Below are 142,565 nucleotides of genomic sequence, written 5' to 3'. Positions count from 1 at the left end.
ATCTGTACTTGGGACTGCATGAAACCATGAAACCTTGGTGGATAGATTTAAGTAGAAAATGGAGTGGAGAGGGCTTGAAAAGTGGAATGATATTCTGAGTTATGGATAGTCAGTCTTGTGGATTTTAATGTGAGGTCATTAAAGAATATGAATAGTCATAGTTGACAATGAAAAGCAACCTTTTACCTTCTTTTTTCCTCTCTTCTCATTTGTTTTCATTCTTTCAGAAGTAAGGAAAAAACAAGGTAAAAGGTTGTCACATATATGCAAACTTTGTTCTTGATACTTTGGTGTCTCTTGTAGTAACCACCACCATTCAGACCGAAGATGCATGCCACTTTGTTTCTTCAACATTCATTCCCTCCGAGTATTTGTGCATGTACTGAAACCTCTTGGCAATGGCAAATTGGTATAGGCATAAACCAAAGCAAACTTGGCCAAAGCAATAAAGAGCCCTTAGTTGTCCAAGCTTTTTTTGATATAAGCCTAGTGCCATTTTTTATGCTTTCTCCAACTATGCCATAAGCCTCTTGTGATGCTCCATTTCTTTCTCAGTCAAATCCTTCATCATATATCCTTAACCATGGTGTGCATAGTAGACCTCTCATGAGTATGTTCTATAGCTCAGGCTAGTTCTTTCTGACTTGATACTCCAAATAATTCGATGTCTTGGGCAGTCAAAGGATTCTATACAGTAGCAAAATTTTGCAATGGTTGAAGACCACTTTCCAAGTTTGTGATTTAGCATAGACTTCATGGTTTGGGTACTTTAATGAACTACTTTTGCATACTCGTATTAATTGCATTTTTGTGATTTGGTCCTTGTAGGTAAATTCAAAAAAATTTGGTTCAATTTTGTGAAAAACTTGAGAGCAACATCATTTTAGTCTCCTTTCATGCATCTATTGCTTCGGCTTGAGAGTAATTCTTGTAGAGCCGTTTTTCCTTCCTTTGTTACGATTAAATGGCTTACTTTTGCACTAGGAAATGCTAGTCTAATAAAGGCTCTGATACCAATTGTTAATCTAGGGTGGTTAGTTTAAAATTTTTGGACTTATTACACAAGAGAGGAACAAAGAGACACAAAGATTGATTATTCAAATGAGCAAATGTGTAATTAAGTAAAAGCTAATACAAGGGTGCAATACGTGTATCTAGAGCTATGGAGCATTCTGGCTCTAGAGACACGTACTGCACCCTTGTATTAGCTTTTACTTAATTACACATTTGCGCTCCATAGCTACATCAATTGAACCCCCCTTTGTAAGGGTCGATTGATGAAGCTATGGAGCTCATTTTTCATCTAGTACACTTCATTAGAGACCATCTACACCTCATTATACTCATATGACTATGTGCCACATAAGCTAAGATTAGACAAGAGAGGATATCCTGCACACCATTTGTTGTAAGACTACATGCCCAACTCTCTCTCTCTCTCTCTCTCTCTCTCTCAAGCTTGCCATCAACATCCCTCCCTTCTCCCCTACCACCCACCTCCTTTAGCTTGGCACTTCTCGTGGACCTCTCACTCATGCTTGACGGTTTGTATGTGATGCTTTGAGGCATCTAGCATTGAACAAGGATATCTTGGTTGTTCAATACATTGAGCATACCAAGTTGATCCCTTGCACTTGATCGACTAAAGAGAGTAGGGAATTGTGAGCACCATCCCATTGTCTAGTGTCCATCTTATAGCGCATTTGAGGTGGTGATTATATGATATGGAATACGTGTGCAAAATCAAAATTAACTTAAGATTGCATCAAAGTTACTAAAACTTCACCAAAGTGGAAATTTTATTTAAAAATTATGTTTCCATAATAGGATTAACTGTAAATACAAGCATTACTTATTCCTTAAAAGCATAAGAAACTCTTGAAAACTACGAAAGGTAATTATGTAGCACTCTAGACCTCATTAAGAAAAGTTTAAGGGTGGATTTTTGGCCCAAAAGAAAAAAAAGACCAAAAACATTCAAACGGTTCAGGAACGGAAGTGCCAAACTTAATTCTAGTATTTGAATTTAGCATGTTGACAAATTTTTACTATGATGTATAATTATAGCCATAACCTTTCTTATTTAGGTTGGGATCTTTTTCAAATAAAGATGTGAAGGGGTTTCAAACTTACACATAAAAAGGGTAGGTTTAGCAAAAAAAAAAACTTGCATAGGGTCGTTTAAAATCTTTATGTTCCCGTCCCCAAAGAGTTGGTCTAAGGGTAAGGCTTTGGCCTCTCAACCTACGGGTTGTGGGTTCAAATCCCCCATTGGGTCACACTTTAGAGGGACCTAGGGTAGGTCACCTGAGGAGGAGGTTCCTAGTTGGTTGCTACCCGACCATGTCACATGGCTAATATTTGGAAAGGATAAGCACCTCCCCCTATGGGCCCTTTGATGTGTCGAAAAAAAATAATCTTTATTTATGTTCCCACGTGATATACAATGTTGTTTCTAAGTGGTGGGTACCCAATAGGAGAGGAGATTGAGCATAGGCAAGGCAACTAGTGGATGCGATGAGGGCAAAGAGGATCCAATGTCTGAGGTAACACCAAGTTTGGGAGATGTTATGAATGGTCAAAATCTATAAATTGCCTATTAATACAGAATCATTAGTCTTTTTTGTGTCACTTATATACAAACATAGCAACCCATTACAACTATAACCACGTATGAAGATTTGGAATGGCACAAAGATTTCCAGTACTTGCATATTTGTTTGGTCATGACAGAGAGCAACATTTGATGCTTGCATGATAAATCATCTTTGTCATTGGATTAGGCTATACATCAGGAAACATAACTATGTGAGGACTATTGTAATGTGGTTGGCTAACATGTGACATTTCAAGACCAGCAAAGCAAGGATCAATTTATTGATGTAGGAAGACTTTGTTGACATTTTGCATAGAATGTTAAATTTCTTTGGTTATGAAATGTTCATACATGACCATTCATTGTCTCTTATGCTAAGAACATATTATGAACTCCTCACAATTCTACCCTAGTTGATGAGCGAGTGGGTGTGGTTCCAAGGGGTCTATTAAGGCCCCTATCACACGTCCGCCCGAACGTGTGTGCAATTGAGTTGGCAAAAACTTACTGGCTGTTGCTAGCGTCCATGGCAACAGGTTCTCATCCGGCATAGACCCTTTGATCATCTTCACTCAACGACGGACATGAAGAACAAAGCACACACGAGCTGCGAGCACAAGCGTTCATCTTTTGACCATGTACCGTACTCGTGTCTGACTGAGGCCTAAGGCAATTCGCAGGCCAAAGATTTGGAATGCTTCAATTTGTAAAGGTATGTAGAGAAGATAATAAACCAGGCATTCACTAACATACAGACGGTGGCACTGCTTGCTGTGCCTTGAAAACTCTATGATGTTGAATCAAACAAAATTCTTCAGATTATTACTAAGGTCAAGAAATTAATTAAATTACTTGTAATACCTTATCAATCAAATAGTGTATGATATTGAATGAAACCAAATTCTTCAGATTCCATACTATCTTCACAAACAAGTAGGTAGTATGGTATGTGCCTACGATTTTGGAGCACGAGTTTATTAAGGAATTCATAGTAGGCTTGAAGAGGAAGAGGGAAAGGGAGGGCATGGAAGATAAGCAAGACGATCAGAAGGCAAAAAGATGCAAAGCTTCATCTCTAGTCGGCCTCCTTGCGGTGAGGTGCAACCCTGCGGGAGAGCCCTTAACACCCATAGCTCTGCCCCCTTCTCCTAGGTCATACCCTTCATGAGTGGGCAAGCTGCCTCTTCTACACCTTGGCCTCGACGGCCCTGCCTCATCAAGCCTGCAGACCTCGGCTCACCCAGTCACTAACAAGCAAATAAGAAATTGTTCACACAGTTATAGCACTACGTAGGCAGTCCCTTCGACCCTAGAAATAGGAGCTGCTTCCCACGGGGAGGTAGAGGCTCGAGTTCTGCCTACTCATCAAGCAAGCAAACATGGCTCGAGTTTGGTCTACCAACCTCATCAAACACAATGAATACACCCTACCAACGACACCACGATAATCGCACCATCTTCGTCTTCAAAACTAAAGAGGCGCATATAACGCTTCTACAACAAGCATGACTTCTCAAGGGGGCCGAAGTATGGATAAGTGATGCCTTGACCCCCTCCCAACTCAAAGTCAAGAATCAAAAACTCAACTAGGTTCAAAAAGCACGAACAATCGGAAAATGTGCCATCTATCGAGGCGACAAGGCGATTATTGAGGAATTTAGGCTCAAAAAATTCCCAAGCCAACCTCCCCTTCCTCCCAAAGTGACATATATAATAATTTTGTTGTGCCCACAATAATCATAATTCTCCATGGACTCTTCTAGTAAGAAGTCAGGCCAGGCAATCAGTGGCATGGCTGGGAAAATATGCAAGTGGATTCAAAGGACATGGCAAATTAAGTTCTTCAAGATCGATATGTTCTTTGGTAGTAACAGGTTGGGAAGTCCTCCTCTTCTTGTCTGCACTCAAATAATCAGGTACTACTTCTTTCACCATATTTGGCAAGCAAGGAACCGCCGCGTGTTTGAGGGGGATCTGGCTGTGGTAAGATTTTGTGAAATCATACAAGAGAGCAGAGTGACAATCCACAGGATTGGAGGCGAACAAGGCTCAGAGGACTGGTCTAGAACAATACATGTCATTATTGCATAGTACAACAAGGGAGGTAGCAAACAGATGTGGCATCGAAGGCCAAGGGGAGGCAAATGGAGCTCAATAGAGGAGGGAGCAAATGGGCGCGACGCCGAAGGCAAAGGGGGCAAGTGGAGTACATCAAGGGAGGAAGCAAATGGGAGCGCGATGTTGCACGCTATCTGTCATGGACAAATTCAAATGGGATTGACGGTGGGGTCATTTGGCCTTTGGATGCATTTTTGTAAATTCAGGTTACGAGTAAATTCGGGGAGAAAAAGTAAATTTGGGTTGTCCTGCACCTTGAGTTTTGGACCAACGATCTCCCCTAAGCGGTGCATGTGCTCTAACCACCACGCCTGTATGCATCTATTGAAGTATGTGGCATTTCAATGCCACATATGTAAATGCGGGTCGATTCGTAAATTCAAAACAATTTTGTAAATTCGTGTGGCACGATCTTGTAAACACGGACCGCTTGGTCGCATGACCTACAATGCATGCGCCTCACCATTTTCACCTCCACCCTTGACCCCATTTGAACATGCCCCGTGCCATTTAGTGTTGAAATTAGTGTGGGGCTCCATGGCAGGGGGATATGCGCATGCACTAGTTCGTTGCATGCACATGAGCAGCAAGCGTCCCATTAATCAAAAGAAGCACGTATGAAATTGCAGAGCTAGCCCAACACAACTCCTCAACTCCATTGCTCGCCACTTTCATCTCCACCAGCGGGTACAAAAAAGGCTTTCCTAATCTCGTGATCAACCTCATGTGGCCAAGATTAGCTTATGTGTTCGCTTGGCTTTAATGCTTGTACAATACAAATAGTGCAGTTTTTCCTTATGACCATGGCTCTAATCTGCTCAAAGGCTAGGCCAATTTCTTTTGCAGATTTTCTATTAGGATCTCATTTTGTCTCAGACACATGTGCTCCTTAAGGACTTCATACATGCAGTATGTATACACAACAAGTTTTTATGTCAGAAAGGCGCTATAGTGCTCAACATCGTAAGCAATTGCTAGGGATATTTCCAACCAGGTGTGATTGGGGGAAAGGGAGTGCTACCTTCCACATCAGACTCTAGTCCGCTGCCCCCCGAACCGCATCTAGCTCATGATGTTGTGGTAATCCACAATGTGAGGATGGTTGTTATGGAAATGTGTTCAAACTTTTTGAGATCTCGCATTTGCACGGGTTTTGTCATAGAAGTTTCTTGCCTAGTAGCAAGAGATTAAGACGATCATGTGTGTGTGTGTGTGTGTGTGTGAGAGAGAGAGAGAGAGAGAGAGAGAGAGAGAGAGAGAGAGAGAGAGAGAGAGAGAGAGAGAGAGATTGCAATAGCTTTGTCTAGAGGCAAATGTGGTACCCTCAATCAACTAACTCCTACAAGGATTGTGTGAGTGCCTTTCTATAGGCCTAGTATGGGCTAGATATTAGTTACAATCTCTAATGCTATTGGAGGATGTAGACAAGCTAGATGAAAGTTATCTACGTTAACTTTTTGCCATGCAGAACTAGCTATTAGAGATATCTAGGCTAAGGAGATGCCATTGCAATTTGATGTGAGCACTTGATATCGCATTAGGAATGTGTTGTAAAGATGGTATGTTCCCTGGATTCTAACATGTTTAATTAACTAAAGGACATCTCCCACATCGAGAATGTACACAAGGCGTAAGGAGGAGTTGGGGTATGGAGCAAGCTTTGGAGGAAACTCTTTTTAAAAATTGATTTTGATGGTAAATTTCTTGGAAAAGCTCTCTCCAACAAGCTTGCCCTACAATCTTTAGTCGTCTTAAAAAAGCTCACTCCATATAATCAGGAGTTGCATGCATCACTCTCTTTATCTGACTCCTCTCTCCAAATTTCTCTCTATCTCTGTCTCGTTAGATTTTCTCTCTCTATCTCCCTCCCTTTGAAAACGTCTCTATCTCTTTCTCACCCTCTCTCCCTCTATCCTTTGTCCATCCCATCTCTCTCTCTCTCTCTCTCCATCCCATCTCTCTCTCTCTCTCTCTCTCTCTCTCTCTCTCTCCATCCATCCATATAAACATAATAGTAGGCAACTCTCCAAAGGTGCCACACATAAAAACTCTTCATCTTTTTCTCACACACAATTCACAAAAAGGGTCGCAATAACAAGATAAATCCATATGATTACAAGAGCATACCACTTGACAATAAACATATCTCTATTGAATTGTATATAAAAAGCGATAGTTTAATGATTTACAAAAAAGTTTATTGTTTGAATAATGCGAGGCGCAACTTAAAATAACTACTCTCAGCCATGGGCTGATGGATCTAAATCTTAAACGTAAGGCATCTGCCCCACCAAAGATACTTCCCCGGTCGTAGGATCCACCTCATCAGCATGCCTCTTTCCACGTTCTTGCATCTCTCTAAGCCGAAGGGTTTGCATATCCAAAACATTGCACAATTTGGTGGCGAATTTCTCATTGCTCTCAAATATTGTAACCATATGACCCATCCGGCTCCCCAACAAAGGCCGCATCCCACAACCTCTTCCATATTGGACGACAATTTCATGCTCCTTTGTGTATTGTGCGAGCAATTGCCAAACAAAGCAATGCCCATGTTTCATGACATAAAATATGATATCTAACTAACCCAAATGATTTTCTCATATTGAGCTGATCATTTAATGTGGAGAAACAAATGGGAACAAGAGTTAGAATATATACACGTGCTTTTAGATCTATTTCAGCACGAGACCAAAGGGAGATGGTCTATCAAAGAGAAATGGCTAGATAATGGAGCTTAAAAGACCTTAGGGTTAGCTTCATTAAAGAGTTCCAAAGGTTAGTGTTAAAAGTCCTTAGACCTAGGACCTTAGGCAAGTTGGGACTGACCTTGAGGTGGCATCCTTGCTTGAGGTGCTTGTCGTGCTTGCTGATGAAGGTGCTTGAGGTGCTTAGAGTCAATGGGATCCCTACATAAGAGCCTTGAAGCTAGGGGATGAGAGAGAACACACTCATACCCACTCTCAAGGCAAGCCAAGACTTAGGAGGCAACAATGACACATGTCAAGCCCCTACCCATGTTGCCCTCATGGCATTCTTGGATCCTATTGGAGAGACCTTAAAGAGATCCAATGAAAATTTAGTTCAATTAATTAATTATCCAATCAATATTCAAGTGCTCTCTTGTAAAGGGGTAACGAGGACACTTGTCCAAATGCTACCCTTGTTGCTTGATATGACTAAATTATGTGATTGGCTACCTTTGGTGAGGTACAATCTTGTGAGAGCTTGAGCTAGGAAGGGGGGTCGACCAAGGCAAGAGAGGGCTCTCCCTTTTGCTCACTCTCTCCCACACACGCACACACATTCTCTCCTTGTGTGAAGAGCAAGAGCTTCATCTCCTTCCCCAAGCTTGAGAAGTTGAGAGCCTACACCAACAACTCTTGGCTATAGAATGCAAATCCAACCGAGAGCCATGCCTCAAAGCAAAAGCTTGCCATCCTCTTCATCTCCATTACTATGCTACTATGCTATGCTAAGCTATAAGAGTAATGACAAGCAAGGAAACTATTTTCTTTTAGTATGTTACTTCTTCTTCCTCTTTCCTGCCAGCTCTCTCCACCTTTGATGGTGTTTGAGGTCTTGGAATTGAGGCTAGGAACTTGCTAATGCTTTTTCAAGTTAGTTAAGGGCATAATTTTGATGTATCAAGTCTACCATCTTCATTGCACCAACGAGGTCTCAAGGAACACAAGCTTGTATTGTACCAAGTCTCTCTCTATGGGGGAATCTATAATAATACAAATCGGGGGACCGGCTCCACATAAATCCGGTCCTCAAATTTTGTCAACTTCTCTAATTCTCTCTCTTTTACAAGTATTGTTCATGCCAAATTAACTAGGTATTACGGTTATTTTGCTATCTCTAATCAAGTATTCTATTTATGGTCTTTAAGAGTTCCCATTAAAAAAATGCTCACTACAGTTATCTTAATTCTGCTACTCTATGTTATTAGTCTAATTCCGTTACATTGGTATCAGAGCTATTGGTTTCTCTTTTGTTGCTTAAGAAGAGAGTTCCTTAAGTTGTCGATGAAAGATTGGACCTGTTCATTGCAAGAGTGTAAGTGGGAGGGGGATCTATTAACTTGGTTGAAAAGGACTTAGTTTGAGGTACACTGTTGGGAACTGTAGACCTAATAATGGAGTCTTTCAGGGCCTGCCTTCGGCTTAACCATTATTGAGCTACTAGCAAGCTCAACAAGAACCATCATCAACCGAGCAATGTTAGACTCTCTCCACTACTCTTTGCGATCAACGGTCTCTAAACCACGGGTATGGTTGCTTGAGAGCTAATTTTCAAAACTAAAGAAAGGCAGCAACTAAATTTTTAAGTTGCCAAAGCACAAAATAGAATATACATAAGTTTAATTAGCATGGCTGACATTAATAAAGAGAGTAGAATGAATATTGACAACTTTGATTTTGCACATGAAGGTAGCTTAGCTTCATTAAAGACCTCCAAAGGTTAGTGTTAAAAGTCCCTAGACCTAGGACCTTAAACAAGCTGGGGCTGACCTTGAGGTGGGAACCTTGCCCAAGCTTGAGATGCTTGTCATGTGGGGCTAAGGTGTTTAAACGGTCAATGGGATCCCTACATAAGAGGGGGTGAGCCTTGAAGCTAGGGGATGAGAGAGAACACACTCACACACACACACTCTCAAGGCAAGCCAAGACTTAGGAGGCAACAATGACACATGTCAATCCCCTACCCATGTTGCCATCATGGTGTTCTTGGATCCTATTCGATAGACCTTAAAAAGGTTCAATGAAAATTTAGTTCAACTAAATAATTATCCAAGCAGTATTCAAGTCCTCTCTCCTAAAGGGGTAAGGAGGACACATGTCCAAATGCTACCCTTGTTGCTTGATATGACTAAAGCATGTAATTGGCTAGGTTTGGTGAGGTCCAATCATCTGAGAGCTTGAGCTAGGAAGGGGGGTGGACCAAGGAAAGAGAGGGCTCTTCCTTTTTCTCACTCTCTCCCACACACTCACACACGTTCTCTCCTTGTGTGAAGAGCAAGAGCTTCATCTCCTTCTCTAAGCTTGAGAAGTTGAGAGCCTACATCAACAACTCTTGGCTATGGAATGAAAATCCAACCAAGAGCCATGCTTCAAAGCAAAATCTTGCCATCCTCTTCATCTCCATTACTATGCTACTGTGCTATGCTAATCTACAAGAGTAATGACAAGCGAGGAAACTATTCCTTTTTCGTATGTTACTTATTCTTCCTCTTTCCTTCCCTCACTCCCTACTAGCTCTCTCCACATTTGAAGGTGTTGAGGTCTTGGGATTGAGGCTAGGGACATGCTAATGCTTTTGCAAGTTAGTTAAGGGCATAATTTTGGTGTATGAAGTCTACCATCTTCATTGCACCAACAAGGTCTCAAGGAACACAAGCTTGTATTGTACCAAGTCTCTCTTTATGGGAGAATCTATAAAACAAAATCCTTTTGGAGGGGAGACCGGCTCCACATAAATCCGGTTCTCAATTGTTGTCAATTTCTCTAATTCTCTCTCTCTTTTACAAGTATTGTTCATGACAAGTTAACTAGGTATTATGGTTATTTTGTTATCTCTAATCAAGTATTCTCTTTATGGTCTTTAAGAGTTCTCATAAAAAAATGCTCACTACAGTTATCTTAATTCCGCTACTCTCAATGTTATTAGTTTAATTCCATTACATTTCATACCTCGTGCAAAAGAAAGATCAAACAAAGTAGACAAACCTTGTTTTCAGATAGAAGATGCCATAGTGTACCTCGTAATGGTGTGCCATCTTTCTGTTTTGTCCAATCCTCCTCCTCTAGCGTATCAAACCAAGTGTCGTCCTCATGCATCTCAGTGGCTTCCTTTGGCGAAGCGTCCTCTCTCCTCATTATGGACACTAACAATGTGCGCATAGTCCTACTTTCTTTCTTGCAGATTGGTGTCTTGCTGACAACTACACTTAGGTGGTCTTCATGCCATTCAACAGCAACAGTGATGTCACAAACCATGCCATAATTATCAGATTGGCATACAACTAGAAACACGCCTTTTTCTTCGACTGTTGCAAGCACGAGTCAAGCGAGTTGTCAAAACTGGCATACTTCCATTTTGTTTCAATCAGGCACCTCAGAATTAGAAATCCCATGCACATGAGTATTAGGTGAAGATAATGTCTACCAAGGCAAAGACAGCACCATCGCTACCAAGACGCCCACAAGAACATGGCCAAGTCTCGCCGCCATCATAGGGGCCCCGAGCAAGGTTGACCGCGTTGGCCAACTCTAGAAGGCCTTGGACCGAGTCGTGGAAGAAGATCCTGACCTCCAGGCCTGCCTTAGTGAACTTGAGGCACGATTTGACTCTATGGTAGATCTCACCGCCGACAAGATGAAGCAAGCTGAGGCAAAGGTCACCCAAGCCCACTCGGCCACAAACGACATTGCTAAGGAGATCGACACTAGGATACATGCTATTTTACAAGAACGTCGATTACAAGAATCCCTCAGCCTCAAGGTCGGGATTGGGGGACTTCCTTCATCATGGTGCACTGATGAAGTCACTCTCAAAGAAGCTATCTCCAAGCTCAACGATATTCTCCAACTAGTTAACATAAAGCCTGAAACCATCTCTTGGATCAACAACACACACATGCAAGTCCCACCTAAGCATTGTATCCTCACCTTCAAGGAAAAAGACGAGCGGATGCAGTTGCTATGCCAATCACGCCTTCTCAACGGACAAAAATCTCTGGATCGCCAAAGAATTAACTACGAATCAATTAAAGACTAAAACAAGCGAGCTCAAGAAGATGCACGAAGCGCACAAATAAAGAAAATGGGTTGTCTATTGAGGCGATAAAGCTGCCATCCAAAAGTTTTGAACTCCCAAACCGACCTTCCTCACAAACCCCTCTTAGTTCTAGTTTTCTGTTATTTCCTAAACCTATCTCTCTCAAACTCTCTTTCTCTCAGTTGCGTGTGTCGCAAGTGGGTGCTTAGCGCCCACCTAGCTTGAGAGAGAGAGAGAGAGAGAGAGAGAGAGAGAGAGAAATTTTTTAGAGTTTTAAGATACAAAGTTTTATTTTAAAAAAATTAGCAAAAAATGCTTTTTGAGGGAAATTTTTTAGAGTGCTTAAACATTTCAAAAAGCATCTTTTGCATATTCTTTAAGATACAAAGTTATCTTAAAGAATATGCAAAAGATGCTTTTTGAAATGTTTAAGCACTCTAAAAAATTTCCCTCAAAAAGCATTTTTTGCTAATTTTTTTAAAATAAAACTTTGTATCTTAAAACTCTAAAAAATTTCTCTCTCTCTCTCTCTCTCTCTCTCTCTCTCTCTCTCTCTCTCTCTCTACACACATTCTTTTTTTTTTGTCCCCTAAATTCCTTGTCTCCCTTTCTATCTCTATATTTCTCTCTCTCTCTCTCTCTCCAGTTTATACATGAGAGAGAGAGAGAGTAGTATTACTCTCTCTCTCTCTCATGTATAAACTGGAGAGATCTCTCTCCCTTTCTATCTCTATATTACTCTCTCTCTCTCTCTCATGCTCTAGAGAGAGCATGAGAGAGAGAGAGAGTAATATAGAGATAGAAAGGGGAGAGAGAGAGAGAGAGAGAGAGAGAGAGATGTATAAGAATATTCAAAAAAATTAATGATTTTGTTCATTTTTTCTTGTTGAATGATAGGTTGACAACCTCAACCTCCAAGGTCCCTTCCAGGATACACTAGGGATACAGAGGATAGGGATAGATAGAGAGAGCTTTTGGGTTTGGATTTTCTTATTGAATAATATGTTGACAACCTTACCTCCAAGGTCCCTTCCAGGATAGAGAGGATAAGGATAGATAGAGAGAGCTTCTAGGTTTGGATTTGCCCCCTATTTGCATGTATAATGCCCCTCTTTTTCTCTCTCTCTCTCTCTCTCTCTCTCTCTCTCTCTCTCTCTCTCTCTCTCTCTCTCTCTCTCGTATGAGATAAGATAGAGTTGGGTAGTAATCGAGGGACACAAAATGTTAATTGTCTATAAATATGGGCTTGTGTGTCTAACAAATTTTATCTAGCCATACCCTTGAAAACTTTCTCACATCAATGGCTTCTTCTTCATCATGCAAGGTCAATTTATTTTTGAATAGTATTTGTGTTGAACCTTTGTTGCTTGATTGTCCTGCAAGATTTTCTATGGTCAATCTGGGAGATTTAAGGGTAGTAGTAACAGCGAGATGTTTGCTATCTTTTCCAACCTTGATGATGACATTCAAACTCAAGTGAAAGATGGCGTGAAATTTGGTGATCAATTTTAATTTATATTGGATTCAACCTTGTCTATGAAATTTCTATTGGTTATAAACAAGGCTACAAACGATAATATACATCCACAAGATTGAATGTGGCCATGGTGGAGTTATCTGATAGCTCCTCTGAAGAAAAAGAAGGATGTGTTGATCAATCCTCAAATAAAAACTGTCAAGATTCTAATATTGTGTGTCAAGATTCAATGCAAGATGTTTTGATAAAAGAGGACAAGAACGAGAAAAACATTTCTTTTGGTTCAAACAAGGTAGAAAGAATATAGAGTTCGGTGGAGCACATTGTGTTGAATAGTCACCAGTACCCTAAGTTGAACATAATCATTTCTAGGTGTTTGATTAAGAAGAAGGTTGTGGAAGTTCCACATGTGTACAACGATGATTGTGTTTATGAGTTAGACCTTGTAATTAGGAGAAGTAAATGTGGGAAACATCTTATCTACAAAAATAGTTCATGCTCTATCAGAGAGATAAACGAAAGGCCAAATGAGACTTCTCGGACTGGGAGGTTGATGACATCAATTTTGTCCATTGATATATTGAGTTCAAAAAATGGAACTTTAAGGTGCTTCCATTGTGGTCCAGTTCTACTTCGAGAGTGTTCTTGTAGTGTCTATTACTTGCTCATGGAGAACAACTAGATCTTCTTGTTCATCCACCTCGAAAACCATAACCACCTTGTTGCAAAGGAGGTTCTACGATCGGCAATACAATAGACGAGAGAACTTGTGTTTTGTGTGGTGTTCGAAACACCGACGATTGGACCTAGGCATTTGCAGCTGAATCTTGCAAAGCAGATGGTAATGGGAGCATTTGTTCGAGAAAACGGTGAACCACTAAATAGCAATGATCTTCTCTCTATACTAGAAGAGATGCGACCATTGATCCATAGTGATATTGCAAGTTATCTACTACGAAAATATTTTGCATTCTTTTGTCTGACATCCCTACATGTGCCATTTTTATAAGGTTTAATTACTTGATGAGAGAAGACACTTCTACAAGGATTGGGGTTGGTGCAAAGTCTGAGTTTCCTTGGCTGAAGGACAGTTGCGGATATAAGTTTTTCCATAGCATGCTATTTATAGGACAATCCACAAAGCCAACTAAAAAGATGTCATGTATTCAAAGGGTCAATCAATGGACACGGATCTGGTGTCAAGCTGGTAAATAGAATGCTACAAGACAAAATGGAGATTACGAAGGAGCTGGCCTTGCTTTGATCACGTGCGAAGAGTGGTGGGGTGGACAACAATGACATCACATGTTTACGATCCTCCATAAGCCCTATGCAAACATCCTACAAATCACTCTTCGTTTATTAAAGGAAATGATAATCATTTATTTATGCAGGATTCAAGAGTTGCAAACATTTGCCATTTGTGAGATGAAAGAAGAAGACATGCAAACATAAATCATGTTCTGGGAAGTGATGAATGCGGTGTTGTTGAATAACAAAAACCATCTTAGAGGATTCATGGCCGATGAGGGTGGAGCAAATTGGAAAGCTGTTCGAACTGTGTTCAACAGAGGTCCTAACAATGTTATGGAAGGAAGAAAGCGCTCATGCTTGTTTCATTGGGAGCAGAGCTTGGACTAAGAATCTCCAAAATGAGCACAAGCGTATGTATGAATTATGGAGTTGAGCAAGGAGCGAGGATGAGGCAACTAGCTTGTACAAAAATATACAAGTTTGGTGGACTTTTGAAAAAGTGTTTGACTGTAACTTGTCGCAAATGGATTATTGGCTAAGTTGGTGGCATGTACGTTACCCTTGCTGGAAAATACTTGTTGGTGTAAATGTTGCCTAACAATTTTTGTGAGTGCATTTTATTTTGGAGTTAGTATATTATCCCTAAAAACAAATGTGTTGCAAGAAGTGGATGACTTGTCATACATTCCAACTACAAACATGGCCAAAACAAAGCTCATGAGTCAGCTTGCTAGTGAGGGCAACAAAGAAATGTGGAGCTTGTACAATGCATGCATGTTTGGTCTGTCAAACGCTTTGCTTCAAAGTGTGAAGATGTTTGCTTTTGTGAAGGGTAGATATTATAAGGCCGGATCTTTTGTAAAAAAACTTGCTATCGTTAGGCACAACAAGGCCGAGCATCGGACCCAGTTGCTATTGCAAGAGAGATTGAGGATGAGCTGGGAGGAACATCACTCTATTAACAACCAACAGTGGAAGGGGATAATATTACAGTAGCTAGAAAGCGGAAATAAGCTAGGCATGTAAGCTGTGAGGAGGAAAATGCTTCACATCGACTTGAGTATCTCACACAAAACATTTCGTGAAATTGTGGAAATTTCCAAGAAACTTCCAGGGTGGCCGGTCAAGTAGGCGATGAACACGAGGGTGGACTGGTGGTTAAGGAGACATACATTCATAAGATAATGTGGGCAATTCGTCGTATATAAAAGGGAAGTAGGGTTCAATGTCAAGGTGGTTGGAGTTTCGAGTCAGTTTATGGAAAAAGAATATAAAGAACACTAGTACATATGCTATTACACCATCCTTTTGGGATATTCGAACTTGGGAAAGAGGGGTAGATAGTGTTCATGGTAGCAATTCAAAGGGACAATTCATGTGGTTCTGCAATGATAATGTGGATCACACATAGCAAATCTATAATACAATCACTCAATGCCCGACTAAAGTACCCAGAGTAGAAAAGGAAACAAACTTGAGTGCTTCTGAGTTGCAGAATTTGGAATCAGGAGGCTTCACAATAAAGAAGGTTGCACTTAATGAAACAAACAATCTGCGTTATCAGCCCGAACTATCAATTCAAGTCTCCAAGGGAATTAAATCCACAATAACCATGGAAGCTCAAATTGTGCAATACACTGTCGTTTAAGACGAACATGCATGAGAAATTCATGGTGAAAATATATGGTTCACAAGTCCAAGGTGAGAGATATGAAGTTCATATCACAAGTAGCCCAATGTGTACATATGGAGACTTCGCAGAGCGAGTGGCGCAAAGCAAATTGTATATGATCTGCAAGCATATTTACTTCATCTTCCTTCGCTACTTTGACTTAAATTTGAACCACAATATATTTATCCATCAAAGCAAGCTAACTAATGAGGATTTGCTTCGTGTGTTCAATTGTCATCATATGGCTTAAGCATGGAGTGAAATTGAGTTGTTGGATCCCTCAAATCTCTTGGTCTTGTCATGTAATTGTATCGCACAAATCCCTAGTTTTTTAAAATTGTAATTCCTTTTGGAGAAATTAAATATATGATGGTGGCTTGTGTCTTCTTGTTTTTCTACTACATCAAACATGGAGGGCACTATGTGGCTTGTGTTATCACGTTTTACAATTAATTGGTGTCATATAAAAAAAGTTTAGACTACCTAAAGTAGAGAGAATTAGGTTGGAACCTTGTGGAAATAATTCAAGGCAAATCCTTTGGATATGTATATAGCCGTTTGAGGTTCTATTTGAAATAAAAATAACAAGAAAAGCTCCCTCCAAAAAGCTCTCTCCAACCGAGGCTTGGGTAGCATTTTCACTACAATCAGCACTCTAACGAAAGTCTTGAGAAAAGCTTGCTCGAAAAGCTCGCTTTATTCCCACCTCCGTAGGGGGAGGGCAGACTTTCGACCGTGGTGTCGACATCAAATTTCCTTGAGGCAAAAAGAAATTACATATAGGAATGTGAAAAGTTTATGAAACCATCCATTCGACTTTATGTAGAGGAGGTCCCTTCTCCTTTCTTGACAACCTCCAGCTCTTCTTTTTTTTCTTCAACATTCCTACACATGCCGTTAGTGATAAGTTTAATAAGATCCTCATGTTGCTTCTCATCTTGACAAATGATCAGCTACTCTCTCTTATCTTTTTTGCATTGCACACTAGTGTACTATGTTGTAGCATGGTCTTGTAGAGAGAACATTGTAGACCTAATTTGGGCCGACTTCCTCCAAAAGATCCTTCAACATTGAGTAAACACATCTTCTATTCAAACATAGTATGCAAATAGATGGACCCATGCTCAAAGAACTACAAATCTCATGATGGCAATACACAATTTATGTACACGAGAGCTGATTATGAAACTTGCACTCAATGTTCGGGAAAAGTGCCTCAACTTACAATCATGTCGCTTTAATATTTAAAAAGTCTGATTGAGAGGAGGAAAAGGAAAATTTTAAATTAAAAAGGCTGATTGAGAAGAGGAAAAGGAAAAACCCCACCTAGATATTGAGGAAAATAGTGTAAAATTGGTAAAATTAGCCAAAATGATCAATTTTTAACAATGTTCCGTTGTGTGTGTGTGTGTGTGTGTGTGTGTGTGTGTGTGTGTGTGTGTGTGTGTGTGTGTGTGTGTGTGTGTGTGTGAGAGAGAGAGAGAGAGAGAGAGAGAGAGCGAGAGAGAAACGATGGATGACAGTACCACAGGTAATTCACACATGTTGTCTGCGGAAAGACTAGAATGGGATAATCTGTTTGCTACTACTCCGATGATTGATTTATGGCAGCATTTGCACCCAAATGCCTCTAGATTTACTTTTCAACATGTTGCTCACTCTTCTTATCGAGCGCGGTTGGATCGATGGTATTTGCTTAATCTGCAACAATATGAGGATTTTGTATGTGAGGTCAACATCGATTACACCTTGTACAATGGAGACTCTCCAAAGGAATCGAATCACCTTCCTGCCGAGGATTCCATGAAAGATGAATCGTAACCTCTTTCCACGTAGACACTAAAGTGGAAGCAAGAGGACATCCAAGAATGTGCCCTTCCATCTTGCCAAAAACCACCTCCCATATAGATGGTTACCAATGGCCAAAACAGGAAGTAACAACATGCTGACCAAAGTGTGCAAACATAAGAGTCCAAGGCTGAATTTGTTGCGCAAGTGTAGGCAACAACATAGCTTTCCGAGGAAGAACATGCCTACGCAAATCCAAGATGTTAAGGCCACCCAGGCGTTTAGGAGTGCAAAGCTTCTCCATAGACATCAAGCGCAAGCCTTTTTTCTGAGCATGGGTCCGCCACAGATGGGACATACTGTCTTACATAAGAGAATCAAGACAATGACGAGGCAATGCATCAGTGGCAAAAAGAACTGAACATATGCCAACAGGATGCTCTGAACAATTCGCGAACGAACATGTAATGGCCAAGTGGATAACTTCCAGTAGTGCAATTTGACATTCAAACGTTGCATAACCCAATCCACTTTCTGAGAATGAGTGACATTCCATCCACTTGGATAATCCAAATGCCTAGTAATCACGTTTGGAGAAACAATCTCACCTGGCCATAATAGACTCTGCCAATCATAAGAACGAAGAAGAGAAGCTTCGATTTACAAAAGTTGACTTTAAGCCCAGCCGCAATGTCAACAAAGGTACGACCCGAAGGTAACCGCAAACCATGAAGACGCTCAACAGAGGTCAAGTGATCAAGATGAATCAACAACGGGTGAGTGGCTATAGCATACAACAGAGCACTAAGGGGGCAACCTTGCCTGACCGAACAACCAAGAGGCCAAGATTCTGATAATTCGCCTTACAAGATCCTCGAAGACGTGCTACATGCATACAAGAAATAAACCACATTGGCGAATTTAGGACCAAACCCTAGGCACCTCATCGTGGCAGCAATGAAATCCCACTGTACAATGTCAAAGGCCTTTTCAATATCAACCTGCATAACCAACACATCCTAATGAGTGTACTTAGCAAAATACACACACAAGCTTCGCACAACTCCGACATCTCAGAGTCAGACAAAGGCCGCAAATCAGCCAACACTTGCAACTGTTGACAAGCTTACTTCGCATCCTTAACATCCCCCCGAGTGCACTGCATGTAATGCGTGCCATAGTCATAAATGACACTTTGTACCCTCATAACAAAACGATACCAGGCAGCATCAAGATCAAAATGCATGTGAGCAAGAAGTGGGGGAATAATATCAGAAATCATGTCACAAAAAGCCGCATGAGTGAGATAAGCATTGTTAATATGTAGCAGATGTTTGCAATGCCCTTTGGCACATGCACAAATCTAATCTCTAGTGGAGGAAGCTTCTCTCTGCCTTGTGGAAAAGTCATTTGCCTTTGGCGCTGTTTGCTTGGAGTGCTTCCCGTTGGTACTTTTCTTAGGGCACGTCATATTCGCCGTTCCTCTTGCGTCCGTTACTCCAATGCAAAAGAGGATATTTGCCACTTGTTGTGGGATTGTTGCATTACTAGAGACTTCCTTCGCCGTGTATCTGTCTGTATACGGCTCTGCTTTCTTGGGGTTATTTTTCACAAAAGGTCCTGGGTATTTGGCATTTTCTCATCGACACTACAGCGTTTTGCAGTCTTCTTTATGTGGGTCAAATACTAGGCTTATTGGACCCTATGGAGTCAACGTAATGCTTAGATGTTTCATCGTACTCATGCAGACCCGTTCCCACTCTTCAGGCTTTCCATTAGGCAATCATTACGGTTTGCTTTGGAAGTTGGTGATATCACCGCAGAGATACATCGGCTTTCCTATGAATGTTTCTAGCTACTCTGTACAGATGAGTAGTTATGTGTTCCTCCCCTTGTACATTACCCTTTCGGTGGGTTTTCCTCGCTTTGAGGTTTCCCACTAGTAAATTAATCAAATAGAGTTACAAAAAAAATAAAAAAAGTGTGTGTGTGTGTGTGTGTGTCAGTTGCATCATTCGAGAGTCTCACAGTCGATTAAACGTATTATGCTTCCTTCGGGTGCCTGGACTTCTTCGAAGCGAGAATTGGCTGATGTTATGGTTTCACATTATCGTACGGTGTTTGCTGCCCCATCTTAGCCTTCTTCGGCAACTTGTAGAGCGCGTGGATTGTTGCTTTCTCATGTTAGTCCGATTTTGTCTTCGCAGGACACACAATGCCTTGAAGATCCTTTCTCTGTCGCTGAATTGCATGGTGCCTTGCTTGCATTGGGCCGGTGGAGATCTCCTGGTTGGGATGGACTTACTATGGAATTTTTCCTCTCGTTTTGGGATGACCTTAAACAACCCCTGATCTTCATGATAAATGTGGCATGGGAAAAACAGGATCTGCCAATTTCATGGAAAGAGGGCTTACTTAAGTTGTTACCCAAGCAAGCGCTTTGCAAGCAGTTCTCTCATTGGCGGCCTATAACTTTGATGCCGGTGATATACAAGATTTTGGCTAAAATGTTAGTCCATCGCATCAAGGACCATTTGTTTACAGGGCTTCATCAGGCTCAGTATGGTTTCATTCCTCGTCGTCAAATCATGGACAATTTGGCAAATCTTATGATTGGCATGGAATATGCTAAGTATACGCAACAAGATGTGCTCGTCATGCAAGTTGATATTGAAAAGGCCTTTGACACTGTGCATTGGGACTTCATTGCTGCCACAATGAGATGTCTAGGATTTGGTCCTAAGTTGGCAAATGTGGTTTATTTTTTGTATGATTGTAGTACGTCTTCGGGCATCCTGGACAGGGAATTGACAGAATCGTGGCCGCTTGGTTGTTCGGTGAGGCAAGGTTGCCCTATTAGTGCTTTGCTGTATACAATTGCTTCTCATCCTTTGTTGATGTATCTTGATCACTTGACCTCTGCGCACCATCTTCATGGTTTGCAGCTTCCTTCGGGTCATACTTTTATTGGACAGGCTTATGCAGATGACTCGTTGTTTATGCCCCGCAATCAGCAAAATGATGTTCAAGAGATTATGAATGCTTTGGAATTGTTTGCGCTTGCGGCTGGTCTAAAAGTCAAATTCCGTAAATCAAAGCTTCTGCCGCTTCGTTCCTGTGATTGGCATGCTCTGTTGTGGCCAGGAGAGATTGTTCTTCCAAATGTAATCACTAGGCATTTGGGTTATCCAATTGGATGGAATATTACGCACACGCAGAAAGTGGATTGGGTTAGGAATCGCCTGAATGTTAAACTGCATTACTGGAAGCTTTCTACCTGGCCGTTACATGTTCGCCTTCGTATTGTTCAGAGTATCCTCATGGCATATGTTCAGTTCTTTTTGCCATTGTTGCATTGGCCCCGTCATTGTCTTGACTCTCTAATGTCAACCATTTTGTCTCATTTGTGGCAAACCCGTGCTCACAAAAAAGGGTTGCGCTTGATATCGATGGCGAAACTATGAACACCAAAGCGCTTTGGTGGTTTGAATATATTGGATCTGCGTAGGCATGTCATTGCCAGGAAGGCTATGCTTTTGCCTACACTTGTGCAACAATCTCAACCTTGGACTCTTATGTTTGCACACTTGACTCAGCATGTGGTTACATCTTCATTTGGTCACTGGCAATCATCCATGTGGGAGGCAGTATTTGGTAAGATGGATGCTCGTATTCCTGGATGCCCTCTTTCTTCCACCTTGCTTTCTGCATGGAAACAGGTTACGATTTATCTTTCCTGGAATGCTCGGAGGAAAGGAAACTCGCTTCGTGCAGAGAGTCTTCATTGGTGTCGGGCATTTTCTCTTACTTTGGTTGACCGCTCGCCTCGCCAGGCGTATTTCCTCTCCTGTCATGGCATTCGAGTGGTTGACGATGTGGTGGATGCGGATGGTTTCACTTTTGAGTTTCCATTTGCCGCTCGCCGCTTTGGATTGGGCATGCACTTTCGCCAGTTTTGGAGAGAATTACAGCAAATGTTGTCCGGTTTCTTGCCGGTTTCACCTTTGGCAGATGGTGATCGCATGTCTGACTGGAAGCTTGGGGAAATGCCATTTCGTGATATTTCTGTTGGCCAGGCATATGCTCTTCTGCTGCCTCGTCCATGGATTGCTGATCATTGCAACGTTATTTGGCACATGCATAAATCCGATATTTGGTGGCGCAGGATTATATCTGCAATATGGGAAAGTCGTTTGCCGTTGAAAGAGCGTTTGTTTCTTTGGCGGTGTTTACTTGGTGTGCTCCCAGTGGGTACCTTTCTTCGGATGCGCCGTATCCGCTCTTCATCATGTGTCCGTTGCTTATCTGCCGATGAGGATGTCTGTCACCTCTTGTGGGATTGCCGTGTCACTCGAGAATTCCTTCGTCGGGTTTCTGCGTGTATGCGGCTACGTTTTCCCACGACGGTCTTCCATAAGCGGTTTTGGATTTTCGGTATCTTCTCGCCGGCGTTGCAGTGCTTTGCAGCCTTCTTCATGTGGGTCAGGTTTTGGGCATACTGGAGCCTGTGGCGGCAGCGTAATGGCTATATGTTCCATCGCATTCATACGGATCCACTACCTTTCTTCAAGATTTCCCTTCAGCAGTCTTTGAGGTTTGCCTTGGAAGTTGGTGATATCACAGCAGAGATACATCAGCTTTCTTATGAATGTTTTTAGCTATTCTATACCGCCGAACACTGTTGTGTTCCTTTCCTTGTACATCTTTTTGGTGGGTTTTCCTCTCTTTGAGGTTTCCCACAGATAGCTAAATCAAATTGATTTACAAAAAAAAGTGTGTGTGTGTGTGTGTGTGTGTGTGAGAGAGAGAGAGAGAGAGAGATTTTCAATGAATTGGCACCCAGCATCTCACATTACCACCTTATCCTAATTAGTTCAACCCTTTGTGTGTGTGTGTGTGAGAGAGAGAGAGGGGGGGGGGGGGGGGGGGGGGGGGGGGGGGGGGAGATTTTATTGTCGTCGGAACAATCCCAAGAGACATCAAAGAGAGAATAACGGAAGTGAAGGGAAGATGCTCCCATTAAGAGTTTTACTTCAGTATACTGAATGTAGAATTTAATTGTTGTCTGTTGTGCACAATCTTACAAGAGACTTACTATTGAAGATCATCACCATCACTTTTGTCCCAGCAAAGCTTATGAAGTCCTTCGCTTTGTGTTTCTTTGAACAAACTTTTCCCACCTTGAATGATCTAAACTTTGAAAGTTATCTAAATCTGCAATGGCAAGCAAGTAAAGAGAGAGACCAACCAGCTCCTGATCTATTCCTCGATTGAGGTGTGCTTTTCTGAACGGCCTGATCACAAGGCCATTTTGAGGGTTCATTACAAAATTCCGCTTCAAATCATCAAACATGATGGTGTTGCCTGGATTATAAAACTGCAACAATGAGGTATGTGAGTCACCAAGAAGCTGCAAACCCTCTCTCTCTCTCTCTCTCTCTCTCTCTCTCTCTCTCTCCACAGGAATTCCCACAGTCTCGGCTTTTCCGGATTTTCCGAACTTTCGAATTTTCAAAAACCTGCATTTTTCAGAACTGCAGGGATTTTTTACAAGGAATTTGGAAACTGCAGAATTCACAAAAATTGCACATTGACACGTACGAAAAGCAAATATATGCCATGTAGGCTGAATGTGGAAACAAATGTATGCATAATGCGGTCCGTATAGGTCGCTCTCTCCTCTCTTTTAGAAAGTGAATCAAATAAGGCAAGAAAGATGGCGGCGCACTACATGGTCACAAGCAAGAGGATGATAGCCATTGAAAGGGAGTTGAAAGAATGCAAAGCCCACATGGATGAGTGGAAGAAAGAGAAGAATTTAATTCTTGAATGGAAAAAGAGGGAGGAACAGGCGAGGGAACTAGAGCACAAGGAGTTCCGGGATGAAATTCAAGCTTTAAAAGGTAGCATCTCAGCCCTTAGGAAGGAACTTGACGAAACCAAAGAGGGAAATTCAGCCATCAATGATCGATGAGCTGAATAGTATACGAGAACAAGTCAAAGAAATAAAGGAGGAAGGAGAAAAGAAGACCTCATGGGTGAAGGTTCTCTCCAAAACGCAAAAGAAGATGGATGAGGCTGAAAATTGGATTGAAGTTGTCAAGAAGGGAAAGGGCAAGGAAATCCCGACTACACCTAACATCATCAACAAGACACTTGAAGAGGAACAACGAAGAAGGGTACGCGCTCTACACGTGAGAGTGACCGGCCTAAAAGATTCAGATAAGGTGGACCAAGAGGTGAAGAGCCTCATGTCCATGATGGAGGTGGAGAAGCCCTCGCACACACAAGCTTGGAGAGTGGGCAAGAAGAGTGAAGGTAATGAGGAGAGTTCAAAAGGACGGGCTCTCATTTTGCGCTTTCCCTCCATGGAAGAAAAGAAAGACTTTTTAAAGAAGAGGCCAACCCTCAAGAAAACAAGTATCTTTTTAGGAGATGATCTTACGCTCTCAAAGCTTGCACATATGAGAGAGGTCATGCCAGAGATTATAGCAGCAAGGGAGAAGGGAAAGTTAGCTTTCTACAGAAATGGACGAGTAGTGATTACAGAGCACCGCTCTACATGACGGTGCGAGGCCTATGGGACCACTCTCAAGATGGCGGTTTGGAACTGTAATGGTTCGTATAGACTTGATGTGGGGGCCTTTGAGGATAGCTTCAAAGACAGAGACATTGTTTTCTACTCAAGGACTCATCAGGCTCCAGGACAGTTGATGCCGCACATATCAGGATACAGATGGGAGATAGCTTGCCGGACAAGCACCAGATCTGCGCATGGGACTAGAGGATCAGGAGGTGTAGCAGTTCTTTTCAAAGAGGAGCTCCAACCACTACTGCACATAGTTCGGAGAGATGATCAGGCCAGATACTTGTGGGTGAGGCTGAGGGCAGAGACTGGACGTTTCTTGTACATCGCCATATGCTATTTTCCTCCCAGCACTTCAGTATATGCTTCACCCAGAGGACAGTCTCCTTACTCTGTACTTGATGATGATATCTGGGAGTTCTCCAGAGATGGAGACATCATACTCCTGGGGGATTTCAATGCCCGTACAGGCAGCTCACAGACGGTCTTCTATGACATCTCAGAGGAGATGCTTAGAGAGCTAGAGCTAGAGGAGACGGGACTTGAGAGATGCTCACACGACAGAGAGCATACAGAGTATGGGAGATACAAGAGGGAGATGACGACTACTCACAGTTTAGCCATACTGAATGGCTTACCGACTTTCCCATTGTCTACAGGTTTTACTTGTTTTCCACACAGGCATGGGTCCAGCACTGTAGACTATGTTCTGACACATCCGAGCTTTATCTTTCACATTCAGGATTTCATAGTGGGGCCCAGGCCTGTAGGGATAGCGGTAGATCATGCACTTTTGACATTATCAGTCTCCTTTGAGTACAGTACATCTCAGGCCTCACGGGGTGGTAGACATCCACGCTATACTTTTACACCAGAGACTGACTCAGTCTATGCAGAGGAGATACGTAGGCTTTTATGCACATCAGAGCCAGTATACACAGTGGAGGAGATCACATCTATGCTGACAGTGACATTACATGGGGCAACGACAGAGGCATACCCACACACTCAGCCTGGTCAGAGACGTCGTTTTGGGCACATGCCTCAGAACAGCTGGTATGATGAGGAGTGTCGACAGAGTAGAGCTCAGATACAGCGCGAGCTTAAATTGGGAGTGATCACCTATAGACAGTCTTGTATTGCTACACAACGACTAGTGCGACGGAAGAAGCAAGCTTTCTTGGTCCAGATGGAGCAAGATTTATATCAGCTCTTCCTTAGTAGAGATTCGGGAGAGGCTTGGCATCTATTCCATGAGCAGTCTCCCCCACCAGTGATTACTTCTACACAGATATGGGGGCAGTATGCAGCATCTTTATACACTGTACCTGGACAACCACCACTACCAGATCCACCACAGCCATGTCCGGCTATGAGCACCTTCTTTACCACTGAGATGGTAAAGGAGGCCATTGACAGGATGAAGACCAGACGGGCACAGGATCATGAGGGTTTGGTAGCAGAGCACATTATACATGCTGGGGATTTGTTGGCAGAGATGCTTGCACGGTTATTCAACCGTGTCATGTGTGAGGGCTTCCCTGAGTCTTGGAGATTATCTACTATTGTACCTATCTTCAAGACAGGAGACCCCACAGTGCCGTGGAATTACCGTACTATCATGGTAGGACACACATTGGCACGTTTATATGCATCCATCCTTGAGCATAGGCTGAGCAGTTGGGCAGAGATTATGGGCATACTGGCACCTAGGCAAGCTGGTTTCAGGAGGGGTTTCTCCACACTAGATCATGTCTTTACACTCAGAGCTATCATTGAGGAGGGTCGAGCACCTGGTAGACGGATATACTGCAGCTTTGTGGATTTCCGCAAAGCTTTTGACACAGTACCGAGGGCCAGATTGATGCGCCGACTTATAGAATTGGGGGTACCCACAGAGCTGATATGGGGGATTATGGCATTGTACAGTTCAGTGATGGGCCATGTACGCACATCAGAGGGGATATCTGACATAGTTCACTCCACTATCGGAGTGAAACAGGGATGCCCACTGTCCTCTACTTTATTTGGTATGTATGTTGATGAGGTCTCTGATTATATTGACAGAGGAGGAGATAGAGGTGCTCAGCTTGCTGGGACATGGATCCCTCTTTTATTATATGCTGACGATATCGTGTTGATATCAGACTCACCAGAGGGTATGCACAGACATTTGGACGCATTGCATAGTTTTGCAGAGGATAGTGGATTGTCTGTCAACCAAGGTCATGGTATTTAATACCACGCCACAGTGGGTTAGGAGATCAGCACCTACTTTCACATATGGGCAGGACAATATGGAGTACATTGATGCATACACATATCTTGGGGTGGTCTTTAGTGGACCGAGGTTCACACTGAAAGTGGTAGCAGACACTAGATTGACTCGTGCCTATGCAACCCTAGGCGGTTTAGAGAGGATTTGTTCGCAGGTTCAGTTCCAGGAACCTCGAACGAAGCTATGGCTTTTCGGCACTTTGGTCGCTTCAGTTATGCACTACGGGGTTTAGGTTTGGGGGCCGTCTGTTGACAGTGCTAGATGGAGTAATATGGAGAGACCCTTGATATCTATGATTTCTAGGCTGATTAGAGCCAAGGCCTCAGTCCCACATGACATCATATGAGCGGAGCTGGCTGCCCCACCTATGGAGGTTGAGGCTCTCACCAGATCAGTATCATTTGTCCACAGCTTATGGGACACCACCAGGGACAGGTATGCCAGGCTTGCTCTTGAGTCATCTAGACAGCTGGCATTACAGGGAGATACATCATGTTGGTATGCACAGATGAGCTCATGGTTTCAGAGGCACGGTTTCAGCATGGACAGGCTGCCCCCTTTCCAGTATTCTCTTGATGCACCGTCTTTGGCTCTTACACGGATGGAGACTACTAGACTCATTCGGCAAGATCTTATCCAGCTTGATAGCAAGAGGACATGGATAGAGCCAGCACGGGAGTTGGGTACGAAGAGGGTTTTCTATAGAGAGCATCTTCTCCAACTCACGACAGACGGATTTGTCACACGGCCCAGTTACATGGACACACATCTATCTCATGGGTTACGATTGCTATAGGCCAGATTCGCACATCTTCACACCAGCTTGGGATTGAGACAGGTAGATTCAGAGGCATACCGGCAGATAGTAGGATATGTCAGTTATGCCATGCAGAGCCAGAGACAGAGTTTCACTACATATGTCGCTGCACAGTCTACTATGAGATACGGGGACGCTTTCATTGTTTATTCAGAGATGGTTTTGACTCGCTAGATAGAGTCATGAGATATCAGGATCAAAGATGTCTCGGATGATTCCTACTTGAGATACAGAGACATAGAGACGCTCTATTGGGTGGGCAAAGACAAAGAGTCCCAGAGACGCATCTCAGATTTCTTCAGTCTGAGTACCACAGAGGCAGAGGGGACACCACCATCACAGAGCTCGGTTCCCACCCATACACACACCAACGGTACACTCATTGATCGAGCTATAGAGTTAGGGAGATCGAGACGACCGCGACTGATGAGGAGGGGAGCCACGCAGCACCGGCGGAGATTGCGGCAGAGGATCCACAGGATTCTAGCACGACACCCAAAGTGTCGATCAGGATAGGCTTCATGCTACTGTTATATTGTATCATGGTCACATTTATCCCCACTTTGTACCTTTATGGCATGATACCATTGATCAGCCTACCAGCCACCCATAGGAGTCGGTAGCACTCCTATCAGTTTCCTTGTTTGTAGTTTTCTTTGTTTGTACCCAGACTTGGTACTAGACTCATCATTGTAATCAGTTGGTCTCATAGGTCATTTTGGCCTTTTGTAGACGTTAATATATCATTTCATTTCTCTCTCTCTCTCATAATCCTATGATGTTGAAATCACTCTTCTTTTGTTGGGGGGGGGGGGGGGGGGGGTAAGAAGAGGAAAACAGAAAAAAAAATTGTTGATCATAGAACGGGTCTTGGACTGGCTTCCAACCGTTCAAGGTAGCCGTCGTAATGGGTCCTAGACTTGGTCTAACCAATACACCAGGTTTGTGATCATACAGGTCTTCGACACACATGCCATGACACAAGCCAAACATGGCGCATGCACATAAAACAACATAAGAGATAAGACATCCAGCTCACCTCCCAGCCACAAAGCCTAATTGGCTCACCCCTAAGCCCAGGAGCCTGCAACTAATCCGGCCTAATGCCTCAACTTCAAGAACTGGCATCCCATACCACCAATCCACACCCTAGCTAGGGTGTCTTGGCAAGCACTACCAAGGGTCCTAGTCCAAGTGTGGCGACCACACAACATAGCTCACAAATGAGCCTAGGGTCCTATTTACAGGATTCCTTACCCTCCCTTCATCTAAGGGTGTGTTCACACGTAGGGCAGGCTCACACTGGTCGAACACTGCAATTCGAGGGATTAGAATGAACTCGTACAATTCTACCCATCTTGCCGTGCAACTATAAAAATTAGGCAGAACAAAGAGATATAACGAACAATGAAAGTCAATAAAACCCAACAAACACCGAGGAGGTAATGGTGACAAAGCAAGGGGCTTATGACCCTCAAAGGCTATGGGCTTACCAAGTTCCAACCCAATATAGGATGGTGCCAATAGCGTAAACCCAAACTTTCTACGCACTGGGTAAAAAAATCCTAACCCTAGAAACCCTTAGGAGTTTGAGGTCCATGACCACACCAAAAAGATAAGTAGAGGAGTTGCCAAACAAACCTAATACCATTTGGAAACACGGAAACCAAACCCAGCTCGGTTCACACATATACAGGTGTGAGCTCGGTTGCCATGCTTATGGTACATGTATGCCATATGTGGATTTGTGATTGAGACGATTGGTCTCAAAAAGGTTTATGCGCTTTTTGATTACGATCCACAGGTCTTGCTTCTCTCCGTCGTGGTTGGAGAGTCACTTTTGACTTGGTGTATGACATCTGTGGATGAGAGACCGAGTCTCTATTTTGCGCATTACCAAAACGGCTTCATTGATGCATTTTACACATTGTTTGTGTTGCCGACTGATTATGGCTGAGATATTTGAGTTTTTACTCGGTTTACAAGGGGAACTCTGTCGGATTTTTCCCAGATTCTCTCCATGTTTTATGCATATCTGCAGTTTTACTCTTTGATGGTTTAGTGGTCGAGTGTTTGACTCCCATTTTGACAGGTTTTGTTAGCCTTGTACACACTCTCACAGGAGTGAGAGTAGCATATGCTCGTGTGGTTACAGACTTTGCCAGTCACACGTTTCACAAGTTTTTGCAAATTTTTGTAGGCAGTTTCTCTTGTGGGATGCGTTTTGAGTTAGTTTGCTCACTATTTCCATAAATAGTTATGCGCCTTACGCTCGGTTGAGTTGTTTGTCCCAGATTGTATGCTTGCAAATATAGCAGATTGTGTCTGCCAAATTTCTCCCAAGATTTCTCGCCATAGTTTGATTTCTTGGCATCCACTTAGCAAACATGTGTGAGAGTTTAGAGTCTACGGTGATGACTCGTGAGAGACGGCGATCTCGTAGTTGCCGATACATGCGTTGTTAGCATTGTGGTCACACGGGGCACATTAGACGCCGTTGTTTCAGAAGTATAAGACAGCAACAAAGATCTATGCGTGATACACATGAGATTTTGAGACATGCTAGAGCAGTGGCTTCATATGCCACTGACAGTGATGTCACGTTTGCCTTTAGCGTTCCTCCTGATTACATGTCTTCAAGAGGTGACACTTCTCCCCGTTGGCTACTAGATGGGGACACATTTTTCCACATCACACCGCATCGTGAGTGGTTTAGAACCTTCTCTAGTGGGAGCTCATGTGCGCTATGTTCCTCAACTAAGAAAGAGCTTGATCTCAATGAGACAGTTAGCAAATTGTGGTTGTCAGAGATTGCTTAGAGAGCACTCTTTCCGTATGCATTGGGATCATTAGTGATTGCTAGAGGAGCTCACAGTGGCTTGGTATATCCTATGCATGTATCTGAGGTTCGAGATGGCATAGTCTCGGTTTTGTTGCTGGCATGCTTTGAGGGAGAGACGAGACGTGTCTCCTTCGCGGGTGAGCTCCACCATGCTCACGAGATAGCATTTAGCTATGCAAGACGTGTCAGTAGCCTCTGTAGAGACAAAGTTAGAGTGGCAATGCTCTAGTGAGACACAACAGGTGTTGTCAGGGTCTGTACAAGGAGAGGTAGAGCGGGTCTTCTCCCTAGAGACACAGGCAGAGATGACAGAAATGGAGTTCTTTGATATGCTCCTGATGAGTTGCTACCAAGACAAAGAGTTCTGCCTGTGGGTGAGAGGGACGTAGCCATCCAGTGTCAGCATTGACACATCCATACGCGATGGCTAGTCCGATGATGCAGTACATGCAGATAGCGCAAGGAAAGCTAGGATAGCCAGTTTTGCACAAATTTCGTCAACGTTCGAACGTCTCATGTACGACCTACTAGTGTCGAAGCCCGACCTAGCAGCTGCAGTGGGAGCATTTGCAACAGGGATTGTCAGGCGTACGGCGACTGACACTACCATGATACATAGTGGAGTTTTGCAGACCATACAGAGTTGTCTGCGGGATTTACATGCAGGCTCTAGCGTGAGTACGCACGCTCGCCTATCCCTAGAGCCGATACGGTTGCATATAGATCGATTGAGCAAGCCAATGGGCATAGGTTAAGAGAGTTTCTCACCTATTTTCTTGTACATACTAGTAGTTTAGCTAGTAGCACTCACTTATCGGCGCATCGCCTTTAAGTGGGAGATTGTTGGGGTGAAGGCATTTCGCCTTTGCCCGGTTGGACGTCGGGCCGCCCACTAAATGTACATACACATTCCTTATTCTTCATATACACAAAGAATAAGGAGCTCCTCACCACATTCTTGGAGATTGTGGCTACAGACTTTGCCAGTCACAGGTTTCACAGGTTTTTGCACATTTCGTCAACGTTCAGGCGTCTCATGTACGGCCTACTAGTGTTGAGGCCCGACCTAGCAACTGCAGTGCGAGCATTTGCAGCAAGGATTGTCAGTCGTACAGTGACTGACACTAGCATGATGCATAGTGAAATTTTGCAGACCATACAAAGTTGTCTGCGGGATTTACAAGCAAGCTCTCGCGTGAGTACGCACGCTCGCCTATCCCTAGAGCCAATACGATTGCATGTAGATCGATTGAGCGAGCCAGTGGGCATATGTTGAGAGAGTCTCTCACCTATTTTCATGTACTTACTAGTAGTTTAGCTAGTAGCACTCACTTATCGGCGCATCGCTTATAAGTGGGAGATTGTTGGGGTAAAGGCATTGCGCCTTTGCCTGGGGCTGAACGTTCAGTGTCCAGCCGCCCACTGTATGTACATACACATTCCTTATTCTTCATATACACAAAGAATAAGAAGCTCCTCACCACATTCTTGGAGGTTGCTCCACCCACACAATGAGTCTTTTACTCTTCTCCTCCCTCGCACCGTGCATCGCTTTTGCACCTAGCGTTCTCACAAGGGGGGGGGGGGGGGGGGGGGGGGGGGGGGGGGGGGATTCAATAGAGGCGAAATGATACAAGATGACCGCATAGTGGATTGGGCCTGCATTGATATAGTAAGCCAACTCTCAGTCAAACAAAACCTCTAAAAACACCTAACAAGGATTGGGGTTGCACTAATATGGTAAGCCAACTCTCAGTTAAACAAAACCTCTAAAAATACCTAACAAGAATCCATGCAGGAACGAGAGAGAGAGAGAGAGAGAGAGAGAGAGAGAGAGAGAGAGAAAATTAAACGTTATATCAATCGTCTTCAAAAGGCTAAAATGACCTATGAGACCAAACTGATACAATCTTGGTGGATCTAATCCAATATTTAGGTACAAAAATAAAAATGACGTAAGATAAGAGCTAAAATGAACATTGGTGTCTGAGGATGCCCGCCATCGGGTACAGTCCGAGGATTAACTGCATCGATCGCTGAAGAGAATCCTCAATGTTCGCCTCTGTAAATTGTCGTACTCGACGTCTCCTATGTCGTGCTAGAATAGTCCTGATCCTCTCATGGAGCCTCTGTCGATGTCATGGTGGCCCTCGTAGACGTGGGCGTCTAGCTCTCCCAAGCTCAATGGCTCTATCAGTCAATATACCTCTGGTATAGGTGGACTCTGAAGTCTATTGTGAAGCTTGTTCATCTGACTGCCGAGTCTCTACTCTAAAGAAGTTAGTGATCTCCCTCTGTGAATGTCTCCCACTATCTAATCTCCTCAAGAGACTCTCCCTGTGTCTGCGCAGCTCTAGCAAAAACAACCCAAGGAATCTATGATCCTGATATCTCATGACTCTAGTCAGTGGTCCAAAGCCCTCTCCAAATAGATAGTGAAAGCAGCCTCGTATCTCATAGTGTACCGCACAATGACATATGTTGATGTAACTTTGTCTTTGGCTCTATATGACACAACTGGTAAATTCCGGCCTTTGTTGGTATTCTCCTTAATCCGTCAGTCTCAATCTCTAGCTGATGTGATGATGTGCGCTTCTGACCAATAGCACATCATAACCCATGGGATAAATGAGTGTCCGTATAGGTAGGTCTGATCACATATCCAACCTCAGTTAGCTGGAGAAGATGCTCTTCGTGCCAAGCTCTCTTGTCGGCTCTGTCCAGGTCCTCCTGGTAATCTCGACCCATGTGAGGGACAAGGAGGGTGCATCCAGCGAGAACTGGAAGGGGGGTAGTTTGTCCATACTAAATCCATGTAGCTAAAACCATGATGTCATCTATGCATACAAACAAGATGTGTCTCCCTCTGAGGCAAGCTGTCGAGAGACTCCAAAGCTTAGGTGAGCATATCTATTTTGAGGAGATCCCAGATACTGAGTATAAAAGACACGGATCTGGTAAGTGCCTCAATGACCAACGGGGGAGCAGCAAGCTCTGCACGAATAGTCTGGTGCAATACAGAGGCCTCGGAAGCTGGCCCTAATCATCTGGAAACCATAGAGATCAAAGGCCTCTCCATACATGTCCATCCATTAGTACTACCAGCTATACCAGCTCGATTATGATGGTCTACTGATGGTCCCCATATCTATACCCCATAAAGCATAGTTGAAGTAACCAATGTGTCGAATAACCATAGCTTTGTTCAAGGTTCCAAAAATTGAATTCGCGAACACATCCTCCCCATGCTCCCCAAAGCTGCATATGCTCTCGTTAGTCTGGTATCTGTGCTTTCCTCAAGGAGAACTTTGGACCACTGAAGACCACTCCCAGGAAAGTGTATGCGTCTGTATACTCAACCTTCTGTCGATCATGTGCGAAGGTCGGTGCAGATCGCCTGGCCCTCTGTGCTGTGGTGTTGAAGACCATAACTTTGTCTTGCCAAGGTTCACCGACAAGCCGCTATCACCAGCAAAAGTGTGCAATGCATCCAAGTGTCGTTGCATCCCCTCTGGCAAATCTGAGATCAACACAATATCACATGCATACAATAGAAATGAAATCCATGTCCTTGCTCGTTGTGCTCCTTTGTCGCCTCCCCTCTCAATGTAATCTGAAACCTCATCTATATACAAACGAAACAATGTAGGGGAGAGTGGGCATCCCTGTTTCACTCCAACAGTGGAGTGGATATGCTCAGATAACCCTCGGGAGTACGAACCTACCCCACGATTGTCATGTATGAAGCCATGACTCCCCAGATAAGCTTTGTGGGTACTCTCATTGCCTGTAGTCTTTGCATCAGTCAAGCTCCTGGAGCCGTATCAAATCGTTGTGAAAATCCACAAAGGTACAGTAAATCCTCCTACCGTGTGATCTAATTTCCTCAATAACAACTCTACATGTCTCAAGAGTAGAAAAGCTCCTCCTAAAACCTGCCTGGCCCGATGCCCGAATGCTTGCTCCCTCTGCCCATCTACTCAGCTCCTGCTCAAGAATAGATGCATACAACCTAGCTAGCCAATCATGATAGTACGGTAATTCCCCGGTATCATGGGGTCTCCTACCTTGAAGATAGGCACAATAGTAGACATGCTTCAAGTATCCGAAAAACCCTCACACATGGCTCGATTGAACATTACTGCAAGAAGCTCTGCAAGCATATCTCTAGCATGTATAAAGTGCTCCGCCATCAATTTATCGTGATCATATGCTCTACTGGTCTTCATCATGTCAACATCTTTCTTTACCATCTCAGCTGTAAAGAAAGTGCATGAAACCGGCATGTAGGGCGGTAGACTTTGGCTTTCACCCGAAACTTAACTTTACTTTAATACACAGAGAAACTTTGCAAATAGAAACCGGTAACGGGAATAAACACTTCAAAGCACACACGGCTCGGAAGCTAGAATGCTCCGAGCAGACGCCGACAACCTGTAGGCCCCAAAAACTAGCGCCCCTTTCAGTATTTCTTTATTCCTTTAGAGGGTAAAGTTACAAAACTAGAGTCCTGGGGATCTTCACCTGTATCCAACTAGATCACACCTTTTCTAGCAAAATTTCTGTAACATAATGGCCCCACAACTCACCCTCAACAAATCCCCCTACTGGAACTCGCTTCCAAAGAGATAAACCCTCTGTTTACAGCCCAAAAACAGAATTACAGCTCGCTGTATTTACTGGTTTTACCATGTTTTCAGCCCTAAACAGTCCCGAAACTGTCCTCTAACAGTGGGGCACTGTTCCCAATGCTTCTGGCATCCATACGGCTGCAAAACGGTCCAAAAACAGCACATAAACAGCGCTGAAAATGCACCTGTAAGGTGAGGTTATCACCCTCACCGGTGCCTGCTTTTGGAGTAGCAATTAGCTACTCCTGTTCTTGTTCAAAGAGGCTCTTGCCTCAAAGGGGGGGGGGGGGGAAAGAGAGAGAGAGAGAGAGAGAGAGAGCACTGAATGCTGTGCAAAACGGTCCAAAAACAGCACATAAACAGCGCTGAAAATGCACCTGTAAGGTGAGGTTATCACCCTCACCGGTGCCTGCTTTTGGAGTAGCAATTAGCTACTCCTGTTCTTGTTCAAAGAGGCTCTTGCCTCAAAAGGGGGGGGGGGAGAGAGAGAGAGAGAGAGAGAGAGAGAGAGAGAGAGAGAGCACTGAATGTTGTGCAAAGCTTCAATTCTTGCACTTCACTGTACATAGAGGGTAAGCAAGCACACAGTGGCTTTGGCACTTGCAACAATCCACCATATGGTTAAAAATTGCAGCCCACGTTTTATTTTTAACGCTTCTCTCCCTCTTAAGTCCGAAAATGCCCAAAAATGTGCCAAGAGGCACTCATGCATTAATTCCCCGCGTTGGACCTTCTAGTCTAAAAATATCTCAACCGGTTGCTCAGTTGACTTAGCGGCAAAGCAATAAAATATTCCTCTTGTCATTCTGGAGCTAATGACGCGAACAGATTTCATGGCTCAAAATAGCAATTCCCTAAATTTTAGGAGATGCTTCCATTGGACTCTCACTGGTCATCTGACCATTTTTCACCACTGGGACCACGACAAAAAATGCAATGTAGCCCAGTTCTCGGGTGATTTTCTCTTGGTGACCCCACCTTGGCACTGTGCCTTTATTGAGTTGATATTCCTAGTATCCACCAACTTGTTAAGTACGGCGAGGGGACCTAAATGACTTTGAACTGAGCCTAGGCACCCTTCTACTACTCGAATTCCAGTGCCGACCAACTTCCCTTCTACGGGTGAAACTATTGTTTCCCACTAGCCATACAATCTCCGACCATTGGCAACTTCAAAAAGAGGGTCTCAAAAATTAAACAAAAATCATTGGAAAGAAACCAACAACTAAGGTTAGCAATTGCCACGTCCTCGTGACATACCCCCCTCTTGAAATGGCAAACGTCCTCAATTGCGTACCATAAATACATGCCATTGATGATCTTGTGTTGTTAGCACTCTTTTATCATCGCATGTATCCGCAAGAAAGATCATAGGACATAGATACAAATGACTTGATGAGACCTTCATACTTTTGTCATTTCCATCTATGATAGAAGTGAACATTAAACCTTTAACACTTAAGGAGCTATGCACACTTCTATTACATTGAATCCATATGTATATTTGATGTACTAGCTCTGTCATTACCCCTCCTTTGCACACGTTGTGTTGGAGCATACGTAGGCTGTAACCCAAAGGCCTCAAAGTAAGGCTACAATACATTTGGTGACTCTGATAGCTCATGCTCTTCCATCCAATTTGTATCCATAGGTGGATAGTTCTTGAACTTCGTCAAATATCGATTGCAACCTGTCCCTTAACTTTTCTTTCCTCATGTGCCAAATCTGCTCAGGAACCAAAATTTCATCAAGTTCCTCAACTTCTCAATGGTCCTCATCTGGCATATCTTTTGGCACATCATCCACGAAGAAGACTCACGTGAAACACATTATGAATCTTCCAAGCGTCAATCAATTTCAGCATGTAAGTCGCTGATCTTATCAAGCACTTGAAAAGGCCCATAGTAATGCATGTTGAGCTTCGGAACAACGTAACCGCAAAACGTTTCAGACCCGAAACATTTCCCCCGAAACAGGGGCGTTTCACCCGAAACATTTCACCCAAGAGAGGAGCCTCGGTGAAACGTATGACTGAAACGCCAATTTTGGGTGTATATAGTATTATATATATATATATACATAATAGGTGTGCACATGTTAAAAACCCCCAAAAATTTTAGGCGTTTCAGCAGAGGCGTTTTCACCATAGTTACCAGGAATGGGAAACCGGAACGGGGAACGCGGAACGGCAACTGCCACAAAATGCCATTCCCTGTTACGCGTACTCACGTTTGAATCACGGAACGGGGATTCGGAATGGGAACTTAGAATGGGAACGGGGAACGGAGACCTGAAAACGGCCATTCCCTGTTACTATGGTTTTCACCTGCATGCTGAAACGTTTCAGGCGTTTCGCGTTTCACCCCAGCCGAAACGTGTTTCGCGGTTTCGCTGCTTCGGAAATAACCTTTCCTTGCTCTTCATCTTCTTTAACCTTGCCTTTTCAAACCATAAAAGTATCCAATCACCAGGTGAAAACAGTTTTTCCCGACGGTGACGATCAACAGCCCTTTTCTGCTTTGTTTGAGTCTTCTCCAAGGCAACTTTGATTTTCTGATACATTTCATCCATGTTTTCAACAGATCGATCTGCCTCAAAGATCTTTTCCTTTGTATGCAAAATGGGAGGAACCTTTTTGCCACCTTCAACAATTTCAAAAGGTACCTTGCCTGTGGACGAATGCACCGTATTGTTGTACGCATACTCAAGCATAGGCAACTATTGTTCCCACTTGCCCTTATTATCTGACACACAGCATTTCAGCAGATCCAAGACAGTAGAATTAGCCTCTTCTGACTGTCCATCAGTTTGTGGATGAAACGTAGACGAGAACTTGAGCGTAGTGCCCATGTTCTCAAACAATCCTCTCCAAAACAAACTTGTCATTCGAGGATCATGATCACCGACAATTGATTGTGGCATATCATGGTACTTGAACACATTGTACATGAATAACCGTGCCATCTGATCAAATTTTATCTTCTTCCTGACAGGGATAAAATGGGCATGTTTGCTAAGCCTGCAAATAATGGTCGATCTCCCTGTTGGCGTTCTTGGAAGATCAAAGATAAAGTCCATAGCAATGCTTTCCCATGGCTTGCCCGGAATCGGCAATGGCTGTAACAACCCTGGTGCCTTTTGCCTATCAAACTTGACCTTTTGGCAAATCACACATGCTTGCACAAAGGCATCCACATCTCTCCTCAAGGTAGGCCAGTAAAAGAATGTCTCTACCGCTTTAATTGTCACAACATACCACAATGCCCTGCATATGGTGAGACATGACTTTCTACCATGACCTTATGTCGCAATGGCTTAGTGACACAAAGTCTGCCATGCATCATCATAAAACCGTCTTCTCATGGCGTTGCCCATCTTGCAACTGTTCAAAAATCCTTGCAAAATCTTCATCAGTAGCATATTGTTCCTTCATGTCATCAAGCTCATGATGATAAGGAATTGACACGGTTGAAATTTGTGGCTTCCTTGATAACGCATCAGCCACGACATTCTTCTTGCCTTCTACATGCATAATTTGAAAGTGGAACATAGAAAGAATGTTTGCCCATCGCATATGATTTTCGGATAGCTTTGACTGTGTCAAGAAGTATCGCAAGGTCTGATGATCTGTCTGGACAACAAAATCAGCACCTAACAAGTAGTGCTTCCAGCTAGAGAGTGCATGAATTATGGCCAATAACTCTTTCTCATAAATTTGCATAGTCTTCTCTGGCCCTTGCAAAATTCTGCTTTCATAAGCTACTACCCGTCCTCTTGCATCATTACTGCTCTGTACATGTAGAGGGGGTCGCAAGAAAGGCTGTCCCTCTCTCGCCAAGCCACTCGTGGCAAAGGCGCTGCCAAGAGATCTCCTAGCAACCGGAGATGGCCTTGCCCCTTGGGTCGACTGTGAAACTGGAGCGGGAGGGAGGGGTGTAGGAGCAAGGGGAAGAGGTGGAGAAGAGGGGCGGATGGGAGCGGCAGAGGTAGAGGGGCGAGGGGAAGAGGCGGCGGGAGCAAGAGGCGGAGGGAAGGATGATGAGGAGGGGGGGAACTCTGGGGGGGGGGGGGCTGTCGAGGGTGAAGCTGAGGTGGGGGCTGGAGCAGGGACCTCATCCTGCTTGAGAGGACCGAAATGGTTCCCCGTGGGAACCCACTGCTACTGGGCAGGTGCCTGAGGACCACTCTGAGTGCCAGGCTGTCGTTGTGGCCCCTATCGTCGTCGACCACGGACCTGCTGCCATCCCTCCTCCGCTGGAGCCCCAGCCTTGGAGGGTGGCTCTGCATGTGTGCACTGTCTTTGCATGTGGTTGCTGGGCAGCCCTTGCAGGCTGGGGCTGGGGCTGGGGCTGGGGCTGGGGCTGGGTCTGGGTCTGGGTCTGTGGTGTAGGTCGAGGCCTCCTCCGTGGACAAGCCTTCGCAAGATGGCCCATCTGTCGATAAATGAAGCACTGGTTCGGGAGGCCCGAATACTCCACGCTCTGTCTAAACCAACCCCCTAATATGTCCCGCTCACAGGAGAGGGGATCTAGCCCAGATGCCGTCGGGATGGGCGTCCAGTGTCCGAGCGGACGTAGTGTGAATCCGGCCGGTGTGGCCGGCCATTATTATAAAAGGGAGACCAAGGCCTCATTTACAATTATTGACCCCACTGGCAGAGTGCCAATGGTTAGCCCATGAGGCTAGGAGTGCGCGAGGTCACCTCGAGGAGGTGAGGCCGGGTGGTATGGGACGCTCGATCTTACAGGTGCACGCCTACGTCCTCGGGCGCTGGCCGAGGAGCTGCCGGATGGTGGCTATGGTCGGGTGGTTCATCCAACGCGTATCTGTAGGCGGTCCGTGTGGCCGGGAGATCCTTTCTCCTCCTTCGTTTCATGGTATCAGAGCCGGCTTGGTTGCACGAGGGACTGTGTGCACACCTATAGACTGGTTCGAGTCGGATACTCACTGTTTTATGTCATTTTTGATGAATTAACTGTTTAACTAATTATTTTCTTCTCATAAGCTTGTGTGCAGGTGAAATTTAATGGGTTGCTCGCTGATTTTTTATAAAATTCAGCAGTCTAGAAGGTGGAAATGCTGAAAATCACAGTATTACTTATTGATGTTATTGGTTTTTCGATGAAAATCAGTTTATTACTCATTAATTTGCTGCTTCAGATTAAAATTCAGCATATGATGTACTTTCAAATCTCTCTGTAAGTCTCTCTGTGCGAAGCATAGAGAGAGAGAGAGAGAGAGAGAGAGAGAGAGAAGTACCTCTCTCTGTGTAGCAGTGACTTCCTCTGTGAGCATGGGAAGACAGTGGTGGCGATTTTTTTTTCCCCAAGCATGGGGGTCTGAGTTGGCTCCAGCAAGGCACAAAAGCGCATGCTTGGCACACACCCACACACGCTTGTGGGTAAGCAGCAGATTTGCCACGCGTCAAATTTATTTTTTTCCCCTCCACGCATGCGCTCTGTTCGTTCACGCTACTCCAGCGCTGGGCGTTTCTTTTTTTTTAATGCTACCAAGTGACTTATTCCCTTATTAACAAGCCATAAGTCACTTATTAAAAGCCCAGGCCACTTTTTTTAAAGTGGGGACACTTTGATTTTTTTTAAGGTAAATGTGAAACCTGTGTTGTATTAAAACTCACTTACAAAGACTTGAAAAGTCTGCAGAGCCCTCTCTTTTCCCTCCTTTGCTCGTCACCTGAGCTCTCCCTCTCTCACCCGCTCGCGCTTCCGCACTCCCACCATCACCTGCTCACGTTCAAACACTCACGCCGACGCATGGAGCTCTTCGAACTTTACTTTTTCGCGATCGGAAAGTGCAGAAGAGGCCCGGTTTCGCGTGAAAATTCCAGTTTTTCACGCACTTCGCCATGGATTCCTCCAGCTCAGATGTGCAACGTGACGACGCACCAGGTAACATCCAAATCCCATTCACGCATGCTCTCTACACATGGATTACAAGCACTTTCCAGAGTTTCGACCAATGTGTTACCGCTCTCGAAAACGCGAATGTTCAGACGAACCTTCGCTTGGCCTCTCTCGAAGGGGTCGTACAGGGACTCAGTTCCCGACTTTCTACTCTCGAAAATATGACTCAGTCGACGACTGCGCGTATTTCCGAGGGGGAAACCCATCCCCAACAATTGCGGATGCAGACTGCTGCTTTTGGGCGTTCACAGGGTGGTCCGACTGCCGCGATTCCATACAAAACTACGAATTTCTCAAGCGAAGATAAGGAGTGTACGGAATTGGCCGTAAATAATTGGCTGCACCAGCGGACCACATACTTTGATCTCCATGGGAAGCATGATGAATGGAGGATTCAGACGATTCCTCTCTATCTGCGCAGTAAGGCGCTTACCTGGTGGCGTGACATGACAGAGAAGCCTACGACGTGGGCTGATTTTTGTGTGAAATTCAAGAGGGATTTCGCTAAAATGGACCCTTTGAAAGCTTATGCCAAACTACAGAGTCTTTCGATGAAAACTCTGTCGTTTGATAAATATACAACAGCTTTCAAAGAGGCGCTCACCTTCTGCAAGGTGGATTCCACGCACGCCATGCACATGTACTTACTGGGGTTACATGAAGATTACCGTTGGGCCTTGATCAAGGACAAAGCCCCGACTGATGTCAAGGATGCAATGGCAAAGGCCAGGATGTTCCATTTGATAAATGGAGCGAATTATGAGAAGAAAAGAATTGCAGACCATCAATCCGGTGAGGGTGCTTCGAGGAAGTGACCCCAATTCTAGCATAAGTCCAAATCACCGCCGAGATCTTCTCAGGAGAAGAAGAAAGCCAGGAATGCTTTAGTTGCTGATGCAGTGAAGAAGGGGGCTTGCTTTCGATGTGGCCAGATGGGTCACCAAATCAAGGATTGCCCCAAGAAGAAAAAGACGCAGAAACCGCAAGGTCATCCTTCGGTTCAAATCCACAAGATCTCAGGTAACTCTGATGTTGTTCAAGTTGAAATCCATCATTTAGCGCACAGTCCATGCACTAATTGTACTTTCAGCACCAAAGTGTTTGATAAGCACGATCTTCTCTGTTTCCCCGGGAAGATCAATGGTCACGACGTGACCGTACTCCTTGATAATGGAAGCTCACACAATTTTGTGGATGCAAAATTGGTGCAGAAACCGAGCCTGCGGACGCGGGACAGTGACCATGAGTATCGCGTGAAGATGGCTCGTGGCGTGGATACGGATGTATGGAATCGGATGGTTCCAGACTTGTTGCTTGAGCTGGCTGATTACAAAGAAAACCTGGATTTCCACATCATGCGCCCGGACAGTGCAGATGTTATTTTAGGAATTCCGTGGTTTTATGATAAACAAGACTCATTGTATATAGACTATGTACATCACTCTCTTGTTTTTGTTAAGCAGAACATGCCTCATGTATCTGTGTCGCTTTGTAATCGGAAGTCTGTAAATAATGGTTTTGTAATACCAGTTGTTATTGCTTTGGAAATGTATAAAGAAATAAAGTCTTCTGATGTTGACTTTTATCAATGTGTACCATCTGCTTGGTTTGATTCATTTCTGCTTGGTACTTCTGCCACTGAATTTCGTAAAAATGTTTCATGTTCTTCTGTTGAACTTTGGGGATTCCGACGATTCCAACCTTATCCGAGAAATCATGACTGATTTCAAGGATGTTTTTCCTGATGATCTACCTCCTAGCTTGCCGTCTTCGAGGGGAGTAGATCATGGCATTGAGTTGGTGGCTGGTAGTCAACCCTTCTCAAAGCAACCCTATCGGTTTAGTAAAACCGAGGAGGACGAGATTCAGCGACAACTGACGGGTTATCTCAACAGGGGTTTTATTCAGCCTAGTAAATCCCCGTGGGGAGCGGCAGTGCTGCTTTCTCGAAAGATGGATAACACTATGCGCTTCTGCGTGGATTACAAGGGGTTGAATAAGCTCACTGTCAAGAACAAGTACCCGCTCCCGCGTATGGACGATCTGATAGATCGACTCAATGGAGCGTTGTATTTTACAAAGATGGACTTGCGATCAGGCTATCATCAGATACAAATCAAACTGGAAGATATTCCTAAGACAAGCTTCCATACGCGTTATGGTCACGACGAGTTTTTGGTCTTGCCTTTTGGTTTGACCAATGCTCCAGCTACGTTCCAGCAAATGATGAATGATCTGCTGAGACCATTTTTAGGCAACTTCGTTGTTGTATTTCTCGATGATATCTTGATCTACAGCCGAAGTTTGTATGAGCACCTAGTGCATATACACACTGTCCTCGAAGTACTGAGAACTGAGAAGCTTTACGCTAAGGCTTCGAAGTGTGAATTCTTTAAAAAAGAGCTTCTGTACTTGGGTCACATCATTACTCGCGATGGAATTCGCGTTGACTCTGAAAAATTGGATGAAGTGCGAAATTGGCCCATTCTGAAGAATGTGCGCCAAGAAAAGTCCTTTTTAGGCTTTACTGGATTCTTTCGCAAGTTCATCAAGGATTACTCTAAAGTTACTGCTCCGCTTACGCAACTTTTAAAAGGAGGGGAATGAGCGTCTTGACGAGAGCTTTCGGACACTAAAGCACTTGGTGACTACTGCGCCAATATTGCACATTGTGGATCCTAGCAAACCGTTTGTGGTTGAAACAGATGCTAGTGATTATGCTATTGGTGCGGCGTTATACCAGGATGGACGTCCTGTTGCGTTTGAAAGTAAGAAGCTTTTTGACGCTGAGATGCGTTATCCAACGTATGAAAAGGAGCTTTACGCCGTAGTCCACGCCCTGAGGAAATGACGGCACTACTTGTATGGCTCTACGTTTGTTGCAGACAGATCATCACTCCTTGCGCTATATCTGTGATCACGGTGATCCCAGAGGCCGGAAGGCTAGATGGGTTGAGCTTATGCAAGAGTTTGACTTTGAGATCCGTTATAGGAAAGGATCCAACAATCGAGTTGCTGATGCGCTCAGTAGGATTCCTGAGGTCAATGCCTTGTCTATGGCTGAAATCTCGACAGATTTCTATCTCTCTCTCTGAGGGCTATGTCGTTCTAATGGCCATTTTGGCAAGATATGGAACGAGGTCGAAGCGGGGCATGACTTGCATACAGGCTTGGGTGGTCCGGAGACCCAAGTGAGTCGTGCTGGAGAGACGAGATAGCGACAATATTTCATTAGAGGTGGACTATTGTTCAGAAATGGTAAAGTCTGCGTGCCGGAAATCGATGAGATTCGACAAAGGATTTTGTGCGAATGCCACGATGTTCCTAGCGCTGGGCACCCAGGCATCCAAAGAACTTTGGCTTTGGTCAAGCGATATTTCTATTGGCCAAGAATGCGCTCTTACATAGAGAGCTATCTGAAGAGATGCGCTCAGTGTCAGGTCAATAAGGCAGAGCGCCTTAGGAAAGCTGGCCTTTTACATCCATTGGAAATCCCAGATGCCAAGTGGCAGAGTATTTCCATGGACTTCATTGTTGGTTTGCCTAATACTAGTCGTGGCAATGACGCTATTTGGGTTGTGGTCGATAGACTCACAAAAATGGCGAAGTTTATACCAACGAAGTCGACAGTAAAAAGCCATGAGTTGGCGGTTTTATTTGTAGATCAGCTTTATAAGTTGTATGGTCTCCTAGAGGATATCGTCAGTGATCGAGATACTAAGTTCACTGGCCGATTTTGGCGAGATGTGTTTGCTCATCTTCAGACGAAGTTGAGTATGTCGTGTTCTGACCATCCTGAGTCCGACGGACAAACTGAAAGGATGAATCAAACGTTAGAGGACATATTGAGAGCTTATGTCTCTCACAGGCAATCTGATCGGGAAAGGTATCTCCCACAATTAGAGTTTGCCTATAATAGTAGCAAGCATTCTGCTACTGGATTTAGCCCGTTCATGTTGATGTATGGATTTGAGTCTAAATCCCCAATTGCTATTAGCTTAGAGAAAGTCAAGGAACGCCAAGCTTGTGATTTCCTGTATGACACGCAGGAAATGCTCGAATTGGCTAAGGATAGTATAAGAACGGCTCGTGACCGAGTTACTACTTATGCTAATCAAAAGAGGTCTCCAAGGACTCTAGATGTGGGGCAATGGGTCTATCTGAAGATACCCAAGGATTCCAAGACTATGCGAACAGGAAAGCATTACAAGCTTTCAGGTAGATATTGTGGTTCGTTCTTGATCACAAAGAAAATTGGCCAAGTTGCCTACAAACTGGCTCTTACTTCGGATGTTAGTGTACATCCAGTGTTTCATGTCAGCCGCCTTAGAGTAAAATTGGGCGAAGCCGAGGTTGTTGTGCCTATCGAGGAAAATGTATGGCAAGATATGCAAACTGAGTATATTCCTCGAGAACCAGAAGCACTTTTAGATCATCGTACTCGTCATTCGCGCCAAAGGGCTTATGACGAGTACTTAATTGAATGGAAGGGTCAATCTGAAAGGTTTGCTACTTGGGAACCTGTTAGAGCTTTGAAGGCTCAGTATCCCCACTTCATTGATGAGGACATCAATGGTTCTTAAGGGGGGAAGTATGTTATGTCCCGCTCACAGGAGAGGGGATCTAGCCCAGATGCCGTCAGGATGGGCGTCCAATGTCCGGGCGGACGTAGTGTGAATCCGGCCAATGTGGCTGGCCATTATCATAAAAGGGAGGCCAAGGCCTCATTTACAGTTATCGACCCCACTGGCAGAGTGCCAGTGGTTAGCCCGTGAGGCTAGGAGTGCGCGAGGTCACCTCGAGGAGGTGAGGCCAGGTGGTATGGGACGCTCTGTCTTACAAGTGCACTGTGGTTCGTCCGACGCGTATCTGTAGGTGGTCCGTGTGGTCGGGAGATCCTTTCTTCTCGTTCGTTTCACCCCCACTCACCCGAGGCAGGAGAATGACCTTCGGGAGAGTGTGAGTATCCCTAACCAGAACGCGAACTGAGGGAATGCCGGCCGCCTTGGCAGCTACTGAGGCTGCCGTGCGAGGTGTCTCCAGGATAGTCCCAATCGCTGTACCTATCCTGGACAAAAGTGGTAAGTACTCCCTCCGCAAACCAGGAAAGCAGACAGAGATGGGGATGTCTGCCTCCTCTACCAGAACATCTAAAGCAGGGTCAAAACCAGGTCTCCACTGTCGAAAGTGGGCTCGAGCTGCTCGGATGGTGAATGGACTCATGGCGATGACCTTGGACGCCATCTCGGGGGTCTCGAACTCGATCTGGTAGTAGCCTCGTCCGAGGATCTGAACGTCCAAGATCTTGCCCCCCTCTGCAAGAAGGCGGGCCTGGAGAAGGTCACGCAGCTCTCCTCTGCTAGGTCTAGTGCCGAGAATCTTGCAGATGACTGAGGTCGCCTGCAAACGATCCACCTCTGCGGCTAGGCTCGCTTGCTCTGTCAGAGTAAGAGCAAGTCGAATGGTGGGCTCAGCGGGGTCGGGCGAGGGGACTTCATTAGAGTCGCTCTGTGGTGGAGCTGGAGCCTCCATCTGTGTCTGCTGCTGTGAGGAAAGGTCGGTGAAGCGTCGTCGAAAAGAGAAGCTTTTGCTGGACCGAACCCGTCGATGGTATTGGCGAGGCCCGACAAGCAGGATGGTCGTCTTTTTGCTGGATTGGGAGGCGGGGCTGGCGGGCGAGGTAAAAAAGCGGGGCAGCAAGCGGGTAGGGCAGGGCAGCGGGCGGGCAAGGGGCGGGGTGACAATCGGGCAGGGGGCAGCAGGCGGGTTGGGCAGCGAACTGGAGGAAGCATGCAGCAGGTGTGGGGGCAGCGATGGCGCGCGAAGGCCGGAAGGGGGGGGGGGGGGGGGGGGGGGGGTTTGGGCGCGACAGCAACAGCGAGTGACCTGTTCTGCATCAAGCAATGTAGCATAGAAACCACCTTGAAAGCCGTCATGATATGTAATGTTATGGTTGGAGTTCTAGAATGTGGGATTGAAGTCTTCGAACAAATGATGTGTGCTCTTTCAAATTTTGTGTTTATTTGAGTACAAGTTGGATGGAATGTCTGAAACATTTTTCTTTATTCACCGATTGATAGTGATGATTGAATTGATGAATTTAGAGGTCAGTGAAGCCTAGATGTGATGCTAAATAATTCATTGTAATCACGACTTGTATCTAAGGTCTCGACGGGGACTACCATGTGAATGCGATTGTTGATTTTTATGTGTTCTTTGTGCTGGTGCATGTTTTTAGATTGTACTATCTTGTGAGTGATGGATGCATGTCTGTATGGAATTAGTGCATATTGAATCCGGGTTTGATTTTTGTTTTGCACGCGTACTCGAGGGCGATTACTCTTCTTTGTGTGTGTGTGTGTGTGAACATGCTTGCTGCTCATTCGCCCATTCCTCCTCTAGATGAAGACTCTCGCCTCTCTGAGTGGAATCTGGCTACTACTAGATTGGACTGCATCTCAGCTACCAATGTCTATGCCATCCTTCAGTCTGATGTATGGATTGTGCATCGGGGTAATCAGCTATGGTCGCTTTCCGAGTCATCCTTGTGGTGGCAACACACATTGTCTCGTATTTGGCAGAGTCATCTGCCTTTGAAGGAACGTGTTTTTTTGTGGCCGTGCTTAGTGGGAGCTCTACCTGTTGGCAGTGTGTTGCATGCTCCGCATATTGCGCCTTCCCACTGCCCCAGATGCCTTGAAGCTAACGAGACCGTGCCACACTTACTGTGGTGTTGTCGTCACTCCAGAGCCTTCATTCGGCAAGTGTCGACTGCTCTTCGGCTGCGTTTTCCTTCCGGCTCTTTTCACAGACGATTTTGGCTTTTTGGGGTGCTTCAGTCACAGCAATCTTAGTTTGCGGTGTTCTTCACCTGGGTCAGATTTTGGACTATGTGGGCCATCTGGCATCATAGGAACTCCTTAATGTTCCAGGGCACTCTTGTTGACCCCTTTCCCTATTTCAAATTATCTCTTGGTCAAGCACTGCATTTTGCCTATGACGCTGGAGACATCACTCTTGAAACCTACAGGATTTATTTTGACTGTTTCTAGCGTTCGGAGCCTCATAGTGCTCCGTATTTTGTATCCCTTTCTTTTCGTGGGTTTTCCTCGCTTTGCGGTTTCCCACTTGTAAATTAATCAAAGCAGATTTACAAAAAAAGTGTGTGTGTGTGTGTGTGTGGGGGGGGGGGGGGGGGGGGGGGGGGGGTTGGGGGGGGTTCACAAAGTGATGATGTGGCACAACCTCACCTGACTGCAAGAGGAGGACCGAATCTTGAGCACAGTCGCACATGAAAAGCAACAAGATTTGCGACATGGTTCACAAGCTACTGATGTGGTAGTTAGTAGGGACGTGGTCAGGTAGCAATCGGATGCATTGTGCAAGACCGCTTTTTGACGCATTATGAGAGCATTGACTTTCTGGGGCTTTTCGTCTGGCTTTTGATAGCAGTTTCTTTTGAGGCCACGTGCCTTTAAATATGAGACCTTGGGGGAGTCTCTGCAGTTCAGCGCAAGTTTGTAGATGAAGAGAGGCTCTTCCTCTCAATTGTATCTGTGAAAAGACCAATAAATAAAGTACCGCAAGGGGCGCCTACCTTCGGGGCCACCGCATTTGAGTGAAGAACTCCACCCATTGTCCAGCTCAATTCTCTTTCAAGTTCAAGTATTTGTTGTTTCCGTTCAGTTCATTGTGGTGTTGTCAAATTCACCACCTTGTCCATGACTTGCCGATTACACTTAGTTCGGTGATTGCATAGATTGTATCTGTGGATTGCATGGCATCTATGCGTAACAGATCATTGAGCATGAACATGGGCATGTCATGTTTGCATGCTAACAAGGTCATGTTTGCATGTTTGGTGCTATGTTAGTAAACGCATCTGTAATCTAGGACAATTACTTTTCTTTAAGGGGAGGTTTGTCACAAAATGATGACGCAGGGTACGGTGATGACGTGGTCTTGTTGTACCCGACAGGACCAGAGTTGACTAAACCAAGAGAAAGAGAGATCCAACAGACTACTGCATGGCCCAAAAAATGCAGCACAATTCGCGAGGGTCCGTAAAGGTTGATAATGTGATGGCATGGCAGATGCTACACTAAAGCTGCTTTTGGTATGTGATTGTTAAAAGAAAATATTTTGTGTGCCTTTTAGCAAATAGCAGCTCAAATTAAACAGCTGCTTTTGGGCCAAGTGCTTATAAATTACTGGCTGAGGTCCCGGTTGTAAGTCAAAATAAGTGAGTAGCTTACACTGAACATTGGAACCGTGGCAGTTCAATAATACAAAGACATATCACTAAAAGGCACCTATTTTGGGGCTCAACACTCTATGAAAGGAAACTCTGCCTCTTCCATGTCTATACGAGTGATTTTTCCCTTGGCGGGTGTTGCAGGCCGTCTGGTTACACTCTATAGCTGGTGAAGCTATTTTGTACAGAGTTTCTTCATTGCCCTTCCAAACCATTGCTTTGTCTGTCAAACGAAAAGAAGAGAAGATGTAGTAGGCAAGCAAACAGAGGTTCCTCGAGTTACACACATTTATAGAGATAGAAAAGCTACTCCAAGCATCTCAACTATTTTATCTGGCCACCTCCTATTCTTGATCTTATTGCAAAGTCCTCATGTTGTCCAATAGTTCTGTTAGGATGAGGAGACACCTCTATTATAGCTTTGTGGATTTCCGCAAAGCTTTTGACATGGTCCCTTTGGAGAGATTATTCCAACAACTCTTATCCTTGGGAGTTCTATCAGAGATGATATGGAGGATATATGCTTTGTATGAGGAGGTCTATAGCAGAGTACAATCACCTGGAGGACTTTCAAATAGCATTGCTAGCAGCATAGATGTGAAGCAAGGTTGCCCCCTATCATTGACTCTCTTTGGGTTATGCATTGATGAGGTAGTTGACTACATAGAGAGTCGAGAAGGAGCTTGGGCTAAGACTGTTGGCACACAAGTCCACATCATGTTATATGCCAACAATATTGTCCAGTCTTTGAGTCACAGAAGGGATTCAAGTAGCACTTATATGCACAAAAGCTTTTATGTGTGGACAGAGGCCTCACATAAACCTTGGTCAAGGGCTAGATATGGGCAACATCCTCTTTAGAAGATTCTTGTAAAAATGTTGTATTGAGAAGATCTACTAGAATCAGCAAAACCAAGAAAAAACCCTAGCTATATATGGACACTGTTATATAGACTAGAGCTCTGTGGGAATCAAAATGTAGAAATAGTATTGATTTGATGTTTTGGACAGCTGACACTTTTAATTTTTGTATTAGGAGTAGGGTAAGTAAGCATCCATTGGAGGTGTGAACCACCCCTAAAGCCATTCATAATCACTAAGTTTAGCCAAAGTGCATTTCAGAGAGTTTCTTGAGATTTGGCCTTGAATTTTTTGTATTAATTTGTTTGCAAATTTGGGGCAAAACAGAGCTGCAAAATCACTGTATAAAAGCACAAAAACCATCAGAAATCAAAAACTTCAACTTCTACACTGTCGACCAATATCACGGTATTGGACTGCATGGCCAAAACTGGACAATCACTTCATACCTTGTTGGTACATGTTGATTACAAGGTGCATGCAAACTTTTGACCAATTTGGACATGAAAACTGAGACCGATTAAGAAAACTAGTGAAAAAACACAAACAGACCAAGAAATTGAGAAAATTGCTTGAAATCAAGTCCAAATTGCACACAAGGGGTACCAATAGTCTCATAAAGTAGTGCACAATCAAACTGATAGGTTTGGTTAAAAAATCAAACAAAAATTGAGTATCACTTATGGGTACATGTCTTTTACCTTGGAGCTATGTGCACCTGAGGTGTTTTTAATACAAGATAATTTATCAACCAAAAAAGAAAAAAAAAACATTGTGAGTGAACATAGATCCATGTGTGTGCGCTGCATGGCACACACACATGCACATAGATCCCTCTCGAGTCTCAACAAATACATCATACATAGAAATAAAACTGCAGGCTTGTTGCACTCACCTCGGGAAATTTTCCCCAAATCAATCCCAATGGCTTGCAATCAAATACTCCATGGGATTGAGACTGAACACTTATCATTGCCAAGTGGTCTAGCAAGGCGGTAATCTTGTAATCTGGATTGTTCAGCACTCCAAGTTCCTTCATTTTAACTTCCACCCACTTCATGCTAGAGGCAGCACCACAGTGATAATCAGAAAACAAGATAGGAAGCACATTTAAGCATGAATGCCACAAACTAAGAGCTAACCTGGTTGCCGACCAGATGATGATATCATACTCAGCATATGCTGCTGTTAAGAACTCATGAAGATCTGCAAAGGCAAGTATGCATCAGCTAAGAAAGTAAATGCTTCTTGTAAAATTTTAATCTTACATGGGCGCATCAACTCATGTGGATTTTCAGCTGAGGATCTATGGTCGAATAATGTGTAGTCAATGTCCAGTACAAGCAGTCTCTTGCCTTCCCGGGGTGGATTTAATGTGTGCATCTGCATGTGCAGTCAATTTCGTAAAAACTTCAGATATTCCTGCATAATAATAGCAGATAGCAGGTATGCTAAACAAAGCACCATGGCAAGAGTTGTAATTTAGCTGATTAGGCACTTATGAATCTATAAATCAACAAATTATTAATGATGAACTGTAGAGTAGCATCTATTTGTATTGAAAGATCCTATAAATATCCAGAAATGTATAAGAAGCTACTCAAAGAGACATACTAGAAGGCAATATGAGAAAAGGTAATGTTTCATCCCGGAGAAACCATCAAGCAATCTCATATTTGCAGTCAAAACATATACCTTTGTAGCACAATATTGACACAATGTTGAAAATTTTGCAACATACAACCTGAACTTCACTGCTTGTCCAAAAGAAGAATTAGACTATCACCTACCATGCATAGCTTCATTAGTTCTCAAGAGTGCAGGTTCTTATGGAGTTAATTCCTGATTCAAACGCCCTTTGTAGAACCAACAAATTGAGATTATATAGCCCTGCTATAGCGCTTAGTTCACCCGGGCGGTCTACATGGAATACCAGCTTCGGTACTCCATGTACGTCACCATAGTCGACTCATTGGACTTGCGGGCCATGCATCGCCATCGACCACGACTCACGACGAGCGCTTGGCAGGAGCTTCGCAAGTAGTAGCCAAGTCATCAGCGTGGCCTAGTGCCTACCTAGCGTAGCACTCACTACAGTTTACACAAACCACCTCATCCTTTGGAGATATTTTGGTTCTTGTATATATCTGGAGGGATATCAGTTGTACAGCTTAGTTCTTTGTACGGCTTGGTTCTTGGTCTTGTCATAGTGTTCTAGCTCACAACGTCTTCACAGTTTACACTCGGGACTCCTAGCCTTCTACACTTGACACCAGTTCTTAGTTGAGTTCTGTGTATTGTAGTTATCATTCACTCTAGTGTGCTATGAGTTCATTCCCTGTGTAAGATGACTTCAATGCGTGAGACTTAGAGCACACTGTGAAGGTCTTTTAAATGGACCAAGGATTCAAAGGTATGAAGCACCTTTAATTGATGAGATTGCACATCGATGAATCTTTTCTTGGAGCCACCATAGGCAAGTTAGAGAAACTGCAACATTGAAAAATTGGACAAATTGGCCAATTCAATGACGGACTTTTTTTGGGACATGGCCAATTTGGGAAATGAAATCAATCAATGGAGGAGATAGGATTAGATAAATTGAGAGAGAGAGAGAGAGAGAGAGAGAGAGAGAGAGAGAGAGAGAGAGATTAAATGAAATGAATGTTATATTAACGTCTCCAAAAGGCCAAAATGACCTATGAGACCAATCTGTTACAAAATAGTGAATCTAATACCATGTCTGGGTACAAAAGAAAGAACTAGAACAAAGATACTACTACTAGAATCAATCCTCATCTGCACTCTGGATGTCGAGAGAGCATAGTTGCCAAGAAACGCGTTTCTTCACTCATGAAACGTACGAAACGTTTCTGTATGAGTTTGGACGTTTCAAAGGTAAAGTCAAGGCTCATGTTACATGTAAACCTTGAAGCCTCTTGTTCTTTGTTTCGGTCATGAAATCCTCAATGTCATGAATGTAGCTTCTGTCTTGCTTCTAATACGGAAAGGTAGTCCTCTTTTTCATGTCTAATTGTAAGGTAATGCTTAAAACATAGATCTCAGCTTATACCACTTAAACTTACATACATTTCTTTAGTTTGCACGAAACTTCTGTTTTGGCGTTTCTTTCTCGGACGAAACAGTTTCGAAACTTTGGAAACTCCTTTCAAACGAAACGTTTCGAAACTCCGTGGCAACTATACGAGAGAGAGAGAGAGAGAAATGCAATGAAATGAAATGTTATATTAACGTCTTCAAAAGGCCAAAGTGACCTATGAGACCAGAAAGTTACAATGTGGTGGATCTGATACAAAGTCAGAGTCAGAGTAACAAGATGACAACAATGACAAAAATGAAATGACAAATGTCACAATAAAATACTAGAGAGAGAGAGAGAGAGAGAGAGAGAGAGAGAGAGAGAGAGAGAAATGAAATGAAATGAAATGAAATGGAGTGTTATATTAAACGTCTTCAAAAGGCCAAAATGACCTATGAGACCAAACTGATACAATCTTGGTGGATCGAATTTAATGTCTGGGTACGAAAATAAAAATGGAGTAAAGTAAAAGAATAAAATCATCATCAATGCCCGAGGATGTCCAGCATCAAGCGTTGTCCGAGAAAGTATTGCATCGGTCGCTGAAGAGCTTCGTCAATGTCCACCTCTGGAAATAGTTGTATTGTGCGTCTTCCATGTCGTGCTAGAATAGTCATGATCCTCTGATGGAGCCTCCGTCGATGTCGTGGTCGCCCTCGTAGACGTGGGCATCTAGCTCTCCCAAGCTCAATGGCTCTGTCAACTAATATACCTGGTATAAGTGGGCTCTGAAGTCTACTATGAAGCATGCTCATCTGGCTGCTGAGTCCTCGCTCTAAAGAAGTCAGTGATCTCCCTCTGTGAATGTCTCCCATTGCTTGATCTCCTCAAGAGACTCTCCCTGGGCAGCTCTAGCAAAAACAACCCGGGGCATCTCTGATCCTGATATCTCATGACTCTAGCCAACGGTCCAAAGCCCTCTCTGAATAGACAATGAAAGAAGCCTCGTATCTCATAATATACCGGACAATGACAAATGTGATGAACTTTGTCTCTGGCTCTATATGACACAACTGACATATCCTGGCCTTTGTTGGTACTCTCCTAAATCTGTCAATCTCAATCTCTAGCTGATGCGATGATGTGCTGATCTGACCAATAGCACATCGTATCCCATAAGATAAATGAGTGTCCATATGGGCCAGTCTAATCACATATCCATCCTCTCTTACTTGGAGAAGATGCTCTCTATAGAAAGCCATCTTTGTACCCAACTCCTATATTGGATGGATCCATGTGCTCCTGGTATCTAGCTAAATCAAATCCTAACGTACGAGTCTATTGATCTCTGTCCAAGTGAGAGATAGGGAGGGTGCATCCAAGGAGTACTGGAACGGAGATAGTCTATCCATGCTGAAGCCATGTGACTCAAACCATGATGTCATCTGCCCATACCAGCATGTTGTGTCCCCCTGTAGCGCTAGCTATCAAGATGACTCAAGGGCTAGCCAAGCATATTTATCTCTGGGAAGTTCCCATAAACTATTCATGAAGGATATTGATCTAGTAAGGGCCTCGACCACGAGAGGAGGGGCAGCTAGCTTGGCTCGAATAATCTCATGTGGCACTAAGGCCTTAGCCCGAATCATCTGAGAGATCATAGAGACTAGAGACCTCTCCATACATCTCCATCCATGAGTGCTACCAGATCTGCCACGGTGGTCCACCGAGAGTCCCCAAATCTGAACCCCATAAAGCATAGTTGAAGCCACTAGAGTGTCAAAAAGCCACTGCTTTGTTCGACGTTCCGAACACATCTTCTCCAATCCTCCCAAGGTTGCATAAGCTCTCGTCAATCTAGCCTCTGCTGCTCTCCTCAATGAAAACACCGCTCCACTAAAGACTACCCCAAGATAGGTGTATGCATCTGTATACTCCACCGTCTCCTGGCCATATGTAAATGTGGGTACTGACCTCTTGATCCACTGTGGTGTGGTTTTAAACACCATAACCTTGGTTTTCCCAGGTCAATAGACAATCCACTATCGTGGGCAATTGCACTTTACAGTTTGAGAGAAGAATGGGAGAAGGACGCATCTAGCTCATTGCCCCTCCCCCCCGCCCCCCTCTCTCCCTCGCATGCACCTACCTCCCCCCTTGCCAGCTCTCCTCTCCCCCCTCCTCCCTTGCACTACGTGCAAGCCTCTGTTGCGCGTTGCCCCCGCCTGCGTGCTGCCCCAGCCTGCTCCCCCACACTCCCCCTCCCTCCTTCCTGCTTGTGAGTTATACTCAACACACTTGCATTAACTCCGTCATCTTTGCCTTTCGGCTTCGCCCTCTTCTTTACCAACAGCCGACAGAGAATGGTGGCCCTTGCTCCACCTCAAAGGGACTCTACAGAAGCCCTCTCACCCGACCCCGCGGAGCCGACCCTTCGACTTGCTCTGTAAGGTGCAGCGGATGTGAATGTGTAGCGCGGATAATGTGTCGTGCTCTCTATAGTGTGGGTGCCCCTCAGTGCAATGTGCGTGACAATCTCACTCAAACAAATGGAAACTCTCTCAAACAGAATGAAACACAGAAACAATGGATAACAACAGAGACACAACAATGGACCAGAACATGTGGACTCAACTAGCTCAAAGAACCATGTACAAACTCTCGCGTGGCAGCACACTCAGCTCCAACCCAAGACTCACAGGTACAAATGGGGGTGTCGAGGCTCAGATGTGCAGGGATGGTGAAGCAGTGCTCTGTGCAAGACTCGCTGCTCTCGACGACGATGCTGGACCAAAGGTGAAGCCCATGATGATAATGACCCAGTGGCTCATAAATGTCAGCCACCTAAGCCAATCTCCAAAGTGAGTGGTGGTGGTGACCTGGCCATGATGTTCACTAGACCACCGTCCGTATCCTGCCATGTGTCACTGCCCAGCCCAGCCCACAGAGTCCGTCCAGAGTCCGACTAGTGTGAACCAGGCCAGACCAACCGTACTAATTGAGTGTCCTGTGAAAGTGACACTGTAGCCTGCTATAGGTTGCCCGCCACAAGACCGCTCACCGTCTCGGTGAGAGGAAATATTGAAAAACTAGGAGATACTGAAAAAATGTGAAATAAAACCAATCGGTACTGCATGTATATCTTTCTTGAAGCAGGTGCTTGGCCCACCCATGCAAGAAATGATTGCAGCTGGCAAGAGAATTCAACTTTGGAGGAGGAGGTTTCTTTGCTCGATCACAACACAGGATGGCGGATTCTTATGCAGAGATGATGACAAAGAATTTAAAGAAGTTCCAAGTAGAGTGTGAAGAGCTGCAGCAAACTCTTGGCACTTCTCAAGCTGAAAACCAATGAAGTGTAGTCGCTCTAAAGGAGGCATATGAGAGGCTCTTGAAGGAGTTGCAGAGGCCAGTCGTAGTTGTTGAGGAAGAGCATGAAGGGTTCACAAAGCAGATTGAAATGCAGACTTCTCGACACGAAGCAGAATGAAACGCAGACTCCTTGACGAGAATTTTTGGGTTGCAAAGGGAGCTTGAGGCTACTGAAGATGATCCCGTTTCTTGTTTCTGATACCTACTCTGTGGGTTCTGAAGATGGAAGAATCAAGTTCAACGCCTCAGGAGATTCAATTAAATGTAAAACTTCTGGCTGATCCATCTCCAGTAACATGCCGGTAACTTTTCCTCCGTGATCCTGTTCTAAATGATCTACAAGTGGATACAGCTTCTCGCCCAACATCAATCTCTCTTGTTGAGGAGGAGCTAATGCTAAGGATGATGCCAAAGCTGCAATCGGCATAAAGCTTGTATCAGATGTGCTCGAAGGCATTCCAGCCATTTCATAGCTATTGGCTCCTTGAAGAGATACTTCCTAGCCATTCCTAGACGTCTGAGAGTAGCATAGTGGCCGGTTCCGCCACGAGAAATCATCTGCTGAGGCAGAAGCGGTTGCTGCTGAGGCTAGGTTTATTAGATAGGGCAGGGGTGGGCAGGGGCGAGGGGGAAGGAGCGAGAGGCTAGGGACTAGGGACTAGGGACTAGAGGCTAGGAGCTAGGGGCTAGGGGGCTAGGGGCTAGGGACTAGGGACTAGGGACTAAGGGCGAGGGGCTAGGGACTAGGGACTAGGGGCTAGGGGCGAGGGACTAGGGGCTAGGGGCGAGGGGCGAGGGGCAAGGGACTAGGGGCGAGGGGCGAGGGACTAGAGGCTAGGGACTAGGGGCGAGGGGCGAGGGGCTAGGGACTAGGGACTAGGGGTTAGGGACCAGGGACGAGGGGCTAGGGACTAGGGACCACGGGCGAGGGGCGAGGGGCGAGGGACTAGGGGCTAGGGGCGAGAGGCTAGGGACTAGGGGCGAGGGACTAGGGGCTAGGGGCGAGGGACTAGAGGCTAGGGGCTAGGGACTAGGGACTAGGGACTAGGGGCTAGGGGCAAGGGACTAGGAACTAGGGGCTAGGGACTAGGGACCAGGGACGAGAGGCGAGGGGCGAGGGGCTAGAGGCTAGGGACTAGGGGCTAGGGACTAGGGACTAGGGACTAGGGACCAAGGACTGGGGACTAGGGGCAAGGGACTAGGGGCTAGGGGCGAGGGGCGAGGGGGAAAGGGGGGCGAGGGCGAGGGGGAGAGGGGGAGGGTAGGGCGAGGGGAGGTTGAGGGATTAGCTCGAGGGTGAGGGTAGGGGCGAGGGCGAGGAGGAGAGGGGGAGGGTAGGGCGAGGGGAGGGGGAGGGATTAGCTCGAGGGTGAGGGGGAAATGGGAAGGGTAGGGTGATGGGTAGGGTGCAAATAAAGAGCACGCAGCTATCATGAGCAAGAGAGATATCATGATCTTGGAATTCATCTTGCAGGACGGGTTCGGTGAAGGGAGTTTGCTAGACACAGAGGAGAGCTTTGTTCTGGTCTGAGAAGCAGACACCAAAGGGGTTGATGTTTGAAGGGGAGTGAACTGTTGTAGAAGAGATTTCTTACTGCTTTTATGCTTCTTTATAGGCTCAGGTGGCACATTAGATTGAGTTGCTGTGGAATCATTTGAAGAGGGTGTTCCTTCATGCAAAGAGTGAATAGAGACTCCATAACAAGGCATAGATTTGGTAGCCTCCAACCACTCCAGCAAGTCTTCATCTGACCCATCCGGCGGAGTAGGTTGTTCTAGTTCGGGATTGGACTCCATGGACAGGGAACTATGATGCACCACCGGATCCATTCCGCCTTCAAGGCGAATCGGTTGCATTGGGGAGCCAGGGGTTCGTATCCACATTGCATCGTTTCCCCAATCATGTAGTGCTTTCGTGTGTCGTAGCCATGGTCTGCCAATGAGCAATGGGAAGCCGCCTTCTACCTGGGGAAGGCGAACCACCACAAAATCCAAGCTGAATGTGAAATCTTGAACCTGCAGAGGCACCTTTTCTACAATGCCCAAGGGGTAGACAATCCTCTGGTCGGCCAAAGTCACTGTGAATGGGGCAGGCCTAGTGAGCTGGAGACCCAATGCCAGCATAGTGAATTCAGGCATCAGGTTGATACCCGACCCACCATCTACTATGACCCCTGAGAATTCGCGGCTCATAATAGAAATGGTTAGACGGGGACTCTTGTAATCAATAAGTGAAGCTTCGGGATAGGATATCATGTAGGATTCGGAGGGCTGCACTGGGAGGTGCCCACCACTAGACCCTGCACCAAGGTACAGAGATTGAATGATGGCAAGGGTGTCACTTCGAAAATTTGCATCAAGTCGAAGCATGTCATACAATGACACTTGCTGAAAGGTATTCTTCAATATAGTCTCTGCTGTAGGTTTTTCTCTTGGGATCAGTGTCTTCTCAGTTTCCTTGATCTTTTGTAAGTCAGCAACTGCTTCTAAGAAAGCCCCATCAATATCGGAGAGCATAGTAAAAGATCCTTTCTTAGCACTAGGGAATGGCATGTCAGCTGCTGGAGGAGGTGTAGGCATTGGGGAGGAAAGGGTTGTACCTGCTGGAAAATTGAGGCCGAGGGCTGCCCTCTGAGCTCGTGTGAGGACACCAGCTGGCTCCTCTACCAGCTGCAACTTGTCTTGAGAGGCAATCATATGGGCAGAAAGTGGTGGCTTGGGGTTGGTACTAACTGCTATCAAATTGATCTTGGGAAAGGTGAATTCAGGTTGGCTCTGACTTGGGCTCGCAGAGGTAGAGGCGCGTTGTTTTGGACAATCCTTAGTGTAGTGATCCTGAGCCTCAGGGCAAAGTTGGCACGGAGGAGAGCCTTCTGGCAGAGGGCATTTGCTCTGATAATGCCCATCCTCTCCACATCTGTAGCATAAAATGGGCCTATTGGAGGGACGGAACGGCGGACGAGGTGGTTGTTGCATGGAGTTTGAGGGTGACGTGTAGAAGCTCTGAGGGGTTGAGGGAGCAGGGAGCATTAGCATGATAAAAATTGGGAGATGCGAAGTTGTTGTGCATACCTTGCATAGGAGGTGTTGTCAGCAGAGGTGGCATAGGGTGTTGATGACCATAGGGTGAAACCATGTTGGATGTAGGTGTCAACCCTTTTTGAAGGTTGGGGGCGAGGCTCTGTTGTAGTTGCCGCATTCCCTTCAGATAATAGCACTCTTTGTCATCATGGCCAGGCTTCTCGCAAAAATGGCAGTAAGCTCGAAGTGGATAGTCCTGAGAAGGATGCCCTGGAGATCGACATGAGCTACACCATACCATAGCCTTAGTCTCCTGCTGAGACCTGAGCTCTTGTAGCTCTCTTTTAAGTTGATCATAAGCCTCTTGATGTGGGGGCTTCTCCTGTCTAAGAGAGAAGGATCTCTCTTCCTGAAGGGCCCGCTGTAACTTTAGGGCTTCCAGTTCCCTGCGTAAAGAAGTCAAGGGGTTTGATGGACTGTCCACGAGTACAGGGGTAGTTTCTACCTGAGGAGAGTCAGTGAACAGCTTCCTAGCTCCCTCTATTCTAGTAGCAGCAGCAACAAAGTCCTCCAGACTGGCTTCAGGACGGAGACTTTCTCTGAGCTTTTGTTGAGAAGTCTTAGGCAAAGCCTTTTCTACCCACTTCTTCACCATAAATTCTCCTGGTTGCTGAGGCAGCTTGGCAACCACGGACTTTGTTCTGGTCATGAGCTCAGCAAATGTCTCCTTGGGCTGGAGCAACAGGGTGGCCAACTCATCTAGAATCTTTTCTTGATAATCCCCAGGTCGGAAAGCTTCACAGAACTGTTGTCTTAACATAGTCCAAGTAGCAAAGTGGTTTTCAGCAAACTGACTGTACCATTTATCTGCAAGACCATCCAAGGTGGACGGAAAGAGCACAAGGTAGGCGTCTTCTCTATTGAGGCAACGACCTCTGCAAAGAGAAACAAACCTCCGAGCATGGTCATCAGCATCCTCTGTGGAGAGACCCTTGAAGGTAGGGAACTTGATGTTCACCTTGGCCAGAACACTAGTGAGCTCCTCCATGGCCTCTTGCTCCTGAGCCTGTTGCTCACTAGCTTGCTGTAACAAAATGGGGGAGAGCCTTACCGGAGAAGGTGACCTGGAGGAGGATGTAGAACCGGTTGAAGGAATGGAGGGTATGTGTAGGTATGGGTGATGGTGTTAATATACTTCTACTGGGTACCAAAGGTTGGCGTCGTCTGTGGTAGTACTTCTGGGGGCTCAGTAGTGCGCTTTGACGCTCTAATGATCGCCTTGTATGTGTCATGCAGTAACCACCACCCCAACCAAGCTTTGGGCAAGAAGAACTTCACCTGGTTGAACAGTGGACTAGACTCTACTAGACCAGGCGAGTGACTAGACCAACTGGCCTAGACCAAGATGAGAAGGACTAGACCAAGGACGAGGAGGACTAGACCAGGACGAGGACTGGGTGGACCAAGGCGAGAGAGGACTGGACCAGCAAGGTGAGAGACTAGACCAGCTAGATTAAGCTGTCTAGGGTGAAACTGGACCAGACCAGCACAGGCGAGACGAAGAAAAACCAGCCAGCTGCTTTACTTGTACTCAACAGCGAGTGAGACTTCAATTGAGATCCCATCGTGGTTGCCAAAATGAGAGCACCTGTAGCGCGGATAATGTGTCGTGCTCTCTACAGTGTGGGTGCCCCTCAATGCAATGTGCGTGACAATCTCACTCAAACAAATGGAAACTCTCTCAAACAGAATGAAACACAGAAACAATGGATAACAACAGAGACACAACAGTGGACCAGAACATGTGGACTCGACTAGCTCAAAGAACCATGTACAGACTCTCGCGTGGCAGCACACTCAGCTCCAGCCCAGGACTCACAGGTACAAATGGGGGTGTCGAGGCTCAGATGTACAAGGATGGTGAAGCAGTGCTCTGTGCAAGACTCGCTGCTCTCGACGACGATGCTGGACCAAAGGTGAAGCCCATGATGATAATGACCCAACGGCTCATAAATGTCAACCACCTAAGCCAATCTCCAAAGTGAGTGGTGGTGGTGACTTGGCCACGATGTCCACTAGACCACCGTCCGTATCCTGCCACGTGTCACTGCCCAGCCCAGCCCACAGAGTCCGACTAGTGTGAACCAGGCCAGACCAACCGTACTAACTGAGTGTCTTGTGAAAGTGACACTGTAACCTGCTACAGAATGTTGAACTTTGCTCAAGATGAGTGCTCGGAACTGTGCTCAAGGATTCCTTTTACTTACGGAAGGAAGAGCCTTCCGTTCCTTTAGTGAGAGAGTGCAAATGATCACAAACAAAGTGGTAACATTGCGAATAAAGGTGCTAAGACTGAGAGATAGAGAGAGAACAATACGCACCAGACAAGTTGTCAAACCCTCCTCCAAGGGCCCCTCTCTCGATGGCAAGAGAAGTCTATGCTATTGATTGCACAATCTGATACAAGATGCTGATGCAAGTTCTTGACGCTACGATGCAATGAGATTCTAAGTCGGAGATGACGGCGACGACGAGGTCGGCAATGAGGAGGGCGGCGATGAGGAGGACGACGACTGGCTGAAAACGCTATTTCAGGTGCTGAAAACGCTGGTGTGCATGGCTGAAAACGCTGGTTCCATCTGCTAAAAAAATCTGGTTTTGTCTGCTGGAAACGCTGGACAGCAGGGCTGAAAATCGCAATTTCAGTAGGCTGAAAACGCTGCTATACTGAGGCTGAAAATCGCAATTTCAGTAGGCTGAAAACACTGCTATACTGAGGCTGAAAAACGCAATTACAGTAGGCTGAAAATCGCAATTTCAGCAACTGCAAAAACGCTAGCTTCTTTGGTCTGTTAGCTGAAAAAGCTAGGAGTTCCGCCCCCGGGGGAGGGGGGGTCTTGCTGAGAAGGTGCTTTGTTGGACACTTGGTCCCTGTTGCTGCTTCTGCCAGAAAGTGCTAGCGCTAGGGTTTCTTTTATACTGGCTTGCTAAATTGCCCTACCCAGTTTCCCAACAAAAGTCACTTAAAAGTAAGTGAAAAACGACTAAAATAGGGGAAACAGGTCTATGCACTGTAAAACTGCTCCTGATGGGTACTGGCTATAATCTGATGATCATGTTGTGTGCAACTAGAGGAAATGCATCTACTCTAAGTGCCTGCACATGCATGGTCTGCGAACAGACTCACAAAAGTGCCAGAACACTTCCTAAGCTAGGCTAACTGGACTGAACCCTTGTCTCATGAAGTAGCTTGTCCACGTACACATAGGGTTAGATGTGCACGTGACATACTCTTTCGCCAGAAGAGCAAGCAAGCTTGATGGCCGAGGTGGAACGCTTGAAAGCCACCTCGGTTATCTGCAAGATCATTGGTACTTGACCCAATCGTGGCGAGGTTCGTGATTGCTTTAGACATGACTCCTCTCCGATGTGGGCAAGATCACCGATGTCCAGATCCTTGGGAGAGGGTACTACAAGATAGCGTTCGAGTCTCCAGATATGACGGCCAAGGTGATTTCGAAGAGCCCGCTAGGTATCCGGGTAGCTCGAGCATACTTCAGACGATGGCATCATGGTTTCGACCCTGCTACAGATGTGCTTGAGGAGGCGGCCGACCTGCCTATCTCAATCTGCTTCCCAAGTCTGAGGCGAGAGTACCTCCCTCTTCTCACCGGAATTGGTTCCATGTTTAGGACAGTTCTGGAGTTTCCACGCACTGCAGCTTCAGTTGTGGCCAAGGCCACAAGTCTACCTATTCTGCAGGTTCTTGTTCAAGACACAGACTACCTCTCGAAGGTGATATTGTTGCCTCGGGTAAGCGGGGGTTAGATCAGACACAGTGTGGAGTATTCGGGTCTCCCGAATCAGTGCTTCATTTGCAGACAGATGGGCCACTTAGCAAAGGCCTATCCTCGCAGGAGAACCCGACCCACAACGCATGCGCAGCCTCCCAAGGTTGAGCATGCCCAGCAGACAGCTACCAAGGACACACAGGCTAGTACCTCGACAAAGGCCAGCGATCAGACAACTAACGGTTAGCAACAGGTGCCTGGCCGCCGCCAACAGGGACAGGCTAAGGGCTCCCCACACTGCTCCCCCAGATAGCCGACTCCCTACAGCTCAGCAGCATTAGGTTCTGACAGGGAACCGTTTTGACCCCCTTCAGCAAGACCCCCCTGAGGAGGCTCCCTCCGCCTTAGCTCCGGCGCCTTCACCACCTCCCCCTCTGCCTCCCCCTCCTCCACCTTCACCCCCACCTCCCGCTCCTCCTCTCTCCCCGGTGGAACCCTCAGCCTCATCTCCCGACCCATCCGACACTCCTCCTCAAACGCAAGGGTCTGGACACGCATCTACAACGAGGTGATCTTTGGGAGGTGCTTTCGTTACAAGCCGCATGGCTCAGGAGGGACAGCCCCATCTAAGGTCGCCTCTTCTTGTTCAGACTTCTCCTTTTGCAACAGTCCCTCGGTGTTTGACCAGCTTTGACATTCGCAGACAATGAGACTTCTTCGACTACATCTTCACACGTTTTCTAGGTGATCCTTCTCCCGACCTGGAGGAGGCTTTCTTTTGAGTCCATGTCCTCTTTCTAGCAGCTCGAGGGACTGAGGCTCTGGACACAGCAGTAGGCTTCTCCTTTCTGCTGTACGGCAGGAATCCTACAAAGTGGACCCTGCACACAGTTCTTGACTTGCTCCAGGTCCAAGCCACTGAGTTCTCACACCACACCGGGGACCTAGGGGTGACAGATCTAGTACAAACTCTTTGGCCCTTAGCCAAGTTCAGTGTGATGCCGCCGGATGTAGCAAGTTGCAGCCACATTGTGGTGCATTTGTTTGCTGACACTCAGAGCCCCCCTTGCTATGTATTTGTACATGAGGATTCGTGGACAGAGGATGTAGCCCTACAGGCTGCAAGTTCGGCTTGGGTGGGACAGTCACTTCAGACGCGCTTGTCTAAAGGTCGCTTGGATGCGGATTACTCCCCATCCAAACCGGCCTCAAAGATAGCGAGGTTGGTTGTTGTTGCAGCATCTGTTTTTTCTCATTGACTCCGTGAGGATTGCCTCATGGAATGTGCAAGGATTGGGAAGGCCCCAATTTCAGCGTCAGAGGGGTGGGTTGCGTCAAAAGCTTCAGCAGCGATGCCTTGTGGGTGGTGAGATTGATATTCTTATGCTATAGCAGCATCATATCTGTGAGAGCCGCATTAGATGATGTGGTCACATTTTGTGTGGTCGCTATGAGACATTTTAGTCAGATGCATTTGGACCTGGAGGTATCCAAGGAGGGGTATGTACGACTATAGCGGATTATTGGCAGTAGGCCATTGTGGACAGAGGTATTATTGTGCCAGGCAGAGCTCAGTGAATTACTATGCAGGTTCAAGGTCGCCTTATGGGTTTCCTCAACATATATGCGCCCAATGTGGCAAGTGCACGAGCAGAGTTTTGGTCTCATGTTGTTGAGTCCTTGCCACATGCAGAGCAGTTGTATTGGGAGGGACTTCAACATGTTGGAGGACCCCTCTGACAGGATTGGAGGTGACCATGCTACGGTGCACGGGGCTGAGTAGGCATCTTGGGAGCGGCTATGTATGACTATGAGGGTTTCTGATGTTTGGCAGCACTCAGGTTTTGTGAGACCCCCAGACAACTTGTCTTTCTCTCGCTCTGACTACAGAGTGAATCTATCTAGGATAGATCGCTTCTATGCCAGTGACCACATTTGTGACATGGGGGGATCTATTTGCATCCTGGCAAGGACTACTTTTTCCGACCAGGCGCAAACGGTTCTCAAGGTGACAGACAGACAGAGGAGGGGCGATGCAATGCTACACATCCCCAAGAGGATCTTGCTGGATCCAGAGTTTAGAGAGCGAGTGGAGGCACTTTGGATAGAGAGTTTGGACATACAGAATACCCCTGCTGGTAGAGTGGCCTCTAGCTTGGCAGAGCTTAGTCGCTTCTTCCTTCAAGAATCTGCATCTCCCTTGGCTGCACCCAGGAAGGAGGCGAAGCGTCTTCGAAGAGGCATTGCTTCCCTACAGAGGATGCAGGAGCAACATCCAGACAGTCCATAGTTGGAGGAGCAATTACAGCAGGCTAGGCACGAGTTGACTAGCATTGAGCGGCACCATGAGTTTGCCTTCCACTAACAGGCATCTCAGTGGATCCAGGTAGGTGACAGAGTTACTAGGGAGTTCTTTAAGACAGTGGGGCCACACCATGCACACATTAGTGTTAGTCAGTTGAGGAGGCCCAATGTGTCAGTTGCTTCAGAGCCTGAGGATATGCGTGCAATTGCTCCCGATTTGTATCGTGATCTGTTGTCAGTTGAGCCACAGTCAGAGCGCCAAGATGCATGCAAAGAGCAAGTTTGGGCACAGATACCTTGCCTTGTTACCGAGGAGATGCGACAGAGACTTGAGCTTCCCCTCCAGCTAGAGGAGCTGCATGAGGCCCTCAGAGCACTCCCACGTGGTAGTTGTCGCGGCCCTAGGGGAGGATGGTTTGACTCCCAACCTTTCCTTGGAGTACGGGACTTGCTTGCTTCAAATCTTTACAACGCATTCCAATACGTTTTGCACACTGGCGAGATGCCTGACACCATGAGTGAGGGCTTCATCTACCTGATCCCCAAGGAGGGAGGCTCCTTGGATGAGATTCGGCAATGGTGACCCATTACCATCCTCAACTCATCCTACAAAATTCTAGCAAAGGCTCTGAGTTTGAGGATTCAGCCACTACTAGAGAGCATTATACATGGGACTCAGACAGGTTTTGTCAAGGAACGTAGTATCCTTGACAACATCTTCACTTTTTGGGAGGCGTCTGCGTGCCCTCGTGTGTCTCCGAGGAGAGGACTTGGTGATACTCCTTCTCGACTTTGAGAAGGCCTACGACAGAGTTGACTAGGACTTCCTAAAGGGCACTCTGCGCAAGATGGGTTACATAGATGCTTGGATCAGAGGTGTGCCAGCTCTCTACAAGTGTGCGCACAGTCAAGTGCTTTTGGCAAGGGGACGAAGGGAGCGCTTCTTGCTCACGCGTTCGGTCAGACAGGGTTGCTCTCTTGCCCCCTCCTCTTTCTGTTCTATGCTGAGGCAATGAGAAGATTCTTGACTTCTCAGCAGGTTGGCCTACGTGGTCTTGAGCTCCCTATTAGGGCAGATGAGCTTCTTGACGCTGAGTTTGCCGACAACTCAGCCTTGTACTTGGAGGGCCAAGAGGCTAATCTGCACAGATGTAAGCAGGCTCTTGAGGTGTTTTGTTGTGCATCAAGGTGCACTCATCAATTGGAGCAAGATACTTGCTTTCTGAGTCGGCACTGCTCCTACGCCTGATTGGTCGCCAGGCGAGGGTTTCAGATGGATTCCCCCAGGGACTGCAGTTCGCTACTTGGGTTGCCAGGTTGGCCTGGACTTGTCTCCTGAGCAGCAGACTACCCCCCTCCTCCTGTCCATCAGGAGAAAGTTGCTACATTGGAGTTCGCCACGGCTCTCTTTGGCAAGCAGAGTTATAGTGGCCAACTAGGTGTTGTTGGCTACTATGTGGTACATTACATGTTGCTGGATCTTCTCGAGCTGCTGTATCAACCAATTAGAGAGGCTGATCAGGAAAAAAATTTTGTCAGGGCACGACACTCAATTAGCCCGGGCCAAAGTAGCCTAGCAGGTCATCACTACCATGTTCTCAAGGGGGGTCGGGGATCATGGACCCAGCACAACAGAGCAGAGCCCTCCTTGGGAAGTTTGTTGTCAGAGGCCTGCTTCCACCGGCGGAGCCCTGGAAAACGTTGTTGCTTCAACGGCTTAGAGCTAGAGTGCCTCATGCAAGAGGCCCTTGGTGCCCTTCCATCAAGTGGATCTTTACAAAGATGCGCAGAGTTGGTCTGAGCAGGAGACTAGAGGATCGATTTGCTGTGAGTCTGCTCTGCTCTTGGGAGCAGCTATACGGAGTGGCCTGGAGCAGCACCAACCCACTTGCATGGAGGAGTGCTTGAGACAACCCCATGGTTTGCACACAGAGAGGCCACTTGGTTGGTAGTAGGCCTTATGTTTCTTGCGGTCCCATGGCAAAGGGCCCAACCCGCACTCTAGGAGTCGGCTTCAGTTTTCACGTTTATCAAAGGAGGTACAAAGCATCCAGCTACAGGGCATGATGCTTTACCAGCTGAGTGGCTCACCCCTCTAGAGTCAGCAGCTCCCAGATGGATGGGGGCCTTCACGCGACTGGAGGTCCTCATTGCAGTTCGGGCCTGCTCGGAGTCAGTACTCCCCATCATCCATGTTCTTTGAGATCCAGGGCAAGGGCCGACTACACACAGTCTCAATAGAGGCTCCACAGGTTGTAGAGTGTTGTTTTCAAAGGATACGAGTAGTGGCCATATGTGGGAGGACCTATGTCACAGGTCCTGACCCAACAAATCTTGAGACAGGCCACTGGAGGCTTTGGGCTTGGGAGAGCTGCCCTCTCGCACGAGGGCAGTGGGACCAAGGAGAGTGGTTTTGGAGAGACCCCTTCTCTTCGGCCGACCACCCTGAGATCTCTTATTTTCAATACATTGTTCGATTGGGGCGTCACATACTGACAGCATGGAGAGAGGCTCGTCTTGTTGTAGCACTTCATTGGCAAGAGGAGGGTCTCACAGCTGAGTTCTTGTCGAGCTTTTGGGAGCAATTGTGGGACTCTAGACAGCCGAGGCGAGTCACTTTGTTCCAGAGGCTAGTTGCACAAAGAGCTATAGCAGTGGGGAGCTGGTTGGTACATAGTGGCCTTTCGACAGCCTGTGCAGCTTGCAACCATCCTTTGCATAGTCAACGCCATTGTATGCGGGACTGCCCCATGGCACAGCAGGTTTGGCTTCGGGTTCTTCGGCTAATGCGAGCTCTTTTCACAGAGCGACAGTACACTTGGGGTGTTGCTACCCGGTCCACCCTCACAAGCCCTACGCCCTAGTTTGAGCTATCTTCCACCAGCAGGATGATAGTGATCCAAGGGGATCGACCTACACTTCAGCCTACTACAGAGCTTGCCCCCCACGAGTGGTGCAATGAGAGAGAGGTGTGTCGGGAGCTTGTCTGTGGCCTGACACACTAGTTCATTTGGCGGGCCCGTTGCTTCCACATCTTTGAGGCTCGCCCTTTCCCACCTGCAGAGATTGTTCGTGACTTTTGGCTGGAGCTGATCCATACTCTCACGGGTCAGTTTGAGAGATTTCAAGGCAGCTCCGACCGGATGAGGGAGCGCAAAGAGGCCTTCTTGCGTCTCTAGCGTCCAGGGCCCTTCTTCACCTTGGACCAGGATGTGCCAAGATGGCACTATTGGCCACCTGTGTGGCTTTTCCCTCCTCCCATCTTGTGATTTAGCCTCATTGTACATATTTCATTTACCCACTGAGAGAGTCTCCCCATGCTTTTGATGTCACCCTCTCCAGTAGAGCTGGTTGTAGCCCTATGGGCAGTGTTATTAACTAATGGAAGGATCTTTTTCTCGGGGGGGAAAAAATCCACTACCGTGGGCAAATGTGAACAAAGCATCTAAATGACGTTGCATCTCCTCCGGGGAGTCAAAAATCAACACAATATCATCAGCATATAACAACAGTGGGATCCAATGTCCCTGCCAACTATGCTCCTCTATCACCATCCCTCTCAATGTAGTCAGCAACCTCTACATGCCAAATAGTGAGGAGATAGTGGGCAACCCTGTTTCACCTCGATAGTGGAGTGAACCAAATCAGAAATCCCCTCTAGAGTGCGTGCATGCCCGACTACTGACCTATATAGAGCCATTATCCCCCAAATCAACTCTGTGGGTACCCCCATCTCCTGCAGTCTACACATCAATCTAGCTCTGGGCACTATACCGAAGGCTTTGCAGAAATCCACAAAGCAACAATAGAGCCATCTCCCAAGTGATCTCTGTTGGGATTGAAGCCCAAGTGGCCTCTTATACGGATATGGCCGCCCGCCCGCCTAACTCACTTATCACTAACTCTTTGTATATACTCACATATACTTATGTGAATAATAAGATTTGAGAGATAACCCTTCAAAGAATTATGTGCGTACTGTGTAAGCTCTGTGTGTGTGTGTGTGTGTGTGTGTGTGTGTGTGTGTGTCGATCTAAGCTCCGCTCCGCGGCTTCAATTGGTATCAGATCAAGGTTCAGTGCGTTTTCGCGTAATCGCGCGCACGCGCACTTTTCAAGCAGATTCTGGATCCGGAGCTTGGAAATTCACACTCGGCGTTCCGAGAGTATTTCCATCAGGCAACTTGAGGTTTTACCCCCTTTTCGAAGCTGTTTATGCCCTCAAAATTTCGTTCTGAGCACTACATCAAAAGATAGGTTTCAACCTCAAGGAAACCCGTCTTGTGTAGATTGGCAAGCAGGAGGTGGTCGGCATCAATATCGGCATCGACATACATCACTCATTAGTCTTCAAAGCATCATCTATAGACCAGGTACACATATATATCATCAGATATATATATTGCAGTCTGCATTGCTACTTCTTGTGCTTGCCAAGTTCGAGGGGAGGTGTGGCCATACGATGGCTTGACACCACTGGCATGTATTGCAGATTGATGTACTGTGATTGTGGGTCTGCTAGTTGACAGTCACGCTAGCAAACAGACCGCCGCAGCGGTCATAGGACAATGATTGGTCTATCGTAGGATGTATGCTAGTTCTGGGCAGTTTGTTGAGCCATCTGAGAGGGTCGTGTGTGAGGTTTTTTGAAGCCAAGCACTGGGGACTGGGTTACCCAGTGGTGGATTAGGTTGCTGGAGTTTCCCTCTACACGCATCCTCTTCGGCGACTTTTATCCCATAGGATGTATGACTTTGTGTAGACACTGGATTGCATCTTATGCGTCAGGCCGTTAAGGCATTGTTCAGGGTTCAGTCTTGAGACAAATACAGGTTCTGTGATCGCCCAGACAGGAGACAGTGTATGCTTACAGGATAGCATATTACAGAGATTTTTAGATTTGTCACTGATCAGCTATTTATGGTTGTTTTTGAGCTATCTTTTGGTTTCCAGAGCTCAGTTTACAAGGGAGACTGTCAAAAATTTTCAAACTACTGACAGTTCTTGACGAGAGGTATTCAGCTTGTTGTTTACAGGTTGTTTATTGTGTACAGAAGCCAGTTTACAAGGGAACTCTGCCGGATTTTTCCCAGGAGTAAACAGTTTGACAAACATGGCATCTTCTCAAAGTGAAACTCTTTACAACATAAAGAAGCTGGATGGCACAAACTTTCCATTCTGGAAGAAGCAGATTTAGCAGGTTTTGGTGCAGAAAAAACAAGTGAAGCCACTGAAGCTCAAAGAGGAAAGACCAGAAGGTATGGCTGAAGATGAGTGGGAAGAGCTTGACGAGTTAGCTTGTTCCACAATCATGTTGACACTGGCAGAAAATGTTTACTTCAACATAGCAGAAGAGACTACACCATATGGCATATGGCAAAAGCTATGTGATATGTACGAGAAACGAAGTGCTGCTTCTCAGATTTACTAGCTTAAGAAATTGGTGGATTTGAAGATGAAGGTAGGGACAGCCATGTCAAATCATCTCAACAAATTTCACACAATTTTCAGCCAGTTAACACCACTGGAGATAGTCTTTCCAGATTCAGTGAAGGCTATGTTTCTATTAATCACTTTGCCAGACCGTTGGGATACTTTTCGCATGGCATTAAGTAATTCTGTCACGCCAGAGGGTCTTACAAGTGCCAATGTAGAAGGCAGCTTGCTTACAGAGGAAGTGAACAGGAAGAACATTGACAAAAGCAAAGGCAATAGTGCTTTGGTCGTTCGAGGGAGACAACAGTCTAAAGAGAAGAAGGATAAGAAGGCACAAAACCGAAGTAAGTCTCGTGACTCGAAGTCAAAGGATGACATAGAATGCTACCATTGTGGCAAGAAGGGTCACATGAAGAGAGACTGCACGAAGTGGAAACAAGAAAAAGGCAAAACAAAGAGTTCTGAGCAAGATGAAAAGAAGAGTTCAGTGAAGATTGAAGAGGTGAATGTCACAGGATCTGGTTCAGACAGTGATTCTGGTATAACAACTAGTGACATCTTCCTCACAAGCAATTTTGATTCTGTTTTCTTGACTACAGAGGATGGATATGCTATGAGTGATTGGATTATCGACTCAAGGGCATCTTTACATGTTTCTCCGCACAAAGAGTGGTTTACATCATACGTGTCTACTAAAGATTATGTCAGACTTGGCAATGAGCCGGTTTGTGACATACTTGGAGTGAAAGATGTGCAGTTGAAGTTTCAGAATGGCTCTTCTTTATGGCTCAAGAATGTCAGACATGTTCCAGCAATCCGAAAGAGCTTGATCAGTACAGGGAACTTGGATGATGTGGGTTATGTGACACTTTTTGGAAACAACGCTTGGAAGATCTCCAAAGGTTCGACAACTGTAGCACATGGCAGCAAGTCAGGAACTCTGTACACTTTACATGTTCCAGAGGTTAAAAACCATGTAATTAATGTGATTGAGCAGCCAAGTGTGTCACTGTGGCATCGTAGGCTGGGACATATGTCAAAAAGAGGAATGGAAATACTTTCTCGTTATGGTTATTTGCCTGGCTTTTCATTTCAAGATTTCGAGTTTTGTGAGCATTGTGTTTATAGTAAGCAAACACAGGAACTGCACAGATCAAAGACTAAGCATATTGATGTAAAATATCACTTCATTAGGTAAGTACTTAAAGACAAGCAGATACAACTGATGAAGATCCACACCAAGGACAATCCTGTTGATATACTCACAAAGGGACTTCCAGAAGAGGGCTTTGTGCATTGTCGTGAGTTATTGGGCATTGGATAGATGGCAACCATGTAAATCTTTGTACATTTATGTTCATAGATTTACAGTAACTTAAAGTGCCAGATTGGACTTTAAGTGGGAGGTTGTTGGGATTAAAGCCCAAGTGGCCTCTTACACGGATATGGCCGCCCGCCCGCCTAACTCACTTATCACTAACTCTTTGTATATACTCACATATACTTGTGTGAATAATAAGATTTGGGAGATAACCCTTCAAAGAATTCTGTGCGTACTGTGTAAGCTCTATGTGTGTGTGTGTGTGTGTGTGTGTGTGTGTGTGTGTGTGAGAGAGAGTCGATCTAAGCTCCACTCCACGACTTCAATCTCCCCTCCTCAACAATGGCTTTGAGTGTCAGAATATGATCACGAGTAGAGAAACCTCTCTTGAAACCCACCTGTCCTATTGCTCGTACACCCTCTCTCTCTGCCCATCTACTCAACTGCTACTTAAGGATGGATGTGTACAACCATGCCAATGTGTGTCGAATCATGATAGTGCGGTAGTTCCCACGCTCCATAGGGTCCCCTGACTTGAAGATAGGTGCGATAGTAGACCAACTCTAAGTATCAGGTAGGCCCTTGTACATGGCATGATTGAACATCACTAATAGAAGCTATACAAGCAGGTCTTTGGCATATATAAAATGCTTTGCTACTAGGCCATCGTGATCATATGCTCTCTTGGTCCTCATCCTGCCAATGGCTTTCTTTACCATCTCGGCTGTAAAGAAAGCACGTGTGTGTGGGCGTGGCTCTGGCGGAGCTGGAAGAGGTGGCTGCCTCCGAGACTGTGTAGAGAGATGATGCATACTGACCCCATACCTCTGTAGAGGTGATGACTAGTGGAGGAGAATGCCCATGGAAGAATCGCCATGCCTCACTTGAATCCTAGCTCATAAACAACTGGCATAAATCCTTCTCTAGTCGGGCTAGAAACGCCCTCTTCTTTCGTCGTACCAAACACCGAGAAGCAATCAGTGACTGCCTGTGAGTGATGACTCCTAGAAGTACTACCTCCCTCTGATGTCGGGCTCTGATCTCTTTTTTGCACTCCTCATCATACCAGCTATTTGAGGTATGCTCCTAGAATGTCGTCGCTGTCCATGCTCAATGTGGGGGTATGCCTCTGCTGCTGCATCTGTAGTGTCTCTGTCAATATATAAGTGAGCTCCTCTAGAGGTCTCTCCTTATCCTCTATGCATAAGCATCTGTAGATACCATCTATGTAGACAGAATCAGTCTCCCTGAAGCAGTGTGACATGAAACGTTTCAGCGTTTCATGTGTTTCGGGGTTTCGAGGTTTCTGAAACGTTTCGTTTCGGAGCTCAAAGAAAGCGAAACACAGGTTTCGTTTTACATGTATATACCTATAATTATACATTGAATATACGTACAAATTCACCTATCAAGACATGTGAAATACCAGAATCTAGATATGAGACTGAGTCAAGAGTGAACTTGAATCATGAGACAGCCTTTGTACATGGCTTAAAAAATCTCCAAACGGGTGGTTTGAGGTCAACTGGTCAGAAGGGGGCCAAAAAAAAAATCAACTCATTTCGCTCGTTTCGTCGAAACGTTTCGACCGTTTCGCCGTTTCGGAGGACCGAAACGGGTTTTTGTCACTATTGAAAGATGCTAAAGTCAACCACAACTCTCAAGAGGATACAAAACAAAGATGGATCTCAAAGGATCTTCCTCTCAGACATGGATTCTACACAGGTTATACAAAGATTTGGCTACCAATCAACTGCAAGCCAGCTGCAACTACACCAGACCTGCATGAAGAAACAAAAAAACTCAACAAGAGCTAGAGCAAGGCAAAGTCAACAAAGGAGTTACAAAGTTCATCAAGAGATTTGGATTCCTAAGTCTCCCAATGCTCCTAGTCAAAAGCCAGATGCCGATAGCCAACGGAGTCCTACAACAACATCAAATATTCCTATCAACAGGCCTATTTGGAGAATCAAATGGATAATGGAGTCTTCACAATCAAAGGACAACCCAACCAATGAGAATGCCCTCTTGCTACCCCGATAGGCCTTGGCCCGACTGTAGAGTCCTGAATAGAGGTGATGAAACTGGGCTGAACCAAAACATAATCCACTGTGCTAGCCCCATGTCTATGAGGAAACAAGTGAGAGCCATATAAACATTAGAGTCCTGCATTCAACCAAGGGAGTGGTTGTGTAGGCCTAAAGACCTCTGAATCTGACCCAAAGGAGAATATGCTGGCAGAGAAAAGGAAAATTCTCAAAAACGAGACTGTAAAGCAATTGCTAAAACCGGATGGCCAACACCACTCCCTCGGATATCAGTACAACTCCGAAAGCGGGCAACGCTCCCATATCCACAATCTCTATTGACTAACATCTGTTGACGTGAGCAGCGGAGAAGAGAGGTGCACGCAAGAAAGAAGCACTAACCGTATCATCCACCATAAAGGTCAGATCCACAGCTAAACGCCTGTCGGATATTCAACAACTCGAACAGACTCCCAACAACCTGAATAGGCTTCCATAATCTACAGGATCCTGAAAAGTGAGTCAAGAGTGTTCGCCATCATCCATAGCTGTAAACGATGTGCGCCTGTATCCAACACCCGTCGGCATGCAAGTAACGTCAAAGAGACCTTTCCTTCCTCGAGAAGGGGCTCTCCTGACTACCTGGCCCACTCAACATCATCATAGACAGTGAATACTGTCCAGAATGCATCGACCCTGAAACAAAACTAGTCAATGAAGTTGTATCAAATCCGGCAAGGAAGGGTGCAAGTGAGCATTGGTCATGCGGGCCACTATCTTATACACAGAAGAGAGGAGAGTGATAGGTCGCCACTGTTGTAACAGCATGGTATCTCCCCCTCGCAGTATAAATAAAATGAGCACAGAGGAGGGGGGGGGAAGGGACTCCTCTTGCAAAGGGCAATGAAGTTGTATCAAATCCGGCAAGGAAGGGTGCAAGTGAGCATTGGTCATGCGGGCCACTATCTTATACACAGAAGAGAGGAGAGTGATAGGTCGCCACTGTTGTAACAACATGGTATCTCCCCCTCGCAGTATAAATAAAATGAGCACAGAGGGGGGGGGGGGGGGGGGGGGGGGGGGGGGGGGGGGGGGGGGGGGACTCCTCTTGCAAAGGGTCGAAACGTTCCCCTGTCGGAACCCAACGATGATGGGCTGCAAGAGGTCCGCCATCAGGGGGGGCGGTGTGGCAAGCCCTTTCCTGTCGACGGCGATCGTGCACCTGCTGCCAGCCATCGGCTGGCCGGTCGCTGGCCTCTGTCGAAGTGCCTGCCTTTGTGTCCTCGGTACCTGTCTGTTGGGCATGTTTAGTCTTGGGGGACTGAGCATGTGATGAGGGTTGAGATCTCCTGCAAGGACACGTCTTCGCTAACTGGCCCATCTATCTGCAAATGAAGTACTAGTTCGGGAGTCCCGAGTACTCCATCCTCTGGCATAGGCTATAGCCACCCACCACTCACCCTAGGAAGGACTTCCTTCGGGAGGGTGTGAGTGTCGCGCACCAAAACGCGTACTGTGGGAATACCTGCAGCCTTGGCAGCCATTGAAGTTGCCGTGCGTGGGGTCTCCAAGATTGTCCCAATCTAGGAACCAATCCTGGAAAGAAGCGGGAGGTACACTCTCTTCAAGCAGGGAAAGAAGACCAAAATGGGCAAATCTGCTTCCACGACAAGAACATTTGAAGCTGGGTCAAAACCATGGCACCACTGTCGAAAATGAGCCCTGACCGCTCGGGGGCTTATCGAGATGACCTTGGCAACCATCTCGGGAGTCTCAAACTCAATCTGGTAGTATCCTCGCCCAAGAAGCTCTATGTCGATGATCTTTCCGACCTCTGCTAGGAGACGGGCCTGAAGGAGATCACACACATCGCCTCTGCTAGGTCGACTACCAATAACTTGCAAATGACAGAGGTGGCCTGAAGCCACTCCACCTTTGTTGCAACGCTCGCTTGCTCTGTTGGCGATAGAGCAAGTCGGATAGAGGGCTCGGCGAGGCTAGGCGAGGGGGCTTCATTTGAGTCCTTGTGAGGCGGAGCACGAGCTTCCATCTATGTCTGCTACTACAAGTGAGGGTGAGAAGTGTTCCTGTTGGGGCGAAGTTCGTTGACAAAACCAAGGAGCCGTTGACGAGAACCCAGCCAAACAGAGAAGAGGTGTAAACGAAAGCGGGTGGAGACGGCAACGGGGGGGGGGGGGGTGCACTTGTTGGTGGTTGTCTCATGGTTTGGCAATAATTGCATACATATAGATATGGGTTCATTAACTTAGAAACTACAAGAGCACTTTCAATCGGAACTTGCTCCCCTTTGAGATTTACATCAAGAATAAGGTCCTTGCCCTTTTGCTTCAAGCAGAGCTTCCTGGCCTAGGTGTCAATCATGACATTGTTCTTATGATGCCATAGAATCTCCAAAAGGAAATCAAACCCCTCAAGTGGCACGATGCGAAAATCCTATCCAAAGTACCTCAGGACATGCGAACAAAGTTTGCCTATCAAAGGGGTCACTGCCCACCCATGCCCTAAAACTCTCAAAGCCACATCTATCTGTGGTCCCATCTCCTTGGCTTCACTCTGCACCTTGTGATATAAAATTTTCCTTGGGCCCTGCAAGGCTTGAAAGACTAATCCCCCTGCTGAGCCCCAAGGATATCCACTACAAGCCCAACATTAGTCTTTGATTCTTTTCTTTCAATGAGCAGATTTTGTGACCATCCTCATACATGTAAAACATTTTCCTTGCTGGAACCATTCCAGGTTCTGCTCTGCATACTTGTGAGTTGCCCAAAGCTTCCTCGTCATCTTCTTCTTGGGTTCCTGCTTCTGGTCCTTAAATCTTTTTCTGATCCTTGGTTTGAGGCTTCTCCTTGGAGCTAGTCTTCTTTGTCTCAAAAGTCAGCTCTCTCGTAAGCAAAGAATACCCATCTTGAGCGTGTGTCATCCTCCCTTGTATGCTAGAATCTTTATGCTTAAGGCCTCTTCAACAAGAGAGGCAACCCATAGTAGTATTCCTCCATCTGCTCATTCCAAGCGACCAACCGACAAGGAGCCACTGGTACATGCACATCCCAAAACCTCATAGGTTACAAAGTGACATTCTCCTCAAACAGAAGCTCATTCGATGCAGATATATTATGCCTCAAAAGCTTGTATCAACCGTAGAGAAGCAAACAAGTGTCTTGGAGCATGTTGCTGAATCAAAAGAGTAGACCGCCAGTGTAGAGCATTCCACTTCAAAGAGGAAGAGGCATTTCTCATCTTGGAGGCCTCTCTAAAATTGCCCAAGAGAAAGCTGCATCAAACTGCCGTACGCAGAAAGAAAGAAAGAAAGAAAGATTTTATTTACGTCTTCAAAAGGCCAAAGAGAACTGGCCTATGAGACAAATCAATGTACAAAGTATATATCCGCTGGATATCCTGTGTGCGTGCAAAGTAACAAAAATGTGGGGTGTGACCGGGTAATAATCGAACATCCGGTATATACAATGGGGTGTGTGACCGGGTAATAACAAAGCATCCGGTGTACAAAATGTAGTGTGACCGGGTAATAACAAAACATCCGGTATACATGATAGAATATACAACTGTGATAGGAGGGAGGAGGGTGTAGGGTGTATGTGGCTGAGTCAGCTCCAGCCAGTGGTGAGGGTAGGGTGTAGTATCTGATACATCCGCGAGCCTGAAGTGATGAGTCTAGCTATGTGAGCTAGGTCAAGTGTCTGCTCTGCTCTGCTCTGAATGTGGGCTGCATGTCGTGCCCTGATGGCCTGAACCTCTCTCCTATGTCTCTGGGATGCTCGAGAGCGATATCCTGGTAGCCGTGGTCTCCGTCTAGCTCTGGCCTCCTCAGCTCGTGCTAGAGTCATCCCCTGGTATGTGGGTGGCTGTGACTGCGTCTGTGTAGGTGCTAGAGCCTGGAAGTAATCCGTGAGTTGTGTCTATCTGTCCTCAGCTCTACCCTCCCCCATCTCAAGGGCTCGCTCTCTATGCTGGTGCATCTCTATCAAGAGTCTCCCCAGCAGCCTCTGATCCAATGATGTCATCACTGACTGTAGTGAAACTCTCGGTCTATCGAACAAGATGGGGTATCATGATCTGATCTCAGCATAGTGGGGACATCTGCACAGGAAGTGGCTCTCACATTCTACCTCCTGTCTGCACAATCTGCATAGCCTGGCCTCTCGTGGGATGCGGGCTGCTCTGCCACTCTCTATCTCTAGCTGATGTGATGATACTCTGAGCTGTCCAATGGCCACCCTCGTGCCATGCGGTAGATATATGTCCATGTATCTAGGCCGCTGTATGAACCCATCCTCAGTGAGCGTGAGGAAGTGGTCTCTGTAGTATGCCATCTTCGTGGCCAGTGGCCGCGAAGGTGTAATCCAGGTCTGCTCTGTGTATCTCTGTATGAGCTCATACCTGATGACTGTGTTCCTCTCAGTGTGTGAGAGGACCTGGCGTGGTGCATCTGGATCATACTGTGAAGGAGGCAATCTGTCCATAGAGTAACCATAAGTCTGAAGCCACCTAGTCACAGTGGCATACCATGACCTCTGATCTCCTGAGTCTGCTAGCTCTCGAGATGCCTCTAGAGCAAGACGAGGTAGTCTGTCTGCTCTCATGTCTCTCAATCTGTGAAGATATCCCACAGTCTGGAATAGTGCCTCCACTACCATAGGTGAAGCACCAAACTCTGCTCTCACAATATCATGGGGAACTGATGGCTTACTCCGAATCATCCGGGCAAGCATCAGTATCTGTGGCCTCTCAAGTCTGCTCCACATCTGCTCTGAAAGACCTGGGGTCCATACTGGGGCAGCATATAGTAGGGCTGGAGTGACTAAGGTGTCAAATAACCAGCTCTTCGTGCGAGCCTCCTGAAAATGTGTATGATGGCAGCCCCTCTCAAGCATAGCTAGCGCTGCGTATGCTTGGGTGGTGCGGTCTCTAACAGCCTGTGCCATGGAGAAGCGGCCTGTCCTAGCAGTGAATGTGATGCCCAAGTACACATATGACTCTACCACCTCAATCTGGCTATCTGCAAAGGGGAAGACTGATCTCCTCCGAACAATCCCTAAAGTGTGGAATATCAGAACCTTGGTCTTGCCAAGGTTCACTGTCACCCCTCTGTCTAAGAGCCTTCAACTCGTCCTGCCGCCCATCAAAAGTGTCAAACTTCACACTCTGTCCCCCTTTTCCATAGTACTTCTGACAGTTCAAAGGAATCAACAGATCATGGAGTGTGGCCTGCGTACAATATTTTATTTCTTCAAAGGTTATATCAAAAAATGTTCATCCCACTTCCATACATGCCTCCAAACAGTGGCCCAAATGAATAGCCCATCATGCCCTGCATGCCAAACCTACATTCCTCCTATAGACTCTGGCATAGGGGCCCCGAAGGCCCCATAGCCTCCCTGCATCCGAGACTTAGGCCCCCTACCATCTCCATAAAAGGACGAATCCTCCCAATGCCCAGTGTAATTGGGCATACCCCCTGCCATTTGTCTGTTGTGACTGTTGATGCATCAGCTGTCACCAAAAAGAATTTCCATCCTTTGTATGAGAAGACTTGATTCTCTTAACCAAAGCCTTTACATGGACATTGTTAGCTGCTAGCAGCAGAAGGCTCACCCAATATCAGTGCACCCTACTTCTTTAAACATTCACTTCAAAAAGTTATGACTACAGGGCTTTGAAACATAACTACAACGGAACAACCATAAGCTTCAAAACTTTGAGAACGACCTTTGAGCAAAGCCACATGAAGGACTTGTCTTAAACAAAGGAGAAAATAAACAATTTTTCTGGAAGAACGTAGACAATTGCAAATCTATATGTACTCAACTTATATTGCTCAATACGTCGCCTTAGCTTCAGCTTGTTAACCTCTCTATCTTTTATATCTTGACTATCAATTTCTTCAAACTCAAAATCGTCTACAATTTCTGGAGCATCTACAGGTTCCACAAGTATTTCATCCTCAACAGTGCTGCAAAAAAAACACACATAATCTTGAACAAAATCTCCAAAGCGACCAGGCCACACTACATAATTCAAAGTGTAACTCTAAAATGACTATGACACCTGAACTTGCATAACAAGCAATTGCAAACAAAACTTTTAACTTTAGCAAGAGACATGGCTGCAAAACATTCTTATCACCAATTGATTTGCATACTGTTCCACCTAACATCAGAGGACAAAATTAATGCCAGATGAAGCTTTTCTTTTATACAAGTGTTCGCACTCCAGAAAAGTTGCAGAATGTTTTGTGGCATTCCACCTCAAATCAATGCATGACAACTTGCCAAATTACGCAATTCTTCTACTTTAGATGAGGTTATATCTGGGATCAATTCTAAGCAATTACCTGAGCTTTTCCACAAGGGACAAGTTGAATCAGATGCAGCATATTTCAAAATCGTACTCTAGGATTTCCAATTTCAATGCATAAATGTAAAAATTAAAACCTCCTGTTTCTTGTGCTAGCCAAACCCCAACTATTAGAAAGATCAATGCCTTTAAAAAAGTCAATTATGCATGAGCAGATAGTCTGCTGAAGCTATCAGTTCCTAAAGAAGATATCAACACTGAAACAACACCAACAAAATGAGGCTTTGCTGCATGTTTTGTAAGCAGCCACTCACTTGCTAGCACCAGTGCTCACAAAGATCTACGAAACAAGCATGCTGCTCCTGTTCCCCCCCCCCCCCCCCCCCCCCCCCCCCCCCCCACCATTCGCAGCACAATTGCTCACAAGCTGCAACCTGCAATTCCCACCAGTTTTCCTGGCACATCTCGCCACACAGCTCACGCTACAGCCCCTGCCCCTCTCGCTGCCAATGCTGCCACCCTCTTTGCCTGCCCTGCCCATCCGCCTTATCTATGAGATCTCTTGAGGCTTGGGAATGTTCTTACGACATTAAAAGTTCTCTTCTCGCACACGTGCACTCACACACACTCATCCCTTAAGCACATACAACGTACAGTTACACGAACTTCTAGCTTCTGTAGAAACATTGCCCCCCCCCCCCCCCCCCCCACCCCTTCTTGTGGTTTGGCTTTTCGCCTATAGCCGCAGACGCGGATGGTGGACTCAACTCCAGCACCTCGGAAGGGACTCCAACGAAGACCCTCGCTCGAATTCACCTAGTCTACCATTCGACTTTCATTTGTCGTAGGAGAAAGTGAACTTAGTAACTGAGGTCAACCACCTTTAAGTGACCTCTATCATCTACAAGATTGTTGGCCCACACCCCAGTAGAGGGGAAGTTAGAGACTTTGTGAACAAAATCACTAATGTGCACATTCTAGCCGTAGATATTACTAGCTTGAATTTGAGAGTGCAGACTGGTGGCAAGTGTTACACCAAGCGAGAAATCAATAGCAACACATGAATAGAAACTACAACTAATTGAACTTGACTAGAGAGAAATGTAATGAAATGAAATGTAATATTAACGTCTTCAAAAGGCCAAAAGGACCTATGAGACCAAAAGGTTACATGTGGTCAATCTAATACCAAGTCTGGGTACAAAAAGTACAAAGAACTGAAAAGAAAATAGTGGGTAGGGGTGGGGTGAAAGCTGATACAATGGGGGGATACAAAAGAGGGGGGGGGGGGGGGGGGGGGGGGGGGGGGGGGAGCAGGGGGCGGCTGATACAATGGAGCTCTCTGACAGTAAAGACATCAGTATCCAAAAGGCTGTAGAGGTTCAATGTCCTCCACGATAAGCACTCTGTCTTGACGGCTCCTACGTTGCGCCAGTATGGTATGGATCCTCTGTCACAATCTGTGTCAATGTCGAGAGGGCCCCCTCATCCGTGGACAACGGGACCGCCCCAACTCTATCGCCCGATCAAGCAGTATGCTTCCGGTGCTGCTATGTTGTGGGGACTGCTCGAACTCCTCTGTCTATGATTGAAAGAAACCTGTAATCTGCCATTGTCGCTGGTTCTCTCTCATTGTGCCCCTCTTCAAGAAGTCCTCTCTGATTTTGCAAATCTCCAATAAGTATAATCCAAGGCATTTCTAATCCCGGTATCTCATGATTCTAGAAAGTGGTCCAAAACCCTCTTTGAATAGACAGTGAAAGCGGCCTCGTATCTCATAGTATATTGGGCAGTGACATATGTAATGTAGCTCTGTCTCCGGCTCTATCTGGCACACCTGACAAATCCTGGACTCAGATGGTACTCCTCTAAATCTGCCTGTCTCGATCTCTAGCTGATGTGAGGATGTGCGTATCTCACCGATAGCACATCGTATCCCGTGGGATAGATGAGTATTTATGTAACCTGGTATGATCACAAAACCATCCTCCATAAGTTGGAGAAGATGCTCTCTATAGGAAGCCATCTTCGTACACAACTCATGTGTAAGCTGTATCCATGTCCTCTTCATATCCAGCTGAATCAAGTCTTGTCTGATGAGCCTGGTAGTCTTTGCCCTAGTGAGGGAGTACATCTATATGCGTTGTGAGTGCATGAAACATGGGATTCTTAGCCAAGCATATAGCACTCTGGCCATTTAAGTAAACCACTTTCCTAGCAACTATGAGAGTGCGCATGCGCGGAAGGGGGGGGGGGGGGGGAAGAGGGGGGGGGGGGGGGGGAGAGAGAGAAAGAGAGACAAACACAAGGTGTGAGAGGAGGGGGCAATCGACCCCGCACGACTACCATGAACCACAACACTTGCAAATACAAACATATGTCAGATTGTGGCTGTGGGTGCCCCCCTTGGCCCCATATATAGGTGCCCAAAGGGAGGTAGGGCAATGCAAGAGAAAACCCACCACGACCCAACAAGAAAAAGAAATATAGAGGGCGCCCGGACAAGGTGGGCAGCCGGCCCAGAAGTGGACGGCCAGACAGTGCAATCTATATGCATATGCAAAGGGTGGCCAGCCCGGAGGCACACTAGCCGTACATGTATGCCCTACACCTGTGAAGCAACAGAGTGGTGTAAGTCTAACACCCCCTCCCAGCACCGGATGCTAAACAAACCGTATGAAGCCGAAGATGTGAGGCAAATGATAAAGATGTCTATTGTGATGTCTGCAGCAGTCTGGGGTGTCCCAACCTCCGAGAGATCTCCATGGTAAAGTGCCGTCACGAGCAGTGTAGCAAACTGTTGTACTCCGTCAAAATACAGGGTGAAGATACTGCGTGAATGTTCCGAACTGAGTGTGAAAACGACTCCTTGTCGTAAAAGAAGTGCCAATAGTCCTGCAAGTGTCCTGCCCAATAGGATATGTGGTGTCTATAGTCAAACCGTCTGGAGAAAATGGGGAGGCCCAAGAACCGTCATGAGAATGACCGGAAGCCTGTAAATGCATGAACCTATAACCCAAGGTGGACAAGTGGCTAAGTTGTGTAAAACTCCAGGAAGGCCAGATGTAGCAATTCGCGTCGTAAACGTCCTCCGAAACAAGGAAAGCCAGACTAAACAGTCTGCACTGTAGAAGCTACCGTAAGCTGCAGCAGTCACCGAGAGACCGCACGGACCACCACCGGATGGTGTGCTGTCAGTAGGTAGGGAAATCTAAGATGAGGGAAAAGCCAGACTCAACAGTCTGCGCTGTGAAGGGCCTCTAAGAAGATGTGTGGTTAGACCAAGCTGTCTGCACCGTAAGCATCCTCTGAGAAGAGGAAAGGCTAGACCAATCTGTCTGCACCGTAAGCATCCTCTGAGAAGAGGAAAGGCTAGACCAATCTATCTGCACCGTCTTGCCTGTATCTCCTGCCTCTAATCCTCGAGTGTTAACCAAAACAGAATCTACGCCAACAACACCACCGAACCGCGACTCGGTGTGGCTCTCAATGTGAATGAGCTGGGAGTGACCTACTGCCCAAGTCGGGGGATAAGTCCGCTATAAAGTTACTAAGGGTGAGTGTAAGCAACTCTAAAGGTAGCAATCCAAATGATCAGGAGTGTAGAAGAGCAACTGCACTACCATCCAAGCCAAGCTCCGGGTGACTCCGGATGTAGTCGTCGAATGCTTGATCCCCCGCTTCTCATGGCGCTTCTCGTGGGTAAACTCTCCAAGCGAGTCCAAAGCACTGAAGTCCCACTCCAGTCTGTAGATCCAAGCAATGAACCTGTCCAAGAAGAGATCCAAGATCCTCTCTCTAAGTCCATGTAGATGCTCCTGTGTAAGAAAGTGATCTAACGTGTCCAGGTCAAGTGGTAAGTGTCTGTCCACCCAAGATGGTGGTGTCTTCTCTGGGAATGTCGGAATCCCATATGCCATGAGCCGTGTGAATTCCTCTTATGAGTGCATAGCTGTGTCCATAGCAAACCATGAGTCACCACCCCCTCTGGAGTGCGCAACCGCCGAATGAAGACTAGAATGAATGGATCTCCCAAGGATCGCAAGCTCGTAGATGATCAAGCCAATGTCAAAGATACAGTGTACTGTAGTAGTCACTGAGAGACCGCACGGACCAGCATCGGATGGTGTCCTAGCAGGAGGTAACTTCATCCTCAGTGAAAAACGAAAGCCAAGAGGCTGCTGTCCACCCAAAAACACAACTGCGAGGTGATGAAAACGCTGCTGTCCAGCGATTTCCAGCGTGCTCATACGCTCCGGCAGGGTCAGGATCGGTGCAGTGGGTCTGGGGAGGGTGGGAATCAATGTCACAGCCCCAGGTGGGCTGAAAACAGATAAAAAACAGCAGGTGTACATGGCTGAAATCTGATGATATGGAGAGGAATTTCGCCAGCAAAGCACCGGATGCTAAGCCAGGTGGGAGGCAAGATCCATGGTGGGCCAAGGCTGGCTAGCGTTGTCCCCCTCAGCTGAAAACGCAGCAGCCTACCATAAATGCAGCTGCTGGCTGAAACGCAGATGGAGGGAGGGATTTTCCGGTGAGGAAAGAGCTTGTAGAGGCCAGCGCTTGCTACCTGGAGGTGATCGCGATTAGGGAGATCAAAAAACGCAGGTGGAGAAGGGTTTCTCCGCGATGAAAACTCAACATACCCCATCGCTTGCCTGGCTGATGCAAAACGCTGGCTGATCTTCTCTTTGGGAGGGAGAACCTGATGCAGAAGATGATGAAGTGCCTAGAACATGAAGAGCCTGTGCTCTGATACCATGTGAGTGCGCATGTGCAGGAGAGAGAGAGAGAGAGAGAGAGAGAGTAGAGAAAAACGGAAGGTGTGGAGGGGGCGATCAGTCCCCCATGACTACCATCAACTACAGTGTTAAGAGTTACACCACCGTTGCTTCGCCATTTGGTATGGCTAGTGATTGTCCCGGGTTGGCCACCCATCGCACATCATGTAGATTGCATGGGCGAACACTTTAGCACGTGTCTGGACAGTCATTTTCTGAGCCTAGCTAGGTGTACACTTTTTTAGCCATTTTTGGGCTTTTTATGTTTTTTGAACCAGTTACACATTTTGCCCTACCTAAACCTAACATTCTATAAATAGAATGGTTAGAGTCTTGTAGTCATACATTGTGTATTGAGAGCATCATTTGCAGAGCACTTGTGTTCTCTCTCTCTCTCTCTCTCTCTCTCTCTCTCTCTCTCTCTCTCTCCACCCATCCACACCACTCTCAGTTCTCACATCACATATCTCTTCCGTTCTCCACACTTCAGCTATTAGCTCTTTTCCACACACCACTCACACAAGACGCACTCCCCCCCCCCGGGACTATGCCTCAGAACCGCTGGTATGATGATGAGTGCAGAGAGCTATACCGACGCCTCCGTGCACGGCGAGCCTTAGGAGAGATCACAGAGAGAGAGGCCAGACGGCATATGAAGACGCTGACACGCCAAAAGCGGCGAGCATTCGAACAGGCACAGGAGCTTGAGCTATGCCGCCTATTCATGAGCATAGATAGCGCGACGGCATGGCGCACCCTGCGCGAGCCACGTCCGACTACAGCTATTGAGGATCCACAGATATGGCATGATTATGCAGAGCGACTTTACGAGGTGCCAGGGCAGCCTCCTATCCCACAGCCACACGAGCCACGCCCCACGTGCTCCTCCTTCTTTACAGCAGAGATGGTAGAGAGGGCCATACGCCGCATGCAGCATAGACGATCAGCTGACCATACTGGATTACAGAGTGAGCACATCATTTATGCGGCCTCCACTATAGCACCGTTGATTGCACATGTCTTCAACCGGGCTATAGGGGAGGGCTTCCCAGAGGAGTGGACACAGCACACCATAGTGCCTATCCACAAATCTGGCGACACCCTGGACCCAGGGAACTACAGGACTATCATGATTGGCCACACGATGGCCAAGCTATACGGAGCAGTACTTGAGGCACAGCTCAGATGCTACGCAGAGATCGAGGGTTTACGAGCTCCAGGCCAGGCAGGTTTCAGACGAGCTTTCTCCACCACTGATCACATCTTCGTTCTGCGCTGCCTCATTGATGGGGCAAAGGCGCGGAAGAAGAGGTTTTACTGCTGCTTTGTGGATTTCCGCAAGGCCTTTGACACAGTCCCACGCGAGAGACTCTTCCAGCGCCTTCACAGCATTGGGGTACCAATAGAGATGATTTGGGCCATATATGCTCTCTACGAGAAGGTGACGGGTCGAGTTCGTTGCCCAGGCGGTTTTTCAGAGACCATTGCTAGCACCATTGGTGTTAAGCAAGGATGCCCACTCTCCCCGACACTCTTTGGGCTCTACATCGACGAGATCTCCGACTACATACTGCGAGCAGGAGGAGAGGGGAGCGACTTGGCAGGTACTCCGGTCCACATCATGTTATATGCTGATGATATTGTGTTGATTTCAGAGTCACCCGAGGGCTTGCAACGCCATCTTGAGGCCTTGGACGAATTCAGCACACACAGGGGGTTGACTGTGAACCTTGGCAAAACCAAGGTTATGATCTTTCACACATCCAGTGCAGTGAGGAGCGCTGCCACCTTCACAGCAGCAGGAGGACAGGTTGATGTAGTCACCTCCTATGTCTACCTTGGCATCACATTCACCAGCCTACCAGGACCCTTCACTATGAGGCAGGCTGCTGCTGACAGGCTCACCCGAGGATATGCAGCTCTGGCCATGCTAGAGCGGAGATGCCACCAGGCACACTTTCAGGAACCCCGCACGAAGGGGTGGCTTTTCGACACCTTAGTCACCCCGGCCTTGATGTACTCGGCAGCAGTATGGGCACCAGGATTGACAGCTGACCAGTGGACACAGCTTGAGACGCCACAGGTATGTATGATCTCACGCTTGCTCCGCAGCAAGAAGACAGTGCCACATGACATTATTAGAGCCGAGCTCGCCACACCACCTATGGTGGTAGAGGCACTATTCCAGACAGTCTGCTTCATCCAGAGGATGAGAGAGCTACCTCCTGACAGACTTACTCGCAGAGCATTTGAGGCAACTATACAGCTATCAGAGAGTGGGCATGAGAGAGCATGGTACTCACAGGTCAGAGCATGGTTTGAGGGACACGGTCTTGACATGGAGAGCCTACCACCATTCCAGTACGACCCCCACTCACCATATGTTCACCTCTCTCGCAGTGAGAGGAACTTGGTATTGAGACAGGATCTGTGGCAGCTATACACTAGGAGGTCTGGGAGTCACCTGGCTTGGGGACGAGGATGTCAGATTACAGAGACCAGTTTCTCACCATATTGTCTAGGGGGTTCATACAGAGACCACGCTACATGGACACATATATGCCACATAGCTCACGGGTGGCGATTGGTCAGCTGAGAGTGGCTTCACACAGGTTAGAGATTGAGATCGGGAGACATATTGGTGTTCCCAGGGAGGAGCGAGTCTGCAGAGCCTGCACAGAGGAGGTGGAGAGTGAGGAGCACTTTGTATGTAGATGCAGAGCATACACTGAGATCAGAGGCAGGTATGAGGCCTTATTCAGAGGACAGCCCACTCTCCGAGAGATCATGGACTCTCGAGATCAGAGACAGCTCGGACGGTTCTTACTAGAGATACAGAGCCATCGGGACACACTACTACAGCCACACACAGCTACACAGACAGAGGGGAGACAGTCGCAGCTCACAGACTTCTTTCAGAGGATTGCCGCCCCTCCCTCACCAGACACTCAGAGGGGAGTGACACTCCCACAGGCGGAGGTGAGCCGAGCTAGACGACGACCACGAGTCACAGGCTACAGGGGCGCGAGATCCCACCACCGACAGATCGAGGAGATCCGAGCCCGGGAGCGCCGTGCCACTGAGGAGCGAGTGGCCCAGATGAGGGCCGACCCGACAGCTTTCATCCGGGTAGCCTTGGCACCAGACCCGCCCATGTACCACATCTTACATCCCCCCATTAGTACAGGATGGAGCTAGATAGCTTGATGCATTCTCATGATTGTACTACCTTGAGCATATAGACATGCATATACCCCTAGAGATAGAGCTCCATCCCTCCTCAGATACCCCACTACCTACATTCAGTTCAGTTTTGTTTCATTTGTCTTTCCGATAGACGGATGACATACACACCATGTACATTTGATTTGTCTCATAGGCCGATTTCGGCCTGACATAGACGTTAAAAATCTTTCTTTCTTTCTTTCTCCCCCCAACATTTTCGGCACGCGTGGCTCACACCCTCTCCACTGCTCACTCTCACATGGTACCAGTCGCCAAGTTGTGAAGAATCTTCAACGATTTCACATCCCGAGGCTAGTGCTTGCAACTCTGACCTTGTCCATTGCAGAAAATTGCAAAATCAGCCTAGCGCTTTTGGGACCTACGAGCATTTTTGCAGATTTAGCCAAGTTTTTGCATTGCCAGCCCCGCTCTGCATCCCCTACAAGCACCGCTTCCTTCTCAGCAGCAGATCGCGGCAAAACAGCCCTAGATCAGCCTTGCGTTTTCTGGGACCTCTAGCGTTTTTTGCATCTGCTGGCGTTTTTGCACTTGCTCAGCCTTTTTGAAAACCTGCTGCGTTTTCATTCACACGCTGCCTTTGCGCACTTGAGGAAGCGGCCTACACTCGCCTAGAGAGCCTATTACTGTTAGGCACTTGCAGATCTACACCTTCGTCAGGTATCTAAACCCAATCGGCACTCTTTTGGCATTGATTACTTGCTGTTTTTTCTCTGTTTTCAGCCCCTCGACCGCTAAGAAGTGCGAGAACCCCCTCCTTTGACACCCTACGACGCTCCCGTACTGATAGGTGGCGTAGAGGCACGCTGAAATCCCTATTACAGCAGCGTTTTCAGCACCCTTTGCAGCGTTTTTTAGGGCGGACAGCAAGCTGAACTTTTACCCTTTGTGCGGTTGATTACTCCCTTGCTCGTCAGGACACCATCCGGTGGTTGTCTGAGCGGTTATTTTGGACTGCTACAACATTGGAGACGGTACCTTCGTCGGTGACTTGCGATCTTATCAATCTACCTCTAGAACTACTCTTTGAGCACGCGACATGTCGACTCCGAAGCAGAAGGGACAACAACAACAACAGTAGTCACAACGTCTTCTGCAACTACGGCCACTTCCACTTCTGCGACTACGTCGGCATCTGCCAACACAACATCCAACAATTATACCGTTACCCAGTTTGCTAAGGAGAAGAAGTTGGATTTACACAACTATTCTGTGTGGAGGACACAAGTCCACACAATCACTGCCTACCATCGACTCTGGGAATGGTTGAATGATTTCACCCATTCGGCTACGAAGCCTTCCCTTCCCACCGACACTCGGGACCACATCGACGAGTGGGTGGATCGAGACATACGAGTCTTCACCTTTCTTAGATGAAACTCTCGGACCGCATCACGAAGGAAGTTTCCAAAGAGAAGCATGCACATCCATTGTGGAGACAGGTTCTTGACTTGAACGGGAGTTGTACAACGTCCAGTTCCGATGAGTTGACCCGCCGTATGCGGGAACTCTGAGACAATCTTGTCTCTGCTGAAGGTGACATCAGCTCGACACGCATGGCTGGCCTCTTACTATTCAAGCTTCCCCCTCCCTACTTTCAGTGTTTCCTCACAACTGGACGTACCTCTTTTCCCACCTAGGACCTAATTCTCCCTTCCCTTAGACAGATCGAGGGGCACTCTACATTCCGAGCCAGAGGTGCTCTTAATGCAGAAGGAGCTTTGATAGCTCAAGGAGGCAACAAGAAAGGTAAAGGTAAAGAAGAAGAAGAAGAACAAGGACATCGAATGTGTAAGGTGCAGCGGAATGAATGTTGTTTTTTTCTCAAGATGAGTGCTCCGTAATGTGCTCAAGGTTCCTTTTCTTCTATGGAAGGGAGAGCCTTCCGTTCTTAATGAGAGAGTGCAATGATCACAAACAAGTGAATGGACACTGCGTGAAAGTGTATGAGACTGAGAGATAGACAGAGAAGAGAATACGACACCAGAGACGTTGTAAAACCCTCCTCCGAAGGCCCCACTCTTGTTGGCGAGAGTGGTCTACTATTGATTGCACAAACTGGTACAAAGTGGATGCATGTGATTGATGCAAGTCTAGGCTAGACCGATGTCAATGACGGGGATGACGAGACCGATCTAAGGGCTGAAAACTGATGCAAACTTACTGCTGTCCAAAAACGCTACTGGCTGAAATCTGATGCCGATCTGCTGCTGCCCCAAAAACGCTAATGGCTGAAAATCACTGGAACCAAAAACGTGGATGTGGGCTGGTCTCTGCTAGCTGAAATCTGCTGATGCTTTATCTGCTGAAAACGCCATGCAAAGGGGGGGGGGGCGATTTGGGGTTTCTGGAAACGCTAGGGCTGAGGTTGTCTTGCGATGCAATCTTGATGAAAACGCCAAGGCTTGGGAGGCTATGGCGATGCTGATGCCTGCTGAAAACGCTAAGTGCTGAAGTCTTCCGGCAATGATGCTTGCTGATGAAAAACGCTAGGGCTGTGGATTCTTGCTTGGAGGGAAAACGCCACCAAGGGGATCTTGCTGAGAGAGAGAGGGGGAGAACCTGCTGCCTATGGCCTGTGTTCTCCTTGCTCTTCTGCCAAATAGTGCTAGGCTAGGTTTGCTTATATACAAACTTACTCAATTTGCCCTACCTACTTTCCAACAAAAGTCACTTAATAAATAGGTGAAAAATGTCAAAAATAGGGAAAATAGGTTGAATTCACTAGAAAATTCCCCTGAAGGATTCTGATGGATTCTGATGGGAATGCTTATGATCATGCTGTGTGCAACCAAAGGATATGCATCTATACTAAGTTTCTGGACATGCACGGTCTGCGAACAGACTCACAAAAGTGCCAGATCACTTCCTATTCTAGACTGACTGTACTGAACTGAACCCTCGTCATGTTGTAGCTTGTCCATGGACACATAGGGTTGGATGTGTCATGTGACCGAATGTTACCATTGCCACAAGAAAGGGCACAAAGAGTCAGAATGCAGAAAGAAGAAGCGAGACGAGGCCAACAGAGAGAAACAGATAGCTTCGACTGCAATTGTAGCCTCTCACGAGACAACGGGGACCGCTCTTGTCACGACAATGGACCACGCTCTACTTGGGTTGTTGAGAGTGGAGCCACCACTCACATGACTCCCCAAAAGTCTTGGTTTAGCTCTCTCAAGGAGACTCACGGGCACTAGGTAGACCGTCACTATGGGTGACAACCATGAGATTCCAATGTCTGGCACAGGTCAGATTACCCTCTTTCGTTCTACCTCAAACCCAAAGTTCAGATCAGTGGAGGCGCTTTACGTTCCAGACATGGCCTTCAACCTCCTCTCTGTGTCAAGTTTGGACTCTTAGAGAGCTGATATACACTTTGAGAGTGGCACAGTGACCATTTCTGATTCTACGACAGGTACTATCCTTGCACGCGGTGCGCAATGGTTCTCTATACCGCCTCACTGCTCTTCTGTCTCGGACCACGGAGTCCTCTTCTCTATGGCATGCACGATTTGGACATCTATGCTATCAGCAGCTTCAACAAGTTGCTAAGACCTCTATGGTGGAGGGTTTACCAGCGATACGCTCATCAGGCGTATGCGAGTCTTGCCAGATGGGCAAGCAACAAAGGGTTGCCTTTCCGAAGCACGCATGTCACGATTGTGACTATGCTGCATATTACATCTACTCCTAGTTGCAGATACACGAAGTGCCATGCCAAGGAGAACCCATACGCTTGGATGGTCACACCCCTTCGTCCAAGAGACATGCCTCCTTCGACGACTGGTCACACCCCTTCGCTCTACGGATGCGACTCTTCGCCCAATGGTTGCAGCTCTTCGCCGAAAGGATGTATCTTTACGTCTAAAGTCATGTCTCTTCACCAGGAGACATATTTTTTCATTTGTGTCTCTTCGTCTCCTATATAAGGAGCCTATTGTACTCAGTTTCTAACAATCATTCGATCAATCAAACACAGAGTCTTCTAAGTCTTGTTTCTGAGTTCAGTTCAAATTTCTTAAGTCTTAATCATGAGTTTAAGTACTTAATAAAGGATTAGTACCTAGAATCCTCACAGTGGTATCAGAGCAAAACAATTCCCGGGACCCTACAGTTGTGAGCCTCTCACCCTTGCCGCTACACTCTACCCCTCTCTTGGCATTGTATGAAATCCAAAGAACGGTGGCCTACGCACACATCTCCACATGAGGTAACTTAATTTACTTTTGTTCTCGTATAATACATACTACAACACACCAGAGACGACAGCATGGCTGTGTGTACCCGTACAGGTCGTGCTCGTGGTGATGCATGGGTTAATGCGAAAGAGTGTGCCCTTTCAAGCGCCACTGTGTACCTCTTCAGTTGAGTACCCCTCCGTGTGAGAAGCGGAAATTTTGAAACGTTGGCTGAGTGCACCCCTTCGCTGGAGCCTTCTCGCGGCCTCTCCCAAGCGGCACATACTCTTGTAGCGCAGATAGTGTGTCGTGCTCTCTACAGTGGGTGCTCCTCAGTGCAATGTGCGTGACAATCTCACTCAGAACATGATGAAAACAGGAAACAATAGAAAACAACTCTCACAGACACAACAGAGCAACAGCAACAGTAGACCACAACAACTGACTCGACTATCTCAAAGAACTGATACAGACTCTGGCGTGGCAGCACACTCAGCTCCAACCTAGGACTCTCAGGTACAATGGGGTGTCGAGGCTCACATGTGCGGGGATGGTAAGACGTGCTCTATGTACAGACTCACTCTAAACGATACATAAAGATAATCCCCAAAATGACTCAAACGACTACTCATATGCACAACCATAGAGAGCCACCAAAGGCTCATAAATGTCAGCCATCTAAGTCTATCCCGAAACTGAGTGGTGGTGACCTGGCCACGATGTCCACTAGGCCACCGTCCGTATCATGCCACGTGTCGTCGTCCAGCCGAGAGAGTCCGTCCAGTGTGAACCAAACCCGACCAACTGTACCAACTGTATGTCCTGGGAAAGTGAAAGTGACACTATAGCCCTGCTACAGGTTGCCCGCCACGAAACCACTCACCATCCCGGTGAGAGAACCGCTGAAACTGCTAAAAGGCTGAACTGTAATAATAAATGACTACTGTACTGACATGGTGAAAAGATCGTCACTCATCATCCCAGAGAAAGAGTAGTCGCTATAGCTGCACTCGAAGGATCGGTCTCCGGAGGTGGAGCCATCAAATCAATGATGGAACTTCGTTGTAGGGACTGCTGAGCTGGTAGAGGCTGTTGGGTTCTATCCATAATCTGGCCCCCTGTGAAAGGAGCCGACAACTGCTGCACGGCAGAGGGTAACACCTGTCCGGAAGTGAACTGAGGACGACGAGTGACACAGCCATGGCGGTGAGCCCCAGCAACACTGTCGCAGCAAGGAGCGCTATGCATGTGGGACGATGAGGACTGAAATCCGTGAGGGTACTGTGGACTGTAGTACTGAACTGGAGGCTGAGGCTGTGTGTATAGTCCCGTGAAGTGTTGAGAAGGACCTGCAGTCTGCAATGGTGATCCAGATCCAGTCCATCCAAACCCTCCCTGAGCCTGAGCCTGAGCCTGAGCCTGAGCCTGACGGTCTCCATGTAGAAGCATTTCCCTAAACATTTGTACCTGTGCCTATCCGACTTTATCTTCAAAGCTTGCTGTAGCGCGAATATGGTAGCATCCCGATCCGAGATGGCACTTTCGGCCACCTTCAGAGATCCCGCCATAGCTGCATATATGGCAGAGTGGCGCTGGTGCGTAGCAGCTAACTGTTCCGCTCCAAGCTCTATGGTAGCAATAGCATTCCTGGAGTCTTGTAATACTTTCTCCGAAAGATGTACCAGAGAAGTAGAGTCGGCCACCCCTGATGATGTCCCAAGTGGCACAAGTGGGTCACTATGAGGAGGCACTACTGGTCGAGTAGGATCTGAAGTAGGAGCTAAGACAAGATCTGAGATGGTAGTCGCCGGTGGAGTCAGATGTGTATGGGTGAAGATAGGGGAAGAAGGTAGAGGAATCTCCGAGGGAGAAGCCGCCGATTTGTCGTGAAATTCGGGAGTCGACACTGGTGGCGAGAGAGGGGTGGTAGACAGAGACCGCCGCGGAAGATGTGTGACTTTAGTCTGTTGGCTCTCCGATATTGGCAAGGAGATTAGAGATTTTGCTGCATCTTTGGCCACCTTTGCTTTTATCTTCTTTTTCTTGTGGATTGCAGGATCCGCATGAATGTTTAGTGATTTCCTTTTCCCTTGCACACATTGCGTATCATCATCTACTTCGTCTGGTGTAACAGGAATACTGACAACCCATGCCAAGAGAGGGGCTGCAAAGCATTTGAAGCTAAGCTGTACAGATCTCATCTGGGTCCGAAATCTTTTTGCCCGAGACTGTAAAGATGAGAAAAGGATCTGGTGAAATCCACAGGGTTGGGCATGTAGCAAACAGTAAAGACCATCCCAGTGAGATACTGTAGTGGGCAGTTCACATTTCCCTTTATTTTCTTTGGCATCTCTAGCAAGAAAGTAGTACCTAAAGATTGCTAAGATCTGTTTATTTCTTTCATAGTTCGGATGATTTGGACTGACCATTTCCTCGCATGACTGAATTGTGGCCTCCTTAGAAATCTGAGAGAAGGTTCTAGTGGCAGGCTTCACAGCTGGGAAGGTTTTCATACCCATAGCATGGCCCAGCCTTGTAGCGGTGAGTTTATGACCTCTGACCTTGGGAAAGTTCTTCAAAAGATCATGAATCATCTCTATAGAAACAGTGGTTGGGAGATCTTCGGCCAGTGCTGTGAGACCCATAGTTTGTAGCTGGTCCTTGGAGAGTATTTGGTTGAGAGACTGTCAAGGTGGCTGTAGATAAACGGCCAAGGAGAATGGTGTGCGACGTTTAGATGCAGCCGGCCGAGCAATTTCCTGGTGGATGACTTCTTGATTGCGTGTCTTTTTACCTGCTATTTTTAAGTTTGTTTCTTTTGAAGCATCCGACTCAGAGACAGCTTCTGACTCCGAAATTGGGGATGCCTTATAACTTTCATCGCTTGCATCACTTGAGGTGAAGTCATCCACATCATCCACATCTTGGCTGTTAGTTCCCGAATCCTCCTCCTCTTCAGCAGAACTCTCCTGTGGAGGTGATGGCTTCTTGATTGCTTTTCTTGAGGGTTTGCTAGTACCTGCCATGATAACTGGAGTTTCTTCTTGAACTACTGATGTGCACACCTCATGCAGAAAGACCCAATAGAGAGCAGAAGAACTTCAGACACTGTCAGTCGAGTTGGTTTTGAATAATCGAAAATTGGACTAGAGATGGCCCAGCGACCTGGTTCGAATTTCAACAGTTGGACGAATTTGGAAGTTTCCGAATTGGGAACGGTGAGTGATACTGAGCGAAATTGTAAAGCACGCCTAATTGGGTGGATATGAGAGGATTGCCAATTTGGGGGAAGGGGTGAAATATGAGAGTGCAGGGCTAAGGGACGAGTTTGAAAAAAGCTAGGGTACGAATTGGGGGGAAGTTTGACTAATTGGTAGAGGGTGTAATTTGGGCAGGGCTAAAGTCCACTGGCGAATTTCAGCAGGGGGCGAAAAAGGCAGCAGGGACGATTTGGCGAATGATAACTGCCATGATAACTGCAGTTTCTTCTTGAACTACTGATGTGCACACCTCATGCAGAAAGACCCAATAGAGAGCAGAAGAACTTCAGACACTGTCAGTCGAGTTGGTTTTGAATAATCGAAAACTGGACTAGAGATGGCCCAGCGACCTGGTTCGAATTTCAACAGTTGGACGAATTTGGAAGTTTCCGAATTGGGAACGGTAAGTGATACTGAGCGAAATTGTAAAGCACGCCTAATTGGGTGGATATGAGAGGATTGCCAATTTGGGGGAAGGGGTGAAATATGAGAGTGCAGGGCTAAGGGACGAGTTTGAAAAAAGCTAGGGTACGAATTGGGGGGAAGTTTGACTAATTGGTAGAGGGTGTAATTTGGGCAAGGCTAAAGTCCACTGGCGAATTTCAGCAGGGGGCGAAAAAGGCAGCAGGGACGATTTGGCGAATTTCGGCAGGGGCGAAAAAGGCAGCAGGGACGAATTTGGCCAAAGGAAAGGGGACGAATTTTGATAGGGCAGAGAAGGGCGAATTGGAGAAAGGGGAGGGGAGGGACGAATAGAGAGGGGGGGACGAATAAGCAGGGGAGGGACGAATATGGAGGGGAGGGACGAATAAGGAGGGGAGGGAGGACTAATTGAGACGAAGGGGATGGGGACGAACTGGAAGGCAGAGGGAGAATTTGGGAAGGAAGGGGGTCGAATTGGGCAGGAGAAGGCAGGAGAGGGGCGAATTCTGGAAGGGAGGGGGTCGAATTGGGCAGAGGGCGAATTTGGGAAGGGAGGGGGTTGAATTGGGCAGGAGAAGGGGCGAATTGGGGGTTCAGTCGGGAACTATTTTGGAGGGCAGAATAATAGATTCGAATTTGGGAAGGGAGGGGGTCGAATTGGGCAGGAGAAGGGGCGAATTGGGTGGGGCAAGAGGGATGAATCGGGAGGGCATAGGGGGCAAAATGGTGAAGGGGCGAATTGGGAGGGGAGAGAGGGACGAATTGGGAACTAGGGGAGGGGTTCGAATTGGTAGGAGAAGGCAGGAGAGGGGCGAATTTCTGGCAGGGACTAATTCAGCATGGGCGAAGTTGGGAGGGAAGGGTGGCGAATTTGGAGAGAGCAGAGGGCGAATTTAAGAGATAGGGGAGGGAGACTAATTGGAGAAATGGGATGATTGGCAGCCAATGTTGAAGACGAAATTTTGAGGCTGTGCCCCTCCGGTGAGGATACCATACATCACTTTGCACACTTTGCAGAGAGGCATACAGCAAAGAGTGTACCGCTGCTTTGCCCAAGCATGTCCTTGAATTTTGCCCATTGTGACCACTGTGGGAACAATGCCCAGCCATGTTCGAGGAAGGCCAAGCAAGGCTAAGAACTTACTTACCAACTTTACTGACAAGCTACTTATATGTGGCAGACCTTGAGAGAAGCTAGTAACCTTAAAGAAAATATGACAAAAGAGACTAGGAGCTTAACTGGAAATACCTTAGTGCTAATGTCAAATAACACTGATCATAGAACAATTAGAGAAAGAGTGATTGGATTGTAAGAAGTTGAAGACAATACCCAATTACCGAGACTGAGTGGGAAATGATACTTCAGACTAAAAGATGGAAACTTCTACAAACCTAGCAGAGATTGAGACATAACAGAACTCCCGTTCTGGTGGAAAGGTAGTTGGGAGGAGAGAGATGGGATATTTGAACCTACAGATGGCGAAATCGTTGCAGATTGCTTACTCAAAGTAATAGCACTTGATTCTGGAGCCATTTACCAGAGGCAATGGAACACCATCCAATGTTACTAACTGGATTGCTCCTTGTGGCAAAATTTCCTACACCCTGAATGGCACTTGCCAGGCTGGAACCAATTTTTTAGCCTTTTTCAGATACTTAGCTTGATAAAGTAGCACCAGTGCTCCTTGCGTTATTTGCGGCTTTCGGAGATGGCGATCATGCCATGCTTTGCGACGAAGCTGCTCTGCTTCCAGAGCCCGGGAAGCCAAACTTCGGCTTTCCTCCAGAAGGTAAAGACGAGAGACAGATGCCGACCCCAAATCTCCATTGGCACGCAGACTACCTACTCGCGAAGATCCTGAATTGAACTCGAAGGGTGCTATTGCTTCTAAACCGAAGGCTAATTGAAATAGGGTGTGATTGGTTGTGGCTTTGAAAGAAGTGCGGTAGGCCCAAAGGGTGCCGTGGATAGCTTGACCCCAAGTTGCAAGATGCAGATGACATGCTTTCCGCAGAAGTGCTATAAGAACCTTATTAGTGCTCTCCGCCTGCCCATTTGCTCTAGGGTAATAGGAACAAGATATTCGGTGAAAAATCTTGTAGTTGGCCAACAAGGTTGAAATTGTTTCATTCACAAAGTGACTACCCCTATCACTGGTGATTTCCAAGGGACACCCAAACCTGCACAAAATATTTTCGTAGAGAAACTTGGCTACAGTAGTGCCAGTGCAATCCGTTGTTGCCAGTACCTCTACCCACTTTGTTGCATAATCTGTAGCCACTAGTACATACTTCCGATTGCCTGGTTGGGCGGAGGGAGTAATTGGACCCACAAAATCAATGCCCCATCTCTCAAAGGGCTGCCATGCCATAGAGACCTGCAAGGGACGGTTTGACTGCTTGCTTGGTTTGGGGCCACAGCGCTGACATACATCACATACTTTGACATAGGCAATGCATCTTGAAAAATATAGGGCCACCATAAGCCACACTGGAGAATCTTCTGAGCAGTAATATGACGAGGGTAATGGCCACCAGTGGGACCACTGTGGGCATCCTCCAAAATAAACTCCACTTCATGAGGAGAGACACACCGCCTCAGAACACCATCCTGTCCTGACTTGTATAGCTAGCCCCCAATTAGTGTGAATGGCCTTGCCTTCAACAATAGTCGTCGTTTCTACAGTGGAGAAGCGTTCTCTGGGTACACGCCAGTAGAAAGTAGATGCAAAACATCGCCGTACCATTCCGGAGTGGTATCCATCTTAAAGAGGCTGCTATCTGGAAAGTCGTCTGCAATCCCTGTTGCTTCTTCACCCGTGTGCATGCGAGAGAGGTGGTCGGCAAGGACATGATGTTTGTCAGGCCTGAGTACCACTTCAAAATCAAATTCTTGAAATAGGAGTAGCCATCGCCATACTCGACCTGCAACTTGCGGCTTGTTGAGCAGATAGCGCAGGGCATGGGGATCAGTAATAACTGTGAAGTGGACCCCTAATAAATAATGCCGAAATTTTTGCAGAGCATACACAATAGCTAAGCCTTCCCTTTCTGTGGTGCTATAGTTGCGTTCTGCCTTGGTGAGTAGGCGACTTGCATAGTGAACAGGGCGATCGAGGTTGTACTCCTTACTAGGCTGAGTCAGCACAGCACCCACAGCCAATTGACTGGCATCAGTATGTACATGAAAACGGAGAGACCAATCGGGAGCTACTAGGATAGGCGCTTCAGTGAGGCGTTTTTTGAGATATGCAAAGCTTTAGCCTCTGCACTCGACCATTGGAAGGGAACAGTAGCACTGGTTAGGCGTGTTAGGGGCTGAGCCACCTGCGCATACATGCGTATAAACCTGCGATGATAGCCTGTGTGACCAACAAAGCTCTACACCCCTTTTGGATTGATGGGGGGTGGTAACTTCAAGATTGCCACAATTTTCTCTGGGTTAGGTGCTAAACCTTTAGCAGACACCACATGGCCTAGCAGTGTGCCCTCAGTGACCAAAAAATGACATTTGTTAGGATTCAGCTTTAGGCGAGCCTCTCTGCACCAGAGGAAGACAGCAAAGAGCTAAGCGAGGTGTTCCTCTAGATTTTCCACTGGGGTTGAACATTGAGCACCTGAGAAGGTCGAAATATCGTCCATGAAGATGCGAAGATGATCCGTAAGCAGAGGACAAAAGATGAGATATACCACCCGATTGAAAGAAGGTGGAGCATTTTTCAACCCAAAAGACATCCTAGTGTAGATAAAAATACCCCAGGGAGTCACAAAGGCCGTTGTCACAAAGGCCGTTTTCAGCTGATCACTTGGATGGATGCCCAACTGATTGTATCCACTAAACCCATCCATGAAACTGTACAAAACATGCCCTGCTACGTTCTCGAGCACACGCTCAGTGAAAGGTGTGGGGAAACCATCATGGATAGTTACCTTATTCAGTGCGCGGTAATCTACGCACACGAATTTTATTTGACTGCTTCTTAGGCGCTATCACCATAGGTGATAACCACTCAGAGTGCTCCACAGGTACAATGATTCCTGCCTCTTGCATTTTTTCGAGCTCTGATTTGACAGCCTCTGCATACTTTGGGTTGAGCTTATAAGCTCGGCCTCTGACAGGCTTAGCCCCTTCAACCAGAGGGATAGTGTGGAGACCCAATTTTAATGGGATCCCTTTCAAATCCTTGTAGGACCAAGCAAAAACATCCTTAAAAGAGTGAATAAAAGAAACTACCTGATTAAGTAATGCGGGATGCTCCCATAACCAAGCTGCTAAGAGGACGTACTGAGGGTCATCAGGGTCGCCCAGGTTGACTTTTTTGACAGGGTCAGGGGGTGTAACAGTGGAGGGTACTTCAGAAGTTGAGAACTGAGCTGCCTCTTGGAGCCTCGAGACTTCATGTGCTGGTGTTTGATCGATTGGAAACTCTACATACTCTTCTTGTAACCATCCTGGTGGAAGCTCCTCGAAGGGTAAATCTTCAGACACAGGCATAACCGAGTGCTTTGGAGGGGGCGGGGCGTCCAACCTGGGAGATGTTAGAGGGAGGGGGAAATCATTGGCGAGTTCATGCAGAGGAGATTTTTCCCCCTTCGGTGATGTGTTATAGGTTCCCCGAGGCCGAGGGCTTCCGTAGGAGGATCATCTGAATCATGAGAAGTTGGGGTTGACACACTTACTTGTTGGACTGGTCCACTGTCTGCTATAGGGCTTGGGACATTTATGTCCGCTAGAGGAGTTGGGAGAGAGAGTGTTACCGGCACAGGTGAGTTTTGAATAGAAACAACATAGCATGGCATCGAGGCGGTAGCTTCCAACCACTGCAACAGGTCTTCGTCAGACCCGTCAGGTGGGATGGGCTGCTCAGGGTCGGGGTTGGACTGTACTGACAATGAGTTGTGATGAACCACTGGATCCATACCTCCTTCGAGCCGAATTGGTTGCATGGGGGAGCCAGGAGTATGTATCCACATGGCGTCGTTTCCCCAATCATGCAGTGCCTTAGTATGCCGCAACCATGGTCTACCAATCAGCAACCGAAATCCTCCCCCCACCTGACGAAGACTCACCACCACAAAATCTAAGCTAAATGTGAAGCCTTGTACCATCAGCGGCACCTTCTCTACTATGCCCACCGGGTAGACTGTCCTCTGGTCTGCCAATGTAACAGTGAATGGTGCAGGGCGGGTAGGCTGCAGGCCTAAGGCCAACATAGTAAATTCTGGCATCAGATTGATCCCAAATCCACCGTCCACTATGACGCCTAAGAATTGATGCCCAAGAATAGACACAGTGAGACGAGGACTTTTGTAGTCGGTGAGGGGAGCAGCTGGATATGAAATCATATAGGACTCTAAGGGCTGCACAAGTAGGTGCCCGCCACTAGGCCCTGCACTCGGGTACAGAGACTGGATGATGGAAAGGGTGTTGCTTCTAAAATTTGCATCAAGTCGAAGCATGTCATACAGTGACACTTGCTGAAAAGTGTTTTTTAAGATACACTCTGTTGTGGGCTTGTTTCCTTTGAGAGATCTTGCTCTGGTATCTTGACCTTCTACAAGTCCTCTACTGCTTCCACGAAAGCACCATCAATATCCGATAGAAGCAAGGTAGGTTGGCTCTTGACACTACCTGCTGGTTTGTCAGCTACTACTGGAGTTTGACTCATTCGAGTGACAGGAGATGGAAAGATTGGACCGCCAAGGAGGCGGAGGCCAAGAGCAGCTCTTTGTGCTCGTGTGAGCACACCAACCGGCTCTTCCACTTGCTTCAACCCATCTCGAGAGGCAACTACAAGCGTGGAAGGCGGGGCCTGTGGAATGGAGTTTACTGTGATGAGGTTAAGCTTTGGGAATGTAAACTCCTGTTGATTCTGGCTTGTGCTTGCAGATGTGGACGCTCCTTGTTTTGGGCAATCCTTAGTATAGTGATCCTTAGCTTCAGGGAAATGTCGGCAAGGAGGGGACCCTTCTGGTAAGGGACATTTGCTCTGATAGTGTCCATACTCCCCGCACCTGTAGCACAAAATTGGCCTATTTGACGGACAAGGTGGTCTCGGCCCTTGCTGCATGTGACCGGATGCTGACGTGTAGAAGCTTTGGGGAACTGAAGGGGTACTAGCATGATAAAAGCTGGGGGATGTAAAGTTGTTGTGCATACCTTGCATCGGTGGTGTTGCAGCAGAGGTGGCATCAGGTTTTGATGGCTATATGGTGACACCATGTTTGATGCAGGTGCTAGCCCTTGTTGGAGAGACGGACCTAGACTTTGTTGTATCTGTCGTAATCCCTTGATATAATAGCAATCCTTGTCTTCATGCCCAGACTTCTCGCAGAAGTGGCAATAAGCTCAAAGGGGACAGTCTTGTGGAGGATGTCCTAGAGAGCGACACGAGCTGCACCATACCATAGCTTTAGTCTCCAGTTGAGACTGAAGCTCTTCTAGCTCTCTCTTGCTTTGATCCAAAGCCTCTAGATGTGGGGGTTTTGTCACCAACGTGTGACTACTATCTATCCTTTTTGTTGATTTCTTTCTTATTATCTATTTACTTTCACTTTTTGGAAACACCCCTCGGGAAATCTAACTGCCCTGCATTGCATAGCTAGTGTGGAACTGTCCAGAGGGAGTCCAGGCCCGAGGGCAAGAGAGCACTAAGGTTGGACAAGGACTATGGTTAGCTAAGTGGGGTCATTGACTAGCCAAAGCGAATCCTTTGCTACAGAGGCTACATTTCAGTTCTGGATGTGGCCACAGTGTACAAAGAGGGTCGGATGACCTAGAAAGATACAATGGCAACATCTCCTAAAATTTAGGGAACTGCTATTTTGGGACCTGAAAATGTGTTTGCGTAATTACCTCCGGAATGACAAGGGGAACATTTTCTTACTCTGCCGTGAAGTCAACTGGGCAACCGGTTGGGAGATTTTTAGGCGGCAACCCCGAAACGGGAAAATGCTCATAAATGTGCCAAGTGGCACCTTCTGGTGCACTTTCCTCATGCAAGAGAAGGGGGCGCTGATTTTAGAGAGGAGAAGGGCTCATTTTCAGTCTGTCACACGTTAAGAGCTATGGAGTGCTTGAGCCTTGCTTTCCCTCTTATGTAAAGTGCGGTGACAGGAGTGATGCCCTGCACGCTACGCACTGCCCTCTCTCTCCCCTATGGCAATATGTTATGCCCCTCTAGTGGGCTTTTCATTTGACCAATGTACAGTTGTGTGGGTTCATGCGCGATTGCTGAGGCAAGAGCCTCTTGCACAGGTACTGGATTAGCTAGCGGCTAATCCCCCCGCAGGTACAGGTGAATTCGGAGAGGTTTAACGCCAGAAATCTCGTCCGATTCAAAGGGCAAGTAGCCCTACAGGTGCGGGAGCTCGAGGACTTGCTACGGATGCGACCGGAACGCGAAACGGAGCCCGAAATAGTAAATTACAGCCTGCTGTGTATTTTTGCAGGTTTAGAGTTTTGGCCCTAAACGGACCCTAATATCCCCAGGAGTTCGGGGACGCGAGGAGACCGCTGTACAGGTGATCTGGCACATTTTCGGGGCTGAAAACAGAGAATTCAGCGTGCTGCAGATTCTCGCCAGGTTTTGCAAAGTGCCCGTCTGCGTCGGGAAAGTCAGTCAATGCGTGGGAATACTGACTGTGAAGGGTCCTAGTACAGTTATGCTGCCGAAATCGGGCCGGAACAATTGAAATTCAGCCAAGCGTGTGCGGGGCAGCTTGTAGGGATCCACAGCGTTTATTCCCTCTTTTGAACAAAAAAGAAATACCAAAAGGGGCGCCTAAATTAGGGGCCAATCTGGTGTCGGTCTACTCATACAGGTGCAATCTAGCAGCATGTATCCCTCTCCCCTTTGTTGTGTCTTGAAAGTACAGGTAAAGTGGACGACAAATTAAATGGGTGAAAGCTAAATCAAGGTTTAAAGTAAAGTCTACCGCCCTTTTTGGATTGAACAGGCCGGTTCCAGAATCCATGGTTCCATCGACGGGATTTGAATCACTTTTTCCCATAGAAGTGAGCCTTGGTCAGTTTGGGCTTGAAGACATAGGGGATCATAGACCAGACACACGGAATTGCAATTATGGCTGACAGACCAGATGATGTGACTGAAGAGGTTTCCTCTTCACAGGGTCAACAGACACATGAAGTGGGTGAGTCTTCAAGACCACCACAGACGGATGATGATATATTCAGGACCCAATTGGCTACTGTTGTGGCTATGTTCACACAAGTAATGCAAAACCCAAGGTTTTTAGCCTTTCTGCAACCCCGTGTTCCGTCTCAGCAAGTTGGGTCACTGGATCGTATTCAGAAGCCTGTTAAGGCTCAAGCACAGGTGATTCATACTGCAGAGTCAATGGAAACACCTGTACACTTGACGGAGAACATGCAATCTTCACAACCTGTGCCTAAGGTGCAAGAACAGGTGGCTGAGATGCCAGTCTATCAAGCTGTACCAGTTCAGCCCGCCACCTTTCAGCAGCCTATAGCTGGTTCTAATGGACAGGGAAGCAACCTACAGGCTATGCAACAAGTCTTCCCACCACTCTGGCTATTTTGGAGGTGGATCGGTATTCCAGAGCATGGCTGGTCATGCACCTGGAAATGAGTTTTACACGCCAGGAACAGTGTTTGGGGGTGCTCAAACGATGATGCCTAACCCCATGTATGGTGTCACGGGCATGCTACCAGGGTTTTAGAGCACTCAGGGCCAATTTGGGATGCCACAGGAAAATTTTGGTATGGCTGGAATTACAAATCAGCAACCAAATATGGCGTTTCCAGGTCAACTTAATTGCGGTCAGGGAACACAAATGAACCCTAACAGTGTTCCCATGTTTCAGTCACTTCCATATGACAATTTAACGCCGCTGGAGAGGCCAACTCCGTACAAAGAAGGTGGCAAAGGTGTGTCATTCACGACCTTTACAGGGTTTGATGACAGGAAGAAGGCTCTCTCATTCCTCCAGCAGTTTGACAAGGCCTATGCAAGGGGAAACTTTATAGAGGCTTCAAAGGTCCGCAAGGCAGCCACTTTCTTGACAGGGAATGCGGGACAATGGTGGACAACTTTATTGCTTCAAGGGCAAGCTCCGTCCACATGGATTTACTTCAAGCAGATTTTGCAGCAGCATGGTTATCTGATGACTTTGAAGCAGATGTCATGACAGAATGGCACCAGCTTAATGCTGCTACTTGCAAGAATCTGGATGACTACAATCGGAAGTTTTGGAAAGCTCTACTTCCAGTAACTTCCTATAGGTTTGTGCCATTGACAGAACAGATTGAAAAATACTGTTGTGGCCTACCCAAGGGATTGAGAAAATACTGCACGAAGACCAAAGTCACTACTTTGACGCAGCTCATCGAGGTAGCAAACAATGGCAATGGTTTGCTCAAGGGAGAAGATTGTGAATTCAATACTGGCGTCAAGGAAGGATCAGCCAAGAAAAATTCAGCGAAGAAGTACGTTCCCAAGGAGGTTCCAAAAGAGACTCAGGAACCAGCCAACGCAGGGAAAGACAAAGCTACGGCTGAATCAGAAAAGGGACCAACGAAGAAATGGAAAAGACGTTTTCCTCGCAAGTCTGAAGAGCAAAAGAAGGTCTGGAGGTCAGAGAACAAATGCTTTATTTGTGAGCAGCCTGGCCACATTGCTTACAATTGTCCTACAAAGAAAAGGCCAGCTGATTCTGAAGACAAGGAGGACAGGAAAGGAAAGAAGTCCATGGCTGGTCTAGTGCCAGATATGGTGGGAGACAAGCCAAATTCAGATGCAAGTGAGCTTTGCAGAGCATGGGGAAAGGTCAGGGATCAAACAGTGCTTATCTTCTTTGATCCACGTGCCAAAGCCAACTTCATTTCCCCAGAATTGGCTTCAAAGTTGGGAATCAGACCTGAAGAGATGGGGTATACAGCAAAGGCAGGTTTGGCATGTCCTGGCCATACAGAGGCTATGACACGCGTCATTGGAAAGTTGCGCCTACATATCCAATCCTATGTAGATACTGAAGAATTTTACATCATGCCACTGGACAGATGTGATGTGTTGTTAGGTATTCCTTGGTTATTTCGTGTACAGGGAATCATGGATGCCTACAACAAAAGGATCACTGTACAGAGCAGGGGAAAGACTCACATTCTGGATGTAAAGCTTAAAGGGGAGTCTATTCCCACTGTATCAGCTTCTGCTATTACTTCTGTAATGAAAAAGCATCTTTCTGCGTACTTGGTTTTTGCACGTGAAGTGTCAGATTGTGATGAATCAAATTTATTTGTGCTAGATAAAGAAAGGTCAATGTTTTTACAACAGTATAGTGACTGTTTTTCCGATTCATTACCGTCTCAACTACCGCCAGAGAGACCCGAGGACCATGCGATAGATTTGGTGCTAGGCAGTAGCCCACCAAATAAGCCTCCGTACAGGGTTAGTGCGGCTCAGCAGAAAGAGATAATGGGCCAAGTACAGGAGCTGTTAGAAAAGGGGCTGATTCAGCCCAGTTCATCTCCATTCTGTTCTCCAGTGTTGTTGGTGCAGAAAAAGGATGGCTCATGGCGTATGTGCATAGACTACCGTGCACTAAACAAGAATACCATCAAGAATAGGTTCCCTATACCTAGAATTGATGATATTATGGACAAATTAGAAGGAGCAGCTATGTTTAGCAGGATAGATCTAAAGAGTGGGTACCATCAGATCCGCATTAGGTCAGAGGATGTGCACAAGACTGCTTTTAGAACAACGTTTGGCCTTTACGAATTTTTAGTGATGCCCTTTGGTCTCACAAATGCTCCTGCTACGTTCAATAGGATGATGGACAAAATTTTCCGTCCACACCAGCAGTTTGTTGGTACATTCTTTGATGACATGATAGTCTACTCAAAGAATGAAGAGGAGCATAGGCATCACTTGGCCATTGTGTTCGAAGAGCTACGTAGTCATAGGTTGCTCATCAATGCAAAGAAAAGTGAGTTTTTTCTGGAAGAGATTCACTTTCTGGGGCACATTGTCTCAAAGGATGGTGTCAGAATGGATCCTGCAAAAGTTGAAGCGATCAAGTCATGGCCAAATTTGAAGACGGTGCACGATGTCCGAAGTTTCTTGGGACTATGCTCCTATTACAGAAGGTTTATCCGAAATTTCGCTGAGATTGCTTCACCTTTACATGCTTTTCAAAAGAAGGTAGTCACCTTTAGATGGACACAGAAAGAGATTTCAGCTTTTAATCTCTTAAAGGAAAAGATGACTTCAGATCCCGTCATTGTGTTGCCAGATCTTAGGAAGTCATTTGTGGTCCAGTGTGATGCCTGTGGTAGTAGCATTGGTGCAGTGCTAATGCAAGATGGCAGGATAGTAGCCTATGACAGTAGAATTTTGCAAGGGCCAGAGATGACCATGCAGGTCTATGAGAAAGAGTTACTGGCTGTGATTCATGCGCTCTTAAGTTGGAAGCACTACCAGCTAGGTGCAGATTTCGTTGTCCAAACGGACCATCAGACCTTGCGATACTTCTTGACACAGACAAAGTTATCTGAGAAGCATATGCGATGGGCAAATATCTTGTCCATGTTCCATTTTCAGATTGTGCATGTGGAAGGCAAGAAGAACGTTGTGGCTGATGCCTTGTCAAGGAAGCCACAAATTTCAACTGTGTCGATTCCTTATCATCATGAACTTGATGATATGAGAGAACAGTATGCGAATGATGAAGATTTTGCAAGGGTCTTCGAGCAGCTAATGGATGGACAGCGTCATGAACACTATCTTCTCAAAGATGGGTTCATGATAATGCATGGCAGATTGTGTGTCACAAAGCCATTGCGACGCAAAGTTATAGAAGAGAGTCATGTCCCACCGTATGCAGGGCATCGTGGTATCGATGCTACAGTTAAAGCGGTTGAGACATTCTTCTATTCGCCTACATTGAGAAGGGATGTGGATGCCTTTGTACGAGAATGCCTAATTTGCCAAAAGGTCAAGTTTGACAGGCAAAAGGCACCAGGGTTATTGCAACCACTACCTATTCCAGCCAAACCATGGGAAAGTATTGCTATGGATTTTATCTTTGATCTTCCGAGAACGCAGACAGGAAACGATGGTATTTGGACCATTATTTGCAGATTCAGCAAACAGGCTCATTTTATTCCTATCAGGAAGAAGATAAAGCCAGATCAGATGGCACGCTTGTTTATGAGCAATATTTTCAAGTATCATGGCATGCCACAGTCGATTGTTAGCGACCGTGATCCACGCATGACAAGTTTGTTATGGAGAGGCTTGTTTGAGAATATGGGCACAACGCTCAAATTCTCTTCGTCATTTCATCCTCAAACAGATGGGCAGTCAGAAGAGGTAAATTCTACTGTCCTAGATCTGCTGAAGTGCTATGTGTCAGAGCATAAAGGAAAGTGGGAGCAGTATTTGCCATTGGTGGAGTATGCATACAATAATACAGTGCATTCATCAACTGGCAAGGCACCTTTTAAGATAGTTGAAGGTGGCAAGAAAGTTCCTCCCATACTGCATACAAAGGACAAGATATTTGAAGCAGATAAGTATGTTCAGGACATGGATGAAATGTACAAGAAGGTCAAAGTGGCCTTAGAAAAGACTCAAGTAAAGCAAAAGAGAGCAGCTGATCGTCACCGTCGTGAAGTGGTATATTCACTTGGTGATTGGGTGCTTCTACGCTTTGAAAAGGCAAGGTTAAAGACGATGAAGGGCAAGGAAAGACTGTTTCCAAAGCTCAGCATGCGTTACTATGGGCCTTTTCAAGTGTGCGACATAATCAGTGATGTTGCATATAGGCTGAAATTGCCTAACAGCTGGAAGATTCACAATGCGTTCCATGTGAGTCTTCTCAGACCCTATGTGGGTGATGTGCCAGAAGATATGTCAGCTGAAGATCAGCCGGATGTCGAGGAACTTGACGAGATCTTGGTCCCTGAACAGATTTTGGCACACAAAGAAAGGAAAGTGAAAGGCAAGGTTGCTAGGCGTTACTTGGTAAAGTTCAGAAACTATCCACCAATGGATGCTAAGTGGATGGAAGAAGGTGAACTTGCAGAGTCACCAACTGTGTTATCACTTTACCTTGAAGCCTTCGATTTGCAACCTACCTTGACCCCTTGAGTTTCAAAGCTACATGGATTGTCAGTGTGACAATGGCTTTTGAAAGAAATGATGTACATGGTATTTAAAGTGAGCTCAAATGAAATACCTGTTACATGAATGTTAGAGCTGTACAGATTGTCAGTTTGGCAATTGCTCTTATGGATGTCCAAAAGTTTGGTTAGTGCTATAGAAGTCTGTATTTCTTGTCAGTTTGTCCAGGATACAATAATTGCTTCTATTAAAGAGTACATGTGTAACTGCATTCTTAAACTGTCGATTTGGGTATGCTCGAAAGTGTTACGGGATCCAACGTGTACTAAAAGACAGTGGCAAAATGTGCAGCTACCATTTTTTCATTAGAAAGTTAGTGACTCAAAGCAATGGCATAGTGCGAAGCTACCACTATGTCATTGGGACAGGGTTCACACGCAGGCAATACATGAGTCGACGAGGTGTTGAATACACCAAGGTTGACAATGAGCATGTATGTGTCGTACATGTGTCGACAGGTGTTGAATACATCAGTGTTGACCGTGAGCATGTACGACATAGATGCAAACAAGGACGTTTGAGATTTCAAGAGGGGGGTATGTCACCAGTGTGTGACTACTATCTATCCTTTTTGTTGATTTCTTTCTTATTATCTATTTACTTTCACTTTTTGGAAACACCCCTCGGGAAATCTAACTGCCCTGCATTGCATAGCTAGTGTGGAACTGTCCAGAGGGAGTCCAGGCCTGAGGGCAAGAGAGCACTAAGGTTGGACAAGGACTATGGTTAGCTAAGTGGGGTAATTGACTAGCCAAAGCGAATCCTTTGCTACAGAGGCTACATTTCAGTTTTGGATGTGGCCACAGTGTACAAAGAGGGTCGGATGACCTAGAAAGATACAATGGCAACATCTCCTAAAATTTAGGGAACTGCTATTTTGGGACCTGAAAATGTGTTTTCGTAATTACCTCCGGAATGACAAGGGGAACATTTTCTTACTCTGCCGTGAAGTCAACTGGGCAACCGGTTGGGAGATTTTTAGGCGGCAACCCCGAAACGGGAAAATGCTTATAAATGTGCCAAGTGGCACCTTCTGGTGCACTTTCCTCATGCAAGAGAAGGGGGCGCTGATTTTAGAGAGCAGAAGGGCTCATTTTCAGTCTGTCACAGGTTAAGAGCTATGGAGTGCTTGCTTTCCCTCCTATGTATAGCGCGGTGACAAGAGTGATGCCCTGCACGCTACGCACTGCCCTCTCTCTCCCCTATGGTAGTATGTTATGCCCCTCTAGTTGGCTTTTCATTTGACCAATGTACAGTTGTGTGGGTTCATGCGCGATTGCCGAGGCAAGAGCCTCTTGCACAGGTACTGGATTAGCTAGCGGCTAATCCCCCCGCAGGTACATGTGAATTCGGAGAGGTTTAACGCCAGAAATCTCGTCCGATTCAAAGGGCAAGTAGCCCTACAGGTGCGAGAGCTCGAGGACTTGCTACAGATGCGACCGGCACGCGAAACGGAGCCCGAAACAGTAAATACAGCCTGCTGTGTATTTTTGCAGGTTTAGGGTTTTGGCCCTAAACGGACCCTAATACCCCCAGGAGGTTCGGGGACGCGAGGGGACCGCTGTACAGGTGATCTGGCGCATTTTCGGGGCTGAAAACAGAGAATTCAGCGTGCTGCAGATTCTCGCTAGGTTTTGCAAAGTGCCCGTATGCGTCGGGAAAGTCAGTCAATGCGTGGGAATATTGACTGTGAAGGGTCCTAGTACAGTTATGCTGCCGAAATCGGGCCGGAACAGTTGAAATTCAGCCAAGTGTGTGCGGGGCAGCTTGTAGGGATCCACAGCGTTTATTCCCTCTTTTGAACAATAAAGAAATACCGAAAGGGGCGCCTAAATTAGGGGCCAATCTGGTGTCGATCTACTCATACAGGTGCAATCTAGCAGCCTGTATCCCTCTCCCCTTTGTTGTGTCTTGAAAGTACAGGTAAAGTGGACGACAAATTAAATGGGTGAAAGCTAAATCAAGGTTTAAAGTAAAGTCTACCGCCCTTTTTGGATTGAACAGGCGGGTTCCAGGTTTCTCATGGCAAAGAGAGATATTTTTCTCCTCTTGCAGAGCGCGTTGTAGTTTTAGGGCTTCAAGTTCTCTACGCAAAGAAGTCAATGGATCAACAGTACTTTCCGAAAACACAGAGGGGGTCTCTATGTGAGAGGAGTTGTTGAACAGCTTCCTAGCCCCCTCTATCCTAGTAGCAGCTGCGATGAACTCCTCCAAAGTGGCATCGGGTCGGAGACTCTCTCGAAGTTTTTGCTGCGATGTTTTGGGAAGCGCCTTCTCCACCCACTTCTTAACCATGAATTCATCGGGTTGCTGGGGAAGCTTGGCAACCAAAGACTTGGTCTTGGTCATAAGCTCTGCAAAAGTCTCCTCTGGCTGGAGCACCATGTTGGCCAACTCATCCAACACCTTCTTCTGGTAGTCACCTGGCCTGAAAGCTGCACAGAACTGTTGTCTTAAGGCTGCCCAAGTTGCAAAATGATTTTGTGCAAACTGGTTGTACCATTTGTCTGCTAAGCCATCCAAGGTGGATGGAAAGAGTACCAAATAAGCATCTTCCCTGTTAAGACCACGACCCCTACAGAGAGAGACAAACCTCCTTGCATGGTCATCAGCATCTTCTGAAGAGAGTCCTTTGAATGTAGGGAACTTGATGTTTACCTTGGCCAAAACGCTAGCCAACGGCTCCATGGCCCCTTGCTGAGCCTGTTGCTCAATAGCCTGATGTAGCAGAATAGGAGAGAGCTTTATTGGAGAAGGTGATCTGGATTATGTGGAACCGGATGGAGGAATGGGTGATGTCGTATGTGGAGGTATGGGTGACGAGGTTGATGGACTTCTACTAGGTAATAAGGGTCGTCTTCTATTGTAGTACTTCAAAGGGCTCAGTAGTGCGCTTTGACGCTCGATTGACTGCCTTGTATGTGTCATGCAGTGACCACCAATCCAACCGAACCTTGGGCAAGAAAACCTGTACTGGTTGAAGACAGGTCTAGACTCAGATTGAAGACAGGTCTAGACACAGGCTGGACCAAGGACGAGGAGAGACTAGACCAGGGATGAGGACAGATTGGACCAGGCTAGAGAGACCAGACCAATTGGACCAAGGCGAGATAGGACCAAACCAGATGGACTTAGACCAAGGACGAGGACAGATTGGACCAGGCTAGAGAGACCAGACCAATTGGACCAGGGCGAGAGAGGACCAGCCCAAAAGGACCAGGGCCAAGAGAGGAACAGACCACCAGGCTACACAGTGCCGGGCAAAGTAGGCGAAGCTAGTTAAACCCAACTAGCTTCCAAATTTGCACTTCACATAGAGTGAGACTTCAGTTGAGGTCCCACCGTGATCGCCAAAATGAGAGCATCTGTAGCGCAGATCGTGTGTCGTGCTCTCTACAGTGGGTGCTCCTCAGTGCAATGTGCGTGACAATCTCACTCAAAACAGGCTGAAAACAAGAAACAATAGACAACAACTCTCACAAACACAACAGAGCAACAGCAACAGTAGACCACAACAACTGACTCGACTATCTCAAAGAACTGATACAGACTCTGGCGTGGCAGCACACTCAGCTCCAGCCCAAGACTCTAAGGTACAATGGGGTGTCGAGGCTCAAATGTGCGGGGATGGTGAAGACGTGCTCTGCGTACAGACTCACTCTAAACGATACATAAAGATAATCCCCAAAATGACTCAAACGACTACTCATATGCACAACCATAGAGAGCCACCAACGGCTCATAAATGTCAGCCATCTAAGTCTATCCCGAAACTGAGTGGTGGTCACCTGGCCACAATGTCCACTAGGCCACCGTCCGTATCCTGCCACGTGTTGTTGTCCAGCCGAGAGAGTCCGTCCAATGTGAACCAGACCCGACCAACTATACCAACTGTATGTCCTGTGAAAGTGAAAGTGACACTGTAGCCCTGCTACAACTCTAAGCGATGATTCACCAAGCAGCGGCATATTCCCCAAGCGGCAACCAATTTTCTACGCGCTTGCAGTTTACGATGGCAGCAAGTCACTTTTTTACAATTATTAAAGTGACCTTAATTCACTTGATTTGAGTTGGCCACCCAGAACCAATTTTTTAAGGCCTATGTGAACGCACCTATTCAATAAAAATGAACAAAAACATCAGCCAACCAGCGTTTAACAAAAACGTCAGCCAGCCAGCCCTCTTGTTCACACTCCCACGCTGGCGAGATTCTCTCAGTACAAGTACAGTGTATGTGCAATGGTCGATCTTCCTGAGGAGATCCTGCTAGAGATAGACTCTGGTCCTGCTCCTCAACCTCTTCAAGATCCATTACTAGCACCAGAAGCAGACCCCATATAGCAGGAGTATTGTGGATATGTGACATATCGTCACACCACGCAGTTCAGTTACTCCTGCTGAGCAATCACATGGCCGGATCACAAGATAGCAACGACCATAATATGCCGGAGGACCCGATAGCAGTTCTCAAAGCGCAGATGGCAGCACTTTCCAGGAGCCTCGCATCAATTCACACTCGCTTGGATCATATGCAAATGCAAACCTCTTCTCGGAGTCACCCAACAGCTTCTCGGACAATACAGGCATCTTCTTCCGACGCTTCAGTGGTCAACTGGGAAGAACCACTCAAACAAAAGCCTTCGGAACTCAAATTTTCTCACCCAAAGCATGGTTTCTCAGAGACAACTAGACACAAAGTACCTTCGTGCGAGAAGCAAAAGTCTCAGCATGAATATTCTTGGAAAAGTTGCAGTTCTAAGCAACCAACTTCTTATTGGAATCGTCAGCCCAACAGAAGCAACAATGTGAAGCTTCCAAAGGATCATTAGCAATATCAAGATGGGCTTCCTTAGTGGCACATATATTCGACCCTAGTCGAGTACTCGGTCGTGAATGCCGCGACGTTGGACAAGTTCCCCCTCGCGAGCCATGCCCTACGTTTAAGTCTTTCTTATCTGATGGTGGTAAAGTTGAAGATTTACTGATCCTTTCCTTGTGCAAGAGGATCATTCAGAGGTCTAAGAGGCAACAACTCCCTCAACCTCCCCCTTCTCAATTGGAAGCCTTAATACCCGCTAAGAAAGCTGAAGATTCAGAAGATTCCGGTTCTTATGTAACAACCAACAAGCACATAACCCCTTCTTTGGCCGTGATCCAGGCAGGAAAACTTGCCTCGTCAACGCCCTTGCAGAATATGATTTGTCTCTAAACAGATACCAGATGCTATGGTGAATGATAATTCTTCAAACTTGAACACTCCAGCCTTTACCTTCAATGATACAAAGGATAAAGCAGATACAAACTCTTGCAGCACGACTTTAGTCGCTGCAAATGAATCTTTGGACACAGCTTGTTCCACAGATAAACCTTTACAGATGGATATACCTCCAAACACTACTCTGTCTCAATCTACGACATCCCTTCAAGAGGATTTTACTGTTTCAGACAAACCAATGGAATACCTTACAGATTTCCAACTAGCGGTCATCACTCAAGAGAACTCAAGTCAGTTTACCAATAATTTCACTTGAAGCAGATAAAGATTCAATCTTTTATTGGACAAAGCTCGAAGTTACAAATGACTTTGACAAAGACACTTATCAAGTTGCAGATATGATCAGTTTTCATTTTGGTAAAATAGTCATGGTCAATAACAGTGCCATGACATGGGACTTAACAGAAAGAGCTTTGGATGCAGAAGCACAACAACAATGCATTTCCTTCTCCCAGAGTTTCTTCAACTACCCTGGGTTTTATTTAAAGAGGGAGGGAATGTCACGATTGTGACTATGCTGCAGTATTACATCTACTCCCAGTTGCAGATACGCGAAGTGCCATGCCAAGGAGAACCTCTACGCTTGGATGGTCACACCCCTTCGCCCAAGAGACATGCCTCTTCGCCAAAAGCCACACTTCTTCGACGACTGGTCACACCCCTTCGCTCTACGGGTGCGACTCTTCGCCCAATGGTTGCCTATGGTCGCTTCAAGGGTTGCACCTTACTTGGTTGGTGCGATTCAGATTGGGCAAGAAATCCAGATACTCGGCGCTCTACTATAAGAGTAGTTTTCACACTCGGCTTGGGACCCATTTCATGGAGCAGTAAGTGGCAACCCACCGTTGCGCTATCTTCCACAGAGGCGGAGTACAAAGCAGCTTACTATGCTGCTTGTGAGGCCATATGGCTACGGAGATTATTGGGAGAGTTGTGTTTTTCCTAGATGCCTACGACTCGTCTTCTGTGCGACAATTAAAGTTGCATTGCTATTGCCAAGAACCCTATCTTTCACGCTCGAACAAAGCACATTGAGGTGCAGTACCACTATGTTCGGGAGCGGGTTTTGGTTGAAGATCTTCATTTGGAGTATGTCCCTACAGCGGACAATGCAACAGACATGTCACGATTGTGACTTGCTACACTCTTCTTGATTCATTACAAATGCAAATGCGAAGAGTGACCAACCCAGGAGGACTCCTGTTCTCGAACGGTCACAACCCTTCGCCCAAAAGTCATACCTCTTCACCAACAACCACACTCCTTCGACGATCAGTCATGTCCCTTCAACAAATGGTTGCGGCTCTTCATCGAATGGATGTGTCCATTCGCCTAAAGACATGTCTATTTGCCTAAAGGATGTGTCTCTTCGTGAAGGGTCATACCTTTTCATATGTACATGTTCGTCTCCTATATAAGGAGCCCTTGTATCCCACTTTCAATCAATCAAACACAGAGACTTCTAAGTCTTGTCTCTGAGTCAAGTTCAAGTTTCTTAAGTCTTAAGCATGAATTTGAGTACTTAATTAATTCTTACAATGGTATCATAGCAAATTTTGTCCCAGGACCCGAAGGTTGTGAGCCTCTCACCCTCGCCGCTACCCTCTCCCCCCCTTCCCAGAGTTGCATGGAAGCAGAAGAACGATGGAATACACACAACCCAGCATGATGTAACCCGAAACCTTCTCTTCTAAATAATAAGTAAATCAAGAGCAGGAGATGTGTGTCGAGGCATGCCGGCTGCAATTTTGGAGTATGCCTCTCCATCAAGAGGTGCCTCATCGCGTGCATGGGTTGCGCCTTTTACCATGAAGAGTTGCGTCCCCCTTGCTGTATCCGGTCCTGGCATGTGCACCTGGAATGCCTCTTCACCCGGTACCCCTCGCGCTGCAGCCCACGTTGGCATCTTTTCGGCAAATAATTCTACACAAGGGAAGGCAGCAACGTAACGTTTTTATTAAACTCACCCAGCGCTTGAGTTTTTAAGTGGCCACCCATTAAACTATTAAAGGGTTTGGCCGGCCGCCCAATAATTGCAAGTGGGCACCCTTTTGGTACAAAAATTAAAACTCCAGAGCAATGAGGAACCAGCGTGAGAAATTGTTGTTGAATGCTCTTCTGCAAACTTCCAGTGCTACAAATTCTGGCCGTCACCTGGTGCACGCACGATGGCTGATGATGGATTGCCTGCACTTCCTCTCTATATCTCATACGTAGGCAAGGTCCCTGAAGAAATCTTGCAGGAAAATCCTCCTCCTGTTCACGAAGTGATCGTCATTCCAGATACCCCAAAACCGGAACCTGCACACAAACCGGAAGTGATTATCTTTCCGGATTCCCCGTCTCCAAAACTTGCACCTGTTCCAAAAGAGATACAGGTTCCCGAACCCGTTCCGGCGCCCGCACCTGCTCCTGTTCCTGCATTACACCCAACAGTTTTGCCGCAGAATTATCTGGTGTATGTTACCCATTGCTACGCCTCTCGATTACAGGTCTGGGTGGTGTGGCACATAATTGTAGCACAGAAAAAGAAAATCGATGCAAAGTTGCCACAGCCATACAACGGTCGCCGCGATAAGCGCGTGCTGGACCATTGGCTTTTCAAGATGGATGTTTATTTTGCAAACACCGATCTCATTGAAAGAAAGAAGGTTGCTTTGGCAAGTTCCCTGCTAAAGGATACTGCCCTTTGGTGGCGTCGACGAGTTAAAGATAGAAAAATCACCGCTACATGGGACAAATTCCGACGCGTCCTTTGCAAGGCTTTTGAACCTGCAAATGCAGATTTTCATGCCCCGTCTTCTCTCCGCCGCCTGAGCCACACTAGTTCCTTGGCCGCGTACATCTCGGAGTTTCAGAAACTAACTCTTGAGATAGAGACTCTCAGCCCCTCCGACAAACTCCACAGTTTTGTTGACAAACTTGAGCCTTCCCTACGAGATGATGTCCATAAATTTAACCCTGCCACACTAGATGTTGCAATCGCTTATGTCGAGCGTCTCGGCGATAATCGGCGCCTATTCAAAAGTTTCCCTCCTGGCAATCGAGCTTCCTATTCTGCAAGCTCTTCACAGCGTAATCATCAAAGACAAGGTGATCAAAACCAGCGTTCTTTCTCAGGACCTCAATCTTCGAGACAATACTCTGCTGGACAAAATTCTTTTCGACCCAATCTTCTGGACAAGCAGCCACTTCCAGAGCCTCATCTTCTGCAAATAATCAGAATTGGCGACACAATCGTGCCAATCATAGAAGGAATGGTTGTCGTGATTTTCGGCAGGATACTTCTTCTAGGCAGCAAGCCTCTTCATCGGCTCCTTCAACCTCCCACTCCAACCATCCAAGATTATGCTAATTTGCAATGGACAGCACAAATGGTATGAGTGCCCCAAGAAGCCGAACCCTTCAAATCCTCGCCAGAATTCTCACATGGAGACCACAATTTCAAAATCTATCCACACCCATCCTCCTGCCCCAGACAAAGGCAAGCAAGCAACACGTTGTGTTCGAGTTTCTAAGGTGGTGAGTGCCTTAATGTTAAATGCTTGAAATCATGTCACTGCTCCAGTGGACCTTTCGAATCAGGTTCTTAGCCTCCTTGGCTTTGTTAGCAAGCAGCCAATCAATGTTCTTGTGGATAGTGGGTGTTCTATTAATTTCATCAGCACATCCTTGATAACTAAACTTCGCCTTCATACACAACCTAGTGAGGCGGCTTACCAAGTAGAACTTGCTGATGGTTCTTTTCTCGAGTGCAACAAAAGGACTGAAAAGCTGAATTTTCAGATTCAGGATTACCAGGATCAGCTTGGTTTTTCAGTTATGCCCTTGTCACATTACGACTTGATCCTTGGCCAATCTTGGTTATTTCAATATAATCCAATAATCAGTTTCAGAGATCACTCAATTCGGCTCTTTCACAAGCAATAGAAAATGGAGCTTCGTAGTCTTTTCAGTACCAAACCCATTATATTGGTCTCTGCTTTACAAGTCAAACAGCTGGTTCGAAAACGTGATTGTGCTACTACATTAATCATGTTGCGAGATATCAAACCCGATGCAGAAGAAGAAGCTAAATCCTCGTCAAACATTGCTTATTTGCAACAATCCTTCTTTCAACCCCATCTGGACTTGTTTCCCAACGAGCTACCAACAACTTTGACTCCTCGGCGTCCTGTAAATCATAGATTTGATCCCTGGCCAACCTCCACCAATTCGAGCCCCTTATCGAGTTTCATACTCAGAATCTCAAGAGATACAGCGGCAGCTAGAAGATTTATTGAATAAAGATCATATTCGCCCAAGCAAAAGTCCCTTTGGAGCTCCCATCTTGTTGGTCAAGAAGAAAGATGGGTCTATGCTCCCCGGCCAACCTCGACCAACTCGAGCCCCTTATCGAGTTTCGTGCTGAGAATCTCAAGAGATACAGCGGCAGCTAGAAGATTTATTTAATAAAGATCATATTCACCCAAGCAAAAGTCCCTTTGGAGCTCCCGTCCTATTGGTCAAGAAGAAAGATGGGTCTATGCGTCTTTGCATCGATTATCGTGCTTTAAATAAGTTGACAAAGTTTCCCTTGCCTCACATCGATGAGTTATTTGATCAATTATTGGGTGCAAAGATCTACTCCAAAATTGATCTAAAGTCAGAGTATCACCAAATTCGTATTCGCATTGGTGATAAGTACAAGACAGCTTTTCGCACAAAGTATGGTCACTATGAATTTTTGGAATTGCCATTCGGGTTAACCAATGCCCCGGCCTCTTTCATGACGCTAATGAACGAAATCTTTGGTCCTTAGTTGGACAAGTTTGTGATCGTATATTTAGATGACATTCTGCTTTTCAGTCGAACGATGGTTGATCACAAGGAACATTTGCAGCTTGTCTTCCAAATTCTATGAACCAATGTGCTATACATAAACAAGAAGAAAAGTGATTTCTTCAAGAATCGGGTGGAATACCTTGGTCATTTTATTTCTGCTAATGGCGTTGTCATTTTATTTCTGCTAATGGCGTTGCAGTAGATCCCAAGAAAATACAGGTAATTGTGGATTGGCCTTTACCACTCACCATCTCAGATGTGCGCTCTTTTTTGGGACTTGCAAATTTCTATCATACCAAAGTGCACAAGTTCTCAGGTATTGCAACTCCTTTGACTGAGCTTACCAAGCAAGATAAACTTCAATGGTCTGAAGAAGCAGAACAGTCGTTCAAAGCCCTTAAACATGCCTTGACGACAACTCCAGTCTTGGCTATTGCAGATCCCACTCAACCTTTTAAAGTAATGACAAATGCGTCAGATCGTGCTTCTAGAGGTGTTCTTATGCAAAATGAGCATGTCATTGCTTTTGATAGCCGCAAATTTTCAGCCATTCAAAAGAACTCCTAGTTTATGACAAGGAATTTTTTGCCATTGTTCATGCTTACCACACTTGGAAACACTATCTTCTTGGTGCCGATTCCGTGGTGCAGACAGATCATCAGTCATTAACATACATTTTTACTCAACCAGTGATGAATCCTCGTCAAGGACGATGGGTTGAGTTCTTGGCATATGATTATTCAATACGTGCCAAGCCTTGCAAATGCAATTGCAGATGCCTTAAGCCGCATGCCTCACTCTATCAACTTTGCCATTTCTAGTATGCAAATGGAAATACCTGCTTGTTTCAAGCATGAGTATTTGACAAATAGAGATTTTGGAGATGTATTTCAAGCTCTTAAATCCTCTACTCCGACTCCTGCAGAGATGAATATGTTTGCAGCTTACACCATTGTTGATGACTTGCTGTATTACATTGATCGCATTTGTGTTCCACACAATTGCAGATGCCTTAAGCCGCATGCCTCACGCTATCAACTTTGCCATTTCTGGTGTGCAGATGTAAATACCTGCTTGTTTCAAGTTTGACAGATAGAGATTTGGAGATGCATTTCAAGCTCTTAAATCCTCTACTCCGACTCCTGCACAGATGAATATGTTTGCAGCTTACACCATTGTTGATGACTTGCTGTATTACGTTGATCACATTTGTGTTCCACACAATGCGCCATTGAGGAAGATTTTGATTCAAGAGCATCGTGAAGTCCCTTTTGCTGCTCATCCAGGCATCAACAAGACATACAGATTATTATCCGCAATATATTTTTGGCAACAAATGCAGCAAGATGTTATCAAGTTTGTCAAAGCTTGTCATTCCTGTCAAACAATGAAGGCTTCTCGACAACTTCCTCAAGGTTTACTTCATCCTTTACCAGTACCTCAAGAAAGATGGGAAAGTATCAGCATGGATTTTATCACTACTTTGGCTCGTTCCCAAAAAGGCAATGAACAGATCTCATAAGGCAATGAATAGATTCTCATAGTGGTTGATCAGTTTTCAAAGATGGCACACTTTATTCCTTGCAAGAAGCTGCTTCAGCCCCAAACGTTGCGCAATTGTTTGTGCAACACATTTTCAGATTACATGGATTACAAAGTCTATTGTTTCATACAGAGATCCAAAATTCACAAGACCTTTTTGGACATCTCTCTTCAAATCTCTTGGTACAAATTTACTATTCAGCTCAGCATACCATCCTCAAGCTGATGGTCAGACAGAAAGAGTGAATTAAATTTTGAAAGAAATGCTTCGACATTACATACAAATTCGATTGGGGTCATGGGAAGAGTATTTGCCACTTGTAGAGTTTGCATATAATAACTCTATCCATTCAGTAACTGGCATGACGACATTCCAAGCAGCTTATGGGCATACTCCTCTTGTACCCATAGTTGCCACGGAGTTTCGAAACGTTTCGTTTGAAACAAGTTTCAGAAGTTTCGAAACGGTTTCGTCCGAGAAAGAACGCCAAAACAGAAGTTTCGTGCAAACTAAAGAAATGTACGTAAGTTTAAGTGGTATAAGTTGAGATCTATGTTTTAAGCATTACCTTACAATTAGACATAAAAAGAAGGGAGAATAGGACTAACTTTCCTCATTAGAAGCAAAACAGAAGCTACATTCATGACATTGAGGATTTCATGACCGAAACAAAGAACAAGAGGCTTCAAGGTTTACATGTAACATGAGCCTTGACTTTACCTTTGAAATGTCCAAACTCATACAGAAACGTTTCCGGAACGTTTCATGAGTGAAGAAACGCGTTTCTTGGCAACTATACTTGTACCGACAAACTTTGTTCTTCAACACAAAGTAGCTCTAGCAAATCAGTTGGTTCAAGAAATGCAAGATGTACTTATTCAAGTACGTGACAAGTTGGTTCATGTCCAACAAAAGTACCAAAAACAAGTCAATAAGCATCGACGACATGCAGATTTTCAAGAAGGAGATTTGGTCCTATTATATGTAGCACCTCATCGCTAGAAAATTGTGAAATCGGTCTTTCCAAAGTTGCACCCTCGCTTCTATGGACCTTTCAAAAAAACCAAGAAGTATTCAATTGTCAGTTACAAGTTGGAGCTTCCACTCTCATGGAAAAAAATTCATCCAACCTTCCACATTTCTTGGCTCAAACAGTACATACAAGGAGATTCGCCAATTCCTGACTTATCTTCTTATGTGCCAGAAATGGAGGACAAACACATAATTCTTGTTCCAGAAAAGATTCTTGATGTTCGACAAAAAGAGACAAGACAAAAGATCACAACAGAATTTCTTGTTAAGTGGATTGATCTTAATGAGTCAAATTCAACTTTGTAGACGGATGAAGACATACAGCAATACCCTAACCTTCTTAAAGAGTTCTTTGACAAGCGGATGACTTTCATTTGAACGAGGGTTTTTTTTTATTTTAAATGGGAGGGAATGTCACGATTGTGACTTGCTACACTCTTCTTGATTCATTACAGATGCAGATGCGAAGTGTGACCAGCCCGGGAGGACGACTGTTCTCGAACGGTCACTACCCTTCGCCCAAAAGTCATACCTCTTCACCAACAGCCACACTCCTTCGACGATCAGTAATGTCCCTTCGACCAATGGTTGCGGCTCTTCATCGAATGGATATGTCCATTCGCCTAAAGACATGTCTATTGGCCTAAAGGATGTGTCTCTTCGTGAAGGGTCATACCTTTTCATATGTACCTGTTCGTCTCCTATATAAGGAGCCCTTGTATCACACTTTCAATCAATCAAACACAGAGTCTTCTAAGTCTTGTCTCTGAGTCGAGTTCAAGTTTCTTAAGTCTTAAGCATGAATTTAAGTACTTAAGGATTAGTAACTAGAATCCTTACAAGACATCTTCACGAAGGCGGTACCTCATCGCACTTTGGCTTTTCACCTTCGACTTATCTGCGTTGTCTCAACATTCGGTGCTAAGAGGGAGTGTTAAGTTATACCACCATTGCCTCGCCATTTTGTATAGCTAGTGATTGTCATGGGTTGGCCACACGTCGCACATCATGTAGATTGCATGGCCGGACACTTTAGCATGTGTCCGGCCGGTCATTTTCCGAGCTTGGCTGGGTGCACAACTTTTATGCTTTTTGCACCAATTACACAATTTTGCCCTACCTCAACCTAACAATAGAATGGTTAGGGTCTTGTCGTCATACATTGTGTATTGAGAGCATCATTTGCAGAGCACTTGTGTTCTCTCTCTCTCTCTCTCTCTCTCTCTCTCTCTCTCTCTCTCTCTCTCTCTCTCTCTCTCTCTCTCTCTCTCTCTCTCTCTCTCTCTCCAACGTTTTTGGCGCGCGTGGCTCACACCCTTTCCGCTGCTCACTCTCACACACAAGACCTACAAATATAGTGTATGTCAGACTATGACTATGGGTGCCCCCCTGTATGCCCTAGACCTGTGAAGCAACAGAGTGGCGTAAGTCTTATAGCAACGAGACCAAAGTCCTTGAACAAACAACCAAGCCAAATAGCTTCCTTAGAAGCTTCTGTGGATGAAATGTATTCAGCTTCTGTGGTAGACAATGCCACAATGCGGTGCAATCGAGAACACCAAGAAATTGCACCAGTAAACTTACAAGTATCCACATCACAAGCCATGTCTACATCACAATAACCCTGTAAAAAAAGAGTATCGCTACCATAGCATATACATGTGTCCATCGTACCTCATGCATTTCACCGCTTCCCAATGTGCCTGCTAGGGTTAGATAAATATCTGCTCACTACTCCCACTGCATGTGCAATGTCTGGGCGCGTAGCAACCATGTCATACATGAGAGATCCACAAGCTGAAGCATAAGGAATACCACTCGTAGCATTACTAGGATCATCGTTTGGACAATCATTTTTGCTAAGCTTCATGTGTGAGGTAACGGCACTCTTGATGGCTTAGCATTTTGCATATGAAATCACTGAAGTACCTTATTAAGATACTTTTCCAGAGATGACAGATAAATCTTTTTCAAGTCTTTGTCTCTCCTGATTACTTACTGAACAACTCTCTAGCGATGCTTTATGTCACCCATCATATAACACATCAGAGATGTCCATTCTTGATGGCTTTCTCAATCTTTTAGATCTACATTTCTTTTGTTGTCAGGTGCAGCGGAAGTGTTTAAAGATTTAGTTCGGATCTAGTACTCCTTGGGCCCTTAGTGCTTTAGGTCCCTTGGGCCCCAATGAGCGGGGTCCCGTAAGTTGGTGGGAACTCGTCTTTAAAATTAGGCCTCTCAGCAAGACTTTGCAAGTTGGTAAAACTTCTTTGCTGCTGCTTCTTCTTCTGCTACTTTTGCTTCTGCTGCTTCTAGGGTAGAGGCCCCTCAGCCAGGATCTACAGGTTGGCTCCGTTCTTCAGTGGCTTGACACGTCAGCAGTTTGTGACATATCCCCTTCTTGAAAGAAAGTAATCGTCCACGATTACAGCATATCTGCAAAACAACTCAAGTTAGCTCAAAAATTTCCGAGGGACAATCAGTTTTCTCAATCCAGATTGGAGCTCTTGATATCCTGGGTCGTTGGCTTCCCAAAAAAATCTCATCATAAGGAGTCTCATTCCATATCAAAGCTCTTGATATCCTGGGTTGTTGGCTTCCCAAAAAAATCTCATCTAATAAGGAATATTTAGTGGTTTGCATATCACAGTGGTTGGCATATCACAATGCAACACATATGCTCACATATGCATGTTACAAAACATAGAAACATAAAACCACTGATGAACACTCCCCCCACCAATAACCATCCAGGTCCGGGCCATGAGCTGTTCAACAACTCCCTCATCACTCCTCCGTAAATAACCTAAAAAGGTCCAAGCCATGAGCTGTTCAATAGCTCCCTCATCTCTCCTCCCATAAATAACCTAAAAAGGTCCGGGCCATGAGATATAGAGGCCTTTTACAACCAAACGCTCCCCAAACCGCAACTTGCATCATTTTGAGAAGCTGAGAGTAGCCACTACTCAGACTTCTTAATACTCCCCTCGCAAATAACCACAAGGGTCCGGGCCATGAGTTACAACAACAATACTCCCCCCGTAAATAACCAGAAGGGTCTGGGCCATGAGTATGAGCAAGCATTCTCAAACATCATTTCTCTTCAGTACTCCACCCGAGGTTTAAATCACCAATCATTGAAACCAGTATTAAAACCAGAGTCAAACAATTCAAATCGACACCAAGACAGGTTTAAAATAGTTACCATCCATTTCAAACAAATTCCAAACAGGATCACTGAACAAGTTCTCAAACAAATTCAAAAAATTGAAAGCATTCTCGACATCAATCGAGCTCGAAAGTTAACAAGGCTTCTGTCTTTAAACCTGCACCAAAATTAGGGTTAGATTTCTTTCATCATGTTGTAGCTGACCACGGCATGGTCCATAAGCTCTTGAATAGTCGCCTCGACAAGCAATGTTCTCGTGGTTGTGATGGTATCCCCAAGATATAGCAATCACACTAAGCCCCCAAGGTTATCAGCTCGAGAAGAAACACCTATTGCAAGATGTTGAGAAATTTCAAGTTATAATCTGCTAGAGTTTTCGTCGCAAGCATTTCAGGATACCCCACTCTGCCAGCAACTGCACTCCGAAGAAAGATGTCTGAAGGCATATAACTTCGGGCAAAAGAAAATCTTGAAATCTTGCCAAGTCCTTGGAGTGTGCAGGTTGGTAGCTATAGACATCCACCATTGCATGGCACTCCCTCTGAGAAAAACAACGGCTTGAAAAAAATCATTGATCCTTCTCTGGCTTATGCCCTGTAAGACAAAGCGATGAAGATGGGAGCGCGCCTGATGCGTAATGGAGTAAGGATGGGAGTGGCGGGGTAAGACACAAAGATTTTTCAATAAAGTTTCATGTAAAGCTTGGAAACACCATCTTGCTCTGTCTGCTCTTTGGTAGGACTGGTATGCTTTCAAAAAAGCACACGCTTGAAGCTTTGATACCACTGTCACGGGACAAGCACCACGCGCCAATGGAAAAGAACAGATTGTACAACTTTAAGTACTTCAAATAACAACTGAATTGAAAGAGATGGAGAGTGCACGACACATGAGACGGAATGTGGCGGAGTTCCACCCCTAGAGAGCACTGGTCCCAAACACTGGCGCCCCTTTCAGTATTTCTTTATATTGCTTGAACTCAGTATATCGCGAGTACTGCATCCTCTGCACCTCCACAGGGAGCATGCCAAAGAATAAAACCTTGGCCTATGAAAGCAATTACAAGAAAAGCTTCAAACTCAAAAGCAACTAGTCCAAAAGCTGTCAGCACCTTTTGTAGAAATCCGTACAACTGCCACGTCATCAACGTAAAACGTGGAATTCCATACAGGCTTGCCACGTGGCACTACCAATGCAAATCGCAGGCGTCCATACAACTGCCACGTCATCATCTTCTATGCTTTTTGTGTGTGTGTGTGTTGGTCCCGCTGTAATTTAATGGCTTTAGGTCCCTTGGGCCCCAGCCGACGGGGTCCCGTAAGTTGGTGGGAACTCGTCTTTAAAAATAGGCCTCTCGGCAAGACTTTGCAAGTTGGTAAAACTTCTTTTTCTGCTTCTTCTTCCTCTACTACTTCTGCTTTTGCTTCTTCTAGGGTAGGGCCCCTCGGCCAAGATTTGCAGGTTGGCTCCGTTCTTAAGTGGCTTGACACGTAAGCAGTTTGTGACACGATCTCAATAATAAGCAAAAAGTCACTTATTATTAGAAGCTTGATAAATCATAGAAGGTGGTTCACATGCGGTAAATGGAATGCGGTAAACTGCTTATGCTAGAATGACCGTACTGTGCAAGAGAGAGGGTATGCAACTATGACCTGCCTAGGCATGCACGTCTTGCTAAAGGCTCACAAAGTGCCAGGCTAGATCCTACGCTAGACTACGTCTGACGCTAGACTGTAAGCTTGTCCACGAAGCGCAAGTGCAATGCGCACGTGACATCCCCCCTATTAAAGGTGAGGCACAACTGCCGAACTTCTTTTGGATGCTTTCTATACTTCTGATGTTTAATGCTTTTGATGCTTGTGGATGCATAACCCAATGAAAACTCCTCCAAACTTGTGGATATTGCAGATGTAGGTACTATCGCTATGTAATCACCAACCATACCAGTCACTAGGTAGCCTTACTACTGTCACAGAATACCAACCTTGATACTAACTCTACCTTGCGAGCAAGTACTACCACTCGAATAGTCCTGTCGTGAAAACATTGCAGGTGAAGCTGAAATGTAAGGGTGCTCGGAGATATTTCCAAGGGTTGCTTGTCGACTAAAGAGGATGCACGCTACATGCGAATGCAAATGCAGAAGAGGGTTAAGGATCTTTTCTCCAACTCCTTCCATATCTGCATACGAGGCAAGCAAATTTTGGTATTCAAGATCTAGATTTTTGTGTATCCAATGTCGATCTTCGTTCAAAGACACAGCGATGAAGAAGGAAGCAAGCCCGATGCGCGATGGACTAAGGATGGGAGTGGCTAATAAATCCAGGATCGGAACACGAAGATTCTTTAAAGAAAAAAAAATGAGAGAGGTTCTCTTGGGTTCTTGATTCTTCCCTTGAGTTTGAGAAGCCAGAGCGCGCATAGAGCTCTGATACCAATGTAATGTGCAACGGAAGTGTTTAAGGATTTAGCTCGGATCCATTTACCCATTGCATACCTTGTGTTTGTGCAGAGTTGCATACCCTCTCTCTTGCTCTGATACCAATGTAATGTGCAACGGAAGTGTTTAAGGATTTACTATGCACAAACACAAGGTTACTTTACTTCACTTGAAAAGAGAAACTGAACTGAACACAATGACGGAGAGACACAGATGGAGAGAGAGAGAGAGAGAGAGAGAGAGAGAGAGAGAGAGAGAGAGACAGACGACACGGCATGTCGGGTTCCAACCACCGTCAAGGGCCCCCTTGCTCTGTTGCCAGAGCAAGTACTTGCTTCATTTCTTGCACAAATGTTGATACAATGATGCTAAATGATGAGATGCTGAGATGCTAATGGGTACTTGTTGGAGATGCTTGATACGGCGAGGCAACGTGCTGAAAATGCAAAAGGATGTTGCTTGGAATCTATGACTACGACGAGGCTATGCGCTGATCCGCTATCGCCGGTGGTGGCGACAGGCTGAAAACTGAAAAACGCTGGTGGTGCTACGGGCTGAAATCTGAAAAACGCTGATGGGATTGCGGCCGGGACTGCAACCGCGACGGGGCCAGGTTTGATGCTGAAATCTGAGGCTGAAATGCTGAGACGCTGGCGGTGCTGAAAAATGTTGGCTGGTTGATGCTGAATTCTGAAAACGCTGGCAAGGCTGATGCTCCCAAAAGTTAAAACGCTAGGTACTGGTTCTTGTGCTACGGTACTGCGGTAATTCTGCTGGTTCTTCTTCTTTTGCCTTCTTCTAGCGCCTCAAAATGATGCATATATAGGCCCTTTAGGCTGGGTCAAGCAGCTACAACTTAAAGTTTCAACTCACGATCTCAATAATAAGCAAAAAGTCACTTATTATTAAGAAGCCTGATAAGAGGTGGTTCACACGCGGTAAAATGGAATGCGGTAAAATGCTTATGCTGGAATGACCGTACTGTGCAAGAGAGGGTATGCAATTATGACCTGCCTGGGCATGCACATCCTGCTAGAGGCTCACAAAGTGCAAGGCTAGGTCCTACGCTAGACTACGTCTAACGCTAGACTGTAGCAGAAGCTTGTCCACATGGCGCAAGTGCACTGCGCACGTGACACTTGTGCACAAATGTACATAGTCCTAATTTTATTAAATATAAAATTACTTAGAAATAAGAAAATAGCCAATTTAGCAACAGCATGACACTAAGCTAGCAACCTGGGAGAGATTATGCATGTCTCTATGTTTTGGTGGTGTTTTGGCACCATAAGGCTTTCTTGTAGTCACAACGTTTGATAGATTCTACTTGGATGACATACTTGGTGTGAGAGGGGAGTCCATGACCATCATAGCAGGCACTCCTCAAATCAAGTGTTAGGTTGCATGAGAGCTTCGAGAATCGACATAAAGAATTTGGGTGAGGCAAACCGTAATCTTTTCATGTTAATAATGAGAGACAAGAGTAAGAAGGCTCTTTACTTGTCTTAGAAAGAGTACATTTTTTGAGTTCTCAAAGGTTTCAATATGGAGGGAAGGAAGTTGAATAGTACTCCATCGCCTCCATATGTTAAACTAAGCCACTAAGATGGCCAATATTCCTTATGCATCTGTTGTGTATTCGTTGATGTACGCCATGATTTGACCTCGTGCGGAAATTGCGTTTGTAAGGTGTTAGCATATTGATGGAAAATCCTAGCAATAAGCATCGAGAGGCAGTGACAAGATACTTGATTTATAGAAAGGAGTTGGGTATTTGCTTGAAGGCAAAGCAATCGGTTACCTAGATGCAAATTATGCAAGGAATATTGACATCAAAAGCTCTACATCATATTATGTCTTTACATTCATTGGTGGTGCAACTTTGACATGGTATCATAGCTTCTTGGCTCGTGATTGTGTGCGAAGATATCATTGACAGCTCTGCTTCATCAAATTTGCTATATTGAGTCTACTTCATTGGCTATACTGCATCAGCTCCGCTTCGCCAAAATGGCTCCTTAAACTTACCTGAGACAACTATGCTCATTGAAACTTGATTATGCAACTGTGGCTTCTACGCAAAGGTTTGTGGGACATCGTTGACAACATGGAGACAAGATCCACAAGGTTCGGCAATAGCACGTGGACTCCAATTCAGAATGACAAGTTTCTTCAATCATGCGTTGATTGGGATGTGAGTAATGTGAAGGAAATGTCAACCATTGTTCAGGCACTCACGAAGGAAATCTCTTGATGCTACAAACTTTGGAAATTGTCAATGAAATGTGGTCAAATCTTGCAAAAATGTTCGATTGAGACTCTACAATGCGAGCGGTCACCCTTCTTGGACAATTATTTTCCATCAAGTTTGAAACTCAGACTTCCATGCAGTCCTTTTTTATGAATGCAAATGTCATCGACGATCAACTCTCGGCTATGGAAAGTACATTGACTAGTACTCAATTAGCTGCCTTGGGATTTACAAAGTTTCTTGAGGAATACAAGATGGTGGCAAGGGCATTACGCTTGCAAATCACAAAGGAAAAGCTCGATTTTGATAATCTTGACTCTTTTCTCATTAAGGAGGAAGCTATCTAAGTCTCCCAAGGCAAGGTTTGAGTTTTAAAAAGTGATGAATCGGCACATGCTATATCAAAAACTAAAAAGACGTCACGGAGTCATTTGTTACAACCGTAGAAAGCGTGGTCATTTGTCTCGGGATTGTAAATCCAAAGGCAAAGACAAGAGCTCACAAAAGGGTAAAGGCAAAGGCAAGTTGAATTAGGATAGCACTAACAGTGATTCTACCGAGGACTCAACAGAGTTTGCCGATGTGGCACAAACTACATTGACAAAAATTCCAGCCTTCGAGTTCGCTAGGGGTGCCTCGACATGCTTCAACTAGAGAGAGGTACATGAGCGGCAAAGGAGCAAGTGATGCTCCCACTATTTGATTTGACCCCGTGTGTCAAAGTTCTTGTCTTCGGTATCTGGAACCGTCTATCGAAGTTCAAAGCACATTGCATCTGACAAGGAACCGACATGACATATACACAACACTATGAATGTGTTGCAAAGATTTCATTGTTGTTGGTGGGATTATAGACAAGGAGTGTTCCAAAGTTCATATCTCGAAGTGTGGTCTAAAGTTCAACGTTCTTTGAGGCAATCGATGCTCAAGATGGACAAGTTGGTAGTACCGAGGTGTATCCAGTAGCCTTGCCACTGTTGGGGTGTCCATGGTAGCTTCTTCATCGACTTGGTCTTCCTGATTATGTCCACTATGAGTTGAAAAGAGGGTGTTAAAAGTTCATGCATCTCAAGTAAATGCAGAATGTGATCCTATTTATTTACTTTATCATTTTAGGTATTTACTTTACTTTTTTGGCATGGGTCCGCTCGGGCAATTCGGGAGAGGGGTGGGTCTTTACATCCCCCAAGAGTAGTATACAAACACACTTGCCCCATTGTATAATCATCTTATTCATTGCCTTGGTTGGTTAGTTTGAGTAACTCTTTTGCATTCTCTCTCTATCTCTACACTTCCGCATCGTTAACCTCGACAATAAAAACCATGTGACTACTCAGTTGCACGTGCCTATAATATTATATCTAGAATTTGAAGGCAAAAGATTACTGCACGCTAAGTTGTGAGCTAGTTCAGTAATACGTCCAAGCATGGGCAATAGACAAGCTATACATGTGTTATTTTATTCTATGACCGGGTGTAAGGCAAAGTCCTTTCCTCTCTCCGTCCATGCTTGTACTCAAAGGCATAAGTTCCAGCATCGCTTAGCATACAAGTCTGTATGCTAGTGATCACAGTCCATAACTACTAACAAACCACGGGTTCAGCAGAATCTAATTTTTTTGGTTTGAAGGGGGGGGGGGGGGGGGGGGGGACACACGCAAGAAGAAGGGGGTGTAATATTGTAAGTGATTGGAACTATGACGAAAAAGTCAAGAATATGAATTGCAGGAAAGAAGAAACAGGAGGACGGTAACGTACCCCAGCATCATTATTTTAAGGTTGGGTTTGATAGAGAGCTGAGAGAGGAACACGGAGTCATCGGCTGGCTTGGATCCCATCTTGAGATTGAGGAGCTTCTGACGCTTCGGCAGGACATTAGTGAGCTCGCAAATGCGGCGCTTAAGCTCACCCACTGTATCGTCTGCGCACACTCGCACTACGTACTCTTTGCCCACCCACTTCACGTTAAGTGTCATCTCTTCCTGTGAAGCCTCGTTGATGCTGCTGCTGCTTGCCGCCATCTTCAACTTTCAAGCTTTTTGAAACCTTTCTTTTGATGATTCGCATTCAAGATTTAAGATCGAGTATTTTACCTCAATACATTTATATCTGCATCTACACATTTATATGGGCATATGTGTGTGCGTCACTCGATTACATTATACGATCGTGTGATAAAAATTATACGTATTATTTGATATTATACATTATATTTTTGAGTAATACCAAATAAGACATATAATTGATCGCATAATTTTATAATCTAAATTTGAGTTTTAAAAAATTATTAACATTAATTTATATCTAGTGGAGGTGCATATTCGAATAAAGTTTTTAGTTTTTTAAACAAAAAATTTAAGCTTATAATTTTAATATTAAAAGTATTAGTTTTATTTTTTGTAATAACTTTCAAAATAAACGTGAAACAAATGATTATCTCTAATGCAAGTAAATATGTTTATTTTAGCACAAAATCTCTATTTATCCATCTTCAAGTGTGGGTATATACTACGACACAATGATAGACGACATAAAATCTTAATCTTCTCCTCTTTAAATGTGAGAAAACTCGGACACAAAAAGTGCAAAGTTCTAATTTTTAAAATTCTATTACAAATCATTTTTAAAAAAAATTATAGATAAATTTAACAACTAAATTTTATAATTAGCTTATATCTTTATTTTTTCAAATTTCTAATTGAAAGATAGAGAGGATTACTTTTTCAAAATAAAATAATATTTGTTTGTGTCAAATGGCGTTAGGAGAGCACCGACAGCGTGCTATATATACTTATCATATGATTGAAGTGCTAAGAAATAATTCGGTGGACCAATTTCAATGACATGTCTCCGTATACTACAGTCGTTTTATTTTGCAAACGTATTATACGTCCATTAAACGCAGCTTAATGTGCGTGTGTGTGTGTGTGTGTAAGATAACGGCACTTGTGATAACGGCACTTCTTAAATGTAACTTAATGTGCATGTGTATATGTAAGATAACGGCACTCATGATCACTCGGCCTGTCCGACGGTAGTGAGCGTCATGGTTCTGGCTGACAGGTGCTACGTAATGTTGAGTCTGGTTGCTTCCTTACACGCTTCGACGTCACCCTGAGACTCTAGAGATCCTGCATTGTTTAACAATACTTGTAGCCTTAATAAGTCTTACTTGACATCTGATAATTTTTTGCCACTAAAATTGTTCATGATCCTATGTGCTCAAAATGACCTAGTTTACTGGATTTGACTAGCACCGAGGGACTATATTGTGACACATAATTAGATAAACAGGCACTGTGTCAGCACCAAATACTCATATTCTCCACATGTGGAATATGTCTCATATAGTGAGATGTCAAGAAATATGACACCCATCAAGTACGAGATGTACTTGTGTGTGGAGGCAAACTGTCAACATTTAGCTACACGAGCGAGAAGAACACTCGTGAACCTTGCTTCACATTGGCTAAACCGAACTCCATGAGTTCCTAAACCATGTTGCACACCTTGTGACTAACAACATGTGCCAAAAAAATTTACACCATGTATGCCTATAATTGCTTCAATAGGGACTAAACCTTTGATTGTATCATAGTGAACAATTAAGAGTTAGGTCTTTGAGTGAGCTCAACGGAGCGAGCCTTTTTTTTCTTTGGAGTGCCGCCCTCCCTACCTTCCCTTCGTCCTCTTGCCGCCCATGTGCTTCCTCCTCTTCCCTTCCTCCTCCTCCTCCAAAATCCTTCCTCTCCTCCTCCTCCTCTCTCCATCTACTCCTCTAACCACCTTCCCTTCCTCTAGCTCCTCTTCTAGAAACCACCATCCCTTCCCTAAAGTCCTCCTATCTCCTACTCCCTTCTTCCTCTCTCTTTTCTTAGTCACTCTATAACCCCTCTCTCCCTCTCTCTCTCTCTCTCTCTCTCACACACACACCACCCCTCTCTTGTGTTGTATTCCCTCTGTGCATGTGTCTCTCTCTCGCCCGCCACCCCTCTCTCTTGTTGTCTCCCCCTCCCACCCTCTCTCTCTCTCTCTCTCTCTCTCACACACACACACACACACACACACACACACACACACACTAGGATGAGAGGGAAGGGTGGCAAGGGTAGACTCTCTCTCTCTCTCTCTCTCTCTCTCTCTCTCTCTCTCTCTCTCTCTGAGACACACACACACACACTAGGACGAGAGGGAAGGGTGGCAAGGGTAGAGATAGAGATAGAGATAGAGAGAGAGAGAGAGAGAGAGAGAGAGAGGGTGGAGAGAGCTATTTAAAAAAACAAAGCACTAGCAGTATCTCTAGCGCCTCCCTTTTTTTGTAAAAGAGGGAGAGAGGGTGAGAGAAAGAATGATAGCGGGAGGGGAAGAAAGAGGTGCGGCGATTGGGAGGGAGAGAGAGATAAAGAGAAGAGGGGTGGCAAGTGGAGAGAGTAAGAGACTGGAGAGAGGGAGTGCGGGGGGGGTTGTACAGGGTGAGCCCGTCTTTCTTTTAAAAAAAAACAATACACTTCACCTCTCTCCCTCACAATTTTGTCGCCCCCTTCTCTCTCTCTCTCTCTCTCTCTCTCTCTCCCCACTGCATCTTCCTTTTTTCTTTCTCTGCCTCTTGTCACACTGTCGCTTGAGTCCCTCCAATCCCAATGAGAAATGAAATGAAATGCTATGTTAATTGTCTTCAAAAGGCCAAAATGATCCATGCGACCAAACTGATACATTCTTGGTGAATCTAATACAATGTATGTACAAAATAAAATGAGAGAGAAGGGGGGAGAGGGGTCCGCAAGGGAAGGGAAGGGTTGGGCGGGCGAGGGGGGGATTGTGAGAGGGGGAGAGTGGAGTGTAGTTTCTTTTTTTTTTTTTAAGGGAAAGAAAGGGGGTGCAAGGCGTGCTCAGGCCAAAAATAAAATAAAAAAGTCATCCAAAGCAATAGCGATGTTGCTTGGATGACTTTTTTTTTTTTAAAAATGGCCTAAGCACCCTTTGCACTCCCTTTCTTTCCCTTTTAAAAAAAAAAGAAACTACACTCCACTCTCCCCCTCTCACCCCCCCCCCCCCCCCCCCTCTCTCTCTCTCTCTCTCTCTCTCTCTCTCTCTCTCTCTCTCTCTCCCCTTTCACCACAAGTTCGAGAGTCTAAGTACCACACACTTCTAGAGTGCTCAACTTTTGGTCACATGCAAACTTACTTCCTTCACATTTTCAGCCATGACCTAGACCTACACACTTTCCTCTCCCAGCTATAGTGTGGGCTCTCCATTGCGACTCTCATCACCACAATCTTGGACCATCAAGAATCACTCATCAGCGACACAAATACTACATCACGTGTAACTTTGGTCCCATATGTCATATTTGACGTCCGAGGACGATAATAAAATCTATCTATCTACCTCTCCCTCCCCCGCTGGCCCCTCCCTTCCCTCTCTCTCCCCTCCCCCCTCTTTCTCTCTCTTTCTCTCTCATTTTCCTTTGTACTCATGCATTGTATTAGATCCACCAAGACTGTATCAGTTTGGTCTCATAGGTCATTTTTGCCTTATGAAAATTCTTAATATAGCATTTCATTCCATTTTAGTTAATATAACAATTCATTCCATTTCGTTTCATTTCTCTCTAGGGTTGGAGGTGTTGGAATTAGGGTTGCAGAGAAACGCACACAGCTTGGAGAAGACGAAGGAAGCTCAAAGCACACAATAGAGAGTGTGTTACTTAGTATGCAATGGAAAGATAGATAGCCCTAGAGTGATGGGCGTATATACAATGCTCGGGGGGAAAAACCTCCTAAAGAGGGAAAAAATGCCCTGGCGGTCCTAGTGTGTTCACACACATCACTACCACATGTATATGGTAACAAATCCCCCCTGGAGTGATGCGGTGAATGAGAGATGGCACATGAGTAAAGGGAAGTGCCATGCCCTGAGGACATGATCAGTCCACAAAGGGGAGTAAGCCCAAAGCTTTGTGGAAAGCTTCAAGCTTCTCACGAGACAATGCCTTTGTGAAAAGATCTGCAAGGTTGTCCTGTGTTGGCACATAACCAAGCTGAGAGCCTCTCCCTAACATAGTGGTAATGCACCTCAATGTGCTTTGTGCGAGCATGAAAAACTATGTTCCTCACAACTACCAATGCGCTCCGACTGTCAGTGTAGATAGTGTTGGCAATGTCCTGTCCAACACCCAAATCAGCCATAAGGCGTCTGAGCCATATACACTCAACCGTAGCTGTGAAGACTGCCCTGTACTCAGCCTCACAACTCGAAGTGGCCACAGTAGGTTGCTTCTTGCTCAACCATGATATACATGAACTGCCAAGCATGAAACAAAAACCACTTATGGACACTCGCGTGTCAAAACAACTTGCCCAATCTGAGTCTGAGAAAGCATGTAAGCCTGGGGGCAATGATCCCCCCTTGGGATAAAACAAGCCAAGATGTAAAGTGCCACTAAGGTAGCGGAAAATCCTCCTGACAGCCTGCCAATGCTTAGACCCTGGGCTATGCATAAATCTGCTAACATGTGAGACTGTAATCTGAATATCTGGCCTCATGTTGCATACATAAATGAGGCAGCCAACAGCAGTTTGGTAAAGAGTGACATCAGCAGGATCGCCAGCATCATGTAGACTCAACTTCAAACGTGTTTCCATGAGAGTGGCAATAGGTTTGCAATCCTCAAGTCCAAACTTACATAGCAATGTCTCTATGTAACTTTTCTGACACAAGGCAATACCACCATCACACTGCTTAAACTGTATACCCAAGTAATGATGCAATAGCCCCAAATCTTTCATCTTGAAAGTAGCATTCAAATCAGCCTTAAATTCAACAATATGTCTCTCATTTGGTCCAGTGATCAGCAAATCATCGACATAAAGAACCACAATGAAAAGTACATCACCCTCACGCTTTACATACAATGTGCTTTCTGTTGGAGTGTTACGAAAGCCTCGTTTAACCAAATGAGTGTCAGCTTTCTCATACCTAGCACGAGGAGATTGCTTCAACCCATACAAAGCCTTCTTACATGTGCACACTTTGTCCTCTTGTCCTTTTATGACAAAACCACGAGGCTGTGTTAGATAAACTTCCTCAAATATGTCACCATTCAAGAAAGCAGTAACGATGTCTGATTGATGTACAACCGAACCAAAATGAGATGCCAATGCACATAGAAAACACACAGTAGTCATACGACAAGTGGGAGCAAAAGTCTCTTCATAATCTATGCCTTTTTGCTATGCATAACCCTTTGCAACAAGTCGAGCGTTATGGCGATCGATCTCACCATCCGGCTTGCGTTTCAACTTGTAAACCCGCTTCATACCAATGGCGTTTTTGCCAAGAGGCAAATCACATAAAGTCCATGTGTCATTTTCTATAAGTGCATCATATTCTGATTGCATGGCAGCCATCCAATTTTTTGAATTATGTGCTTCATCAAAAGACAAAGGCTCCTCAACATCATGTAAGCTAGACACAACCAAAGCATAACAATCTGATGCATAAGATGCATGGCGAGATCCTGAACGAGTACGACTAGACAAAGATGCATCCAATTTACTGTCACGCAAAGTGTGCACGAGCCATTTTGGCATACCTCTAGCCTGCTCATTTTCAGCCCTTTCCTCATCAAGTACATCATGTACATCTGCATCAGTAATAGGCTAATCCGTAACATTTTCAGAAACCCCCATAGGCTGTACATTTGCCGCATTGAAAATGACATTCGTATTTTCACCACTGAAAAGAGGCAACAAAGTGTCATTAATGTCCTGTGAGCTTACATTACTGTCTCTAGTACATGACAACAAGGGGTGAACAGAATCTTCCACAAACACTATATCCCGTGAAACCAGAATACGCTTTGTTTGCGGATGATATAACCTGTAACCTTTGCTTTCAACACTATAACCAACAAAAATCCATTTGACTGCCTTATCATCCAATTTTCTGCGTTGTGTTTGTGGCACCAAAGCATATGCCAAACACCCAAAAACACGCATGTGCTCAATAAAAGGCTTTCTATCATGCCATGATTCATATGGATTAATAGACTACAAAGCTTTCGTAGGACACCTGTTAAGTACATAAGTGGCACACATGATGGCCTCAAGCCAAAAAGAATGCGGCAAAGCTTGACTTTTGACCATACATTGTGCCATTTCCGTCAGTGGCCTGTGTTTCCTCTCAGCAACACCATTTTGCTGAGGTGTATAAGACACTGTACATTGGTGTTTTATCCCACGACTAGCCAGAAATGCATTAAATTCATGAGACATATACTCCCCCCCTCGATCGGAACGGAGGGTACCCATAGTACATTTCGAGACATTTTCAGCCATAGCCAGAAATTGTTTAAAGCACATAAAAACTTCAGACTTCGCTTTAAGCAGAAATACCCATGCATGCTTGGAGTAATCATGAATGAAAGTCATGAAGTAAAGGTAATTGCCCAAGGACGGAGTTTGCATGGGCCCACAAACATCACTATGCACAAGCTGCAACCTGCACGTGGCCCGAACTGAACCATCCTTTGGAAACTTAGAACGTTGTATCCTACCCAAAATACAGCCTTCACAAACATGTTTGACAGGTGCTTCAAGAGGCGGCAAAGAAGCAACCATATCAAATTTCTGCAAACGCAGCAAACTGGCAAAATTCAGATGACCAAAACGTGCATGCCAAAGTTTTGCATCTGAAATAGCCCTTGAATCTGCAACAGCATTTGCATAATTTTGTCCACACTTGTCATACAAAGTGAGCTTATACAGCCCACGACACAAAAGGCCAGATGCAACAATTTCATCACCGAAACTGAGATCATGAATTGTACATCTGTCATCCACAAATTTGACTACAAGTCCAAGTCTAGCAAGTGCGGATACAGACAAGAGATTCTTCTTGATCCCAGGTACATAAAGTGCATCAACAAGTGTGAAGGAACTGCCATTTGCAGGAATAAGCACAATCTTTCCAACTCCTGAACCGGATAAGAGGCATTGTTGGCACAAGTGACTGAATGCCAATGACGGACATACTCGAGAGAGGTAAACAATTCACGATGTGAGGTAATATGCTTTGTAGAACCACTGTCAAAATACCACACATGTGAATCTGCAGCAAGACAAGCATGCATCATGGACAACAGGATTGTAAGTTCACTCTACGCTAAAAGCCCATTCTGCATCAACATCAACAACACAATCTCCTTTCATAGAAGACTCAACAATGGCTGCATTTGTACTGGAACCACCCTCTTTCTTCTTAGCCTCTTTGGCCTTCAACTTAGGACACGACTTGATCAAGTGATCATTAGCTTTACAATAATGACAACGCATCTTCTTTTTGCCCTTATCACCATAATTTCCAGACGAATTGCTGCCAACAGCAGAAGCATTAGGAACATAAGTTTTTCCACTCGCAGCAGAACCATAAGAAGTGGTTGCATTGCTATTACCACCCTTTCTTTGAGAAGCAATAAAAGCCTGTTCAACTGCATTCTGCCTAGTTCTGTTTTTTCAGGAAAGTGACTCTTGCAACAGCAATGTGCATAATGCATCAAACTTGACAACTTCAGGATTTCCTTGGGTCATCAGTCTCCAAGTACGAGCAAAAGTCTGGTAAGAATCTGGTAAGGCATCGAGAACAGTCTGCACAAGGGAACTGTCTGAAATGACTTCACCTGTAGAAATAAGTTGCTCATTGATATCCTTGACACCAGCAAGGAAAGTGTCCACATCATCTTCCTCATGCATAATCTTCGACTCCAGCTCTTTACGCAGTAAAGCAATTTTAGACTCATTGCGTCTTGCATAAAGACCTGCTAGAATATCCCAAGCCTATTTTGCAGATTTTGCTGAATGAATGTGAGGAACAATGGTGCGCTTCACAGACAACGCAATCAATGCATGAGCCTGCGCATCCTTTACATCCCAACGAGCTTGTTCTACCGTAGGCAAAACAACTCTAATAGCAGCAATCCTTGCAGCATGACCTGCAACATCCTCAACATCGCCTACATCCGCAGAACCAGGATGTACATCAATGCCTTGTACAATGTTCCAGACGTCCTTTGACACAAGAACATGTTGCATCATATAAGCACACATAGGGTAGTTGTCCCCATCCAACCTGTCCTCAGCAGCAAACATCTTGAACACATCTGTGTTGTTGTCAGCCATGGTAAATGCTGCACCTGATGTGAAAACTGCCCGAAAATAGGAGAAACGGAGCGGGAACAACACATGCTATATAGCACAAAACGTAGAAGACTATGAGGCACCTGCTATGCAGGAAACGACACTGACAGAAATTTTGCACAAAATGACGAAATAGCATGTGCAGTACTGCCTGTAGTGGAAACGCAGGCCGAAATGAGCGTGAATCAAAAATTTGAGCAGACTAAGCTCTACGAGCTCTCCCGAATTTTTTTTTGACCTGCAAACGCTTGCCAAAGCTCACTGAAATCGGATAAAGTGAGCAGGCGTATGCTGGAGCAGCTGGCGACTAAGCCCGGGAGGACGCAACCTGCTCTTATACCAATTGTTGGAATTAGGGTTGCAGAGAAACGCACACAGCTTGGAGAAGACGAAGGAAGCTCAAGGCACACAATAGAGAGTGTGTTACTTAGTATGCAATGGAAAGATAGATAGCCCTAGAGTGATGGGCGTATATACAATGCTCGGGGGGAAAAACCTCCTAAAGAGGGAAAAAATGCCCCGGCGGTCCTAGTGTGTTCACACACATCACTAACACATGTATATGGTAACAGGAGGGACTCGAGGGGTGGTGTGGTGGGAGTAAAGAGAGAGAAAGGGAATAGGGGGTGGGGAGAGAGAGAGAGAGAGAGAGAGAGAGAGAGAGAGAGAGAGAGAGAGAGAGAGAGAGAGAGAGAGAGAGAGAGAGAGAGAGAAATGAAATGAAATGAAATGAAATGTTATATTAACGTCTTCAAAAGGCCAAAATGACCTATGAGACCAATCAGTTACAAAATAGTGAATCTAATACCATGTCTGGGTACAAAAGAACTAGAAAAGAACTAGAAGTGGAACAAAATACTACTACTACTACTACAATCTAAAACTACGTGGGTGTAGCAGCTGATACAATAGGTACCCGGTAAACTGGATGTAACAGTGTGTGAAACAAAGATGGAAGAAATGGTGAGGATCCATCCTCATCTGGAGAGAGAGAGAGAGAGAAAGGGATAGGGAGAGCAAGATAGGAGGACATATATATATATATATATATATATATATATATAGAGAGAGAGAGAGAGAGAGAGAGAGAGAGAGAGAGAGAGAGAGAGGAGGTCCTTGGCTACTCCACTGGAGGGAGGGGCAGCAATGGGCAGTGGTGGTAGGAGTAGGGGTGGCACATGGTGGTAGTAAGTTAGCACCACTAACCACCAGTGGTGGGCTAGGGTGGTGGGTGGTGATGGTTGCTAAGGGGCCGCAATAGGAGGTAGTGGTGGTGGGATGAAAAAAAAAAAACTCGCTTCATTAAGCTCGCTCCTAAACCGTCCCTAACAATTAATAGAGAAAGTAACGAGTTGCAGAAATGGTATTTGGTACACTACTTGCTTAAAATCCTTTGCTCATACATTACCTTGTCATGTGTTTGAAGAGTTAAGTGGATGAAAGCATTGCAACATATGCATCCCACTTGGAAAGCTCAATCAAAGCTATTTAGCCTCAAAAGGCCATGTATGTCTTGGACTTGCTAAACACTGAAAGTTGAAATTAGTGAAGATAAAAAAATATTTAAGTGAGAACCCTGGGTGTTCCTTGGAAATCTGAATCCCTTGGTTAGATTCAACAAATCCAATTTCCTTGCATAGATTTTACAAATACAAACTCGTTGATTAGATTATTGTCATCAACATTGATTGTAAAAAAAACACTTGCAGATATTGACGAGATAAAGTTAGTTTTAAAACTAAAAAGCGTTTGAAATAGGTCTCGAAAAAGACGCTGGTTTCGTGTCGTCAGTATAAGCATCGGTATACTTTGCGTCGAAATCAGCTATGAAATAAGCGCTGGTACTTCTAAAGGATATTTCAACGCTTCATCCGAAGTTTATACCGACGCTTGTACCGTACTCTGTACCGATGACCAAACTTGCAAATTTTTTTGGGCGGAGAGGGTTGGGAACTGATACTGCATGTACTGCAACAAAAAAAAATAATCCTTCTCTGCCCAAAGGAAGAGTGCACAAGCAACTGTACTCCACCTACAAGCTGACGCTAAAGAGCGAGTGTATGGCAATTAGCAAAATTGTAAGAATAACATAACCACAAAATCAAAAGCGTGATCATGGCATAATGGCATAAAGATACCATAATTAAAACATGAGTCGAAAACTGCAAAACCATAAACATAACCTGTTTGCCATACCATAACCATTACCATAACTTGATTGTCATACCATAACCATAACAGCCATAC

General features: G+C 45.8%; 2 protein-coding genes across 3 annotated transcripts; both read right to left on the bottom strand.

The window, feature by feature from the left end:
* Positions 1 to 22,684: 22,684 nt before the first annotated feature.
* On the bottom strand, positions 22,685 to 132,199 carry LOC147463265 (ubiquitin family protein). Of its 2 annotated transcripts, none has more exons than XM_086487850.1 (6): positions 131,881 to 132,196; positions 80,042 to 80,184; positions 51,150 to 51,266; positions 51,024 to 51,087; positions 50,777 to 50,942; positions 22,685 to 23,065 (listed from the first exon to the last, which is right to left on the bottom strand). In XM_086487850.1, exons 1-6 carry the CDS (start codon positions 132,141 to 132,143, stop codon positions 22,823 to 22,825), a joined length of 996 nt encoding a protein of 331 aa, XP_086343976.1. In that variant the 5' UTR covers positions 132,144 to 132,196; the 3' UTR covers positions 22,685 to 22,822. The 2 variants fall into 2 exon arrangements, with proteins under 2 accessions (XP_086343976.1, XP_086343978.1); XM_086487852.1 differs by having other exon boundaries at positions 22,780 to 23,052; positions 131,881 to 132,199.
* On the bottom strand, positions 58,955 to 60,322 carry LOC147463266 (uncharacterized). Its single transcript, XM_086528316.1, has one exon. The coding sequence runs from the start codon at positions 60,132 to 60,134 to the stop codon at positions 59,229 to 59,231; it is 906 nt and encodes a 301-aa protein (XP_086384442.1). The 5' UTR covers positions 60,135 to 60,322; the 3' UTR covers positions 58,955 to 59,228.
* Positions 132,200 to 142,565: the final 10,366 nt, after the last annotated feature.

Source organism: Adiantum capillus-veneris, chromosome 2 (genome assembly GCF_014529385.1).
Source record: "Adiantum capillus-veneris isolate H3 chromosome 2, ASM1452938v2, whole genome shotgun sequence".
NCBI lineage: Eukaryota > Viridiplantae > Streptophyta > Polypodiopsida > Polypodiales > Pteridaceae > Adiantum > Adiantum capillus-veneris.
The sequence above is the reverse complement of the archived record's forward strand: the minus strand, read 5'-3'. Positions and strand labels throughout refer to the sequence as shown.

Excerpts from the sequence above, each read along its gene's own strand:
- LOC147463266 (XM_086528316.1), bottom strand. The coding sequence starts at position 60,134 with ATGTTAAGACAACAGTTCTGTGAAGCTTTCCGACCTGGGGATTATCAA.
- LOC147463265 (XM_086487850.1), bottom strand. The coding sequence starts at position 132,143 with ATGGCGGCAAGCAGCAGCAGCATCAACGAGGCTTCACAGGAAGAGATG. Across the intron at positions 51,088-51,149 it reads ACATGAGTTGATGCGCCCAT|ATCTTCATGAGTTCTTAACA; the intron begins GTAAGATTAAAA and ends TTGCCTTTGCAG. Across the intron at positions 23,066-50,776 it reads TTTGGGGAAAATTTCCCGAG|TTTTATAATCCAGGCAACAC; the intron begins GTGAGTGCAACA and ends TCATTGTTGCAG.